The sequence below is a fragment of the Talpa occidentalis genome, unplaced genomic scaffold (assembly GCF_014898055.3).
Source record: "Talpa occidentalis isolate TD23 unplaced genomic scaffold, MPIMG_talOcc4v2.1 talOcc4.3, whole genome shotgun sequence".
Classification (NCBI taxonomy): domain Eukaryota; kingdom Metazoa; phylum Chordata; class Mammalia; order Eulipotyphla; family Talpidae; genus Talpa; species Talpa occidentalis.
The window spans coordinates 34,296,656-34,418,551 of record NW_023603184.1 but is presented as its reverse complement, the minus strand read 5'-3'; the positions used below and the strand labels follow the sequence as shown (position 1 = coordinate 34,418,551).

The 121,896-nt window shown below is 42.9% G+C and overlaps 8 protein-coding genes and 1 long non-coding RNA gene across 11 annotated transcripts; 5 read left to right on the top strand and 4 right to left on the bottom strand.

Annotated features, from left to right (window-relative positions):
- The first annotated feature begins 7,083 nt into the window (after nucleotides 1–7,083).
- Nucleotides 7,084–8,380, top strand: LOC129146595 (uncharacterized). Its single transcript, XR_008553494.1, has 3 exons — nucleotides 7,084–7,117; nucleotides 7,554–7,685; nucleotides 7,957–8,380. It is a non-coding gene; the product is annotated as an uncharacterized LOC129146595 (long non-coding RNA).
- A 12,669-nt stretch (nucleotides 8,381–21,049) lies between these two features.
- On the top strand, nucleotides 21,050–71,168 carry LOC119255532 (olfactory receptor 2AG2-like). 3 transcript variants are annotated; one of them, XR_008553493.1, is made up of 3 exons: nucleotides 21,050–21,084; nucleotides 45,973–46,181; nucleotides 46,952–47,192. XR_008553493.1 is itself a non-coding variant. In XM_054699423.1 (2 exons), the coding sequence occupies exons 1-2, from the start codon at nucleotides 21,079–21,081 to the stop codon at nucleotides 70,998–71,000; spliced, it is 972 nt and encodes a 323-aa protein (XP_054555398.1). In that variant the 5' UTR covers nucleotides 21,056–21,078; the 3' UTR covers nucleotides 71,001–71,168. The 3 variants fall into 3 exon arrangements, 2 of the variants coding, with proteins under 2 accessions (XP_054555398.1, XP_037378666.1); XM_054699423.1 differs by lacking the exons at nucleotides 45,973–46,181; nucleotides 46,952–47,192 and adding an exon at nucleotides 70,035–71,168 and having other exon boundaries at nucleotides 21,056–21,084; XM_037522769.2 differs by lacking the exons at nucleotides 21,050–21,084; nucleotides 45,973–46,181; nucleotides 46,952–47,192 and adding exons at nucleotides 56,705–56,740; nucleotides 70,035–71,168.
- LOC119255534 (olfactory receptor 2D3-like) lies at nucleotides 46,151–56,625 on the top strand. The gene is made up of 3 exons (XM_037522771.2): nucleotides 46,151–46,181; nucleotides 51,162–52,118; nucleotides 56,588–56,625. The coding sequence occupies exon 2, from the start codon at nucleotides 51,182–51,184 to the stop codon at nucleotides 52,103–52,105; it is 924 nt and encodes a 307-aa protein (XP_037378668.1). The 5' UTR covers nucleotides 46,151–46,181; nucleotides 51,162–51,181; the 3' UTR covers nucleotides 52,106–52,118; nucleotides 56,588–56,625.
- On the top strand, nucleotides 59,210–60,661 carry LOC119255533 (olfactory receptor 2AG2-like). Its single transcript, XM_037522770.1, has one exon. It carries the CDS (start codon nucleotides 59,284–59,286, stop codon nucleotides 60,226–60,228), a length of 945 nt encoding a protein of 314 aa, XP_037378667.1. The 5' UTR covers nucleotides 59,210–59,283; the 3' UTR covers nucleotides 60,229–60,661.
- An 8,337-nt stretch (nucleotides 71,169–79,505) lies between the features above and the next one.
- On the top strand, nucleotides 79,506–80,488 carry LOC119254609 (olfactory receptor 2AG1-like). The gene has a single exon (XM_037521711.1). It carries the CDS (start codon nucleotides 79,511–79,513, stop codon nucleotides 80,459–80,461), a length of 951 nt encoding a protein of 316 aa, XP_037377608.1. The 5' UTR covers nucleotides 79,506–79,510; the 3' UTR covers nucleotides 80,462–80,488.
- A 4,914-nt stretch (nucleotides 80,489–85,402) lies between these two features.
- LOC119254608 (olfactory receptor 2D3-like) lies at nucleotides 85,403–86,326 on the bottom strand. Its single transcript, XM_037521710.1, has one exon. It carries the CDS (start codon nucleotides 86,324–86,326, stop codon nucleotides 85,403–85,405), a length of 924 nt encoding a protein of 307 aa, XP_037377607.1.
- A 13,329-nt stretch (nucleotides 86,327–99,655) lies between these two features.
- Nucleotides 99,656–100,579, bottom strand: LOC119254607 (olfactory receptor 2D3-like). Its single transcript, XM_037521709.1, has one exon. It carries the CDS (start codon nucleotides 100,577–100,579, stop codon nucleotides 99,656–99,658), a length of 924 nt encoding a protein of 307 aa, XP_037377606.1.
- Nucleotides 100,580–106,449: 5,870 nt separating this feature from the next.
- LOC119254964 (olfactory receptor 2D3-like) lies at nucleotides 106,450–114,031 on the bottom strand. The gene is made up of 2 exons (XM_037521989.2): nucleotides 114,019–114,031; nucleotides 106,450–107,398 (listed from the first exon to the last, which is right to left on the bottom strand). The coding sequence occupies exon 2, from the start codon at nucleotides 107,380–107,382 to the stop codon at nucleotides 106,450–106,452; it is 933 nt and encodes a 310-aa protein (XP_037377886.1). The 5' UTR covers nucleotides 107,383–107,398; nucleotides 114,019–114,031.
- Nucleotides 114,032–118,363: 4,332 nt separating this feature from the next.
- Nucleotides 118,364–119,288, bottom strand: LOC119254606 (olfactory receptor 2D3-like). The gene is given in 2 exon segments (XM_037521708.1): nucleotides 118,364–119,185; nucleotides 119,187–119,288. Coding segments are annotated over 2 exon segments (924 nt in total).
- Between the last annotated feature and the right edge of the window lie 2,608 nt (nucleotides 119,289–121,896).

Genomic DNA, 121,896 nt, shown 5'->3' with positions numbered 1-121,896 from the left:
TGGGTGGGGGTACCAGCCGTGGGCCTGCGCCAGTGAGCGTCTGATGGTTATGTGCTGACACCTGGCCTCTATTCTGGGGAAAGTCCCACCTTTGCCAGGCGCCCAGTCAGCAGGGGAGTTTCCTACCGTTGCCCGGCCTGTGCAGGGCGGCCACCATGGAACTTTGCAATGCGGCGCCCATCACACCTGGTCCTCTTCGCTTCAGTAAGTTGTGTCTCCTCCGTGTGGTCCTATGAACACAGTTATTTCGGGTATTTCTTGATCACTTGGTGAGCACTTGGTGCATGTTGTTGCTCTTTCAAGGCTTTTAATTGCTGATTACATTCAAGTTTTCATGATGTTTTTCCCAAGTGTTAGTCTGATGAGTTCTCTCATCCTAATAGTTACTATTTCCCTTGTGTGTCTCACAATCCCGATTCAGGAACCCAGCTGGTACATTTCTTGCCTCCACTCTACCGTCCCTGGTCATCAGGGTTTCTCCAAAAGCACCTAATCGGGTAGGGTCCTCCTGGTCAGCGGGGAGGTGAACCTTCCGTTTCAATATAGCATTCCAGCACCTGCTTTCCGCCTAGGCCACTGCTCACAAAGGATGAAGGAGGGGATACCCAGAAAGCAGAGCCAGAGATGGAGATAAACTTGCAGGAGGTTTGTGAGGGGTGCTCTCAGCACCACCACCTGGGAAGGAAAGGTTGAGAGCAGGACTGGGCAGAGGGAGAGGGTGCGCTTTGATTCACTCTTGGCAGTGGCCTCAGCTGACCTTACCGTGAGTTCTGAAGCTGGGATGACCCTTTAGAATTGTTTTAAGTCGAGGCAGGGAGAATGGGCCTCTCCCCTCCTAAATAGATACATCATAGGATGCCTGTCTTGGGCAAGGGGTTTCTCCTAGCTGGAGGCTCCTGTAGAGACTGAGAGTCGAGGGGCATGTTCCAACAGCACCTCCAGCAGCTGGGAGAGTGAGACTTCATTCCTTGTGCGGAGCCCAGGCCATACTCTTGCTGTCAGTGTCCTCTTAGGAACAGGCATGGGCTGGATGTCCTGGGACTTAAGAGTCATTGCGAGCAGAGCTCTGTAGGACTGGGAGTGAGAGTAGTAAGGACACATTTTTTTTTTTCTAGTAGAAAATCTGAAATTGGGGGCCTCCCTTGTGGTGCAAGGGGTTAAGTCTCAGCACTATGAAGCTATCGGCAGCCACTGCAGCACGAGTTCAATCCCCAGCCAGGGAGCTACCCACATGGCACAGCAGACCTCTCCTGACTTGCCCGCTGCTCCCCTCAGCAGTGTAATTCAGTCAGTCTGCCTGTTCTGCTCCCCACTCTATCTCTGGTGAATGCTCTCACCCCCTCCGCCCCCCATCCCTCTGGCTTATACCCCAATTCTTGGAGGCATAAATAAAATAAATCTTTCAAAAAAAAGAAATTCTGAAATATATTCTGGAGACTTCCAGGATCCTGGATAATGAGTAGAACTTGGGGCAGGGGAGGGGAGCCAGTGTTAAAATAGCCAAGGCTTACAGCCCCTTCCACCACAGCAAAATGTGTACCAAGCTTGGATGGTGATCGGCAGAGGGATAATAATGGGCTGCCTTGTTGGGACAGAGAATTTTCTAGTTAATTTAGGCTAATTTGAACAGGTATCTGCATAGGGTATCTGTCCATCATTGTGTCAGGAAACCTGTTCAAATTCTATGCAGATAATCAGCCAACTCTCCAGCTGCCTATGAAACGGCAAATTAAATCCTTTATGTCAGGCAGCAGCATGGAACTGATGGGGAAAGGTCTCCCTCTTGTGGAAATTTTGGAGAGTAGCAGGAAGCTTGGAATGTAAATGGAAGAATAAAGGTCTTGAAGAAACAGTGTCTAACAGGCCATTCCAGAAGAGCGAATATAGAGGCATCAGTGGTAGGGGCAGTGGCCCAGGGGATGGGATTTTAGATTCAGCCTCCTGGGTTAGGCTCTGAGATTCACAAGTTGTTTGACCCTGGACCATGCATGCCACTTTTTGTGTTTCGGTTTCCTCCTGTGTGATGTGGAGGAAATAGAGTACAAGGTTGGTTTTATTGAGATGAAGAATCTGGAGAGCAACAAACAGTGCAGAGGAGGCCTGTAGAATCTGACGCAACTTCCTTAAGTTGCTTTGAGTGTTTTTGACTTCTGTTGATTTAATGTGGTCTAGCTCCCTGCCAGATAAGTTCTGGCAGGTCTGTGAGGCCTGGGGAGAGTCTTTTAACTATGGTTCAAACCTCCCCATTCCCAATACCACCACTCGAAAAGAGGGAAGGAGGGGTAGTTCCAATTAGTCCAGGGATCGGAGGAGTGATGGGCGCAGAGTATGCATAAGAGGGACCCCCCCCCCCCCAACTCAGAAAGGACAAAACCTTCAAAGCCTTACTGCTTTCCTGCTCAGGGCAGCTCTCCTGCTTCTCTGCCCCTCCATTGTCTAGTCCTGTGGCTCCCTAATAAACCTTGTTGCTGGCTTCATTCTGGTGCTTCATGAAATTCTTTTCTCAAGAGACACTAAAGACCCTCCGGTGTCCTGGTCCCCAACAGGGGACTTGCTGCCTCCCAGCTGCCTCCCAGCACCACAAAAAGCCTATTCAGCTCTGCTCCCTTCCCAGCAGCCCCCTCATTCAGGATGTCAAGGGCAGAGTTCAGGCTGCATGGGTGTCATCCAGTCCAGTGTGGTGGTGTCCTGACATCAGGGGATGGAGTGTGGCCCCTCATCTGCACCTGACTGCTCCAACAAGATAGGGACCTGGAGAAAGAAAAATAAGGGAGACTTTCAACCTCCATTTCCCCCTCCCCATGGGAGAGGTAGGGACCATTTATGTCATAGGCTAATTGAGATCACTGAGCTCCTTTTATTGCCAGACAATCATACATTCATTCACTACACACACACACACACACACACACACACACACTCCACCCACAACAAATCCATACCCAACTGTGGTGACAGTTTCCCCATTTGCTTCCCGTTCCCTGGCATAGTTCCTGGGCTATAGTCAAAGCTCACTGCTTGGTTATTTGTTTTTACTTGCTCAGAGAGAAAGGAGTGGAGCCGAGGCAGGGCCTGGAGAATGCTGGCAGTATAGAGATGGAGGAAGGCAAAGAATTTAAGAACAAGAGCGGAAACCCAGGTCAAAAGACACTTTCAGTTAAAAGGATAATAAGTCTCGGGGACGTGAATGGACAGTGTGATGACAGCTGGATGGTATATTGGAAACTGTTAAGAGTAGATCCTCAGAGTTCTCACCACAGGGGAAAAAACGTTTTCTTTCTTTTGTGTCTATGTGAGGTAATGGATGCTGACTGAACTTACTGTGACAAGTTCATTGCAATACTTGTAAGCCAAGTCATTATACTATACATTTTAAACTTTCCTAGTGATGTATGCCAATTCTGTCTCAATAAAGCAGGGGTGGGGGAGGGGAGACTGTGAATCCAGCTGTCGAAGCAGAAATGACAGTGGGGGCCTGAACACAAAAATTACTGTGGCACGAGTCCTCCCTTAGTCTTTAATCTAGCAGTTTAGCTTGATGCGTGGTGCCCCATCCTTGGGGCCACGATAAAGGGTTGCCTCATGCCAAAGGAGATCCTCTTGTCCCTTCTGAGGGGCCTGATAAAGACACCAGGGCCCAGCAGTGTGGACACTGCCTAAGCAGCGGTAGCTGCTGGGAAAAGATGGCGATTTCCCTGCCCGAGCCAAATGTTCCTGCCTCTTCCTCTCACTCACCCATCAGACAGCCACAGTCATCCCCAACCACCCATGTGGTTCCCAGGGAGCAGCCTGTCCTTGAAGCCCATGCTGATGGGGGCAGTGGGCCGTGTCCCTCACACCCGCCTACCTCTACTGTTCCATGGAGGTCCAAGTCCCTGCCAGGACTTCAGAATTCTTCCAGTTTTCCTTGTACCCCTATGTTCTCCAGGGAACCCTGAATCTTCTCCTAGGACCCCCACCTACCCTCCCACCCTTTCTGAGACCCCCAAGTTCCTCTAAGTAACTGAGTCCCTGGAGCACCTTTGGGCCTCTGAGTCTACCCTCTGTCCTCCTGAGTAACCCTCAACCCCTGTGAGGCCCCCTGAGTGTCCCCAGACCTAAATCCCACCACAACCCCCCCCCCCACCCCGCTCCAGAACCCTGGCCACCGTGGGCCCTGGCCCTCTGCCCTGTTGCCCAGCAGCCTCACGTGATGCCGTGGCATTCCCTGCACGTGACATGCTCTCTGAAGCAGTGGCTCATGTCCAGGTCGCTCTCCTTAATGTGGGGGGAGAGGACATTGCCCAGCGCTTTCAGAGGCTATGGGTTGAGCCAGAGCAGCTTGAGAAACACAGCACCACCCCTGCCCCCACCTTCCTTACAGAGGAAAAGGAGAGTTCCTGCAGAGACAGAGCCCAGGGCTCCAGGGTCAGGCCAGAGCGGGATGTGGTCCAGATCTGTGTGTCCTCTAGCCCTGTGGTCATGCTCATCCCTCTGCCTCCTTCCAGGCCCCAGAACCCCACCCTTTTCACAAGCCTTTCCATTCCTCCTCTGGGCTTGGGGTGCCTCTGCACACCACTGCACTATCCTCCCCACTTCCTCTGGCGGGGCCTGTCCAGGGAACTCCCAGGACACTGCCCATCCCAGGGCCCTCGGGAGGTAGGGAGGTTGCTGGGCCTCGCCCCCATGCCCTCCTCACAGCAGGCACACACTCTTCATCTTCCTTCTTCACTGGCCCCCTCACTCTTTCAGCAAGTATTCATTTGGCATCAGCCAGGCTGCTGCACCCCCCTCCCGCCCCCGCCCATTTGGGAATGGGAGGGCTGCCCAGCCTGCTAGTCATTCTCCAGATGCTGAAGGCATTCAGGAGGATCTTGGGGCCCACAGCCCTGACACCCACTTGTGGATGTTTGGGCGTCCGTAGAGACCCAACTACATAACTGTTTTCCACTTGAACACAGTGTTGCCTATCTACAGGACGTTTTTCTACCTTTGCCTGTTCGCTTGAACCCAGTACCCTTTCTAGTTTGCTTTATAATTTGGAGTAATAGTTTTTTTAGAAACCGATTATAGGGTCTCCCCGGTGGCGCAGCTGTTGAGCGCTGGGTTGCGAAGCTGCCCGCAGCCTCTGCAACGCGGGTTCGATCCCCGGCTGCTCCCCGGCCACCAGAGGAGGGTCCCGCATGGCGCGCAGACCTCTCCTGCCGCCCGCTGCTCCCCTCAGCAGTGTACTTCGGTCCTTCTGCCTGCTCTGCTCCCCGCTCTGCTCTGGTGAATTCTCTCCCCCTCCCGCGCTTCTGACTGTACCCAGTGCTTGTATAAATAAATAAATAAATCTTTAAAAGAAAAAAAAAAAAGAAACCCATTATAAATAGGTTTTTAGGTAATAGTTTATTTTGTATTTCGAAGTATAGAATCCTATCAGCTGCAAATGAAGAGAATTTTGCTGCTTCTTTTTTTATCTGTGTAACCCTTACTTGGGTTATCCTGTCTGATTCTATCACTAAAAACTCCCAAGCCATTCAGAATCACAGACGATAGAGCAGCAGGTATGTTTTTTCCTTCCTGATTTTAATGGAAATGACTTGAGCATTTGAAGGTCACTTATGATTTATGGCTTTGCTATACATTTTTAAAAATAGATTACTTCTACTCTCATGTTACTGAGAGCTGCTTTTTTTTTTTTTTTTATACAATTAGTAATAGCGGCTACATTTTTCTCACTAGCTTTCTGGAGCCCACTTAATGTCAGCTGACTCCTCTTTCCATGTGTGACAGGGAGGTGACAGGGCCTTTAGATAGGAGGGACCAGGGCCTGTCGGAACTGAGGGCCCAGGATCATGACCCCCCACATTGCAGAATTCAGCTCCTGTGAGCCAGCTCTGCCCCAGCACATGGGGCTCTGCCTCATACTCCCTTGTTCTCCACCTTCACTTGGTCCAACCCCGGCAGGAGAGACCAAACATGACACCACCCCCCCAATTGTGGGTGAATCCCCTCGTATACCTGGCAATGCATCTATGGGGAAGAAGACAGGGGAGGGTACCCTGCATCTCTTGGTTGCCAGGGCTCTTGGGAGAGGGAAGGGCGACAGGACTCTAAGGCCTGCTCGGATGTGGGCTTGTAGGGCTTTGGCAGATCTTTCTGGGGAACGGGGAGGTCTTATCCCGAGAGCAGCTCCCAGTTCGCGTAGAGTTAAACTAAATCAGCAAAGGAGTGCTGCGCCCCTGTGGATGGTTTCAGGAGGAGACTGTAATTCGGAAAGAAAACCATCTCTCAGAGCTGGGGAGTCGGAGAAATCATGGGGGAATAAGAGCTTATAAGTCACAGGGCAGCATCTCTGTGTATCCACCCCCACCCAGCCTCTGTCTCTGCAGGATCACCGTCTGCAGGAAGACCCGCCCCCATTACGGCGGGCCCCTGGGAGCCCCAGCGGCAGTTTATTTATCTGGGTGAGACCGGAGAGGGCTGCGCACCTCGTTGGGTAGCTCCCCGGCCTGGGGTGGAAAATGCCGCAGTGGCTGGCAATAGCTCCACAGCGCTGAGGCCTGACCCCCGAGCCACCAGGGAGCGCCCCCCCCCATCCCGCGCCACCGGGGAGCCCCCCTCCGCGCCACCGGGGAGATCCCCCTCCCCCCCCCCCCCCCCCCCACCGGGGAACCCTCCCTTCCCCCGCGCCATCGGGGAGCCCCCCTCCCCCCGCGCCATCGGGGAGCCCCCCTCCCCCCGCGGCAGTTTAAGGGCCAGAGCCCGCTGCGCCCCTCTCCCAGCGGCCCCCGCGGTGCAACCTCAGCAGCCCGGGGGTCCCTCACGGCACCCCGGACGCCCGCCCAGCCGGTCGGGGCGCTCCTCGCCCTCCTCGGACTGAGGCAGGTGCCGGAGCCGGTCCCGACAGCCCCGCGCCCCGGGCCCTCTGGGGGCTCCCGAGGGCGCCGGCTCTGGCCGCTCCGCCGGACGGAAGCCCCGCCCCGGCTCCTCCTTGGCCGCGCCCCGCTCCGCCCCCCGGGGGACCCCGAGGCCCCGACCCCGCGGCTTCTCCTGAGGGCAGAGCTGCGTCGTGGGGACATGGGGGGGGGGGGGGGGCGGCGGTTTCTAAACGGTCATCAGAATTCGTGGGGGACATAAGCGACGCGCTTCTGTGAGGGGAGGGGAGCTGCGGGGTGCGGGGTGTGCGGGTATGAGAAAGGGGGACGTGAGGGGGTGCGGGCTGGGGTGGGAGGAATTAGAGCCACCTGAGAGGAGGAGGAGGGTTTGAGGGGCTGGGGCCCCCGAGGGAGAGTGTGAAGGGGGCACTGGCAAGCGCAGCCCGCGGACCCTCCAGTTCAGGATTTCTGGGTCCAGCAGCTTCTGATCTGTGCGTGGGGAGATGCGGGTTGGGCCCTGCTTTGGGCGCTCATCTCCCCCCTCACACTCAGTGCAGCTGGAGTGGGGGCTCCACCCTGGACTGGGGGTACCCCGGGGAGCAGCTGGGCCAACCCCTTGGAGGTCACCCCGTTACCCAGATGTCTGGGCCGGGAGGTCAGGGCCGGCAGCCCTGTGGGGTCTGGGCTGACTGGGCCTCAACTCCTCTGCAGGTGGGACCAGAGATCACCAGCTGCCCGGGTTCAGCACCTTCAGGAGCCCAGAGGTGGGCACAGGAGGCCTAGGGAAGTGCCCCCCCCAGCTCCTCCAGAGCCACTTCGTGGACAATAAGACACCCCATCCAGGTGAGTGGATGATTCTGCCCAGGCCCCTCAGCCCTGGGCTGTGATGTGGCGTTTCTTCCGCTGCCTGCACTGACCGAGCAGGGGAACCGGGGCCTGGCAGAGCTCCTTCCCGGGAGGTGGGGCCCTGAGCAGTGTGTTCCCCAGGGCTCCTGTGGAGACTAGTGGAGACGGGTGGGGAGACGTGCTGCTGGACATCCCGGACATAGTGGCCAGCGCCAGGCTAGACCAGGACGCACACACTGGTGAGGGCCTCCTGCTGTGTTCCCTTCAGCAACACCAGGTTGTCTCGGGACATCCACCTGAACAGGTGAGCTGCTGCCGAGCCAGGGGCCTCCCTGCTGCCTTGTGAGTGGCCTGCGTGCAGTGGGACTGGCCAGCCAGGTCACACCTTCCCCTCTGCAAGGAGAAGACCAATGAAGATGAAGGCTCAGATGATGTGCCTGCTGTGCTGGTCTTTTTTTTTTTTTAATTTATTTATGCATACAAGAACTGGGGTCCAGGCCAGAGGTGCAGGAGGTGACAGGATCCACCAGAGACAGAGTGGGGAACAGAACAGGCAGATAGACTCAAGTGCTGAGGGGAGCAGCAGGCAAGTCAGGAGAGGTCTCCTGCGCCATGTGGGTAGCTCCCTGGCCTGCTGGGGATTGAACTTGTGCTGCCGAGGCTGCGGACAGCTTCACAGCGCTGTGCTCAACCACTTTCACCACCAGGGAGGCCCCTGGTCTTGGACAGTTACGACCTGGCTGTGCACACCCAGGTGTCTCAGCAGGCACAGGAGCTGGTCCTCAGTCATGGCAGCCCCTTCATGGAGACCCAGACCAGGATGCAGCAGGTGAGAGGCTCCCTCCCCACAGCTGGCCAGACCCAAGTCAGCGTCTTTGACCCTGCCTCCAGTTCAGGGACCCTCTGGGTCCCTCAGGATCCCTGTGGGAGTGAGGTAGGCCAGGGCCGGGGTCTGGGCTGACACAACTCCAGGGGGAGGTAGAGAGTTGCCCTGAACCAGGCTGGGGCAGTGACCCTGGGGCAAGTCAGTCTGTTCCCACAATGCCCCACAGGTCCTCAGCCCTGACACTAGTGGGTTGTTGGAGACAAAGGACAGTAGCTCAGATGGGAGCTGGGCATAGTGTCCTCAAGTTTGGTTCTAGAATTATGGTACCCCTTGCTCCACGAGATCCGCCTGATAGGTGGAGTGGGGCATTGGACAGCAAAGAACAGATCCCCATTCTGTTTGCAGGTGCAGATGTGTGAGAGGGTTGGTATCTGCTGTGCTTGCTAGGGTCCCTACTGGGCCCCTGAGGGTCCCCCTGCTGAGTCAACCCTTTCTTCTAGGTCCTGGAAGATCCAGCAGCAAAAGGTGTGAAACTGAGATCCTAGATGTGAATGGCCGGTTGCAGCATCTGCAAGTGTCTGCTCACCTGATGATGGCACTGGGTCCGGTCTGGATTCTCTGCTGGTCTTCACTGTCACTGTACAGGAGCAGGGCAGGGCAGGGGAAGAGATGGAAGGTGGGAAGGAAGGAAGGGCCATAGGAGCCTAGTCAGGCCAGAGGATAGAGTTGCCCCCACACCCTCCTACCGTGGTTTGCACAGACTGTCCTGGACTGAACCAGAGGCGCACGCACCAGCCCTGCTGTAGCCGTGCTGGCCCAGCTGACCAGGCATCCCACAGACTCAAGGAGTGAGTGGATGGTTTTGATCATGGCCTCTGGCTGAGGTGGGGAGGCTGAGGTGTGGGCAGCTCACCAGGCACAGTGACTGCCTCTGCCTTTGGTGTGTCTGGCAACTCCTGCAGAGCATCTAGGTGCTTAGGAACAGACCAGTCTGGTATTTTGGTTTGAAAACTTAAGAGTGGTCAGGGGATTTGAGACCTAGAGTGAGCCTCTCCAGGCTGGTCAGTGTAGAGGTGTGAGTTCCCAGAATAGGCTCAACATGGTCGAATGCTTGTGGCCTGGTGGTTGCTCAGGAAGAAAACCTGACTGCTGCCACCCAAGTGTGCATATTGGGGCACTGGTCCGACTGACCCTGAGCTTGGCTGAGTGGCTAGGTGTGGCAGGTACAAGGCGCCAGGTAGCCAGATCCGCCTCAGACCTTCATCTTGCCAGTGATACTCTGGCTCCATGAATTTGGAGCCTGTCACAGTCCTGGGTGGGGCATGGACTATGGGCATCACAGGACAGGAGGGGTGTCTTGGGCTTGGCAGCCTGCTGCCCAGCAGACTGGGGAGGATGGGGCTTCATGGTCCCCTCAGTATGCCAGGGCCAGGGTAGTCCTGTGAGCCAAGCCAAGGCAGAAGGATAAGGTACATTTAAATCCATAAAAAATGGTAGTGATTGGGGTAATCTATTAGTAACCTCATGGATGACTGGAAGGGAGGGTTCCGACCCCCAGAGCCATCGCCTTGGGAAGAGGCCTGCAGCCTGGGCTCTGTAGAGTTTATTTGCTGCGGGGAAATCATAGGCTGTACCTTAGCTGAAAGAGAGCACACTGGGTCAACTTCTGCCCCAATCCATTTGCCCTCCTCGGGCGAGGCCCATGGGCCTGTGTCCCGGGGGCTTCTGCCTGGCTGCTCTCTGGCTCTGATCCCCAGTGTCTGAGTGCCAGCCCTGTCCTGCGCCCTGAAGCTTCTCAAGGAAAAGGGGAAGTGGAAGGGACAGGCAGGGCCCAGGCCTTCCCCTTGTGGTTCACTGCTCCACGAGGATGTGCCTGGAGGAACCTTGGCTTGAGCTGACATGGTGGGGAGAGTCCAAGTTCAGCCTCCTGAGGTAGAACATGGAGGCCTGAAGGTGCCTGAGGACTCTGTTGTGAGAGGATGGTCTTGATCATGGCCTCTGGCTGAGGTGGGGAGGCTGTGGTGTGGGCAGCTCACCAGGCACAGTGGCTGCCTCTGCCTCTGGGGTGTCTGGCGCCTCCTGCAGAACATCTGGGTGCTTTGGAACAGACCAGTGTGGCATTTTGGTCTGAAAACTTAAGAGTGGCTCGGGGATTTGAGTCTTAGGGTGAGCCCAGGCCCAGGGCTGGGCCAGGGTATTGTGCAGGAAATACTACATGCCCTCCTGGGGCAGCCTGAGTAGCATTTGTCCATAGGCAAGCATTTAAGTTACAAGCCCCTCCTCTTCTCCCACCCTGGGGGCTCAGGCCCACCTCACCCCATACCTCGGGCACATTCAGGGCACCTGTTTCTTCTGCTCTGCCCAGGATGCCCTGGGCACAGTCGTTGCCAAAGGATACACGCAGGGAGGGCCCCTCGTTCCTGCCATTCTCTGCAGGGTCCTGCAAACTCACCACGCAGCACAAACACACGCCCTTGTGTGCAATATTGTGCTGGACCCCAGCACACACACCTTTGCAGCTTCAGCAAAGTGTACGCCATGCTTGTCAGCATCCACTCCCCATGGATGATGAATGCATCCCATAACCTCAAGGTCAGCAGGAAGGGTGTCTGTGTGCAGGCCACACTGGGGGCCCCCTGTACCTCTAACACCCCCAAGTGACTCTGCGGTCCCCATGATCCTACCAAGCTGAGTCAACATCCTCCGTCCTCTCATCTGGATAGACAAAAAAACTCATTTTCCAGGAACAGGGCTCTTGGAAAATGGGATCCCCTTGAACTAGGAGGGGTGACGAGGCCTGACAGTTATTCTGCTATCCTGGGGCCTGCAGGGATCCCCCACATAGTGGGACTGCATCCCAAAGAAGGTACCCAATGCTGTGTGTCCAAGGGCATGTCTGCACCCTGGGTTGACCTGGCCACCCCAGCTCTGGGCTACGCCTGGCCACCCTCAGGCAGGCCTTACCCTGTGGAAGAAGCACTGCAGGAACCACAGTGTCCCATAGGACCAACTGGGCAGCTGTTCCTGGTCCTAAGTTCAGGGCACAGGGTGCTCATGGTCCAAGTGGCCACTAGCCTCCCGACTCATGGGCCCTGGGCAGGACGCTTGGGCTGAGGATGCCCACCCTGCCCTCTTGTTCAGCAGGGAGCTGGGCCAAGCATCAGCTCACCATGTGCTGTTTTAATCTGGGGAGTGTTAGACCGATGGTATGGTCGTGATGGACCAGGAAGCGCCTCAGTTTCAGACACTCATGGCTAATGAAACCCAGAAGGCCCCACACCCCGAAATAGGAGCCTGCCCCAGGAGGATGGGGGTGGGGCACTAGCAGGGTCCACAGCTGAATCTTCTTCCACACCCTAACTTTCAGAAGCCCACGGCCCTCCCTGCCCCAGTTGGTATGTGGTTCCCAGGGAGCAGGCCTACCCTTGAAGCCCAAGCCGATAGGGGCAGAGAACCCCAGTGTCCCCCACCCTCCCTTGCACTTGCTGCCCCAATTTGCCTGGTGCCCCTTCATGAGGTTCAGGCAGACATTCTGACCCAGATGTGCTCCTCATAGGTGCAACTTGGGCATGGAGGCCCCCCAGGTGGGTGATAGGTGGTGCATGGCCATTTCCTGACCTTGGGGGCAGTGAGGGGCACATAGGGCGATGCTTCGCTTCCTCTGACCCTGGATTGTTTGGACTGTTGGTCAGATGTGAGAATTCTCATGCAGGGCTTTGAGAATTGTGTGGACAAGGGAGAGCTGAGGCCATAGGAGTTGAAGGTCCAGGAGGGGACACATGGGGATTGGGGTGACCTTCCCTGATGGGAGTGGACTGGGTGGGGTCCTCAGCCCAGGCAACATGCAGCTGTCACCCGCCACCCCCCCACCCCCCCTCCCGCCCCCCACCCCGGCACCGTGCAGCGCATGTGCATCATCCATCGTGAGTTCATCCAGAGGCCAATGGGTCTTCCTCCTCCAGAAACAGGAGTACCGCCACCATCTGGCTCAGGTGCTGCCAGTGGTTCCCCCTCCCGCAAGAGCCAGAGACTTGAGGTGCCTGCCTGGAATTGCGGCCTTCAGGGTGCCTACGACGGGACACTGCACAGGGTAGAGACCTTGGTGGGCCTGCAGAGCCCCTGACTCAGTACAAGTGCCATGGTGGCCCTGAGCCCAGCTCTCCAGCCACTGTCCCGGTGTCCTTTCACATGAGGGGTGCCAGGACATCAAGGTCTGGGGATCCTGGCTTGAGAGCGGGTGGGGTGGAGGGTGGGGCTGACCCACCACAGGCAGCACTGGGAGGAGGCCCAGGCCCGGCTGCAGGAGGCTGGCTGGACCCCTGCAGTGGACTCAGCTGGTGCTCCCGGAGGGGATGTAGTGCAGAGAGCAGGCAGAGTTGGAGCAGCTTCCGCGGGACCTGCCTCCCTGTCAGCCTCCTTCTTATGAAGTTGGGGTTCATGGGAACCTTCATCCCTGCTCAGTTTCTGATGAATATTATGGTATCTCCAGGGTGAATGTTTTGACCCTAGGAGTGTACTGCATCATGTTCCAGGGTGTGGGGAGTGAGATGCCCTTTCCAGTTCTGAGAGGGGTCCCCTTTTAGACTCCAGCCCCTCCTGAGGTCATCTCTGGCTGTGGGCCTGAGTCCTGCAGCACGTCTTGAGGGGTGAGGACCATGAGGGGGGAGGGTGGGGTAGTCACCGGGTTGTAGATGGAACAGGTGACCTACACGTTGAACAGGGCTTACTGTTCCGGGGGGGAGACGGGGAGATGCTGCCAGTGCCCCAGCTCCGCGGGTCTGCCCTACCCTGCCTGCAGAGCCCAGGCCTCCTGAAGCCTCAGCCAGATGAGCAGGGCCATCTCCGGGCCCCTCAGGGTTCGGTTTGGGAAAGTCGACAGAATGAAGTGCAAATATCTCTTGTCCATTGGATGAGTTTTAGTGTGCCTTTTTTTGTTTGTACTTATTAAAGTTCATGTCTGGCATTTATGGCTCCATGGATTTTCACCAAGGAGTGCGGCTGCCCTCCCCGCTCCAGCCCCTTCTTCCTGAAAGTGCCCTGTGCAGCCAACACTCCTCCTCTGGGACCCCTGAGGCCTCCACATGTCCTACTGGGTCCCTGGCCTACTCCCTCCCTTCTCCCTGAGTACTCCCCAGCCCTTCTGACCCTCCAAAGACCCAGCAGACCCATGTCCCCTGGAAGTCCCAACCCCACTGAAGCCAGAAGCAAAGTCCCCACTGTTCCGAATCCTTCCACAGACCCAGGACCCCAGCCCATTTCAGATTCCAGTTCTCACGGCCTCTGGAGACTGAAAGGGTCTGTGCTGAAAGGGGTGGGCTATGTCCTCACTCAGCTCCCCAGAAAGAGACCCGTCCCTGTCCTTGGGGCTGGGCTGCCCAAGGACTGACAGCCTCATGCAGCCAGGTGTACTGGGGCCCATCCTGCCTGGTCCCCTCAAAGTGTCTGTCTCTGCTATCCACAAATTCCTGTACCCCAACCTCACCCCTCCTGGCTGTTACTTCTGCCACTCTGGCCCCTCTTTTCCCCTTGCCTCACCAGAACTTCTGACCATGACCAACCCTGGACTCATCCAAAGGGGGCTTCAGAGCCCTGCTGGGGCCCTGTGCCAAGAGTAGCCCTTGAGGGTTCACCTCACAGGGCCTCGGGTCTCAGCTGGCTTCTTGCCCTGCCCCCACCACAGCCACATGCCCACATAGCCGATGCCTGTGCACGTCCCCTACTCAGCTGTCCACTCAACCTGAGGCAACATACCTCAACCACCCTCCATCTGTCTGCCCTCCAGCCCCCTTACTGGGGCCTGTCTCCATGTGGCGATGGCCTGGCTACCTGATCCCGCACAGACCTGTGGAACCATAGCCTAAAGGACTGGCTGGGAAGGTGCTCCCAAGCTCCCGTGGCCACATCCTACCAAGGTACTGTCCCCAGGTCTGGCCCTCCCTCTGATGCTGAGACAGACACTGCTGCTTCTGACCCCAGGCAGGCAGAGGCCACACTTGCAAGATCCAGGGCCCTGGCCCAAGGTCCAGCTCAGTCCTGGTCCATTTCCCAAGCTGAACTGCAAGGTCTCAGCACCAGCCCACGACAGCCCCCTGGACCTCTGTGGACTCTGGGGTAGGAGGTCCTGAGGGGGGGAGATGGACCCTGTCTCCTGAGATACGCTTCTCCACGTCATCCATGCCCAGACAACTTCCTCTCGCATATTCTATCACCCACTCTGTCAATCAAACTTCCCACATTTCAGCATTTTCCCTCCTGCGCTCTCCACCCCTGCCGACCCCTCGTCCCATCCTCCTTGTATTCCTCTTTCCACCCTCCATCTGTCCACCCTCCAGCTTCTCCACACCCACCCTCCTCTCACCCCCAACTCCCTGCAGTCTCCTCTCCAATTCCTGCCTCCATCTTCCTCATCCTCCTCCTGTCTAAGTTTCTCTGCATTTGCTTTCACCCCCTCCCCACTGTATCCCCCTGCGTGCTACAATTACTCCATGGTCGTCTGGCTTCTCCTCCTGCAGCCCCATCTTCTCAGGCTCCTCCTGCGTCTCACTCCACATCTTCCTTTCCATCCATCTCCATCACGCTCTCCCTCATCTGCCCCATCGCCGCGCCTCTGTTCATCTCCAGCTGGTCTCCATGCTTATTCCTCATCACCATCCCTGCGTACGCCTCCTCATGCCCCAAGCATCCCTCTGCCTCACCACCCTCGTTTGCTCATCTCACCTCTTTCTCTGTCTTTCCTTTCCTCCTCACCCTCCATCATCTTCATCTCCCATCTTCCTCTTCCATGCACCTCCATCCAGCTCCATCCAGCTCCATCCAGCTCCATCCACCTCCATCCAGCTCCATCCACCTCCATCCACCTCCATCCATCTCCATCCACCTCCATCCACCTCCATCCATCTCCATCCAGCTCCATCCAGCTCCATCCAGCTCCATCCACCTCCATCCATCTCCATCCAGCTCCATCCAGCTCCATCCAGCTCCATCCACCTCCATCCACCTCCATCCACCTCCATCCACCTCCATCCATCTCCATCCAGCTCCATCCACTTCCATCCACCTCCATCCACCTCCATCCAGCTCTATCCATTCTTCATCCATCCATCCACCTACTGTACCCTACTCTTCTCCATCCAGTGCCTCTTATGTTATCTTCATCCTCTGCGAGCTCCCTCTGTCCATATTCCACTGCCACGCTCTCCCTCTCTCATCCTCTCTCATCTCTCCAAGGTTTGTGTTCATTCTCCACCTTCTCCTTTCTGTTGCCTTTCCATTCTCAACAGCATGCCTGCTCGTGTCACTACCTCCTGCTTCCTCTGTCACCTCCTCCCTACATTTCAGCATGCACTTCCTCTTTCACTCTCTGTCTTACTGCAAATTCTTCTCCAATGTCCTCTGTATCTTCAGCATGTAGCCTCTTCCAGCTTCCATCACCTGCCTCTCCATCATCCTCATCTTCTTAATTGAACTACCCATGCTCCTCCCCCCTCTTCTGCTACTGCTGCCTCACCTCCATCCTCGTCTCCATCCATGTCGTTCTCATCATTCATCCTCACCACCTGGCCACTCACCCTTCCCCTCCAGCCCTCCTCCTCCTGTCCACTGCTCCCTGTAGCCCCTACTGGGAGATCATTAGCTTCTGATCAGCCTCCTCTGCTGGACAGTGGCACCACGGGAAGCTCCCTAGACCCATGGGGCTATGGAGGCTGGAGAGGAGGGTTCATATCAGTGCCAGGGGCACGTCAAACTCAGATTCAGACCACAAGCCCTGCCCACCCAGGAACCTCTGTCCCTACAGAACCTGAGACGAGTAGGGAGCAGAACACACTCACCAGGAGGCCTGTCGCTGTGAGACCTTGTCTCCTGGACGTGTGGGTCGAGCCCTGCAATCGAGCGGGCAGATGGGTCAGTGAGAGATGAGACAGAGACAGAGACTCCACCTGCCAGGTACAGGGAGAAGAGTGGCTGCTGGGCACTGGGCAGGACCTTGGGTGCTGCCATTCCACCCGACGATGGTGCTTCCACTGTTGGAGGTGGGTCACTTTTGTCCTTGAATCCTTGACCTTAGGATCTCCCATCTCTTCCCATTCTATCCACCTCTTCACCCCTCACCCTCTCCAACGTCCTCTCCAACTTCCACCTCTGTGCCCCACTGTCCCATCTTCACTGTCTCATTCGTCCTCTGCCTCCTGCTCCACCCTCCACCACTGCGCCTCCATCCTCTGCCTCCCTGAATGCTGCAGGTGACCACGACCTACTCTCCATTTCTTCTTTCTCCCCCTCCAAAACCCCGCTCTGTCCAGCCTCGCCCCACTCTCCTCACGTCATTCTCCTCCTCCGGCCTCCTTCTCCGCCTGGTCCAGCCGGAAACATCTGCCTCCTCTTTCTGTATCCTCCTGCAGCCTCCACCCGGTTCTCTCATCCTTCTGCACCCGCTTCGTCCTCCAGCTTCCCCTCCACCTGGCCCCTCCTTCACCCCCACCTCCAGCCAGCTCTCCTGTCATCTGGTAACGCTGCTCCATCCTCCGTGTTTCCACCTCCTCCACGGCCGCTGTCTCACCCTCCCACCGCCTCCTCTGTCCACACCCCACTGACTCCTCCTCACGGTCCGCCTTGCCCATTCTCGAGCGTCTTCCACTCCACACCGTCCCCCTCTCCCCACGCTTTTCCATCTTCTCTGTCTCTCCTCCTCCTCTTCTTCCTCCCAGTCTTCTCTCCACTCTCCCCCCACCGACTCTCTCGTGTGCCTCTGCTTCCTTCTCCACCTGCTAGGCACCCTCCCTCAATCTCCTCTCCACCATCTGCTTCCCCCTCTGATTTCTCCTCCTCCTGCTTCATCTGTTCCTAAACAGACACGCACAGACTGGTATGTGGGGGGGGGGGACCCAAGGGTGGGACCCATCACATCACATCCTTTTTATTTATTTATTTTTTTAAATAAATTTTATTTTTATATTCCCCATACAATTGCAACCCCCTTATTTTGACCCCAATTCCTCCCCTCCCCACTTCCACCCCCCATAGAGTGTCTCTGGTTCACAGTTTTTTGTTGATTTTGATTTTCACTTTCTTATAGTTATTCTTTTTCCTGGTCCCTTATTTAAGTTCTCTAGATTCCTGCTATGAGTGAGACCATCCGGTATTTTTCTTTTTCTTTCTGGCTTATTTCATTAGAGATTGTTCCCGGTGCCACTCACAGCCCCGCCAGGACTGTCTGAGTCCATCCCGACACGGCCAGGCTGCAAGGCTAGGCTCTTTGATATGTCTCAGGTGGTGGAACGCACACTGTCATTTATCTTTTCAGTACCCATATCGCTTATCCGTGACCTGTGAGCATGTTTATCATTCAGGAACCATGGATACGTCCTTTGATCTGTTTATATTATTTACCATTTTTACTTGAGCTTTCTAAAATTGGATACATAGCAACTCCTCAACCATTATGTTAATTAAAATTGCAAATATTTTCCCCTAGTTTGAGGTTTATCTTTGATTTTGGTTTCGCCTTTTTTCTTCCTACAGAGCTACTTGATTTTCATGTGATGAAACTTTTCACTTTCTCAAAGTGTCTTAAGAAAATGTGCCTCAATTATACAGACTTTTCTTCTGGATTGGGGAGTGTAGAGGCATTTCTTGTGTACTTTGTACATTCCTTTTATAAACAAACTTTTGATCCATTTGTTTTAATCTGAATTAATGTGAAAGTGAGATGAATATTTTTCCTGTGGCATTCAATCACCAAATCACTTACTGAGTAATGTTTGTCTTAGATCAGAACACTGGCTTCTCAACCTCCCATAACCATTTGGGAAACTCTTAATTATGGCAAGATAGTCATCTGTATTTATATTCTAGACACTGGGTGGGGGAGGGGGTATTTCATTTCTCTTGTGACACTTTTGCAAACTTTTTGGGTATTTTTCCACATGAAGTTTAAAATCAGCTTATCTAGATCCCTCAGCTACTTGCATAACATCTCCCTGTGCTCCCTTGCAGTGGGCGTGGACCTAGGGAAAGGTGCTGCTCTGTGGACCCTCTTATCAGAAATCTCCACTGACATTCCAGGGTGCGGCCTGCAGGGGGCGCTCACACATCATCATTCCCCATTACCTGCAGACACCTGTGTGGTTTGCATCCTCAGCAGGGAGGAGCTCCCCTGACACTTTGAAACTGGGAGTGATCCACCACCCCCAGGAGGTTCTATCTGGCCTGCCAACAGCTGCATCAATGAGGAGTCGTCAGTTTTCAGATTCCTTTTTCTGCATCTATTGAAATTGTTATATGGTTTTTATCCACCACAAAAACAAAAAGGCAAGCCATATACTGGGAGAATTTATATGCACATCACATGTCCAACAGGGGTTAATTTCCAAAAGAAACAAAAAATCCCAATACAATTCAACAGCAAAAATCAAACAACCCAATCAAAAAACGGGAAAAAGACCTAAACAGAAACTTCTTCAAATAAGACACACTAATGACCTGCAGGCACATGAAAAAAATTCTGAATATTATTTTAAAGGAAATTCAAATCAGAATCACTGTGAGATAGCACCTCTGTAGGGTAAGGTAAAATCATCAGGCTTTTCTGCCCTCCCGCCATTAGGATAGATGACCGAACCCTGTGGTCCCTAATGCATGCCTGATGGCGGGCACCTGGAGTCGGGTGTGGGCATAGGTAGATGGGATTCACCTGGGCTAACACTGGGCTTTTAAGGGCGGCATCACGGGGACGCCAGCAGAAGCCGAGAAGCCGAGAGAAGAGAAGCAGAGAGAACACCAGAGAGAGCCCAGATAGAGTGAGGATTTGTTGGGGGCTGGGAGGATTGCCAGCCTCCTGGCCCCCCAGCACCCCTGCCTGCCATATGCCTGGTAAATCTAAATAAAAAACCTGCAAAAGCCATTGAGGACTCTGACTCCTCCTTTACCCGGTCTGCTGGATCAGAAAACCTGCTCTGTGTCCATTGCTGCCCACCACAACCTCAAACCTATGAAAATGTGACAGAGGTTAAGAGTAGAAAAGTTGCAAAGGAGGCAACACAAGATCCGAAACCTGGTTCACACAAGGCTTGGAGCTGGAAGTGAGGGTAGAAGCGATTAACATAGTCGTTAAGCCAGCTATAGAAATGAAAACTCCTTAGGCGCCAACTGCTATAGCAGGTATCAGACTACTGTAGGGAGTATCAGGAGGTACAGAGCAGAGGTGGGATATGGAGATTGGAGCCATTGCAGAGAATCCTGACCCTAACAAATCAACCTAGTCACACCCTAGAAGTAATTAGGCGAACAAAAGTTAACTCCCTGAAGGGATAAGCCCCTCCCAAAAAGAGGACTTTCAGTGCATTTCTGCACTGGCACGGGGAAGCAGCCCTCCTGCCCGCTGGCGACCTGTGACCGTGCAGCTTCTTCTCTTCACTGACCTCCCTTCACTGACCTCCCTTTGCAAAGCAGCAGAGGCTGCTCCTCCCAAAGCTGCCTCCTGGGACTATGCAGGCTTCTCTTTGCAAACCTGTCTCTTTCAGGGGCAGCTCTTTTCTGCCGGCTTGTGTCTGTACAAACATTCTTTATCCTTCCCTCTCTTTTATAACACACCTGCCCTTTTGGATATAACTAACTCCTCTGTCTTGCAGACAAACTCACCTGGGAAACTCGCTGGTGCCGCTGAAAGGGGAGCTCTGGCAAAACTTCCTAGAGTTAACCTGTTGCAGAAATAAATTCTAGCCTTTTACCCAGGCAAGGGAAGAGCAAGCGGTACTTCAGGAATGGTGAGGTCAGGAGAAGCTTTATTACTCATGCATGAGGTCTCAGACCTGGGTAGCCCTGTAAAGTCTGAGCACCTGTCTAGGTACAAAGGGTTTCTTTTTATACACAACCATCTTACATTGATAACATAGGTCAGTAAGCACAAAAGTTTGTGAAAGACAGGTATTCGAGGATGCCTTGGGAGAGCAATCAGTCTGGGCAGCTGTCTGTCCTTGTTAAAATGTAAACTCATTTAGGTAATCTCATCTAGATAAGCAAAACTTGTTTACATTTACTTTGCATTATTTACTGCACCAGGCCTATGACTCTTTTAGTGACTGTAGCAGGGATTGGGAGGGGCCATTGGGGGATTACCTTCCCAGAGGTGAGCAAAGTAATGGATGTGGCTCTTGGCATCAAAATGAATGACATCACTGAAGTGGCAAATATCTGAGCGCTGTTCATGTTGGGCTGCAGCAAGGAAAGATTTCATTTGCTTAGCGGTTCCCTTTCAAACCCAAAGACCCCACTCTCCGAACCCAACATCTACAAAGGTGACTTCAATAGCAGGGACTAAATTGATAATTAAGCAAATGAAGGAAAGAATATGTAACAGGGTGGTCCCCAGGAAAAGGGGAGGTTCCAGGTTCCCTGCCCCACCCAAAAAGGAGGGTGTTGCTGAGCAGGGTGAGAAGAAGCTGCATTGGAGACTGAGGAAGGAAGGAAGCAGGATGGAGCCAGAAGGAGACCTGGAGGAGGCACATGGAGCCGAGAGACACATTAAGAAACTGCACTTGCCTTTTGGTCGTGGACTAGGTGACACAGATGTGGGTGAGAGACCCGTGGGTATATGACAATGGCGGTTTTTGTCTTGATTTTGATTTTGCTCTTTTCCCTCCATACATGTCTGGTTGTTTATGATCCTTTTCTGGGGGTCCCCACTGGAAGATGCTTTATTTAGACTTGTGGCAGGCTTTGGGGTCTTGCTCTGGGCCAATCCTGCTTGGGTGGACTTTTACCCACGAGGGGACAGGTGACTTTGGGTGCTTGATTTAGAAACTAGATTCTTTGCCTTTCCTGTATTGTTTCCTAATTGCATTAAAGTTCCTTCCCGTTACAGTCTCATATGTTTTGTGCTGATGTGACGGATGGCAGAACCCATTTAGAGTAGGCAAGTTTGCGGAGTCTGGGGTGGCTCTCTCCCTGCCCTGTAACAGATTTATTAAGGAAGACATGAAGGGAAGAGAAGGGAGGGAGACTATCCAATACATTCTTGTTTTTTTTTTATTTTCCATTTTATTTTCTTGTGCTCTATAATCGTGCTAATTGAGATGTCATTAGTCAAAAATTGAAATACAGGTTTTGAGCTATTTCTAATGAATATTCAACTTAAGCTTTTGACAAAACACTCATTTAGAGATTTATTTACAGAATCATGTGCTAATTCTCAAAGTCCCAGAAAAGATCAAAGTGATAGTATTTAACTGATAGGGCTTATTTATATGGTTTACAGAGATGCTATCATAAAAGGGAAAAAAGCTAGACAAGAAACTAACAATCTCTTTCAGTATTTATATCATTTCATAAGGTAGCAGAAACTCTTTGCACCAAAGAAATCAGTCAGTGTTGTGGCAGTTTTTGTAAGACAACTTAAAATCAGCAAAAGATTCTTCCTTTTGGCTTTCTAGGTACAGGACAGGATTGTTCGTTCTCCTGAAAGCAATGCACATCTTTTTAAAGCTGTTGGCTGCCTCTTGGAAGAGCGCTAGAGCAAGTTCTAGTTTATATCTGCTTGTGAGCATGAATCTGCCTCCTTTAGTTGCAGCCACAGCCTCAGTATGAATTATATGAAGGATTTCATGGAAGTAACTGGAACTGTAGCCCTCATTCTGTTGTTCTCTTCTGTGTATGTTTTCTTTAACCAATGTCATAATTTGAGCTGTGATCTTGTTAACTTCTTTTTCAAACCCTTCCAGAGAAGGCCCACACATCTGGAGCTCTGGAGAGGTGATAACATGCTTGGAATAATTGATAGAAAATGTTTTCTTTGTATCCCGATATCTAACTTTATTCACAATATTGGGGTGCTGTTTAAAATGCTCCAGGAGAATGTTCTCTAGGTCAATATCAATGTCAGGACCCTCAGCACATGGGAGTGTGGGAGGCAATGGAATGGAGATGCTCTCTGACCAGACCTTGTTGAACATATTTCTGAGCTCCTCATCATGTAACTCTGTCCCCTGGAAGGCCTTCCCTTTTACTTTTTCTAATAACTTATACTCAAATTTTACCTTTTGCTCCTTCAAAAGGTCTTGTATTTTCTTTCCCCTAATTTGATCCTCACATTTTCTCAATGTTTCTACTACAAGATCCTCTTTAAGATTCTTCAAATCTTTTTCAAATCGTCCTTTCCACTTAGACAAGATTTCTCTATCTAGGTCTTCTCGAAAACATTTTTCAAACTCTTGCTTAATGGCTTCATGTTTTTCCACAATTCGATTCTCCAATGTGCTTCTCTTGATCCCCTCAACATCTCCACTCTGAATCTGGCTGGTTAGATGACTCTGCAAGTCCAGCACGTGACTTCTCAGTTGCCAGGTCCAGCTGATGTACGTGGTCTCCAGTTTAGTCACAGCCAGGACCTCCTGGGTGTTCTTGAACCTGAAAATGAAGTTCTCGTTCACTAAGGCCTTCCATAGGTCCCTTATCCGGACATGAAGTTCCAAGAACTTCAAAATGCTTGTTCTCGATTCTTTAGCATGCTTAAGAATCCTGCTTTTCAGTTCCTGAACACTGAGACTGTAGCAGGGATTAGGAGGGGCCATTGGGGGATTACCTTCCCAGAGGTGAGCAAAGTAATGGATGTGGGTCTTGGCATCAAAATGAATGACATCACTGAAGTGGCAAATATCTGAGCGTTGTTCATGTTGGGCTGCAGCAAGCGCCATTACATCTAGTTTCTCTTGCAACCGTGTTCGCATTTCCATACTTTCATTCGTGTCGATGATTTCTTCTATGTTTTGATGAACAAACAGGCATCTTGGAGAGATATTCAGTTGTTTCATTCTGAGAAAGGCATGGACAGTTATTTGCAGAATATCTTGTATTTCTGATAGATCCTTCCCAAAAATATTGATTAGAGTTAAGTTTCCAAGTCCAATGACAAAAGTTGCCAATTCATTTTCCTCATTCTGTGCTTTGCTATTAATGACCTCTGAGGCCCGAAGTCCTTCTGTGTCTACAAGGAGCAGAAAATCAAAGCCCAACTGTTCCCTAAGCACCTCTTCCACCTTGAGGAGCTGCATGTAGGCACCTCGGGTGCATCTCCCAGCACTGAGACTCAACTGCAGCCCAAACATTGCATTCAGCAAAGTGGACTTCCCTGAGCTCTGCAGGCCAAGGACAGAGAGAACAAAAACCCGTTTGTTCCCAATTTTCTCAGAGACCTTGTTGAAAACAGCTGCTACCCACTTCAGGGGCACATAAGAAGCATCCCCATCCATCAGCTCAATGGGGGCCCCAGATATCATCAGATCAGCAGCCATTTGGGGGAGGGAGAGAAATAGTGTATTTGTTTTTGCAGAAGTTTCTTCCAGAGCTTCATAGATCTGACCCACTTCTCTCAGGAGATGCTCAATTCCCAGGGTGGAGTTTCTGATGTCTCTGGAAACAATTTCTAGCTCAGACTCCCAGCGTCTGAGGGAGTCTCTCTTTGAGCGCTTCTGCTTTTCTGTTTGCACCTGAGCCAGCAGTTGTCTGTACTTCAGGTGGAGGGTTTCTAATTCTTTGCTGGTTAGTTGGTCTATTAACATACTCAACCCCTGCAGAAAGTAGAGCTCCGTGTGGGTGTCTAGGTGTGTCTGAAGACTTTCAAGTAGGGTCTTCATCAAATCGTTAAGGATAATCACTTTGTGATACTGTTCACAGCGTATTTTCTGCTTTTCCATCTCAATCTCATTCTTGTATTGTTCAATGCTCCTGTTGCCTTTTTCTCTCAGATGATGGAGTTCCTTGTCCTTCTTACACCAATCATGCCATAGACCTCCCTGGAGAGGTAGTAACTTCTCTTTTATCTCAGATAATTTCACTTTTCTCAAGATGTCCATCAGGATGTCTGCTTTTTCTCCTGCTTCTTGGCAGTCTGTTTGGTCCTTGTCAATAATAAATTCATATTTTCTTGCAATGTTGGCCCAGTTACTCAAACTATAAGGAGATGCAGAATTCTTCAGTAACTTTTTTAGTGTAGTTGTAATTTTATCAGCTATCTCTATCTTATTTAGATTCTTGATCCCAATTCTCACCTTGTGAGCAGAATTCTCATCCATAATATTTTCAACACTTTCAAACAAACATATAAGAGGTTTGGGTGATTTCAGAAATTCAAGTAGGAAACTATTCATTTTGTCAAAATCAGAAGTTGACAACAGGATAACCGTGACCGAAGAGACCTCTTGCAGAAACCTGACCTGCCTCTCATGTGTTTCTGCATTTCCATGGAGATTTGTGAAAGCAATGCAATTTTCAAACCTGTCTTCAGCTCTACCTCCTGGGCAGAACCAGCAGAGTTCCACCATACCTTCTACCAAAAAACATCGATTATTGTCTTCCCGAGAATGATGGTGGGGAAAATGGTCATGTTTGCCTTTACTCAGGAGTAAATTCAAAATTTGTGATTTGGAAGTAGAGACATAATTTCCAACTCTTATGAATGATACAACGTGTGTAGGCTGACAACTGATCAACTGGTTATTATAACTTTTAATTTTTTTCTCCCATCCTATTTTTTCTACCTCTCTCCAGCTTTTCCTAATTTGTGTGAGAGACCAAAGTGGCAATTCAATTTTGGAGTTGCACGGATTGGGCACCAAAAGTGGGAGTGCATACTGACAAATGGAAAGTTTGGTTAAAATATACTGTCTTGTAAAATCATCTGCACAGTGAAAAATTGCCATTTGTATGTCCATTGGGTGAATGCAAGTTTGTGCTGTAGTTGATTGTGTTTCTTTGATAATGAAAAAGTCCTCAAGTGTTCCTCCTAGTTCTGTGGTTCTCAGTGCCTGGGGCACAGTAGATAATGTTTCTGTATTATCTCTGTAAACTAGATATCGAAAATGATAATCTAATACCAAAAGTTTTTCTAGAAAGCAAAATGGTAGCTCCCCTTCAGCTTTTGGTTGAGTGCCATGTAGGGAGGTCTTACTTATCAAGAACGTATTGACTTTGGTCATCTTTTTGGGATAATAATTGTCCAGATTAAGTCGCCTGATCAAGTCAGGAAAGCGCTGATTCTTGGTTGCTGCTTCCTTATGATTGCTTCTTTGAGGATCTCTGGGATAAGAAGTAGATTCATTGGGTGTTTTCTTCGGGTTAAAAATTTTTATTAATTTCTAGAAAGAAACAGAGAAAATGATAATGGCCATTATCTATTGATAACAAAGAGACTTAATAAGATTATCATTTATGAATGCATGAATATCATTAGCTTTTTAAACAAATGATAAGATTCTATAAGTTGAATCCTTCTATATGCTAACTCAGAGGCTGACCATTGTATGAAGTATAATACAGGGCCCCCTTCTGGAGGACATAAAATTTATCAATAAATTTTGAGAGAGGTAAGTGAGGAGTTAATTATACTGCATTATGATGTGAGCCTGAAAACACCAATGGTGGCAAGTTCAGAAGCCACTACATTTGAAGAGGTGATTAGGTCTTCTTGAGATGTAAAGTGAGGGAAGACTACAACAAATTGATGTGACATAAACTTATAGAAAGGGGATAGGAAGAAAAGAAAATTTTAAAAGGAATAGAAAGGAACACACCACAAGGTAGATACTGTGGTAAGCACTTGCACAGGCTATATTGTGAATGGATATCATTTTATCTGGCAAAAGAGTGGGTGCATGAGGGCATCCTAGATAAAGAGAACAGAAAAACCAAGGCAAAGACATCTGAAAGTTGAGTATACGTAGAAGATGGAAAGTGATCCAGTACATATGGGTAGAATCAGAAAATGAGGCTTGTGAAGGAAAGAAAAAGGAAGATGAATTGGTTTTTATTTAGTAACCAGCAAGCTTTATAACGCCCCTATTATTGTTGTTATTTCTATTTTGGAGAAGAATGGCTTGTGAAAATTAAACGTGTCCATGGTCATCCACATGTGAGCAGCAGAGACAGGAGTCATAGCTAGCTCTTGCTGGGATTTTGTCTTCTCCAAAACACTTTGGAGACATTTTGGTGCTGACATGGAATGACAGGGTGGGGAATACTATGGATTATATAGAAGCCAGCCGACCTCTTATATTTTGAGCCTGGACACTCCGGTCTATTATTCCAGGGGCAAAAAAACCTCCACCAGGGAAGCTTACAAACCTTTAGTTGTCCTTTATCTCCATCCTGTCCTGCTTCATTCTCTTGCTTCCTTTTCTTTTTCTTTTTTTCAGCTGGGGAAGGGGGAAGATAATGTTCATGAGTAAAACAAAAAAAGTCAGAAGTGCAGTGTTGCCGAAGCTTAACCTCTTCATGAACTATAATTACAAGCTCTGTGCCAACAAATTAACATCAACAAGTTCAACTTTAGTATATCTATTTTCCAAGTGTGACCCAAGTAAAGATATTGGTATTTTATGTTATGGGAATGGTCAAGAAATAAGAGTGACTGTCTCATGGGCTGAAAGGTATGGGCTATAAAAATGACACAAAAAGAATGTTATCAACCAAAAGGCATCAGCTATAGTAACTGGAGTATTGCTGATAAATAAGAGCATTATTTATACAAAGGTATCAATCATAGTCAATATTGATTGACTTGGGTATGGTGGTGGAAAGGGTGTGATGTCCCAATAATTGGTCTTTTCATACTCATATTTTCAAATTTGTTGAGGAAAGAAACCTAAATAAAACTGTAAAAGACTTTCATAAAGAGACTTCCCTGAGGATGACATTTTCTCTTGGGCTAGAAATGGTAATTTGAAGCAATCAATTGTTTCTTCCAAATCAATTGTTTCTTCCATATCAATCCTCAAATATTAAACCTCCTGTTTATCAGCTCCCTCATATTTCTAGGCTGCTTATAGATTATTCCTAAATCTCCTACCTCACTGCTTATATTATCTATGTGATAATCAGATCTTGGGGGGGAAAAATGAAAGTTTCAGGCTAGGTGTAGTTAAGATTTAGTTGAGAATAAAGTTTGTATACAGCTAATTCCCAAGGTTAGATGGTCAGAATGGACAGGTTTGTGGACATATTTTGTAGCTAAGTAGGAGATCTGTGATAGTTTATGAAACATCACCTTCATAGTGATAGAAAAAAGCCTTCCAAATTTCCAGCATAAGAAATAGTGAAAAAAAAAAATCTTTACATCACTCTCCACTGTACCAGCCCTAAAAGTGCCTGGAACAGGATTGAGGTAGTCAACAGAGCACTTACAAAAGAATGATAATCTGTTGACATCAGACTCATCATCAGTAAGTAATAGAAGACAAGCGATTCTTTCAAAATAATAAGGTAAACAGATTTTTAAGTCCAGTTAGAACCTTACTTCTAACCCAGTTATCTTTCAAGTTTGAGAATTGATTAAAAGCACTTTTGGCAACAAACAGGTAGAAAGTGTACTGTCTATATATCCTTTTGCAAGAGGACTTTAGCAGGAAATTATCCAAGAAATAAATGAAGCAATAGAGGTGAACTGTCACTTGATAGGATATTTGTGATATTAGCAAAACAGGGACATTACCCAGATACACATATAAAGGAATACCACAATAAAACTGCATGAAAACAGAAATGAAACCTCCCCAAATGAATGCTACTTGATTTTGTTGTAACTAAGATTTACATATATATATATGTATGTATGTATGTATAAATGATTGATTTTTAACTTTTGGAATAAACCATAAATTAAAGATGACAGTCTTTTTATTATGGTTCTAAGATAGAAAGTAAAGCTTTTCAACTTTGAGGCTACAAAAATAATAGTATTTAAAGGGGTGGGGGGAAGCAAATATTGTCTAAAAAATGTAAAAAATGATAAATGTTAAAATAAAAAAAGGCAAATCATAAGGCGATTAAAAGGAGTTTTGAAAGTAAAAAAAAATAATAATAGTATTGGAAGAGTTTGAAGATATTGTCTCTCATAATGGACAAAAGTTAGGGCAAACAGTAAGCCCAGCCTAACCCCTGCCCAGACAAACATAAAGTCTCACAGGAAAGGCCTGTAGGTCTCAGTTTCTTTTACTCAGTACATCATGTCTGACTTTCAGCGAAAAGTGTTTTACAAGGCAGCTGAAAGAAAACATACTCAAAGAGATAAAGCAAGTATCAGAATCAAATGCAGGTATGGCCGAGATGCTGGAATTATAAACATGAATTTAATCTCAATAGATAATTTTTAAAACACCGGGACACACAGTTCTTTTTATATTTGGTGTTGCTGGTGTGTATAATGAATTACTCAGGGAAAACCTTGAGTCATGTCCAGCAAGAAGGGATAAGTACGGTCACAACTTACACTTTTCCAATGACTGACAGAACTTCTCCGCCAGATTCCGCTGGTTTATGGCATTCAGGACGTCCTTGGTCACAGTTTTACAGTATTCCTCCCCGTAGAACTGGATTAGTTTGTCGGCAAGCATCACTGGGGTTGCCAGCTGGAGGGTACCCCGAGGGATGTGCTTGTATCCCTCAGCAAGAACTATGTTTGTGAGCTGGAACTTGAACCTTGCCAACTCATCCTCTACAAGATCTTCAAGGATGCAAAGCAGGTGTGCCTTCAAGGTGTCTTCCATCTCCTTTGCAGCTGAAGACACGGATGACCTGCAGTTACTGACCTGAAATGGAAAGGTGATGATGGCCATCACAGGAATAATGGAAACAAATAGAAGGCAAATGGTTTAAGAGAAGGGAGAGAGAGAAATAGAAGTGAAAGCAAAGATTTTCTTGCTGGAAATAAACCTTGAGCCCAAAATATGTGTTGGTGATACACATTCCTTAATTTAGAATAGTCCTCCAAGTTTTGGAGTTACTTTCCTTCCCTTTCCACTACCCACATTGTACTCCACCTTTAAAATTCCAAAGAGGGCCTCCCGGGTGGTGCAGCCTCTGCAGCGCCGGTTCGATCCCCAGCCTCCAGTGAGGGTCCCACATGGCGCACAGACCTCTCCCGCCGCCCGCTGCTCCCTTTAGCAGTGTACTGCAGTCCTCTGCCTGTTCTGCTCCCCGCTCTGGCTCTGGTGAATTCTCTCACCCTCCTGCGCTTCTGACTGTACCCAGTGCTCGTATAAATAAATAAATAAATAAATAAATAAATAAATAAATAAATAAATAAATCTTAAAAATAAAATAAAATTCCAAAGAATCCAAAGCTTTACTTTTTATCTTAGAACCATAATAAAAAGACTGTCATCTTTAATTTATGGTTTATGTGTTTTTTTTTTTGTGGGGAGTAAAATGGAGTAGGATCTTAAGAAGGTTATTTAATTTTTTTTTTTTTTACTTTGAAGCATTGGGGTGTAGGCCAGAGGTGTGGGGCGTGAGAGGATTCACAAGAGACAGAGTGGGGAGCAGAACAGGCAGACTAACTGAAATACACTGATGAGGGGAGCAGTGGGCTAGACAGGAGAGGTCTGCTGGACCATGTGGGTTAGCTCCCTGGCTGGCTGGGATCAGACTCAGTCCACAGCAGTGATAGCACTGAAACTTAACCCCTAGCCCACCAAGGAGGCCAGAGGAAGGTTTGTGTTATGCTGAGAAAAGGAAAGAGAAAGGTAGATGTATTGTTTGTTTGTAAGTAGGAAAAATAGTGGATTATGGGCACTTAAAGTGAACACAAGTTTAGAGGAGAATTAAAGACATTTATACTTCCATTGCCTGTGTGCCTTGGGTAGACTGGGAGGTATTTTAGGAAATTCAGTTTTCAAAAGAAATTGGAATGAGTACTAGGGGTTATGGAAAAGTACTTTTCTGATTTCTTTGTAACAATAGGATCTTCAACCTTTTCCTACACCTTGCTCCTTTTGGCCTCTATTTTGCCCTATGTTAAAAAATTACTTTTTAAAAGATGTCAGGTAAGCAAGCATTTGCTCCATTATTGCCTTTTATTACCACCATCATCTTTTACATTAAAAATACCACTGTCTTTCAATTATGTCCTTTCTTGACATCAGACCTGAATGATTCTTCAAACCATTTTACGATGTCATTTCCTTTCCAGACCTGCTTTTGTTTTCCCAAAAATTATGATGCTCCCTAACTTTCAATTCTCACAATTCTTATTATACTTCTATTGTGCCTCATTATTGTTATCTACATATACCAAGGATTTTTTTGTTAAAAGAAAACGTAGTGAAATGGACAGCTGGTAAGCATTGAGCATCATTTACATCCTGAATACTGAGGCAGGTGCTTTGCACACTTTTTTTTTTTTTGCACACTTATTTTTTAGCAAAAAAATAAAATTAGGTAAGAAAATGAAGAGTGATACGGAGTAAAATCTCCAAGGTTAAGAATTCAACACAAGTCTTTCCAATTCCAAAACATGGGATCTTTCCTATTTTTCTAGTGGATAATATATGACTCACTGGGTCTCGTGCAGGGCTGACAGAGATCCCAAGCAGAAAGCCAAAGAATGGGGAGTTCAGGCCTGCATCTGCAAGGCTGAATTATGCCAACAATAATGAACTTGGAAGAGGACCATGAGTGCTGAGTGAGACTGAATAAAGGCCAACACTTTGTGCAGAGTATGACATAGCTACCTTATTCCTGAACTCCTTGTCTATGGAAACTGTGAAATAACAAGTGTTGTTTTAAGTTGCTAAGTTTTGTTTTGTTTTGTTTTGTTATTGTGACTTGTAACTTGTTAAGCAGAGATTAAATTAATACAGATCACTTCTAGGATTTTGACCTGTACAAATAGGTTGCTGATTGTTTCATGCTCTGGGTTGGTTAAAGTTTATTACATGAGCAGATCAGGGATCATTTTTATTTTGCAGTTCCAATTAGGCAAATATGTAGAGATGATAAGTAAACTGGAATAGGGCATACCTTTGAAGGGATGAATCCAACTTAGAGATTGATTAGAAAGTTATCTGTACATAGTATTCACAGTCATGGGGCTAGTATCTTAGAGAGAAAGTAAAAATAGAGAAGAATGAAAGCTCCTAGAGGTGGCGCAGCGGTTGAGAGCCGGTGGCAAAGCTGCCCGCAGCCTCTGCAGCACCGGTTGGATCCCCGGCTGCTCCCCGGCCACGGCCACCGGAGGAGGGTCCCACATGGCGCGCAGACCTCTCCTGCCGCCCGCTGCTCCCCTCAGCAGTGTACTTCAGTCCTTCTCCCTGCTCTGCTCCCCACTCTGGCTCTGGTGAATTCTCTCACCCTCCCGCGCTTCTGACTGTACCCAGTCTTGTATGAATAAATAAATAAATCTTAAAAATCAAATAAAAATAAAAAATAAAAAGAAGCACCCAGGGAGGAGGAGATGGGGAATGAGACACATTTGAGATCCTTGAAGCCTGGAGAATAATGTGGGACAAAAACAAAGGCGTGTTCCATCATATTAAATGCTTTCTGAGAGGTTAAGAGGATAAGAATTGAGAACTGATCATTGTGTCTTCTAAGATATAAGCCGTGATACAACTCCTTTCCATGGATGGAGTAAAAAAGTCTGACAGAAGTGGGTAAAGAGAAAATTTGAAATGAAGACGTGACATCAGCTACATTTTTAAAAATACATTTTGCTTTTAATATAAGCAGAATAAGGGGCTTGTGTTCTCTATTTGTTATATAGATTGTGTGTTTCCCATTGCTACTGTACACTAATGATAAACTTAGAGTTGGCTTAAAAAATTATAAACTTATAAATGGCTTAAAGCCACAGAGATTTATTATTTTATGGCTATGGAGGCCAGAACTCTGAAGAGTCTTGTGGGGATAAAATCAAGGACTGGTTTGGGGGCACTAACTAGTTCTTTCTGGAAAAAATTCCAGAGGAGAATCCATTCCTTACCTCTTATAACCTCAGCCAGCATTTCTTGGTTTGTGGCTTTCTCTCATTCTAATTTCTATGTCTGTGGTCACACTGCCTTCTCTTCTCTTCTGTGGTAAAAATTCCATCTGTGTCCTTCTGATGTGATAACAGTTAGGACTCTCTTGGACAATGCAGAACAATCTCCCCACCCACAGTCCCTTTTGCCAAATAAAGCAAAGTTTACAAATTATAGGAATTAGGATATGAGATACTAGTGATTTGACACTAGGAAATGATGAGGTTTAAAGGCAGGACTGTGTTAATAGGAAAAGAAAAAAAGATACTCAAAATCTACTTAAGGTTTTAAAATAGCAGGAATTCTTTTGACTGTGTAAATGGAGACATAGGAAACCTTGAATATGATTCCTAGATTTATACCTAAAATTGGATAATTTACTGAGATGAGAGACTACAAGATGTAGGGCAGATCTGGGGATGGAGAAAGATGATTAATGCAGTTTTGATACACTGAGTTTGAGATAAATATAATGGCTAACATAAGTGCTTTGTATTTTGTAGACTCTCTTCTAAACACTTTACATGTATTATTTAATACTTAGATCAACCCTAGGAGGCAAGTAGTATTACTTGCCTAGGAGGCAAGTAGTATTATAATCAATCAACCCTAGGAGGCAAGTAGTATTATAATCTGTAGATTATAGATGATAAGTCAGAGATGTAACTTGCCCAAGGTTCTATGACAGTCTGATTCTAGAGCCAATATCTTTAACGATCATGTCAACAACTTAGTAGAGAATCCTGTTAAGCTGGTCACGCAGTCCTGTATCTAAAAACCTGTCCAACCTGAAGATTTAGATGAAGGAATCATCAGCGCATAGATAACAGTCAAAAAACCATAAAAGATTAAATGCAATCTCTTAGGGAAAATATGGGAGAGGGCTAGTAGGGGCCTTATTTATACAGAACTGATATTCAGCTATTAGGCTGTGGGATGAACTTTTCAGGTAAATTCTTTAATGACTCTCCAGGACCTCACCAAATTGTAGGACAAGGAGACAGACAGAAAGACAGTGTCACAAGTGAGGCAGAGGGGAGTGATAGAGAAACAGAGAATGAGCGGGAGGGAGGCAGAGACACACACATGGCCTGAGAGCAAGAGAAAGGAGAGGGGAAGTCAAATGGAGAAAGCAAAACCGGGAACAGAAACACTCATGAATACTAAAGGAACGTAAGAGGCCCCAGTACCCTTCTCAGTCACATGTGTTCCTGTCTCCTGCTTGTGGAAAGCAGAAAAGGGGGCCTTTTCTGCAGTAAAGCAGTAAAGACCTAACTTTACTGTGAGCCCCAGAGAGGGTGGGGGGTGAGGATACTCACCACTCAAGGCTGTGAACACTAGGTCTTCTTCTAGTTCAACTGACCAGGGAATGGAAGGTCGCTCTGGCAGGTACAAATCTGTTTGTCTTTCTGAAACCAAAGTGTAAACACCAAAAAATTAGGTGTGGTAAGACCAGCTGCACACACACCTACTCACCTGCTGAATGGAAGGTGGGGTCCAGAGCACAGATAGAGGTGTTACCTTACCCATGATTTAAAACTTTATCAAGTCCATCCCATCACTTATCAAATTAAGTCCATTTTGGAGACGGGTTGGATTCTGACTGATCAGAGTGTGATCATTTGATCATTGAATTAGGGCAAGTGGCTCGACTTTAAAGTCTTTTGTCTTCTCACTTGAGAAATGGGAATAATAGCAGTACTTATATTCTGGAATTGCTTTGAAAATTAAAAAATTTTGTCAATCATATAGCACAGTGTTTGAACCTTAATTTGTGACAGACAAAGCCTGCTATTTTTCTTTAAAAAAAATTTATTTTTATTTATGCATAGAAGAACTGGGGTATAGGCCAGAGATGTGGGAGGTGAGAGGAGTCACCAGGGACATAGTGGGGATCAGAACAGGCAGACTGACTGAAATACACTGCTGTGGGGAGCAGTGGGTGAGACAGGAGAGGTCTGCTGCACCATGTGGGTCACCTCCCTGGCCTGGGATCTAACTCATGCTGCAGTGGCTGGTGACAGCTTGATAGTACTGACTTTAACCTCTGCACCACCAGGGACGTCCACTATTATTTTTCTTCTAGAAGGTTGACTTACTGAAGGGGCCCTTTAAAGGATAAAGAGAGAGATGTCATAAGTTTACTTGTGACAGGGCGTACTGGTGATATGTTGGCTTCTTTAAGAACAGTAAATATCAGAAGAGTTGATTATCCTCAGGTGGGAATATTCTGATTTTGAGAGCTTAAAAGCAAACATTTCCCATTCTTCCCCGAGGGTTACAGAGATCAGTTTCACTCCTTGGGTAATGATGATGTTCCCGGATCCTTGAAACAGTGGGCACCAGGTAAAGAACTGGCTCCATAACCTTGAGAAGTGACCAAATATGTTAACTGACAAAGGTGGTCACTGAAAGTGACAATGGAAGCGTGTTGCTAAGTAATTCCATGCGTGCTCTTTGCTAGCCTGCCCCACACACCTACAGTGAAAGGCTCCAGTGCCAGTAGCTGCTGCTGGCTTTGGCCCGACAAGGAGAATGGGATGGCATGGCTGGTGCGCCACCTCCCTGGAGACAGACAGCTTCAGCGCCACCCTGGCCACGAGATGTCCCTTTCCTCCTGCTATGTGTGTAGTCATCTGGTTCCCATTCACTCAGTTTTCAGTTTCTAATAGCAGGGACCACTGAGGCTGAATCCCATCAAAATATCAAGATTTCTCATTTTCCCAAACCTAATGTTGCCCCTGTTCAAAGGGCAAGAGACACTAGATAACGCAGCCCATAAAAGTCAGCTTCCCATAACTTCAAGATGAGGCAGACTGAGAATGGATATGAAGGGGCAAACAGAGATAAACCAGCATCACCAAGAGACTATCCACCAGATGAAGGAGTTAAGGGAATGGAGCCTCACGCTAGACAGAAGGAGAACGAATCTGGAACAAAATAGGACACAACAGAGCAGAGATCTCCATGTTCAGAAACACTGTTTTGACTCTAAGGTGAGCTAACAGATACAGGACACAGGTAGGGAAATAAAATTTGAGCAGGCACATCAAAGGACGCATGTGTATCATAAAAAGAGTTAGCTCTTACCTGTCTCCTGCTTCTAAAAACCTTGAGTTCAAAGCAGCTTCAGTGATGCAGCAACACACACAGAACAGCAAACTCCAAAGACTCTGGCTTGCATCCTGATTTGATCTAGAAACATGTTGGCCTCAGGCCCTCATTTCATAACAAAGAAAAGATTATCAGCAGGGCAGTTACGACACAACTTCACACAACTTCAGGTATCATTCAATTAGCTGTTGAGTGAAATGGAGTATGCAGTGTAGATGAGATAATGATCAAAGCTTATTCCAAATACTGAATATCCTTTCATAGACCTATTTCTTTACTTTTATAGCTATACTTCCTCTAAGGGGACCTTAAGACAACTTAAAAGAGAATTTTGTCTGTAAAAATACATAATTTATAAGTAGAGCAAAAAAGGAGGAAAAAAACAGGCACAGGGAAAATGGTGCCTCAGTGATTCATCGTGGCTTATAAGCCAACCCCAGACATTTCATTTGGCTCATGCATCTTTAATTTGTATGAGGACAAGTCCGTGCTGCTTAAAGACGTTGATACTCTGGCTTCAGAAGTTGTGGAAGCCCAATAAGAGCTGTACAGGGAAAGCTGGCTGGTCATCCTACTTTCCTTCCATGAGACTTCTCAACATGGACTAGTTTGAGCTTCTTAGCATGGTTACCTCAGGATGGCTGGATTTTTCACACAATATCTCAGTGCAGGCAGCAAGGTCTTTCATGGCCTAGCCTGCGATGGCATCACGGTCACTTCTTACCTGCTCTATGGTTGCACAGGCACAACCATTGAGCACGTGACAACAGACCACACCCGGCCTATGTATTGAGAGGCATGGATCGTGGCGCAGGGCATTCTAGAGGTGGGGTGACTTAGGTGGTTCTAGAAATTTGGCTAAAAATATATGGAGTAATGGCATATCTGCTTGTTATGAGTGGGTCACCAACACATTCAATTAGTAACACGTTTTATGTGCCAGCCTTTGTTTTAAGGATTTTGCATTGAAGATTCATTTTACTCACAAAGTAGCCCTAGGAGGTAAATACTATTAATACCTCCATTTTGGAGATGAGGAAGCTAAGGCACCGAAAGCTTATGTCAATTGCCTCAACTCAACAGACCAGGACATGGTAGTTTGGGATTAACATTCAGACAGTTGGGTTTCTAAGTCTAAGTTCTTAGTTACAAATTTTTCTAGAAAAGAAAAATGGAAAAGACCTGCAGTTCTACAATTCAATGTTCTTAAGATTTAAAAACTGTTCAGTAGACCATAGCTCTGCAGCTCTGGTCCAGTTAGCGAGCTGGGCGACAGAGAGTGACAACCTTACACCCACACTCTGCACTGTCATGTCACCTGTGAGTGTGAGCTGATACGTTTTCCAGTACTGGGAAGAGCTAATGGAGTGTATTTCCCTTAAACAAGTTCTGAAACACGTTGTTTCTTTAACCTGAATGTTTGATAAATCTAAATGGCCAAATCCTTGAGAGTTAGTCCCTGGGAAACAGGACCCGATTTGTTCTGACTTCTCAGTGGGAACAGGCTATTGACACTGGGGACACTCACCACTGGGTTCAGACTGAATATTGCCCACCTCCATGTCTTCAACCACTGGCATCTGAAAAGGCATGATGGACAGTTGTTCTCATTTCTGTGGCTTCTCCCCTTGCGTCAAGCTTTTATGTATGAGGCATGAAAGCAGGGATTTTTATAAATAAACAAGGACAATAGAAGATGTGGTTCTGGGTGAATGTGCTTCCTTCACATTCACACTACCAGCGCTACCACTCCTTTCCCAGCAGTTGTGTGTGTGTGTGTGTGTGTGTGTGTGTGTGTGTGTGTGTGTGTGCGCGCTATCTCAATTCAGCCCACATTCAAGCAAGTTGCAGCTCCTCTTTGGCGTCGGGGAATTCCACAGAAAGCTTCTTTAGACCTGCCAAAACTTGCTTGGGATCTATACTTACTCTGATAAGTGACATCAAAATATGAGAATTCAGGAAGGACTTGCTGTCTCCTATAATAATCAACCCCCACTTTTCTTCTTTGCATCCCTCATCCTTCACCCACAAGAAAAGAACAGCCAAAGGCCCCACTAGCCCTCAGCCTGAGCTTAGTCTGGGTGGAGTGGACTGGTTCTTAACTGCTCCATTGCACTTTGTGTTAATAAAATGTGTAATTCAATTTTTAAAACCTTTTCATACGATTGGAACTGGAGAATAGATACTCCTATTGTAAATAGTATCATATAGGCTGGGTATCATTTTAAGATAGTGAAACAGAAATCAAGGAAAGTTTTTATTTGTCCAAGTTCACAGAGCTGGGGAATGGCAGAGTTAGATAGGAATCCTCTCTCTCTTCCCCACCCCCAATGTGTTTGCCAGTGAATATCCTACCTCACTGTACTTCTAATGCCAGCGAATATCCTACCTCACTGTACTTTCTGGAGATGATGCTGACTGTGTCAGGTGTCCTAAGCAAAGACAGGATAATCAGAAATACATTCTGCAGCAGAATGAGCAGCTTAACTGGTCCTGAGCTAGAGGAGGAGATGTTGTTGAAGAAAATCAACAATAAGTGGACCTTTCAGACTTGCTGGAGGACAATTCACCCCTGGTGCTGGCCGCTGTCAGGAAGTTCTCAGGGAATTCCCCTTATGTCCTTTGGTCCCTCTGACTGGCCCAGTGCTAAATTGCAACAAGAGAGATTAACAAGGGAAAAAACATTTACCCTCATTTTCTTGGAGTTCTAAAAAATATGGAACCTGTGATCTGGCCAGCAAGGTGAGACTATACTGTTGTCAGAAGGGGACTAATAAATTTGGGAGGAGGAGACAGGACAAAGAAATATTCAAATATAAGTTAGAAAGAAATGCTGTAGGGGTTTTTGGGTAGGATTTATTTATATAGGAAAACAGACCTAGGAAGCCTGGGGTGTGAAGTCTGTTTTCCACCTTTAGGCCTAGAGAGGGAAAATTTGTTCTTGTTTTTAGGGAGACAAGTCAGGTAAGAAATCACTCTTGAGTTTTGCTATTTTTCACTAATTCATATTATATATTCATAATAATTATATAATACATATTATATATTCATAATAATAATCAGCATGCCAGACAGGTACAAACTGGTCAGCCTGTCCTTGGCCCCTACAATGCTTTGAAGCAAATTCCCCTTCGTGCTTAATTGCTGACCAAAGCAATATCCATGTCTTCTGATTGCCATCCTGCGCTGACCTGGAATATGACTTACCTCTGCGCGCTCCAGATGAGGTATCACTTCCTCCTCCTGTGCCTACCCACACAGGCACAGGAAAAGTTTCTGAAATTGAAAAAACAAAAATGCTCAGGGTCATCCTTTACCTATCCTTCTCTTATACAGCCTGTATCAAATTTATCAACAAATCCTATCCACTCTCTTAAAATTATATCCTGATGATATAATTTTAAGTGACTGCTGATCCAAGTCACCACCAACTGTAACTTGTGTGTGTCACTGTAATAACCTCCTAAGAGGTTCATGCTTCAGATAATAGTTAAATAATATTTTATAACTACAAGCCAAATCATTTCACTCCTCAAAACGTTCTTAGAAGTCATTCCTTTGCTCTGTTTTGTCATTACTATATCCCCAGCTTTTTAATAATTATTACTAAAACTCATATATTCATCCACTCATATTGTAAGTGGTTAATGAAATTCCTCCACATGCCAAGCAATGTTATGTGTACTAGGGATCAGGAACAAACTAAATGTTACAATAATTCTAATAAATCTTAGGATCTAAAAATCATTTAGTTTCCTATGGCTGCTTTAACAAATTCCCAGAAACTTGATTAAAAACAACACAGACTTACTCTCTTACTGTTCTGAAGGCCAGAAGTTCAAAGTCAGTTTCACTAGTCTAAAGTCAGTATATCAGCAGGACTGATTCCTCCTGGCCTACTCCACCTGCCAGAGATAACTCCCATCTTTGGGTCATGGTCCCTTCTTGCATCTCTGAAGTCAGCAGTATAGGACAAAGTAAGCTGGCTGTTTCTTTTTACGATAGCTGTGTTGGTTAAGTCTCAGCACTATGAAGTTCTCCAACTCCACCAGCCACTGCAGCAGGAATTTGAGCCCCCTCTAGGGGGCTGGCCCAGATGGTGCAGCAGACCTCTCCTGTCTTACCTGCTGCTCCCCTCAGCAGTGTATTTCACTAAATCTGCCTGTTCTGTTCCCCACTCTGTCTCTGGTGAATCCTCTCACTTCCTGCATCTCTGGCCTGTACCCCAGTTCTTGTATGCATAAATAAATCTTTAAAAAAAAGTTCATAACCTTATTTATGAATTTCTTATCTTTAAATTGGTATACAGGTTAGAATTTTAGAAAATAATCCATAAGGATATGTAGTTTATGTATAATAAAATTCACCTATTTAAAACATATAGCTAAATTGGTTTTGACAAATATATGCACCTATGTAACTAACTCCACAATCAAGACATACAATATTTCTCCTGCATCAGCTAATTCTCTTGTGCCACTTTGTTATCAATTCCTATACACCAGTCCCCAAGTAACTGCTAACCCAATTCATAAAACTACTAAACCAGGGCCTCCTTGGTGACACAAGTGATTAAGTCACAGCACAATCAAGCTATCACCAGCAACTGCAATCGCTGGTCAGGGAGCTAACCCACATGGCACAGCAGACCTCTCCTGTCTCACCCGCTGCTCCCCTCAGGAGTGTATTTCAGTCAATCTGCCTGTTCTGCTCCTCACTCTGTCTCTGGTGAATCCTCTCACCCCCCAGCACCTCTGGCCTATACCCCAGTTTTTGTATACATAAATAAATAAAAATAAATCTTTGGAAAAAAAAAAGCACAAAACTACTACACCAGTGCTCAAATAATTACTGGTCCTAGAATTTCATAAAAACGAAATAGGTAGTTTTTTGTTATGTGGCTGCACCACGAAGCTACACTACAGTTTATTTGCACATTTATCTGTTGTTAAACTTTTTTTTTTCAAGTTTTTGGCTAGTTTGAATAAAGCTGGGAAGAACAATTGTATTGCCAAGTTTTTGTGTGGGCAAAAGCATTTCTTTTCTCTTGGATACCTAGGAATAACACTGCTGGGTTGAATAATAAATACATGTTGGATTCCATATGCCCATGTAAAACATTGTCTCTTAAATAAAAAAGTTTGAAATCAAGGGAGACCCAGAAATTTCAATGTGTGTTTATAAACATAACATAAAAGGCTGTAGAGTACCTTATGAAATCAGAACTCATGGGAATGCACTGTTTACCTCAGCTCTCAGACTCTCATTTTTAATAACTTTCTCTTAGGGAAATTCACTGTTTGGGCCCTTGGAGAATTCAGGTTTGTATCTTTGGCAAAGGCTTAGGGTGGAAAAATCTTCTTCTGAGTGTTAGGAATAAAAATCCAAGGAGATGGCCAAGTGGGATTTGGATCTGTAGGCTGCAGATCTCACCATCCTGTGCACAGTCCGTGACACCCCTCACCAGTGATTCCCCGGCTCTGGGTGTGTCTCAGCTCGGCCCAGCAGGTGAGAGGAGAGAATGTGTCCAGGTGCTACATTTCTTCAGGGGCTGAAGCAGGGTTTGTAAAAGAATTGGTCTGGTGGGACGGGGTCAGGGAAAATTGGTTTTTTATCTTGACAACTATATTTTTTGGGAGGGAGGAGTACTTATCTTGAACCCTCCTTACATAGACCTCAAGAAATCCTGCTCCAAGTTACCTGAAGTTACCTTGGTCCCTAAAATCTCCAGGACAATAACCTTATCTCCCAACAACTGAATTCTGCCAGATGCTCCCTGCCATTTGCTGACTGTGCTTCCCAACCCCTTCACTTGTCCCATTACCACAGGCAGACTACTGGGACATCTGGTCTTTTGATCTTGAAAATACCTTGGGCAAAAAAGAGATAAATATGACATCTATTTGAGGAATTTTGCCACTGTAAGACCCAATACCTTGCTCTATTAAAACATGCAGACTTTACTCTGGTTTCATGTAGAAAGTAAAGAGTTTGTTCAATTTATCATCTATGCTTCTTGAGCTAAGGTAGGAAGAAAAACAGTGGTTTTGTCAACTTTCCAGATGAGGTTATGCAGAGTGTGTATGCTGAGAAAAGTGAAGAAAAGAGAAAAATGCCAATATTAAATGATGGACAGAAGAAAAAACACAATAAAAGAAAAGGAGAGGTCATTAGAGAAAAAAAGGAATACGGGAAGACAAGGGAGAACAGATTCAAGAGTTTCCATAGTTTCTATTATGACAGAAATCATGCCAAATGACCAAAAGTAAAATCAATGTGTTTGGCTATTGAAATGTCACTTTGAACTGTGTAAAAACAGATTCCTTAGAAAGATTAAAAAAAAAAAAACTCAAAAACCACATTATTTTGAGAAGTTTAGAGTGAAGGGTAAGATGATAAATATATTTACTCCTCTGTAAGAAGGAACAACCAATAGCACAGGAGATGTGGAATTCAAAGGAAAAAAAAGATGTAATGGCTGTTGAAGAAATAATCAGAGAAGAAATATGTATTAAGAGCACGGGGAAATATCATTATTATAGCTAAAGCAATTCTTCCTCCGAGAGGAAAAGGTGTATACAAGAGGTTTGCAGGGATGTGGGTCTCAAGAGGTGTGTGATTGAACCAATTTATATTAAGGTCTTTAATTTCTCTCTGATATAATCAGAGAGAAAATCCTGAGTGATTAAGATTGAACTGGATTGGATTAAAGCAGGGAACTTGAGACAATAATCTTCCTAACTATGAAGCAGATATTAAAAGGGCACTAGGAAAAAGGAAAGAAAGGAGGCCAAGAATAGTGGAGAGAGAGAATATAGAGGATGCTCTAACATAGTTGAAGGCATAAAAGATGGAGGCAAACAAGAATCAGGCATAAAGAAATTCTGTTTGTATTGTTGTCTCTAAATGACATACACACACAACAAAAGAAGTTTCATACCTTTGAATGCTATCCATTTTTTAAAAGTAATGTGGATTTCTTGAGGAATTTGATTTTAGAATATGGTACCTGGTGATTACCTATTGAATAAGGAAAGCAACCAATGTGTAATCACATGTCTATTTTTTTTATGGCTAGTAGAGTAGGTATCATAATTATTATTTTTTCTTATCTCAAGTCCAAAAGAATACATTTATTCTTGCATTTTTATATCTGATTTTTGACATAAATTATAGTTCTATCTGCAATGTATTTTGGTTCTATATTATGATGCAGTGATGTGCCTTTTACTTTTATGAGTGAATAATGAAATAAATTAAGCTATTTATTTAATAATTCTTCCTTTCCCAACTGAACTGAAATGCAACATAATCATTTATTATGTTTTCGTATCCAATTATATCACATTATCTTAATGGAATTCCTGATATATAGAACCAACCTTGCATTTCTGGAATATATCTTACTTGTAATGATGTCTTATTTTCTTGATGTGGTATTGATTCTGCTCATTAATATTTTGAAACACTATTTATAATTATATTTTGAACTTCATGGATTTGGGATAGGTCCCCATTTAAGGGTATGCCAGAGTGAAGAAGTAAAATTTCTGTAATGGATAGTTCTGTCTTTGGTTTAGTTCATATGAAGTGGGGGAAGAGATTCTATGCCTTTTGATTTTTAGTTCTTTTTTTTTTGTCTTGCAGTGACTCTTAAGTTTTGTAGCTTCCCGTCTTTATCCTTCACTTCTAAATCACAAGGTTGCCTCTTTCCTAGAAATTATGTTTTTCCAAGACTGTTACTTTGCACCACATAAATTCTTAACCTCTTCCCTCTAGTGACTGCTCTGATCTTTCAGGCCTCTTTTTCAGTTTTTTCACACTTAGGGACTTTTCTGGTGATGATTATATATCTTGAGTGTTCTACTAGCTTCTCTTTTCTTTTTTCTATTCAGTTTTCACTGGACTACTATAGCTTTCTAAAAAGCGTTGCATCAGTTATATGAGCTTCCTGGAATTTTGAGGGAAGTTTTTCTCCCTAGTTCAGGTAATTAAAATGGGTGCATTCTCTTTTTTCCCAAAAATAAGCTCATTTTTTGGCCTCCCTGGTGGTGCAAGGGGTTAAGATGCAAACTATGAAGCTGTCTGCAGCCACTGCAACATGATTATGCTCCCTGGCCCACCAGGGAGCTACCCACATGGTGCAGCAGACCTCTCCTGACTCACCCGCTGCTCCCCTCAGCAGTGTATTTCAGTCAATCCTCCTGTTTTGTTCCCCACTCTTGTCTCTGGTGAATCCTCTCAACCCCCGCACCTCTGTCCTGTACCCCAGTTCTTGTGTGCATAAATAATAAATAAATCTTAAAAAAAACTCATTTTTGTGTGTTTTTAAAATTAATTTTTGCAAGAGCACAGTTCTATTAAAAATTAATTTTTGTTGGGCCTCCCCGGTGGCGCAGCGGTTGAGCGCTGGGTTGCGAAACTGCGCGCGGCCTCTGCGGCGCCGGTTCGATCCCCGGCTGCTCCCCGGCCACCGGAGGAGAGACCCACATGGCGCGCAGGCCTCTCCTGCCGCCCGCTGCTCCCCTCAGCAGTGTACTTCGGTCCTTCTGCCTGCTCTGCTCCCCGCTCTGGCTCTGGTGAATTCTCTCACCCTCCCGTGCTTCTGACTGTACCCAGTGCATGTATAAACAAAAACAAACAAACCAGCAAACAAATAAATAAAGCATGCCTCTATTAAAAAAAAAAAAAAAAAATTAATTTTTGTTTTTATTGAAATTGAAAGATATGAGACTTAAATTTACATAGTCATCGTTGAGTTTCATATCACAATATTAAGCATCATACATTATTAAATGTTTTCATCAATTTTGAATCATTCTTAGTCATTACCTCTTTAAATGTTTCTTTCAACCTATTTTCTCCTTTTTCTCCTTTGAGACTTCAATTAAGCCTCTGTTATATTTTTCTATTTTCTTACATATCCTTATTAAATTTTTACTACTTATTTTTTGTCTTTTTGTCCCTTAATCTGAATATTTCTTCTTACCTGTCTTTTTTCATGCTAGTCCTCTCTTCATCTGCATTTGATATATTGTTAAGCCACCTTTTGTATTCTTATTTTAGTAATTATATTCTGTAGCTATAAAATTATTTGCTCTCAATGGTTTTCCATTCTATGATTAAGTTCTCTAATCTATTATCTAATATTGTAGATATCATTCAACTCACAATATTTGAAATATTTTGGCTGGATAGCAGAAATTGAATTTCTCATGTTGGTCCTGTTCGCTCTTTCTCTCTTCCTCCTCCTCCCTCCTTCCTATATTTTTTGGTTTTTTAAAAGAATTATTTATTTATGCATACAAGAACAGGGGTACAGGCCAGAAGTGTGCAGGGTAAGAGGATACACCAGAGACAGAGTGGGGAGCAGAACAGGCAGCTCGACTGAAATACACTGCTGAGGGGAGCAACAGGCAAGACAGAAGAGGTCTGCTGCGCCAAGTGGGTTGCTCCCTGTCTGGGGATCGAACTGGTTCTTCAGTGGCTGTGGATAGCTTCAGTGGCTGCAGATAGCTTCACAGGCTGCGTCTTCACCCCTTGCGCCACCAGGAAGGCCCCCTTCCTCCCTATCTTTTAAGAAGTAGATCTTTGGCTTATACCATGGTATGTATGACTTACACTCTTATTTGATGAATCTAGGAAGTTGTGCTTGAAATATAATAAAGCTAACTTAAAGTTTTGCAAATGTTAGCTTCTCTGAGAGGGTTTATTTTGGTTCTGCCAAGGAACTTGGAAAAGAGCAGTTTGTTTTATGCAAATCAGAGGCTCTTTTGATTTAAACTAGATGATTTATATATTTCCATTTCATACATACACCCTTCCCATTCTAAGAGTGCAAAACTTCAGATATCCCAGCAAAGACCTAAGGTATTTATCAGCATCACATTTGGTAAGCCTTAAATTAAAATTTTTATCCCCCTCACTATTGTTATTTTAAGACTGCTACAAATTTTTCAACTTTTTAGTTCTTTAGCCCCCTACTTTCTGCTGAGTGTATTAAAGTCTTTGCTGTTTCTTTACCATCCACACATGCTTTATGAGGAGAAAGAATGCTGATGTCTAGGCTATTCATGCTTCATTTTTCCAAGATCTTTGTCCCTGAAGGTCTCACTGGACTTACCATTTGTTTTCAGTGGGAAAGTTGGTTTAAAATAAGTATTCCACAATGATTAAAAATATATATTCCATTCTATGTATATTCTATATTCCTGAAATGATGGTACCATATTCTTATCCCTAAATGTTCAAAAGTACCTATATTCCTTGGTAAAACCCTACTTAGTTATCAATAAATGTCTAAGTCATCTCATTTGCTGCTATTAGATCTGCAATTGTAGCATTTATGCAAGCATAGATTTTTGCATCTATGATTTCAGGTGAAAGTTTTGTCATCGTGTGTATTCTCCTTATCAGATTTTTTACACTAGAGACTGGTACATATTGTAAAATAAAATGGAGAATATACAAATAAATGGGATATTTGTTGACTATCTTTTTAATATCTTTTTTCTTTTCCTGAAAATTTCCTCATTTCTTTTATGGATACATATTTTTGCAGGGAACACGACTCTGCTACGTCAGTATCTTTGGTGGGAATGCTATTGCAAAGAAACTTTATTTTTACTGTTAGATGTGAGCAAGAGACCATGTAGCCCCATAGCTGCTAGGATGAGGTTGACTGATGAAGAAAATGTGGAAGGCTGTAAAGAAATGTGTTCAGTGTTTGGATTGAGCCTCACCTGGAGTCAGCCCTGCTATGGATTGTAGGTAATTTCAGTTCCCATTGTTTTTTTAATTTGTAATTTGTATGAAGACATCTTTTTGCTAAGCAAGTTGGATTTTCTTTTACTTACAAACATTCTAATAATAACAAATTTGATATTAAAGAGGGGTATTGAAAGTAACAAGATGGTAAAATATAGAATTAATTGAGTCAAATAGGAGAAAGCAAGGAACTCTCATTCTGAGTTGGAAAAACCACTTGTTAGGTTAATTGGTAGCATAAATACTTTGCCTTTGAGTATCTGGGAACTTTTCTGAGTCTACTTTCTGAGGCTACAACTTAATTATGGGAAATGTTAGAAGAAATTCAATTATGTTAAATTGTTGGTAGCATCTATAATTTTTATAAAGATTTATTTCTCCCCCCTCCTCCCCATCTTCCTTTGCTTTCTTCTTCTTTAAAGATTTTTGTACCCAGAAAATTTCAAAACATAAAATCCTAAGTAAGCCATAGTTAATTCATTTAGACATTTTATTGTGCATCATTTACTAAAAGAACATTTTTTTCCCCTGAGGCAACATAATTTTACTTGCCAAATATTCTATTTTAAAGTATACTTTTCACTTAAAGCATACATATCTACAGGGAAGTACACAACTGTCAGTGCAGAGTGCAATGAATTTTGCATCATGAGCACAACCTGTGATTAGCACACATTTTAAGAAATAAAATTATCCACACCCTAGAAACGCTCCCTTTCTTTTTCCCTTATCACTACAACCTATTAAGAGTACTTTGCCATGGTCCTCCCCAGTGGCACAGAGGTTGAGTGCTGGATTGTGAAGCTGCCCGCAGCCATTGCTGAGCTGATTCGATCCCCGGCTGCTCCCCGGCCACCAGAGGAGGGTCCCACATGGCACGCAGACCTCTCCTGCCGCCCGCTGCTCCCCTCAGCAGTGTACTTCGTCAGTCTGCCTGTTCTGCTCCCCGCTCTGGCTCTGGTGAATTCTCTCACCCTCCTGGCTTCTGATTGTGTGCAGTGCTTGTACAAATAAATAAACAAATAAATCTTAAAAAAAAAAGAGTACTTTGCGAGAGAGTTTATTTTTAAAGAGAAACATACCGAAAAGATAAGAGGAAAGAAAATGGTAAAGAGAGGTCTGTCTATGGTCTACAATCCTGGTACTCAATATAGATAACTCCATCTTCATTCAAAATACTTGAACAAGACTGAGTTAACTAACCAGCAAATTTAGTTTACTTTTATCCCCATTGCCAGAATGAGAAGTCCCAATCAGGCTGAATTTCAAAACTCATGGTAGAAAACTTGATTAAATATGTTCTGTCTTTCCTTTTATATATGAGCAAGACAGTAACAGTGGGAGCCTGTTATAATAATTTTAGATTTATAATTGGATCATCTTGAAGATTAAGGTGATTCTAGAATGGTAAAATTTTAAATGAACAAAGAAAGAAACTTGGACTTCTTTTCATGTTTAATCATCAGATAAATCCTATTCTGAATCTAGTCCTTCCTTTGGATTTGTCCATTATGAAAGCAGTAAACTTATTTTCAAAAAGTTTCAAATGGATTTATTGTTACTTGGAACTTCCAACATTTTTTTAATCCCTTGGTATAATTTAAATAATAAGAAATATCTATTCCATGTTTATATAGAATGTATTTCTAAAACCTTAGGTGCCATAGCTTTGTCAATTTTAAATATTTTAAAATGAAGTTTTACCTATGCTTGTTAGTCTTTTTATCATTGTTTTATTCAAAGTTGCTAACTTAGAACTTTAAGAAATTGTTTATTTCTAGGAATTAAATTTATTTTCCTAAATGTGTCCATAAAATTGCCTTATAATTTTTAAAGCATACTCCATTAACAGATATATTTATTGTGACCTGTTCTAGTTTTCTTTCTCTGGCTTTCTTACCTAACTAAACTCTTAGAATATAATATCAATAGACCCTTAACAATTTGATTTTACAGAAAAAAAAACTTGTAAAGCAGAAGTAGGAAGGAGATTGGGATAAGCATAGTGTAAGCGTTGTATATTCAACCAGGGAATTTGGAGTTTATTTAACTGAGTAGAGGAAACCATTCACTTTGGAAGATTCATCAGTTAGTGGAGTATAAGACATATTAGGGTATGGGAACAGGTAGCAAGGTTTTTAAAGAATACAAGCATAACTGAATGAAGTACTGCAAGTAAGACTGACAATGGCAATGAAGAGAAAGATGAGTCAAAGGTTATGAACTAATGCAATAATCTTAGTTTTAAAAGTAAATTTATGGCAACTGTATCGTCACCAATGACAAACTGACCTCTGCTGCATTTTGGCCCTGCTGGCCTGTATCTGCTTGACCCTCCTTAAATCTGATTATTTGTTCTGGATCTTGAATCCTCTAATTTCAACAAAAATTCCTCCCTAAATTTAAATGATTTGGCTGGAATCTTACTTCATGCTTAGTTCTTTTCAGGTAATTTTCTAATTGACATTTTTCACCTCAGCCAATTTTATGAACCAAGACTTTCATAAATGAACATGTTTGAGATTGATAATTTCCTCTGTCTCTTAAGCATTGCTTGGATTTCCTGTGCCTACATGATTGGATTTTTCAGTACTAATTGCTGCTGTTGGAAATGAGACTGAAATTAGATTGAAGCTTTGAAAATTCAGATGCTAGAACAGGCTCTAGGGTTTTGAACTCCAATACAGATCATTGACATCAGTGGATTACCAAGTTACTCAACATCTTTATTCTTTAATTTCTTTACCTGTACAATAGATATTTGAAAATATACTTTTTAATAAGATTTTTTTAAATATTAAATAAACTGAGAGTACTTAAAAGAGGGCCAGACACATAGCAAACACTAAATACGTGTTAGTCATCATCTGAATGCCTGGCTGAAATGGCAACCCTGCCATATTGCCTTCATCAGGTCCCAACACAGGTCCCGTACTTTCTCTCTTAGTGTAGGTCCCCATAAGCAGAGGCTAAGAAAAGAGTTTGGATGCAGGTAGTTTATATGAAAAGTGATTCCAGGAAGATGTAAGGAAACAGTAACAGTGAGATAAGAACCAACTAAATACCAATAAAGTGTGACTTGTTGAAGTTGTTACACTAGACCATGTATTCTTAGTGGGGCCAATATAGACCCCAGATTAGTCATCATGAATGTCATCATCTATTGAAGGAGAAATATTAAATATTGCAATGATTTGTGGTCCTCCAAAGGGCTACAGTACATAAATAGATATACAATATATCTGTTCCATTAAAATTTCATGAGGGATAGTGATTAGGAAAAAACTTTATTAAAAAAGTGCCTTGGGGAAAATAACAATAATAACAATAGTAGTAGCAATAAACAGCAGAGATAATGAGTGTTTACTCCATAGAGTTCAACCGCTAAGAAGCATAAAAAATGCCTCCCAGAAGTTCTGGTGCCTTTATTCATCAACTCATTTCTCATTAGTTAAACGTTGCCATTAACTTACCCATAATTCCAATGCCCTGATCAGAGTAAGGAAAGACAGTTACGGAGTCCTGGGGCAGAATGTCAGCAGTGCCAGTTGTTCAGTACTGTCTACCACAGCTAAAACAGGTCAAAGGCGAGCTTGTATTGTAGGGCTGTAAAACCTACTAATATTCAATTTGGAAGTTTAAGTTTCTGATTTCTGAATCCTGGCTTCTTTTACTAGAACAAAGTTCTGGACATCAAACTTCATTATGTTACATTTCTGAAGTCACTTTTTTTTTAAAAAAGATTTATTAATACAAGAACTGGGGTACAGGCCAGAGGTGTGGGAGGGTGAGAGTATTCACCAGAGACAGAGTGGGGACCTGAACAGACAGACAGATGGACCAAAAACATTGCTGAGGGGAACAGCGGGCAAGACAGGAGAGATCTGCTGCACCATGTGGGTATCTCCCTGGCCTGCTGGGAATCAAACCCACACTGCAGAGATTGCGGGCAGCTGCACAGCATGTGCTTAACTAGCTGCGCCACTGGGGAGGCCCTGAAGGTTGGATTATGACCCTTGGATAAAAGTTTCTCCTTCCTTCATTTACTGTTCAAATGGCTACTTAAGAACTTTGGGCCTCCCTGGTGGTGCAAGGGGTTAAGTCTCAGCACTGTGAAGCTACGGCAGCTACTGCAGCAAGAGTTAGATCCCAGCCAGGGAGCTAATCCACACGGCGCAGAAGACCTCTCCTGTCTCACCTGCTGCTCCCCTCAGTAGTATATTTCAGTTAATCTGCCTGTTCTGCTCCCCACTCTGTCTCTGGTGAATCCTCTCACCCCCATACCTCTGGCCTATAGCCCAGCTCTTGTATACATAAATAAATAAAATAAATATATTTTTTTAAAAAAGAACTTCTTTATAAAAACACTGTGGGGGGGGGTGGGGAACCGCAAGAACTAACAGATACAATTTATCTGCTTGATTCCCAAGTCAGATTTGACACTCTTACTCTATTATGGACAAACTTGCCATTGGCCTCTTTGTTTTGATTTTGAAATATAAAAGCAAAAGTGCTTTTTACTAACTAAACAAGTTCACCACATTTCTTTTTTTTTGTGCTTTTTAATTTTATTTAATTTTATTTTTTTTAATTTTATTTTTATATTTCCCATACAATTGCATCACCACATTTCTGACTGCCAACTCAGGTAAATACAAAGTACTACCTTAGAAGAAAAATATAAAATTGAACCAAAGACAATTTCCCTAATACATCTTTATAATAATTTACTAACACATAAATATGTAGGCATTGGGATTAGTCAAAAAAGCTATAACAAATGTTATATTCAGTCTATGAAGTACATTAAGCATAAAAAAGTTTGCTTTAAAACCCATGTAAACTGTAGTATGCCTTCTAAGACGTCACCTCATAGGAAGCAGTTAAAAGGCAGCAAACAGGTAATCTTGTTAACGCTGTACTTGCTTAAAAGCTTATTGAAATCAAACATTCAAAATGTATTTATTCTCTTTCTGATGACAGCTGAACAGGAATAAATATCAATGGAAGAAGGAAATCAAACTTCCGTGACTGAATTTATCTTGCTGGGACTTTCACAAGATCCAAAGATCCAGAGCTTGCTCTTCTGTATTTTCCTGATCATCTACCTTCTCTCTGTACTTGGAAACCTGCTCATAATAATCCTGATCCAGATTGACTCTCGACTTCACACTCCCATGTACTTCTTCCTCAAAAACTTGTCTTTTGCTGACCTCTGTTTCTCTACAAGCATTGTCCCCCAGATGTTGGTGCACTTTCTTGTAAAAAAGAAAAGCATTTCTTTCATTGGATGTTCACTGCAGATAGTGGTCTTCCTTCTAGCAGGCTGTACGGAGTGCGCCCTGCTTGCGGTGATGTCCTATGACCGCTATGTGGCTGTCTGCAAGCCCCTGCACTACTCCACCATCATGACCCAGAAGGTTTGTGTCCAGCTGGCCATGGTGTCCTGGATTAGCGGGGCATTTGTATGTTCAGTGGACAGTGGATTTACACTGTGTCTCCCCTACCAGGGACAGAATGTAATTAACCATTATTTTTGTGAACCTCCCGCTCTCTTGAAATTGGCTTCAGCAGACACCTATAAGGCTGAAATGGCTCTCTTTTCAATGGGGGTGGTCATCCTCTTAGCTCCTGTCTCCCTCATCTTTGTCTCCTACTGGAATATCATCTCCACTGTGATCCGGATGCAGTCAGGGGAGGGGAGGCTCAAAGTGTTTTCTACCTGTGGCTCCCACCTGACTGTTGTCGTTCTCTACTATGGCTCTGGAATATTTGCCTACATGAGACCAAATTCCAAGACCATGAGTGAAAAGGATAAGGTCATCTCTGTGTTCTATTCAATTATGACATCTATGTTGAACCCCATCATTTACAGCTTGAGGAACAAGGATGTGAAGGGGGCTTTCAGGAAGCTAGCTGGAAAATAGCCCATCTTCAGAGGTGATGATTCATGACATTTTTTTTTTAAGCGCTTGGAGCATTGTGATGGACAAGAGTAACTCTACTCTCCTCATCCTTTCCTTTCCTTGCTTTATTTGCTTCAGTTGATTTTCTGCTCCACAAATGCTCATTAATGCCTGTTCTGTGAAAGCGCTGTGCCCAGAGCCTCACACATGAGTAAAAATTAGTGCCTTCCTTAATGGAACTTGAGTTACACACAACTTAAGGTTGTGTGTAACACACATATAGATAGAATGGTTTTTAAAAGTTAAATAAAGGAAGAGTATTTAAGATAAAAAAACTGGATATCAAAAATAGGGACATATCTTATTTCAAGATCAGGAACATTTCATGAAAGTGACTCTACCAAAATGAGATTGGTTTTTTTAGTAGGATGCATGACTCAACAAACAGCAATGGGGCAAAGAAGATGAAAAAAGATGATTATTTTAGAAACAAAAATAGAAATGGGTAACTGGGAATGTGTTAAATGGAAAGGAATATGTGGTAAGAAACAAAGCTGATCAACAAATTATGCATGGTCTTGTCACAAGATCAACTAGTTTGTAGCATATTCCATGGAGGTTCTTTGTGTACCAGGTTAATCAGTTTGCCCTGTAGGCTAAATTGAGAATGATCTGTTCATGCCTTCTCTTTAGAAGTTTCATTCTGAAAGACAATGACTGAATGGAAAATTAACCTTGGCAATTTGTATGATCACAAAATCATAATTCATCAAAGGATTTATGTTCTATATAGTCTGTTAGAAGCTACAGATCTGTGATATTCAGTATCTGAAATGAAGTTTTCATTATATTTAAAATTTTTAAGTTTGAAGGGAATCTTATTGACTGTATTATCTAACTATATAATGCTCTATTCTGTGTGATTTTCTTAATTAGCACTGACTTGCTGAGTCCAATGTATTAAAATGCCAGTGAGGTCTACAGTTATCATGTTCCAGACACTAATTTTTCCTGGGATGACTTTCTTTTCTTAAAAGTATAAATCTCATGCTACATCCAGTCACTAGCACTCGTATGTCCTTTCTCAGAATGTTTTACCAATCCAGTCTCAGTGCCTCTGACATACTCAATATTGCCAGTTCATTCGTAACACAATTGTCAGCTCTCCAGAGGCCTTTTCCAAGCATCCAGTCTAAGGTAATACCCTTTCCAGTCTCTCTATATTTCCATAATTATATTTATGTGTTTATAGAACTGCTATCTCAGACATTATCTTCTTTATTCATTTGGAGACATCCTGAGTAAAGCCAACTTCAAAGCTATAATTACTTTAAGATGGAATGATGAAATTAAAAAAGAACCTTTCAAGATCTATCAAGAAAATCTGGGGTCTCCCTGGTGGCTCAGGGTTTAAAGACACAGCACTATCAAGCTATCACCAACCACTGCAGCAGGAGTTCGATCCCTGGCTGGCCAGGGAACTAACCCATATGGGGCAGCAGGCCTCCCCTGTCTCACCCACTGCCCCCCTTCTGGTGAAACCTCTCAACCCTCATACCTCTGGCTTACACCCCCTTGTATGCATAAATAAATACATCTTTAAAAAAAAAAGAAAATCTGGACACAGTTATAAATATAAGAGATAGATTTAAGAAATAAGGAGTATTCTATAGTCACAAATACAAAGAGATAGTCAAGAAGGATGAGGGCTGAAAGTAGACTTCATTGAAGAGGAAGAGATATTGGATAGGTGCCTTGAGACAGTGATTTTTATTAGTTATTTTTAAGCCATGATTGAGTCACTTCCTGTTGGGAATAAAATTCCTTATTTATAAAATCAATATGGGATTAAATTAGGTAATGTTTACATTTTCTTCCAGTTCTAATACAATATGATTAAGTCCCAAGTGGTTCTTTAATAAGTCAGAAGCTTAAATAAATATTGTTGAAATGATATTGACTAAGTATTCAGTTATCATTGAATTTGTTATTAGGCCATTGGTGAGCTTGACAAGAGACTTACCAGTTGAGATGGGGTAGGAGATAGAGATTAGTTTGATGATTATTGGATAAAAAGTGAATGAAGCTTCAATAGCCAGGTTTCACTACCTTGGGGACAACAGAGCTATGCTCTGTCCTAAGGGGACGTTGCACTCTTATGTTATCTTATGGTCTCCTTCTGCAGTTCTTCCCAGAAGGAAATAGCCTCTTGGGAGAATAAATGTACCTTCAAAATGTTGGCCCATGGAAAAAAATTGATTTATCTCCCTGAATATATTTCTATCATCCTTCACCCATTAAGTGAACTGGGAAGCCCAAGCTGGTCTTGCTAAGGTTCTGTTTCTATATTCCTGACTAAATCAGTAGTGGTAAGCTAAAAAGGCAGCCTTCTGTCCAGATATAGTAGAGTCTTACGGAAATTATGCAATGCCACCCACTACCTCAGATTGCTTCATTTCCTCTTGACATTTATTGAACTCAAAAATGAAATAAAAGGGGGGATGTCAGGGCATTTGCCATGTTCCCTGCTCCCCTGTGCTTGAAGCCTCCTGGGTTAGCTACTTAACATGGAAGGCCAGGTAGGTTGGCGGAGGAAGGGGCTCTTCCTTATCTGGCTTTTGACTAACAGCAGGGACTTGGGGGAACTTGGAGGAGACAAATGGAGTAGAACAATGTAGATATTCTTGGAAAAAAGATTGGAAGGGACATATAGGTGAGAGATAGATGGGGAGGCTGACAATGGCAGTTACTATCTTGATTTGTATTCTTATGTCTCTCCTTTTGTCCCAGAACTGCCATGTGCTCTTTTGCCTTCTTCCTGTGGTTCCTTGCCAGAAGGTAACTTAGACCTGTGTCAAACTTTCAGGCCTCAGCAGCCCCACTTCAGGCCAACCCTGTTTGGCTACACACTTGCCCAGGAGGGATGGGTGATTTTGGGGTGTTTTATTGGGAAATTATTATTAGGAATATCCTCACTTCCCTTTCTATGCACACTAACTCTATTAATGATCTATCACACTATGAGTTTGCTTCATTTGTCTTTATGCAATGGATGGCAGGACCCCATTGTGCCACCTGTTGGGATTGGGGTTCCCTGGGTATCCCTTGGTCACACACTAGCATCATATTTAGACCAAAGATGTAAACTTTTGGGTTTGATGTCAGGGAGATGAGTTCCAAAGTGCCATTAAGAGATTTGGTACTGAAAGTGACTGATGTGTACAACGCCAAAGATAATGACTAAGTTGGGATGTTATGGAGATGGGAGCAGAGGTGGAGAGAGAGAGAAGAAGAAGGAGCAGAAGGAGAAAGAGGAAGTGGGGTGGAGAAAAGAGAGAAAAAACAGAGATAAACTCCAAGGTGAATAGCAGGCCTGCTTTCTCCTGACCCCTCGCTTTGATTTTTAGGTGACTTCCCTCCTGCTGTGTCCTCACATGGTCTTTTCTCTGTGCATTTGCACCCCTGGTATCTTTTTAATTTTCTTACAATAATAAAAGGAAAAAATATATACAACTCTGGCAGCAATCTCAGCATTTACTAGGAAAAAAAGAGTAAACAGAGGCTGAAGAATGAGGAGGGCCTGGGGGCAAAACTGGATGAGAGGTGAGAGTAGCCTGAAGTAAAACAGTGATGGGGGGAGGTGGGTGCTGAGACATCACCCCAGAGCTGTAGGCAGCAGAGCCCTCTGGGCACAAGGAGCAGGGGTATAGACACTCATGTGCACACTGGTGGCCATCACTCGAGGAAGGCAGAAGGAGAAACAAATAACTTAAAAGCACAGAAAGACCCAATAAATCAATGCATCGATGCTAACTAAAGGTCAAGGAAGGAAGACCTGATGTGAACAGAAGCAGCTGCAGAGTTCAGTTTCTAGCTGGGGGTAGGCCAGGCTAGAAGCATGAAGGACAGAGGAGGAGCAGCAGCATTTGTAGAACCAATGAAACACTTTGGACAGTGGGCTAGCAAGGTACTCTGTGATTTTTAGGTCAGTTATTGACACTACCTATTAGTCAGGCTTGTAGAAAGAGCCTCGTAAGTCCGTTTGAGGCAAAACAAGTCTTCTGGTTTCAAAACTCAGTTAGTGCATAAGGTTTGCAGGAGTGGGAGAGCAGGAGATATGCCCAGGGGATTCATTAAAATCTTGTTTCCTGGCGGTCATGTCAGCTGAGAGGATAGGGCCATGGTGCCTCCCCAAGGAAAGGGTCCCAGCTCACTGCTGCCCCAGAGGCAGAGGCTGGGCATCACAGTGTCTCCTTGGGGTACCTCCTTTCACACCTTTTAACCCAAACTTCTGCTTTGCTTTTCTTTGATCATGGACCCAAGCAGGATAGGAACACTGAATATCTGAGTACCTGGACTCAGAAACTCAGATCCATACTAAGTTGTGAGGGCTTTCTCGCAAGGTGAGTGGACAAGGGAAGATAGTGGAGACTTAATTCCCTGGGTCTCCCAGATCCTACCCAAGGTTCTCAGCTGCCTGTCTGTGTCCTTCTTTAACCCCAGAAAGGACCTGCAATGCCAGAGATTGGAGGAGTGCTGACCTCTGATGTCAGACACAGCCAGAACCCTGCTACAGCCCACCCTGCGAGGGAACAACCTCCTCTTCCTTCATCTTCCTGAACATCATCACTCTGCAAATGAATTACAGGGTGGGAGGTATGGTCTGGCAGCTACTGACATGTGCCTTCCCATCTGAGATAAGGTCTGTCTCTGCTTCAAGGAGTTTTCTGGAATCTGAAAATCTTTAGAAATTGGGTCAAGACCTTACTGCTCTGCTTCTCAGATTCTCTAGTCTCCCAGGCTTTATGGTATGTCCCCTCCTTCCACACTCAGGCACCCTGAACATGGACAAACCTACAATCCCACTCAGATTGTTTTAGCCAATGACCATGCCTGGGTTCCTGGACTCCCTGGCGCTAGCACCCTGGTAAGGTCTCAGTATTTAGCTTTGGACCTGGATTATCCTGGCCTTCATAACCTGGGGTGTGTTCCTAACAGAGCAGTACCTCAAAAAGGGTCATTTACAATCAGTTGAACTGCCTCTTCTCCACATGCCTGCTTGACATTAAAGTCCAAAGTCACAGAAAAAGCCAATGAAGTCAACAAAAACATTTAAAATATACTAAACAACGATGCAGAGAAACAGTATAATTAGGCTTCAAAATTTATAGCTCTATTTTGTTCATTGGCTCTGTCTGGTCATTTTCTGGAAGTACAGTGCCCCTCTGTCAGCCTTAGTCTCTGAGGGCACCTCTTGGTCTGAGAGCCCTGTCACCAGCAATTTTCAGAAAGAGGGTTCTTCTTCTTTTTTTTTTAATTTATATAAGCACTGGGTACAGTCAGAAGTGCGGGAGGGTAAGAGAATTCACCAGAGCCAGAGTGGGGAACAGAACAGGCAGACTGATGAAATACACTGCTGAGGGGAGCAGCGGGTGCAGCAGGAGAGGTCTGCGCGCCATGGGGACCCTCGCCTGTGGCCGGGGATCCGAACCGGCGCTGCAGAGCTTCGCAGCCCAGAGCTCAACCGCTGCGCCACCAGGGGAGGCCCAAGAGGGCTCTTATTCTGTAGCTCTAATGTACATGTCTTTTTGTTGTCAATAGACAAAGAAGGTTGGTCATGTCAGCTAATCAATATTTCAAAGTTCAAACCTTATGTTTTGGTTTTGTGAGGCAAGGGAAAGATCTTAGACTCAAGGAATGATGAGACACCACTTTATGGAGGATGTTTTTCTACCTGGCTTCTTGCCCAGATTTACTTCATTTTCACAGAAGCGCAAGGAGAATGTTCCTCTACTCTGTTTCAGGATTCCAACCTCAAAACGCTATTTCCTCTCTTTGTTATTGTACCTGACCACTTTTTCTTAGCTACCTCCGTTTCTCCTTAGCCTATAGCTATTTAAGTAAAATATAAGGTTTTGTATAAGTCTCCTTCCCTAACACCTCACTTACATGGTGTTAAAATTTGTCATATCCTTTGTCATATAGGATCATCACCAGTGGATGAATTGGGCAATAAATTTTTCCTATCTATGCAATTTCCCTTGCATCAGTGTAGTGCCTGATACACTGTAAAACCTTAATACACATTTATTGAATGAATGAAAAGACCTGAATTAGACAGATCTCCAAATTTCAGGATTTTGTGATCTTATCACTTAATGGTCCTAACTCCAAGATGACCAGGATGGTGACATAAACAAAGTATAGAAGACATAGGAGCAGATGATACAATGCAAAAACGGAAAGTTGATTATGATTTTTTCTCTTCTCTTACAGAGTGCCTTCTAAGTCCTCTATCCAAATGTGATAGTTTTGCATTTGTAAAGAGCAAATTAAGTGAGCACTGTCTCACATATCCCCCCACACTCTGCTTCCTCGTCCCCTCAAACCCTGAGTCCCTGATTAGCACATAGATTTGGAGCGCAGTGGGGCCAGATCCATCCTCTTCTCTCGTATGTTCAAAATACAAACACCTTGCCTCACTTTTGCAAATCTCTATGACCTTTTCCCTCCTGACTCCTCCCCAGCAAACATCTCATACATCTTATCCTTTATTAGCTGCAATTAGGCAATCACCTTTTTGTCCTGTTTCTGTTTACCTCTAAAATCAGTTCTACCCTGATGACTCAGTTCATCTTAGAAATACCTTCCCTCCAGCTGAGCAGCAGTGTGCTTATTAGTGATGGGAGGACAGTTGAAGAACACCAGCCACCAAGTGCTTCAAGAACCCAGAGGCACCCTGCTGAGGAGCCGGGCAAAAGCAATGAGACTGGAAAGTGAAGGCAGATGTCACATCTTGGGGGAAAACACAAGAGCTTTATTTTATTAAAAAACTTCACAAACTGAATTGGAATCACAAGTATACTTTCAGCAGGAAACTGGCCAGATTTTAAACCAATACCTAGTGTATGACTTCATTATGAATATGGATATGCCATGGACTCCTTATGCTAGACATCTTATTTAAAAGGATTCCTATGTGTTTAAATATTACCAACATGCATGTTCCCATTTAGATGATGTTTCATCATAAATCAATATAAAGATTCAAAAATTCTGAAAGAAGGCAAATTTGGCTATCCAAAGAAAAGATTCCAACTGACCACCCTATGGTGACAAGAGACAATAAAAAATTGGGGTAAACTTCCTTAGAAAGTTTTTCACCAAAAATCCATCTGACAACTAAAGCAATTAGCCAGATGGAACTCTGGAACTCCACATGGGGAGGCGACTTCACACTGATGGGGATTCTGAGTGACAGCGAGTCTCCTGAGCTGCTCTGCGCCACCATCACTGTCCTGTACATGTTGGCCCTGACCAGCAACAGCCTGCTGCTCCTGGTCATCACGGCGGACGCCCGGCTCCACGTGCCCATGTACCTCCTGCTCGGGCAGCTCTCGCTCATGGACCTGCTCTTCACATCTGTTGTCACCCCCAAGACCCTGGTGGACTTTCTGCGCAGTGAAAACACCATCTCCTTTGGGGGCTGTGCCACTCAGATGTTTCTGGCTCTGACGCTGGGTAGTGCCGAGGACCTGCTGCTGGCCTTCATGGCCTATGACAGGTATGTGGCCATTTGTCACCCCCTGAACTACATGGTCCTCATGAGGCCGAGTGTGTGCTGGTTCATGGTGGCCACATCCTGGGTCCTGGCGTCCCTGAGTGCTCTAGGACATACATTATATACCATGCACTTTCCTTTCTGCAAATCCCGGAAGATCACTCACCTGCTGTGTGAGATCCCACCGCTACTGAAGTTGGCCTGTGCAGATACCTCCAGATATGAGCTCCTGGTGTATGTGACAGGCGTGATATTCCTTTTGCTCCCTCTTTCTGTCATCATTGCCTCTTACACACTCATCCTCTTCACTGTGCTGCGCATGCCCTCAAACAAGGGGAGACCGAAAGCCCTTGTCACCTGCTTGTCCCACCTGACCGTGGTTGGCATGTTCTATGGGGCTGCCACATTCATGTATGTTCTGCCCAGTTCCCTCCACAGCCCCAAGCAGGACAATATCATCTCTGTTTTCTACACTATCGTTACCCCAGCCCTAAACCCCCTCATCTACAGCCTGAGAAATAAGGAGGTCATGGGGGCCTTGAGGAGGGTTCTGGGGAAATACTTCCTCCCGACACAGACCTGACAAAATTACCAAGTAGATATGGCTGGGGACTATGTTTCAATTTCATTATTAGGCAGCAGTGAGGAATACAGTAGTTGTAGCTGGCAAAACAATAGCTTCTTAATATCAAAGGAGACCTGCTCTCCTGTGACCGATTTCGTAGACAATTCACAGAGAAGAACATCGTTAGGGGGTATATTGGGCTTCATGTTTATTAGGCAAATGATTGTTTGAAGAATTAGTTGAGAAAAAGAATAGTTTTGCAACTGTATTTGTAGTCCAGATTTAAAGAGCAATCCACATTGACTACATAGAGACAACAATTATGTTGAAATAGTGGTATGTTGCCTGATACTAAAATTTAAATTTAAATGGAGAAATGAGTAAAATAGAATGTGAAAGTATTAAGATATGAAGTGAAGATTAGAGATAGGATAACACTGAGAGATATTAGTTGTACATATTGTTTGAAATAAAAAAAAATTACTCTTGAAGTGACTAGATGTGTTTATGTCTATAGAAAAGGAGGGATAAAATATATACTTCATTTTCTGACGAGTTTAGATACACTTAATCTTTATCATTTGATTTATTGGTGTGGGAACATTTATAACAAAAGCTGGGAACTTAAATCTGTTAAGAAGCTCCAAAATACCTGGTTTAGATAATTGGGGTTATTGTTTATGACAGTACTGTGTGAAAACTCAGAAATGCTTTTTTCTCTTTACTGAGACAATCTCAAATTGCTTAATCTAGAAAGCTAGACCAGGATCTAAAAGCTAAAGTTAATATACAAAACTAAATCAAATTCATTATAAAACCTGAGAAAGTTCAGAAATTTAGAAAGAAACAAAACCACTTGTACAGTCTTCCTTTCATTTTTTGTTGCTCTTCTATGTATTCTGTCCAATTGTTATGCACATGTTGAATAAGTCTTGCTGTTTTTGTCTTTTAAAATCTGATAAACCTTCTGTCTTACTAAAAGGGGACTTTTAGGGTAAGATTGAGGTACAGTGAGGGAGGGAGTCAGACTGCTTCCCTTTTATTGTCTTTGCATCTTTGGACAATATATATATTACTTTTTTACATTTTTTACATTTTATTTTATTTATTTATTTTTTTTAATAGAGGCATGTTTTATTTATTTGTTTGTTTGTTTTTTGTTTATACATGCACTGGGTACAGTCAGAAGCGCGGGAGGGTGAGAGAATTCACCAGAGCCAGAGCGGGGAGCAGAGCAGGCAGAAGGACCGAAGTACACTGCTGAGGGGAGCAGCGGGCAGCAGGAGAGGTCTGCGCACCATGTGGGACCCTCCTCCTGTGGCCGGGGAGCAGCAGGGGATCGAACCGGCGCCGCATAGGCCGCGGGCAGCTTCGCAACCCAGCACTCAACCGCTGCGCCACCGGGGAGGCCCACATTTTTTTATTTTTATATTCCCCACACAATTGCACCCCCATTTATTTTGATCCCAATCCCTCCTTTCCCCTTCCTTTTCCCCCCAATATTGTGTCTCTGGTTTATAGTTGTTTGTTGATTTTGATTATTTCTTATAATTATTCTTTATTTGGACACTATATTAAACTCTGTGCCTCAAGTGGTGATGAGGACAGGACTCTTGATGATCTCATGTTTGGGGAGGTTGAGTAAGATAACAAATAGTAGGGATTGGGATTGGAACTTGACACATAACGCTTAAAACATGTTATTACATGAATAAATATGAAATATTCTTGACAAACTTAATTTGAAGTGATCTTATAATACCCCATGAGATAGGTTAGGCCTCTGCACTATACCTAAGCATTTGGTCACACTGAGTTTTGGTCCCTCAATATTCTTAAATGAGGATCTGATTTAATCTTAGGTCAGATTTCTAGAAGTGGAATTACTAGGATATAGGCAAAGAAAAGATTTTAAATTCTTGTTATAAAGAGAAATTGTTTTTGAGAAAGTTTGAAACACCTTGTGTTCTGGCTAACTTTATGTGGGAGTGCCTATGTCACTGCACTACTTCTGATTCTACTGTATATGGACTGCCTTTGAAAATAAAACAGGGCCTCCCTGGTGGTGCAAGGGGTTAAGCGTCATCACTATGAAGTTATCTGTAGCTATCCCTGGTTCACCAGGGAGGTGAACCACATGGCACAGCAGACCTCTTCTGTCTGGCCTGCTGCTCCCCTCAGCAGTGTATATCAGTCCATCTACCTGTTCTGCTCCCCCCTCTGTCTCTGGTGAATTCTCTCAGCCCGCCCACCTCCTCCTCTGGCCTGTACCCCAGCTCTTGTATGCATAAATAAATAAATATTTTTAAAAAAGAAAACTGATAAAACATATCAGATATTTTCATCTACATTGCTTATTCTGTATATTCCTAATGATTTTTGTAGGTTTTTTTTTTTATAAATTAAGGTCAAGATATAGCAATATTTATTTTTGGTTTATTATTTAGTTGTATGGAAGGATTTGTCAGGTAGGGAAGTGTTAAAATATAGTAACATGTTCACCTTTTCCTTGTATTTTTCAGGTAATGATACCCTTACAAGTCCCATTTTAGGGCTGAAAATGTTTACATACATTTCTTTCAGATTTGTATAACAATTTCACAAGCAATATTTAACTTTTCTTATCTCTCTGCAGTTTATCTTGTATGATGTGTGAGGCTTTTTTTACTGTGTTTCCAAGTTTCTAATTGTCCCATTAATGCTCTTAATAAGCTGTCTATTTTATTTATTTATTCACTTATGATTCATTCACTTAATTGCTTATTCAGTTTTGCAATTGCAAAATTGTCTTTTAAATATAGCAATAGAGAGCATATCAGGGCTAGCTGTTTAGTTTCAGAGGACTAGAACTAGTCTAGGGTTCTCTCCTCCCCTAATATTTCTTACCAACTTTTCCTTGGATTTTATCACCATCTACTCTAAGTGTCCACTAAATGTCAAAAAAAAAAAAATTGGTATATTCATTGTGAGTGTATTTAACTCATAAACTGATTTAGAAACCAGCATTTTCCAGTACTCAGTCTTACCTTTGAGGAGCAAATTATCCTACAGCACCACCCTCATACAATCTGTTTGTTCCTCCTGAAAATACCATTTCACACCTTCAGCTGATGGCCTTACATCATACATCACTGAGGCAAGAGAATAGTCATGTAGGACTTCCTCATTGTCAATTACCAAATTTACCAGCACACCTGCACACAGCTTTTAATCTTTTAAAAGAGCCAATCAGAGGACTAAATCTTCCATAGTGATCTTGATACCTAATTCTTACTTTTTTTAGAGAAATTGGTCTTAGAATTACCTTCTTTGCATCATCTCCCTCTCTACTGGAATGTTTACTATAGATTTCACACATGCTCTAATACGGCCATCTTAAAAAACCCTTTCTTGAAAACACATTCTCCTCAAATTACTAAAACATTTCTCTGTGCAAATTACATTAAAAGATGAGTCTATACCCGTAGTTGCCACTGTGACTCCTGACACTGTAACTAAGCTCCCTATCCCATCTACAAGCCCCCCTCCCAGCACACACCCCCCCATCCCTCCCCCAATGCTGCAGTTGTGCTTGTTAAAGCAGAGATTTAGGACTGATTTGTGTGACAAAGAATGATGGTTTATATAATTAATAAAATAGTAAATGCCAATTTTAATATCATTACCTATGCATGACCAGGCAATGATATTTGTAATCCACAAATGTCAAAAAAATTTTAAATATTTTTTAAATACTTCCAACATTGCTAACTAGACAGGAATTTTCACTAATATTATTAGTCTCCAGCTGTGTGTGTGTGTGTGTGTGCGTGTGTGTTGTGTTGGTGTGTATTTCCCTAGATGACTTTTTCTGCCTTGACTGTATCATTTTCTTTACCTATGTAAATAATCCTGTGTACTTCCCAAAACTCTTCATTTTTACTTTAAATGCTAATTAGGAAGATTTGGAATCTTCAGTCAATAGAGTAACACTGGGAATTCAATTACCATGAAAAACAATTAGGCACTTTCTCGTAACCCTAAGCATACACTTACCAACTGAGCATGTTCATTCCAAGGTGGTAGATGAACAATTTATGTTCATTCAAAATACTTTACCTGAATGTTTATAATGACTGACTTCATAATCAACAAAAATTGGAAACAATACAAATGTCCTTCAACTGGTGAGTGGATTAACAAATTTTGATACATTTATACAAGTGGAAGTACTCAATAATAAATAGGAAAAAAATATTAATTGATGTAAGAATACAGAAGAATCTCAAACATTATGTCAAGTAAAAAAGGGCAGACTCAACCCCTATGTTTATAGCAGCACTGTTTACAATAGCTAAGCTTTGGAAACAGCCCAAATGCCCAAAAATAGATGACTGGATCAAGAAGATGTGGTACATATATACCATGGAATATTACTCAGCATTCAAAAAAGATAAACACATGCAATTTGCAGCAACATGGATGGCGCTGGAAGGGATCATGCTCAGCGAAATAAGCCAGAAAGAAAAAGAAAAATACCGGAGGGTCTCACTCATAGCAGGAATCTAGAAAACTTAAATAAGGGACCAGGAAAATGAATAACTATAAGAAAGTGAAAATCAAAATCAACAAAAAACTATGAACCAGAGACACTTTATGGGAGGTAGGGGGCGGGTGGGGAGGGATTGGGGTCAAAATAAGGGGGTTGCAATTGTATGGGGAATATAAAAATAAAAATAAAAAAGGGCAGACTCAAATGTATGCTACTATTTATAGGAAATTCTGGAAAAGATAAAAATAGTAGCAGCAATAAATATATTAGACAATAGGCAGGACTTGGGTAAGAAGAGGAGATGATTATAAAAAGGCATCAGAAAATTTGGGGGATTGATGAAATTTGTATATCTTGATTTAGATGGTGGTTACATGACTATATCTGTTAAAACTTGCAGAACAGTGTGCTAAAACAGGCAAATTTTGCTTATGTAAATTGTACCCTAATAAAAAATTTAACAATAGGAAATAATAATTTTAAATAAATGAATGTAAGGCTTTTAAAATTCTGCCTCTACAGCCATGTTTAAATGCCCATAAAAAAATCCCCATTTCCATCTTGTTATTTTTTTCTCAAGAATTTTATTTTTCTCTCTTAAAACTCATATATATTTGCTCTTGTTAATTGAATTACACTTCCCCACTCATTTACTGAACCACCTTCTGTGCTCACCATTGCTCCCTGCATTCCTACCCCCTGGCAATCACATTTCTACTTGCTAAAATTATTTTGGGGGGGTTGGCAGTAAATTCATTTTGTTTTTAATTTTCCTGACTCTTTAATGAGGGCTTAGCTAGGCATAGAATTCTAGGCGTGCAGTTATATTCTCTCAGCAATTTGAAGGTATTTTTCCCTTGTCCTTGGACCATTAAAAGGTCCACTCTTCGATTCCAGGAGCAAAGACTATGCATTGGAGCAAAGAAAGTTTGTTCAATAAATGGTGCTGGGAAAACTGGGTCGCTACATGCAAAAGAATGAAGCTTGACCACTACCTCACACCATACACAAAAATCAACTCAAAATGGATTAAAGAACTAGACATAAGACCTGAAACCATAAAATATATAGAAGGAAATATAGGCGAAACACTACGTGATTTGCACATCAAAGACATCTTTACAAACACATCACCCAAAGCAGTGATAGTGAAGGCAAAGATAAACAGCTGGGACTACATCAAATTAAAGAGCTTCTGCACAGCAAAAGAGACAATAACAAAAACAAAGAGAAACCCCACCAACTGGGAGAACATTTTTGCACCCAACACTAATGATAAAGGACTGATCACAAAAATCTGCAAAGAGCTGATGAGACTCAACAACAACAAAGAAAATAATCCAGTCAAAAAATGGGCAGAAGAGCTAAAAAGAAACTTCTCTCAAGAGGAAATGCAAATGGCCAACAGGCATATGAAAAAATGTTCAACATCACTTGCCATCAGGGAAATGCAAATCAAAACTACCATGAGATACCATCTTACACCAGTGAGAATGGCACATATTAAAAAAACTAGCAACAACAAATGCTGGCGAGGGTGTGGAGAAAAAGGAACTCTTCTACACTGTTGGTGGGAGTGCAAACTGGTCCAACCACTGTGGAAAGCTGTGTGGAGATTTCTGGACCTACTAAACATAGAGCTTCCATATGATCCAGCAATTCCACTCCTAGGTATTTACCCAAAGGACACAGAAACATCAATTCCAAAGAACACCTGCACCCCTATGTTTATAGCAGCACTGTTTACAATAGCTAAGCTTTGGAAACAGCCCAAATGCCCAAAAATAGATGACTGGATCAAGAAGATGTGGTCCATATATACCATGGAATATTACTCAGCATTCAAAAAAGATAAACACATGCAATTTGCAGCAACATGGATGGCGCTGGAAGGGATCATGCTCAGCGAAATAAGCCAAAAAGAAAAAGAAAAATACCGGATGGTCTCACTCATAGCAGGAATCTAGAAAACTTAAATAAGGGACCAGGAAAACGAATAACTATAAGAAAGTGAAAATCAAAATCAACAAAAAACTATGAACCAGAGACACTTTTAGGGGGGTGGGGGCGGGAGGGGAGGGATTGGGTCAGAATGGGGGGCTGCAATTGTATGGGGAATACAACAATAAAATTTATTATTTAAAAAAAAAAAATAAAATAAAAAAAAAAAAAAAAAAAAAAAAAAATAAAAGGTCCACTCTTTTCTTCTTGTCTTCATAAGTAGGTAATCTGTTTGGTTTTTGTGTGTGTGTGTTTGCACATTTTATTTATTTATTTAAATATTTTATTTTATATAATTCTTACATCTTTTTTCATCTTTGCACATGTATGCATTTTCATTTTGGTTATATTTCCCATACAATTGCACCTCCCCCCTTGGTAATCTGTTTTTTTAATATCTGGGAGTATTTAAAAGATTTTCATTAACATTGACATTCTACAGCTTCATAATAATTTAGAAAATTGTGTAGTCTCTCTTCAAGTATCTCTGTGGGCAAACAGCAGTAGAACCAAGACAGACATTTTCACGCGCGGACGCCCTGCATTGCCACAGGTCCATGAAGGGAAGTGTAGCCATTACGGATGCCGTAGAGCACAGCCACACTTAATAGGAAATACCACAAACTAAGAGGATCCTAGAGGAGCTGGAGAGGGGCAGAAAGCAGTGTCCCAGAGATGCCACAAAATCAACTTATGACCTGGGGTGACCATGAAAGGAACCCTTGCTTTCCGGTCTGTTGAAGCAGTGATTTAGAAATGGGCCAACTATAAATCAGAGACATACTGTGGGGGTGGGGGGAAGGTGGAGGGAGAAGGCAGTAAAATCATAACAAGGGTGGGAAGAACACAAGGGACCATGGTGATAGTTCATGGGTGAATGGATGGTGGGATTTTTATGGGGACTGTAACCAAGATGAAAATGCATACACTGTACAAAAATAAAAAGTGATGTAAAAAATTATGAAACAATTAAATAAATTAAAAAAAAAAGAAAGGGGCCGTTGATACCTTCGTTCAGGTGAAAGACAAACTGAGAGCCAATGAGCTCATTTAGGGGGAAGAGAGTGTGGGAATACCACACCAGGAAATACACCCAAGAGGATTCATTAACATGCTGTTTTCTGGACCAGTATTTTCATGGAAGGCCATTTCAGTTGAGAAGTCACGTCCCTCTGATCGCAGGGATCAAACAAGAGTAGAGAGATGGCATCATGGGACAAGGAGACAAAGCAGCCTCCCCCAGGACAGCCCTGACTCACCGTGGCCCCAGGGGCAGTGAAGCCAGGGAGGGCAGAGTCTCTGCTGGGCAACTCCCAATATCTGCTTCCTGCTGCTTTCACCTTTGCTCCCAGACTCCAGCAAGTGTAAGAATTAGGACCCAAGAACTCAGTCTGATGCTAGTTCCAGAGCTAGACAGGCTCGCTTTCACCATTCTGTGCCACAGAAGTAGCTTCCCCGAATTCTTTACAGGTGTGAGAACAGGAAAGTCATCCTCCTGCTCCAAAGAAGAACCCACCGAAGGCCTGTACTAACTTTTCGCCTGCATTGCCAGAGAAGACCTGCAGAAGAGGAGGAACAGAAGTTCCCTGACCTCTGCATTGGTCAGACTCTTAACCTAACTTAGCAAAAATCAAACCACTTGGATACTGCTGAGGAAAAAACATCTTTCCCATTGCTGCTGGAACATCCCTGGCATTCAAACAACCCCCAGGGCAGTCTACCCAGCTGGGCAACTGGGTTTCCCACCACCTGAGGTAATGATTTTGTCCATCTGGGGGGACAGTGTGCAGTCTTTAGGAATGTTGAGTTGAGAAGTGGAACCCAGAACAGACCTTAAGAACATAAGCTACTCTGTCTTCCAGATGCTCCATAGATCCTCTATTCTCTATAGATTCCAGATGCTCTATAGATGTGTCTATACCTCATCCCACCCCCTCTATTCTTGGTTTTCTAAATATGAAGTGTAATAAATGATGACTAATGAAAGAGTCTGCTGTATTTCAGGTCTGGGTCTGCTTCTTGGGGGAAGGCCAGACCCTTTGTGTTTAACTAGTCTCTAAGAAGGTGTTAAACCTAACTTGGTAATAAATGCTTCCAGAGTGGCATCCAAAAATAGATGATTTGCCTGTCATATGCTCTACTACCTTTTAACCATTAAAATCCTATGAGCCCAGAAGAGGCCAACAGAAACCAGTGAAATACCAGAATAAGCCAAAACACACAAAATGATGTTTCACTTATGATTCTTTAACACACATTGGTTGGAGTTATCGGTCCACTTCCCATGATGCAGGCCACTGGTTTCTGTCAATCTCAGTCCGCTGTATCTCCTGGCTTCGCTCTGGGATTGGACATCATGCTCCAGTGGCAATTTTCTAGAATAGTCGTTTTTTTCCTGCCCTTGAGACTTTTCAATCAAGTGATCCCGTGTGGAGAGTCTTCTGCAGGAGGCGAATGAGGATCTGGGTCAGGTGCAAGAGTGAAGATAGGCTTATTAGATTGATTACAACATACAACCCAAGATCTCTTATTGCCTACACCTTTCACCAATTCTCCTTGTCCCCCCATGCAGGCCCTCATCTGTCATTATATTTCTGATCCCCTCTAGGTTCATACTTTATCAGAGTCAGTTTTTTAAAAAAGCTCTATGTTTGCATTGACCCTAAAGGTTTAACTCTAAAAGCATACCACCTCAAACACGCTATCTCCTAATCTTGCTGTAGAACATTGGAGAAGGTGGATCTAGTCTGGAGAAATGACTGAGGAGAATACACTGTCCCTCTTCCGATGAGGTTTGTGTTTACAGGCGAGTGCTGCAAACAAATGTGGACACAATTATATGGAAAAAGAAGTGGAAATAGTTTATTGAAAGCACATCTGCCCAGTTTTAGAATGTCCTATTAAGAACAGGTCTATGCAAATCACTAACAGTATTTACATCACTAATCAAACATTATACGTAAACATCACCACGAGAATAATGAAGGTCATGAGTGCCAGAATATAGCTTTACTATTAAGAGAAAAATAACTTGATATTTCTAGAAAAATATACATACCCTATATGTTTCCATGTAGTAGTCTCTTAATGTTTAACTATTATTTCGATCTTGGTTCTTCATAAGGATGTTTCTTTTATCAAGATTCCATTGAAAGAGTTAGAAACTGAGATTTAGAGGTCAGTTACTAGTTTGAAAGGCATTATCCTAATGGATTCATGCTGGCCATTCTCTGAGTTACGAAACTAGGGTAAAATCTTAGCAGAAACTCACTGTCAATCCATCTGGTTCTAGGCAACTAAAACAATAAGCCAGATGGAGCTCTGGAACTCCACGTGGGGAGGCGACTTCACACTGATGGGGATTCTGAGTGACAGTGAGTCTCCTGAGCTGCTCTGCGCCACCATCACTGTCCTGTACATGTTGGCCCTGACCAGCAACAGCCTGCTGCTCCTGGTCATCACGGCGGACGCCCGGCTCCACGTGCCCATGTACCTCCTGCTCGGGCAGCTCTCGCTCATGGACCTGCTCTTCACATCTGTTGTCACCCCCAAGACCCTGGTGGACTTTCTGCACAGTGAAAACACCATCTCCTTTGGGGGCTGTGCCACTCAGATGTTTCTGGCCCTGACGCTGGGTGGTGCCGAGGACCTGCTGCTGGCCTTCATGGCCTATGACAGGTATGTGGCCATTTGTCACCCCCTGAACTACATGGTCCTCATGAGGCCAAGGGTGTGCTGGTTCATGGTGGCCACATCCTGGGTCCTGGCGTCCCTGAGTGCTCTAGGACATACATTATATACCATGCACTTTCCTTTCTGCAAATCCCGGAAGATCACTCACCTGCTGTGTGAGATCCCACCGCTACTGAAGTTGGCCTGTGCAGATACCTCCAGATATGAGCTCCTGGTGTATGTGACAGGCGTGCTATTCCTCTTGCCTCCTCTTTCTGTCATTGTTGCCTCCTACACACTCATCCTTTTTACTGTGCTGCGCATGCCCTCAAACGAGGGGAGACAGAAAGCCCTTGTCACCTGCTCGTCCCACCTGACCGTGGTTGGCATGTTCTATGGGGCTGCCACATTCATGTATGTTCTGCCCAGTACCCTCCACAGCCCCAAGCAAGACAACATCATCTCTGTTTTCTACACGATCGTCACCCCAGCCCTGAACCCCCTCATCTACAGCCTGAGAAATAAGGAGGTCATGGGGGCCTTGAGGAGGGTTCTGGGGAAATACTTCCTTCTGACACAGACCTGACAAAATTACCAAGTAGATATGGCTGGGGACTATGTTTCAATTTCATTATTAGGCAGCAGTGAGGAATACAGTAGTTGTAGCTGGCAAAACAATAGCTTCTTTTTTTTTGTTTTTTTAAGGAGGAATAAAAACATTTTATCTGTGCATTCAGAATCACACACAAGTCACCTTTACAGTTCAATTAAATCTATAGAAATCATTTGGGTTTTATATTTTCAGTTAAATTTTGAACTGAGATTACAATATTGTTAAAAAAATTACATTATTCCAGTATTTTTTAGCATACCAAATTTAAATACATAAGTTCAAACTTCAGATTTATGGCAAACAGTCTTTAAATACAATACAGACATTTATTAAAATTACCATATCATTCACAAGTGGTATTTGCAACTCTGAACTGTTACACATATAACAGTTCTCCTATGGATATGGCAAAATCGATATGCCACGAAGCTCAAAGTTATATAGTCAAGCCAAGAACTCAAAGTTGTACCATCTTTTAAAAGAAAACAATAGCTTCTTAATATCAAAGGAGACCTGCTCTCCTGTGACCGATTTCTTAGACAATTCACAGAGAAGAACATCATTAGGAGGTATATTGGGCTTCATGTTTATTAGGCAAATGATTGAACAATTAGTTGGAAAAAAGAATAGATTTGCAACTGTATTTGTAGTCCAAATTTAAAGAGCAATCACATTGACTACATAGAGACAACAATTATGTTGAAATAGTGGTATGTTGCCTGATACTAAAATTTAATTTTAAATGGAGAAATGAGTAAAATAGAATGTGAAAGTATTCAGATTTGAAGTGAAAATTAGAGATAGGATAACACTGAGAGATATTAGTTGTACATATTGTTTAAATAAAAAAAATGACTTTACTGTTGAAGTGACTAGATGTGCAAATATGTATGGAAAAGGAGGGATAAAATATATACTTCATTTTCTGACGAGTTTAGATACACTTAATCTTTATCATTTGATTTATTGGTGTGGGAACATTTATAACAAAAGCTGGGAATTTAAATCTGTTAAGAAGCTCCAAAATACCTGGTTTAGATAATTGGGGTTATTGTTTATGACAGTACTGTGTGAAAACTCAGAAATGCTTTTTTCTCTTTACTGAGACAATCTCAAATTGCTTAATCTAGAAAGCTAGACCAGGATCTAAAAGCTAAAGTTAATATACAAAACTAAATCAAATTCATTATAAAACCTGAGAAAGTTCAGAAATTTAGAAAGAAACAAAACCACGTGTATAGTCTTCCTTTCATTTTTTGTTGCTCTTCTATGTATTCTACCCAATTGTTATGCACATGTTGAGTAAGTCTTGCTGTTTTTGTCTTTTAAAATCTGATAAACCTTCTGTCTTACTAAAAGGAGACTTTTAGGGTAAGACTGAGGTACAGTGAGGGAGGGAGTCAGACTGCTTCCCTTTTATTGTCTTTGCATCTTTGGACACTATATATATTACTTTTTTACATTTTTTTATTTTTATATTCCCCACACAATTGCACCCCCCTTTATTTTGATCCCAATCCCTCCTTTCCCCTTCCTTTCCCCCCCAATATTGTGTCTCTGGTTTATAGTTGTTTGTTGATTTTGATTATTTCTTATAATTATTCTTTATTTGGACACTATATTAAACTCTGTGCCTCAAGTGGTGATGAGGACAGGACTCTTGATGATCTCATGTTTGGGGAGGTTGAGTAAGATAACAAATAGTAGGGATTGGGATTGGAACTTGACACATAGCGCTTAAAACATGTTATTACATGAATAAATATGAAATATTCTTGACAAGCTTAATTTGAAGTGATCTTATAATACCCCATGAGATAGGTGGGGCCTCTGCATTATACCTAGGCATTTGGTCACACTTAGTTTTGGTCCCCCAATATTCTTAAATGAGGATCTGATTTAATCTTAGGTCAGATTTCTAGAAGTGGAATTACTAGGATATAGGCAAAGAAAAGATTTTAAATTCTTGTTATAAAGAGAAATTGTTTTTGAGAAAGTTTGAAACACCTTGTGTTCTGGCTAGCTTTATGTGGGAGTGCCTATGTCACTGCACTATTTCTGGTTCTACTGTATATGGACTGCCTTTGAAAATAGATAAAACAGGGCCTCCCTGGTGGTGCAAGGGGTTAAGCGTCAGCACTATGAAGTTATCTGTAGCTACCGCAGCACAGAGTTCCATCTCTGGCCAGGGAGGTGAACCACATAGCGCAGCAGACCTCTTCTGTCTGGCCTGCTACTCCACTCAGCAGTGTATTTCAGTCCGTCTGCCTGTTCTACTCCCTCCTCTGTCTCTGGTGAATCCTCTCAGCCCGCCCGCCTCCTCCTCTGGCCTGTACCCCAATCTTGTATGCATAAATAAATAAATATTTAAAAAAAAGAAAACTGATAAAACATGTCAGATATTTTCATCTACATTGCTTATTCTGTATATTCCTAATGATTTTTGTAGTTTTTTTTTTTTATAAATTAAGGTCAAGATACAGCAATATTTATTTTTGGTTTATTATTTAGTTGTATGGTAGGATTTGTCATGTAGGAAAGTATTAAAATATTAATATAGTAACATGTTCACCTTTTCCTTATATTTTTCAGGTGATTATATCCTTACAAGTCCCATTTTTAGGGCTGAAAATGTTTACATACATTTCTTTCAGATCTGTATAACAATTTCACAAGCAATATTTAACTTTTCTTATCTCTCTGCAGTTTATCTTGTATGATGTGTGAGGCTTTTTTTACTGTGTTTCCAAGTTTCTAATTGTCCCATTAATGCTCTTAATAAGCTGTCTATTTTATTTATTTATTCACTTATGATTCATTCACTTAATTGCTTATTCAGTTTTGCAATTGCAAAATTGTCTTAAATATAACAATAGAGAGCATATCAGGGCTAGCTGTTCAGTTTCAGAGGACTAGAACTAGTCTAGGGCTCTCTCCTCCCCTAATATTTCTTACCAACTTTTCCTTGGATTTTATCACCATCTACTCTAATTGTCCACTAATTGTCCAAAAAAAAAAAACAAAAACCCATTGGTATATTCATTGTGAGTGTATTTAACTCATAAACTGATTTAGAAACCAGCATTTTCCAGTACTCAGTCTTACCTTTGAGGAGCAAATTATCCTATAGCACCACCCTCATACAATCTGTTTGTTCCTCCTGAAAATACCGTTTCACACCTTCAGCTGATGGCCTTACATCATACATCACTGAGGCAAGAGAATAGTCATGTAGGACTTCCTCATTGTCAATTACCAAATTTACCAGCACACCTGCACACAGCTTTTAATCTTTTAAAAGAGCCAATCAGAGGACTAAATCTTCCATAGTGATCTTGATACCTAATTCTTACTTTTTTAGAAAATTGGTCTTAGAATTATCTTCTTTGCATCATCTCCCTCTCTACTGGAATGTTTACTATAGATTTCACACATGCTTTAATACGGCCATCTTAAAAAACCCTTCCTTGAAAACACATTCTCCTCAAATTACTAAAACATTTCTCTGTGCAAATTACACAAAAGATGAGTCTATACCCGTAGTTGCCACTGTGACTCCTGACACTGTAACTAAGCTCCCTATCCCATCTACAAGCCCCCCTCCCATCACACACACCCCCATCCCTCCCCCAATGCTGCAGTTCTGTTTGTTAAAGCAGAGATTTAGGACTGATTTGTGTGACAAAGAATGATGGTTTATATAATTAATAAAATAATAAATGCCAATTTTAATATCATTACCTATGCATGACCAGGCAATGATATTTGTAATCCACAAATGTCAAAAAATTTTAAACATTTTTTAAATACTTCCAACATTGCTAACTAGACAGGAATTTTCACTAATATTATTAGTCTCCAGCTGTGTGTATATGTGTGTGTGTTGTGTTGGTGTGTGTTTCCCTAGATGACTTTTTCTGCCTTGACTGTATCATTTTCTTACCTATGTAAATAATCCTGTGTACTTCCCAAAACTCTTCATTTTTACTTTAAATGCTAATTAGGAAGATTTGGAATCTTCAGTCAATAGAGTAACACTGGGAATTCAATTACCATGAAAAACAAGGCTACTTTCTTGTAACCCTAAGCATACACTTACCACACTGAGCATGTTCATTCCAAGGTATTTCCCTGGTGGGTGAACAATTTATGTTCATTCAAAATACTTTACCTGAATGTTTATAATGACTGACTTCATAATCAACAAAAATTGGAAACAATACAAATGTCCTTCAACTGGTGAGTGGATTAACAAATTTTGATACATTTATACAAGTGGAAGTACTCAATAATAAATAGGAAAAAAATATTAATTGATGTAAGAATACAGAAGAATCTCAAACATTATGTCAAGTAAAAAAGGGCAGACTCAAAATGTATACTACTATTTATAGGAAATTCTGGAAAAGATAAAAATAATAGCAGCAATAAATATATTAGACAATAGGCAGGACTTGGGTAAGAAGAGGAGATGATTATAAAAAGGCATCAGAAAATTTGGGGGATTGATGAAATTTATATATCTTGATTTAGATGGTGGTTACATGACTATATCTGTTAAAACTTGCAGAACAGTGTGCTAAAACAGGCAAATTTTGCTTATGTAAATTGTACCCTAATAAAAAATTTAACAATAGGAAATAATAATTTTAAATAAATGAATGCAAGGCTTTTAAAATTCTGCCTCTACAGCCATGTTTAAATGCCCATAAAAAAATCCCCATTTCCATCTTGTTATTTTTTTCTCAAGAATTTTATTTTTCTCTCTTAAAACTCATATATATATTTGCTCTTGTTAATTGAATTACACTTCCCCACTCATTTACTGAACCACCTTCTGTGCTCACCAGTGCTCCCTGCATTCCTTCCCCCTGGCAATCACATTTCTACTCGCTAAAATTATTTTGTGGGGGTTGGCAGTAAATTCATTTTGTTTTTTATTTGTCCTGACTCTTTAATGAGGGCTTAGCTAGGCATAGAATTCTAGGCGTGCAGTTATATTCTCTCAGCAATTTGAAGGTATTTTTCCCTTGTCCTTGGACCATTAAAAGGTCCACTCTTTTCTTCTTGTCTTCATAAGTAGGTAATCTGTTTGGTTTGTGTGTGTGTGTGTGTGTTTGCACATTTTATTTATTTATTTAAATATTTTATTTTATATAATTCTTACATCTTTTTTTTTTTTTTAATTTTTTTTTTTTTAAGATTTATTTTTATTTGTTTATACAAGCACTGGGTACAGTCAGAAGCGCGGGAGGGTGAGAGAATCCACCAGAGCCAGAGCGGGGAGCAGAGCAGGCAGAAGGACCGAAGGACACTGCTGAGGGGAGCAGCGGGCGGCAGGAGAGGTCTGCGCGCCATGCGGGACCCTCCTCCGGTGGCCGGGGAGCAGCCGGGGATCGAACCGGCGCTGCAGAAGCTGTGGGCAGCTTAGCAACCCAGCGCTCAACCGCTGCGCCACCGGGGAGGCCCAATTCTTACATCTTTTTTCATCTTTGCACATGTATGCATTTTCATTTTGGTTATATTTCCCATACAATTGCACCTCCCCCCTTGGTAATCTGTTTTTTTAATATCTGGGAGTATTTAAAAGATTTTCATTAACATTGACATTCTACAGCTTCATAATAATTTACAAAATTGTGTAGTCTCTCTTCAAGTATCTCTGTGGGCAAACAGCAGTAGAACCAAGACAGACATTTTCACGCACGGACGCCCTGCATTGCCACAGGTCCATGAAGGGAAGTGTAGCCATTACGGATGCCGTAGAGCACAGCCACACTTAATAGGAAATACCACAAACTAAGAGGATCCTAGAGGAGCTGGAGAGGGGCAGAAAGCAGTGTCCCAGAGATGCCACAAAATCAACTTATGACCTGGGGTGACCATGAAAGGAACCCTTGCTTTCCGGTCTGTTGAAGCAGTGATTTAGAAATGGGCCAACTATAAATCAGAGACATACTATGGGGGTGGGGGGAAGGTGGAGGGAGAAGGCAGTAAAATCAAAACAAGGGTGGGAAGAACACAAGGGACCGTGGTGATAGTTCATGGGTGAATGGATGGTGGGATTTTTATGGGGACTGTAACCAAGATGAAAATGCATACACTGTACAAAAATAAAAAGTGATGTAAAAAATTATGAAACAATTAAATAAATTAAAAAAAAAAGAAATGGGCCGTTGATACCTTCATTCAGGTGAAAGACAAACTGAGAGCCAATGAGCTCATTTAGGGGGAAGAGAGTGTGGGAATACCACACCAGGAAATACACCCAAGAGGATTCATTAACATGCTGTTTTCTGGACCAGTATTTTCATGGAAGGCCATTTCAGTTGAGAAGTCACGTCCCTCTGATCGCAGGGATCAAACAAGAGTAGAGAGATGGCATCATGGGACAAGGAGACAAAGCAGCCTCCCCCAGGACAGCCCTGACTCACCGTGGCCCCAGGGGCAGTGAAGCCAGGGAGGGCAGAGTCTCTGCTGGGCAACTCCCAATATCTGCTTCCTGCTGCTTTCATCTTTGCTCCCAGACTCCAGTAAGTGTAAGAATTAGGACCCAAGAACTCAGTCTGATGCTAGTTCCAGAGCTAGACAGGCTCGCTTTCACCATTCTGTGCCACAGAAGTAGCTTCCCCGAATTTTTTACAGGTATGAGAACAGGAAAGTCATCTTCCTGCTCCAAAGAAGAACCCACCGAAGGCCTGTACTAACTTTTCGCCTGCATTGCCAGAGAAGACCTGCAGAAGAGGAGGAACAGAAGTTCCCTGACCTCTGCATTGGTCAGACTCTTAACCTAACTTAGCAAAAATCAAACCACTTGGATACTGCTGAGGAAAAAACATCTTTCCCATTGCTGCTGGAACATCCCTGGCATTCAAACAACCCCCAGGGCAGTCTACCCAGCTGGGCAACTGGGTTTCCCACCACCTGAGGTATTGATTTTGTCCATCTGGGGGGACAGTGTGCAGTCTTTAGGAATGTTGAGTTGAGAAGTGGAACCCAGAACAGACCTTATGAACATAAGCTACTCTGTCTTCCAGATGCTCCATAGATCCTCTATTCTCTATAGATTCCAGATGCTCTATAGATGTGTCTATACCTCATCCCACCCCCTCTATTCTTGGTTTTCTAAATATGAAGTGTAATAAATGATGACTAATGAAAGAGTCTGCTGTATTCCAGGTCTGGGTCTGCTTCTTGGGGGAAGGCCAGACCCTTTGTGTTTAACTAGTCTCTAAGAAGGTGTTAAACCTAACTTGGTAATAAATGCTTCCAGAGTAGCATCCAAAAATAGATGATTTGCCTGTCATATGCTCTACTACCTTTTAACCATTAAAATCCTATGAACCCAGAAGAGGCCAACAGAAACCAGTGAAATACCAGAATAAGCCAAAACACACAAAATGATGTTTCACTTACAGATTCTTTAACACACATTGGTTGGAGTTATCGGTCCACTTCCCATGATGCAGGCCACTGGTTTCTGTCAATCTCAGTCCGCTGTATCTCCTGGCTTCGCTCTGGGATTGGACATCATGCTCCAGTGGCAATTTTCTAGAATAGTCGTTCTTTTTTCCTGTCCTTGAGACTTTTCAATCAAGATATCCCGTGTGGATAGTCTTCTGCAGGAGGCCAGCGAGGATCTGGGTCAGGTGCAAGAGTGAAGATAGGCTTATTAGATTGATTACAACATACAACCCAAGATCTCTTATTGCCTACACCTTTCACCAATTCTCCTTGTCCCCCCATGCAGGCCCTCATCTGTCATTATATTTCTGATCCCCTCTAGGTTCATACTTAATCAGAGTCAGTTTTTTAAAAAGCTCTATGTTTGCATTCACCCTAAAGGTTTAACTCTAAAAGCATACCACCTCAAACACACTATCTCCTAATCTTGCTCTAGAACATTGGAGAAGGTGGATCTAGTCTGGAGAAATGACTGAGGAGAACACACTGTCCCTCTTCCGATGAGGTTTGTGTCTTCACGCGAGTGCTGCAAACAAATGTGGACACAATTATATGGAAAAAGAAGTGGAAATAGTTTATTGAAAGCACATCTTCCCAGTTTTAGAATGTCCTATTAAGAACAGGTCTATGCAAATCACTAACAGTATTTATGTCACTAATCAAACATTATGTGTAAACATCACCACTAGAATAATGAAGGTCATGAGCGCCAGAATATATCTTTACTATTAAGAGAAAAATAACTTGATATTTCTAGAAAAATATACATACCCTATATGTTTCCATGTAGTAGTCTCTTAATGTTTAACTATTATTTCGATCTTGGTTCTTCATAAGGATGTTTCTTTTATCAAGATTCCATTGAAAGAGTTAGAAACTGAGATTTAGAGGTCAGTTACTAGTTTGAAAGGCATTATCCTAATGGATTCATGCTGGCCATTCTCTGAGTTACAAAACTAGGGTAAAATCTTAGCGGAAACTCACTGGCAATCCATCTGGTTCTAGGCAACTAAAGCCAGATGGAGCTCTGGAACTCCACGTGGGGAGGCGACTTCACACTGATGGGGATTCTGAGTGACAGCGAGTCTCCTGAGCTGCTCTGCGCCACCATCACTGTCCTGTACATGTTGGCCCTGACCAGCAACAGCCTGCTGCTCCTGGTCATCACGGCGGACGCCCGGCTCCACGTGCCCATGTACCTCCTGCTCGGGCAGCTCTCGCTCATGGACCTGCTCTTCACGTCTGTTGTCACCCCCAAGACCCTGGTGGACTTTCTGCGCAGTGAAAACACCATCTCCTTTGGGGGCTGTGCCACTCAGATGTTTCTGGCCCTGACGCTGGGTGGTGCCGAGGACCTGCTGCTGGCCTTCATGGCCTATGACAGGTATGTGGCCATTTGTCACCCCCTGAACTACATGGTCCTCATGAGGCCGAGTGTGTGCTGGTTCATGGTGGCCACATCCTGGGGCCTGGCATCCCTGAGTGCCCTTGTATATACTTTGTATACCATGCACTATCCATTTTGCAAAATCCGGAAGATCACTCACCTGCTGTGTGAGATCCCACCACTACTGAAGTTGGCCTGTGCAGATACCTCCAGATATGAGCTCCTGGTGTATGTGATGGGTGTGACTTTCCTCTTGCCCCCTCTTGCTGCCATCCTTGCCTCTTACACACTCATCCTCTTTACTGTGCTGCGCATGCCCTCAAACGAGGGGAGACAGAAAGCCCTTGTCACCTGCTCGTCCCACTTGACCGTGGTTGGCATGTTCTATGGGGCTGCCACGTTCATGTATGTTCTGCCCAGTTCCCTCCATAGCACCAAGCAGGACAACATCATCTCTGTTTTCTACACGATCGTTACCCCAGCCCTGAACCCCCTCATCTATAGCCTGAGAAATAAAGAGGTCTTGGGGGCCTTGAGGAGGGTTCTGGGGAAATACTCATTGTCAGCACACTCTACCATTTAGGAGGGCTTGTGACTTGACTTCAAAATTCATGTCTCATCACAGATTTCTGCCACGGGTCACAGCACTCATAATGAAAAATGAAGGACTATAACTTGACTTTTCTAAAGCTCTTTTAAATCCTGTTTTCATAAGGTAATTTGTAAGGTATGAGTCACACTCTGTTTAAAATTTACTGTCCATTTTCCTAGCCTTAAGTGGAACTAGACTTGCCTACTTTTATACACAAACTATCAGTAGTTTACATGTATTTGCAATATGTTCAATTGTCTTTTTCCAGACATCTGCTGTTATGGAAACTGCCCCACCTGGACACTGCAACAGGTGTTTTTATTGGTTTGTTTTTGATTTGGGGATATTTTATACAGCCTAAAATCCAAATGTTATTTAAATGAGTAAAATAGAAAGTTTAGCCATCTCATGAGCAAGATCTATGGTAAATAAACAGTTATGCTGGTTCCTTGGAAATAACACACACACTTGGTTTTCCATAATCTCAAAGCTGTCTTGAAATTTCCCTACAATCACAAAGCATTCAAATGCTTGATATATGCAGATGTGTGGGCCTGTGGGTGTACATTTGTGCTAATAAGGATAGAAAAGTATATCATTTAATTTTCCGGTAGCTTAGATTGTACTATTACCATTTGTTTGTAAGTTTGGAAATGTATAAACAAAAGCTCCAAGTTGAAGTTTCAAAATAACGCAATGCATTTGGATATTATTTGAGGGAATACTGCTTTTTTAAAAAATTTGCTAATACTATTTTTTATCTTCTACACTAAAAGAAATTCTTTTTAAAAAATTAGTAAAATGAATAATACTAGAAATAGGCAAAAACCAACTAAAATCTCTTTACCCAGAGATAACCTTCACATGTTTAGATACATTTCCTTCCATTTTTAATGCAGCATGCTTTTTGCTGATAGGTACAATCAGAATATTTTTTCCCTTAAATATATATAGTAAGTTTCCCCTATGATATATGGCAGCATTATAGAACAATGACAGAGACTGGGGTGAGTTGTCAGAATATCAAGAGTTGAATTCAATCTATCCCCACTTACTTATGTAACTTTGAGCATGTTACTTAACCTCTACACTTAACTCTGCACATGTCTAACCTGTAAATTGTACTGATAGTAAGACCTACTTTATAGTAGTTGTTAATGAGAATTAAAGAAGTTAGTAAATATAAATGTAAGGCATTTAGAACAGGTGGCATATTATGAATATTTAATAAATTTTAACTCATAAATAAATAGCATTGAAATTCTTTCATGTGGTGACATAAATTATATCATATAGATACTTTGTAATGGAATTGGCTATTCATCACAGTTATACATTTGATGTTGTCGGTGTGTATTTGTGTGTGTTGTGTTTGTGCATGTGTGTGTAAAAACAGTAATACTAATCTCTTGGATGTGTGACTAATGTTTGTCCATTAGAACAAATTTTTATCAGTGAAATAACTAAAACCAAGCTGTAAAATCTCTTTACTATGCTTGCTATAAAAAGATGAATCAACTTTTTTAACATTAAATATTTTGCATTTTTACCAGCAACATATTTGTATACTTAACCCACCCTACCTTTTCTCAGGTTAAGTTTAATAAGTCTTTAATGATTTATGATGTATAACGTTTAAATATGCTGTTTCAATTTGCTTCATTAATGAATTTATCTTTTCCATACTGACTTGCTGGGATAGTGACACTTTGCTTTATTTGCATCATCACCATTGCAGACATCATTGTGTGAAGTTTTCTTATTTATACATTAATTTTGTGCTTTTCCTGTCTCCACCTTCCAAAATGAAAACACCATTAAGTGATGGACTATGCTATGTGTGTGTCTTAGCTACTTCTCCATAAAATCTTCAGATACACATAACACAGTGTCTACCATAACAGTGTGAAAATGGGTGTGTGTATGTTATGTGTATGTATGTATCTTCACTAAGGGAATAAAGATGTACTGTATGTTTCTTGATGAAAAGATTTAATATTCATATTTAAATATATAATGTTTTTGTTAAATACCCCCTAAATTCAACATAATTACCATCAGATTTCTACCGGCATTTTAACAAGTGGATTTTTGCAAGTTGAGAAAAAGTATATGAATTATCCAGAAATATTGGAAAGAGAAGAAAAACGTTATGTCTTACCAGCTAAAGTTATAGTTATTGAAATACAGCAAAACAAGTGCAGTAATTGGAGAATGATAAGCCCAGGATATTTTAAAGTCTGGTGGTTAACAACAAAGCCCTGTGTCAAGATGTCCTCTGCAGAGTCATGCCCCTCTTTTCCAGCATGTACATGGAGCCATGTGATTATCAGCGCATGAAAGTGAGAGATGTGATATGTGCTCCTTCTAAGCCACTCAATCTACATGAAAACCTTTTTATCTTTAATATGAATGTTGACATGCAGGACCTTGAAAGCCCCAATGAGTAGAACATCTAATATCTTGGATCCACACATCTGCCACTCCATCCTCAACTAGAATTTCTGTAGTGAAAAATAAATTTCAACTGTTACACCACTGACATTTGGATTTATCTTTTAGAATGAGGTCAGCAAACATGTCCCTAATATCACATACAACCTTTGTTTTCATATAAGCTCCTTAGTGGAACACATTTATCTGGGTGATTTACCTGTGACTCCTCTCCAACTACAATGGTAGAGTGAATAGTTAAGATGAGGACAGACTGACCCATAAAGCTAAATATGTTTACTTATTACAGAAAGGTTGATGATCCCTATGTAAAGTGTTACTTTAGGGATTTATTTTTTATTTTATTTTATGCAAACAACAACTGGGGTGCAGGACAGAGGTGTGTGTGGGGCGTGAGAGGATTCACCAGAGACAGAATGGGGAGCAGAACAGGCAGATCTACTGAAATACACTGCTGAGGGAGCAGTGGGCAAGACAGGAGAGGTCTGCTGCTCCATGTGGGTAGCTCCCTGGCCAGGGGTTGAACATGATAGCTTGATAGTGCTGAGACTTAACCCCTGTACCACCAGGGAGGCCCTGTAAAGTGTTACTTTATTTAGAGGAAACTAGAACAGGAAGCTAATATAATAATTTTGTTACATTAAAGGTAAGAAAGATTCTCTTATTTAAAAAAAAAATCTATGCAGTCCTTTCCCCCCCAATTCTCATTCTGCCTGTTACCTCCCCCCACGCCCCGCCCCCCACGCACATTATATCTCAACCTGGTTAATTCTCTCATCCTTCAGTTTTCAGACTAATAGCCCCCTCTCAGGAATGTATTGTGTTTGCTTTCTAAAAGTCTATACCTGTGTGATTCCATTATTCTGCTATAATATAGTTCATCAAGGTCCATATTGACCAGTTGAAGTCATTCAATAGCATTTTATCAATGCATATAACGCTGACACATTGGAAAATCTTCATTGGGAGGCCTTTCCTCTTGCCACATTTGACACACCTTCATTCACCTTCTCTTTTCTTCTCTGAATCTGGCTGCACAGGTTTGATTGGCTTCTCTTCATCCACCTTGAAATGATGCCAACTGCAAGGTTCTGTTGTGTATTCTTTCTCTAATGTCACATCTCATCCAGGATCGTACTGCAGAATTACCACGGGATATTTTGCAAACCATATGTACTATGTCCATCTTGGCTACCTTGATGGTCCACAGGAGGACCAGGCACCTGCACTTTAATATAACTCTGTCAAAACTGAAAGCAAACACTTGGTTTTCTGGTAAAACCTATGGGATGCATTCTTGGGTGTATCAAACATCACTTACATCTACTTGCAGTAAATTCTAAATCTATTTCTGCAGCCACATCTCTCTCCTAAACTCTAATTTTATTCATTCATTCAAAATTATATTTCTTAAGCAACCACAATGGCTGTGCACTTCTTTACAAGTGATTTGATAGAGATGAACAAAGCAGACATAGTCACAGAATTTACAATCTAATGGATGACTCAGCATACAATTTTTAGTGTGCTTAGGAATTACCTGGGGTTTGTTGTAAATGGGGATTCCTGAGGTAGAATGACCTACTCCATCCTATTCTAAAGAATATTTTTAACAAGAAACCCAGGATCCATTTCAATTCATAATATGCAAAATTATGATGTGTATTATAAATATATTACCAAGGCATACAACAGTGTCCAATCCCTCCTTTTTAAAAGTTTACCTTCATTATCTATTATTTTCTGAAATGTCAGGATTTTTTAGATTACATAGGTAAATCCTCTACTCTTGAACTTAGATTTTTTTGCAGTGTAGATTTTTGTCTTATTTTTCAATCTTATATCTCACAAATTTCCTTATGGTACACCTACTTTTAAAATTTTCTATTTGCTAGTCCTTAAATGCGCTCTCTTTAAATTTCAGAAATTGTTCAATATAGAATTTAAGGCCATGTTAAAAAAGTCTTTATTTTTTTATGGCTACATCTCCAGTTACAAATGTACCTGGGAAATACAGAAAATATTCAGAATAGATTTGATGAATGCACGAAAGAAGCAAGAATGACTCCATTAGCCTGAAACATGTTCTCATGTATGTGATAGATTTATTTGGCTTTTTGTTTGTTAGTGTTTAGTAATATATCTAGTTGTTTTACTGCTTTATTAGTGTGGGTTGGAGAATAGTGACTTAATTTAATTATCTACTTCCCGCCACCCCCGCCCTGTCTTCCTCCTTTCTTTTTACCGTTTTCCTGTCCTTCATTTTCCCCATTTTGATTCCAATTTACTTTCCTTCCTGTGTATATCAAGGTGCCTTGTTTTGAGCAGTCAACTTGCTGAATTTATTTGAGAAGTGACATGGGAATATAGGAGAAGGTAGAAAAAGTAGAGGAACATTATGGAAATAAGACATTTTTACAAGAAAATAATTTATCTCCTTATCCCCCAAATTAACAAAGATCCTCACCTTCAAAAGGCCTATTTTGTAGTTATTCTCCTGAGAGCCCCCTTGACATCCTTGTTCCTGAGACTGTAAATGATGGGATTTAGCATGGGTGTCACTGCTGAGTAGAACACAGAGATCATTTTGTCCTTTTCATTCATTATCTTGGAGTTTGGCCTCATGTAGGCAAATATTGCTGAGCCATAGAAGAGGATGACAACAATGAGATGGGAGCCACAGGTAGAGAAAGCCTTGAGCCGGCCCTCCCCCGACTGCATCCGGATCACAGTGGAGATGATATTCCAGTAGGAGACCAGGATCAGGGAGACCGGCGCTAAGAGGATGACCACCCCCATGGCAAAGATGGCCATTTCTGTGCTGTAGGTGTCAGCAGATGCCAGCTTTAGGAGGGCAGGAGGCTCACAAAAAAAGTGGTTAATGATGTTGTTACCTCGGTAGGGGAGACGTAATGTGAACGTGGTGTCCACCAGAGACACAAGTGCCCCACTGACCCAGGACCCGACGGCCAGCTGGACACACACCCAGTGGGTCATGATAGTAGAGTAATGCAGGGGCTTGCAGACAGCCACATAGCGGTCATAGGACATCACTGCCAGCAGGGCACACTCCGTGCATCCTGTTAGAAGTAAAACCACTATCTGTGTTGCACATCCAACAAAGGAAATGGTCTTCCTCTTTGCCAGGAAGTGGACCAGCACCTGGGGGACTGTGGTGGTCGAAAAGCAGAAATCAGCAAAGGACAAGTTTCTAAGGAAAAAGTACATGGGTGTATGGAGTCTGGAGTCCACATGAATGAGCACGATGATGAGCAGGTTTCCCAGCACAGTCAGCAGGTAGATGACCAGGAAAAGGAAGAAGAGCAGGATTTGTGTTTGTGGATCCTGTGAAAGGCCCAGGAAGACAAATTCAGTCACATGGGTTCGGTTGTCTTCTCCCATGAATATTTACTATTCTTCTTAGGTCAGCACAAGAAACACATAGTGGTCTGTTATTTAAAAGAAATTGAATTACTTAAGTATTTTATTAATCCATATCCAAGGTGGGCTAATGCAAAAAATACAAAAACACTAATTCGAAAGGAAACCTGCACTGCATGTTTGTTGCAGCACCATTTACAATAGCCAAGACATGGAAACAAACTTAGGGCCCTAGAACAGATGAGTGAATCAAGAAGATGTGGTGTATGTACACAGAGGACTAGATTGAAGAAAAAGATAAAGTGATATTATTTGTCTCAACATGGATGGAGCTGGAAGGGATTATTCCAAGTGAAACAAGCCGGGAGAAGACAGATACATACTGGCTGGTGTCACTTATATGAGGAATAAAGAGAAACCAAACAAAGGCTTCATCAAAGACAAACTTTAAAAACAACACTTGAAAGCTGACCATAGATCTGAAGCATCCATAAGGGGGGAGGAAAGGGTGAGAACAGAAGGGAAAAGGCTGGAAAGAGCACAAGGGACTCTGGTGGAGGACTCTGGGTGCTTTGGTGGTGGGAGAGCACTGGTGACCCTACCTGAGGGGGGAATCCTATACTGTCCAAACACTAGCAAGCATGTAAAACAATGGTACCGCAATAATATATTTGTTATTAAAAAACAAACAACTTGGCTAATGATTTCCATCTCTTAAGAACTTCTATAGGTCAGAAAATATTCTTTTTATTTAGCAGCTCTGCCGATTGAAAATCATTTCTGATTTCTTCTCTTTGAAACTTTAAGTTGTATCAATGGGGAAGAAATGATCCTGAATAGGGCACATGACCAAACTTTGGCCCAACCGTCCTGAGGAGACTGTTCTGCTCCACAGTGCGTCTTTCCTTCATGTGGCTTTGGGAAGCAAACAGGTTGATGTTCCTTCAAACCTGTTAGATGTTTATGCCACAGGTGTCTGACACCATTTATGAAGGCTGATTTTTAAATTATATTTACATAACAATCCTAAAGAGACACCCTGAGCAAGGAGTGGGAAACTAAAAGAAAATGTGATATTCCGTGATCTGACCCTTAACAACGTCTGTTGTTTTAACATGAAGAGGGTGCCAAGAAACATGGGGAAATCCATGTTCTGGTGGGTGCCTGCACTTAGAGTGATTTGTAACTGTACCCTGTGCTGTGTCCACGCCCTTATCTTTCTGCACAAGTTCCAGTGGCAACAGTGATACCAATTATTATGGGTTGGTGCCAGTCATTGTTACTGGTTTCTTTTAACTTGCTTTTTACTTTAAGTTCTCACTAGGTCATATCACTGGTTATTGTTATTCCCAGGATATATGTGATGTAACAGAGACTCAGAAATTTGCTGAATGCTTTTAAGAACTTTCTCACTCTGTATCCTGCTATTTTTTCTTTCTTATAAACTGTTTTCAGGAAAGTTTCGACTGTCACCAAATTCTCTCTGCCTAGTCTTCCCATGTACTGTTCAAAGGCAAGCCCGCAGATCTGCTCCAATTTAAAGGATTTAGCATAAATCACCATAACAGAGCACTCTGTAGACACAACAATATGTCAGGAACATGTTAACAGATAGTTTAAAACATTGGAGCTATTGCCAAAAGGAAATGGAAAGGATTAAATGAAAGAAATTAAATGAAAGAATTAAATTTTGAGGAATGTGGTAAAGATTACTCACAGATGGTTTGATTGGATATCTTGAAATCAATTAAAAGGAGCCAATTCAGGCCTATGGTACTGGTATAAGAAGTGTGGTCTGGTGCAAGATGAGTAACTGAACTTTCTTGCATCATATACCAAAAATAACCAAGTGGAAACTGTAGTGTAAAAAAAGTCCTTCATGATGGCTAATTCAAAGTATTTAAGAAGTATTGAAGGGCTATTTGAAGGAAACTATGACATATGACCTCTGAATAAATGAATAGACAAACTGATTTTATGAAAGGACAACATACATTTATAAAGATAATTATTTCATTCAAATTAATCCATAAGGTCACTGAAATTCCAACATAGTTCACAGAATTTTTACAAGGGAATTTTATTAGCTTATTCTAGATTTTATGCAGATGAGAAAATTTTGAAAGAAAATAAAATATGGAGGAAAAAAATGAAGGAGTAGAGAAAATATATACTACCAGATATAAAATATATTGTAGATTTCCCTCCCTTATTAATGCATCATATACAAGCAGAAAAAATATTTGGCCACTAAAAATAGAACTGAAACAGATACTAGTATGTGTGAAAATTCAATATAGGACAATATTAACATATTAAATAAGTATTACTTCACAAAAAATATCAGAAAATTTCTTAATCTCTTTAGAACATTATGTATAAGAGTATAAATATGTATATTTATACACATGTATGTTAAGGAATAAATAATAGTAATCCCAAAATTCATTAATAATCTAACTTTTTAAAACATTAAAGTTTTCTATAATTAGGTAATCTATTGTTTTAACTATTTATTATTTATTTTTCTTGTTGTTATCTAATTTTTGGTTATAAGTTTTCCTAATGTGTGCACAACACACACACTCAAAAGAAGTCTTAACAAATACATTAAAGGGCCTCCCTGGTGGTGCAGGGGTTAAAGACAACACTATGAAGTTATCTGTAGTCACTGCAGCACAAGTTCGATCCCAGCCAGCCAGGGAGGTGACCCACATAGTGTGGCAGATCTCTCCTGTCTTGCCTGCTGCTCCCCTCAGCAGTGTATTTTAGCCAGTCTGTCTGTTCTGCTCCCTACTCTGTCTCTGATGAATCCTCTCACCCTCCACACCTCTGGCCTGTATCCCAGCTCTTGTATGCATAAATAAATAAATCTTATAAAAAAGTAAAATCACCTAAACCTGTCTCTAAATCACTAAACTTTGATTTTTCTTCTTCTACATCCCATGCAAGAAAACACATCACCAAAAAAATGTAGTCCGTACCACTCTATAATTGTGTGGCTCCTTCAAGTCACCTTCATCTTTCTTGTAATTCTTTTCAAATTCTTTGAGTGTTTTGCTTTATACCAACACACAAATCATATATTCTCATCTCTTTCCTAATTTTTTCTCAGTTTCAGTAGAAACTAATCTGTAGCTCTGCATAGTTCACATTCCTGCACAGGAATATTCTAGGCTCTCTGACATTAAGCCTCCATTACTTGCCCAGTCAACTATAATGCAATCAGTTTCTTAAATTCTTTATTTAGTCTCCAGGGTGGAATTGACTGCTTTCTCCACAATGTACACAGATTGTGCACTCACATCCTTCCTTGCAGTTGTTACACTGTCTTTTAATTATTTGTTTACACGTTTGTCTCCCTGGGCTGGGTTGTTTCTTCAAGGAAATAAAACTGTAGCACTAATCTCTGTCATCTATCTATCAAAAGTAGGAGTTTGTGAGTCCCATGAAACAATAAATGGACTCTTGCCAACATTCCACACTAGCACATTAGCACACGGCACAGTCAGCCTCTCAAGAAAAACATGAGTGAGAAGAGAGAGCTGAATTGACTGCTGAGGTGTTGAAATCTGACCTGGAGTAGGGAAGGTCCTGGCTTAGACACTCACAGGATTGATCATTGGGTGCAAGAGAGAGAGAGAGCACTGACTGCCAGCTAGACACAAAGGAAGAAGGGAGGTGGGGCCAGGATAGCAGGTGCCAAGATACCAGGGTCTATGGACCCCTACACAGAAGAGCATACACTGTCTTGTGGGGTCCTCCAGGCATGTCTGACCATGAGAAGATCTACCCGAGCACCTCCTGGTGGTGGTCAGGCTTCCTCCTGGCCTTGCCCTCTCCCCATGTCCAGACTAAAGTGGCTAGAAGGAGTGAGGAAGGAGGTCCTGAGGGAGAGCACCAGAAAGCCAGGGGTAGAGGAGGCTCCCTAGATTAGACTTGGGTGCAAAAGGAGAGGAAGAGGGTGTCCATAGCCCTTGCACCCTCTCACCTATGTCGGGCCAATAGCTTAATCCTCCTCGGAGGATATGCTGAATAGGATTCATGCAACTATTTCTCAAGAGAAACAGAAAAAAAAAAAAAGATAATTGGCATTCTCTCTACAAGCCAGATGGAAAAGAGAGAGAGGAAGGCAAAGGCCAGCAGAGTCAAGATTTCAGAAGGAATAAAAGGATTAATTCCCCCAGATCATCTACTCACTCTTATCTGGAATGCTTGCATGAGACAAGCACAGGGCAGTGGGTCGGTGATGAAGGGTTAAATTAATGAATGATGGACAGCTGGCTTCTATGATCTGCTGATCCACATCCTTAGAGGCAACCTCCACTGCAGTTTATCAAAGATTATGAAAGTGGGGACATTGTGTGGGTTATGAGTCTTATTATATCCCTAGACAAGGAGCACCATTTTATTAAAATCCCAAATTCACCAAGGAACCAGTCTGAGGATTTTCCTGTAAGGAATCCTTTAAACCTGAAGTCCTAAGAGCTATTGTAAACAAGCCATTCCCTGGAGCAATCAGTGCTGTTAATTTTTTTTTTTTCCTTTCTTTCTTCAATGAGATACCCTAGGGCATTTTTTTTTTCTTTAATCACAAAATGAACTATCTGAATCTCATCTTCTGATCTCAGGGATTACACTAGTACTTTTTAAACCAGTCTAAGAACTTCTGGGATCATCACATATAAGTCAGAATCTTTTTTTTTTTTTTTTTTTTTGTTTGTATTTATACAAGCACTGGGTACAGTCAGAAGCGCGGGAGGGTGAGAGAATTCACCAGAGCCAGAGCGGGGAGCAGAGCAGGCAGAAGGACCGAAGTACACTGCTGAGGGGAGCAGCGGGCGGCAGGAGAGGTCTGCGCGCCATGTGGGACCCTCCTCTGGCGGCCAGGGAGCAGCCGGGGATCGAATCTTCGCAACCCAGTGCTCAACCGCTGCGCCACCGGGGAGGCCCTAAGTCAGAATCTTTTAAGTAGAGGTTTCAATGATCCTGGAAACATAAAAATCAGCTAGCAGGCTTATTCTGCATACCTTAGATGATGCCCCATCACTCTCCCCTCCTCCCCCAAGAGTAACTACTGGGATTTTAAAACACCTTTTTGCAATTGTATTCAAAATGTTTTATTTGTAATATAAAACCAAACTGGGTGTACCCATTGTAGTTTGTCACAACTATTGAAGATTTTATTGCAGTAATGGAAATACAGAGAAGTAAATCAAATAGCACAAAGCCATATAATCAAGTACAAAAGTGAATTCTTAATTTTGCCACCAAACTTGCCCTTTTTTTTAGTTTTTCCCATCATCCCAAGTGGTATCAGGTCAAACACTTATAGATATATCTGGTCTAATTCTTTATTTAAAGGAATTGTTTCATTGCTGATTTTCTGAGTGGTTGACGATGTCCCTTTTGGAGTTATTGGTTCAGAGTGGGGTCCTTGGGTTCACTCTAGGAAAGGTTTTGTAACAGGGTGGGCCCCAGGAAAGAGGAGGTTCCAGGTTTCCTGCCCCACCCAAAAGCAGGGTGGAGTTGAGCAGAGAGATTGTAACAGGGTGGTCCCCAAGAAAGTGGACCTTTCCAGGTTCCCTGCCCCATCCAATGGAGGGTGGAGTTGAGCAGGGAGAGAAGAAGCTGCAGAGGAGACTGAGGAAGGAAGGAAGCAGGATGGAGAGCCAGAAGTGTTAGGGGGAAAGGATGTCCTGAGCTAATTCCATACAGGACTTGTGGACTCCACCCCCACTCAAGACCAGAGCCATCAAGACACTGGGTGTAAGGGCAGGAATGACCACAGTGCAGGTTTTCTGATCCCATGCAGACCGGGTAAAGGAGGAGTCAGAGTCCTCAGTGGGTTTTTGCAGGTTTTTTATTGGGGTTCACCAGGCATATGGCAGGCAGGGGTGCTGGGGGGCCGGGAGGCTGGCAGGTCTCCCAGCCCCCAGCAAATCCTCACTCTATCTGGGCTCTCTGGCGTTCTCTGCTTCTGCTGCTTCTCCTCTCCTTCTCCTTCTCTCTCGGCTTCTCTTTCGGCTTCTGCTGCTGCTGGGGTCCCCGTGACGCCACCCTTAAAAAGCACAGTTCTTAGCCCAGGTGAATCCCATCTACCTCTGCCCACACCCTATTCCAGGTGCCCGCCATCAGGCATGCATTCAGGACCGCAAGGATCCATCATCTATCCTGATGGCGGGAGGGCAGAAAAGCCTGACATTTTTCCTTACCCTACACTGGGAAAGACAAATCCCATCACCACCAAAGAGAAGGTTGCTGGGACCTAAGGGTGGAGTTAAGCAGCCAGGTTTGGTATAAAAACCAGACACGTGGGCCTTGGGGTCTCTCTCTCGCTCACCTCCTGATTTCACGGCTCCTGGCTCACGGCCAGCTCTCAGAGTGCCATTTGGGATTCCAGATCAGTGGATGGGGTAGGACGCATTTAGGACTTTATCTCCCACTTTTCTCCCTGAGTTGTACATTTCTTCATTTGCCCTTCCCTTGTGAAAAAACCTTTTATTAACCTTTCGTGTGTGCCTGCAGTAGAGCATTGATAAGTCCTTTTAAGTGAGAGGGTGAAGATCATATGTTTTGTGTTGATGTGGTGGATGGCAGAACCTATTTAGAGCAGGCAGGTTTGCGGGGTCTGGGGTATCTCTCTCCCTGTCCTGTAACAGATTTGGTGCCTGTAGGGGGCAGGAATGGACACTGTGCAGGTTTTCTAGGATCCCATGCAGACCAGGTAAAGGAGGAGTCAGAGTCCTCAGTGGTTTTTGCAGGTCTTTTATTGGGATTTACCCAGTACACAGCAGGCAAGGGTGCTGGGGGGCTGGGAGGCTGGCAGTCCTCCCAGTCCCCAACAAGTCTTCACTCTATCTGGGCTCTCTGGTGATCTCTGCTTCTCTCTCGGCTTATGCTACTTCTTTCTCGGCTTCTCTTTCGGCTTCTCCTTTGGCTTCTGCTGGTGTCCCCGTGACGCCACCCTTAGTCTCAGCCCAGGTAAATCCCATCTACCCATGCCCACACCCTACTCCATCAGGCATGCCATCAGGCATGCATTCAGGACCTCAAGGATCCATTATCTATCCTGATGGCGGGAGTGTTAGGGGGAAAAGGATGTCCCAAAGCAAATTCCATACAGGCTTTGTGTGGACTCCACCCCCACCCCAGGTCAAAGCCAAAGACACTGGGAACTCCAAATCCCATCACCACCAAAGGGAAGGTGGCTGGGACCTGAGGGTTGTACATTTTCCTTATTTCTTTTTCTCTTGTAAATAAACCTTTTATTAACCCTTTTGCGTGTGTCTGTAGTAGAGTATTCATAAGTCCCTTTAAAGCGCGCGGGTGAGGACCCACAGCCAGGAACCCGTTTAATATCGGGGTTGCTCTATAACAGGAGGGCAGAAAAGCCTGACATTTTTCTTTACCCTACAGTGCCCATTGTAGGGCATGGGCTGCCCCTTTCCCTGCCCTGTAACAGATTTGGCACCCATCATGATTTAGGACAGAGCCATCCATGGTTAGTCAGCCCCAAGGGAAAATTGGGCTTCCCTATGGCACTGGCTACCATAAGCACAAATGTGATTTTTGGTTTCTCTAGTGTGTTTATTTCATATGTAGATTTGCTGTTGAAAAACTGGCTTGGGCTTTGTGAAGATTCTGTGTGTCTGTGTGTAATTTGTTTGTAGTGACTTGCTAAGACATTTGATTTTTGGAAATTGTTCTGTGCAACAGTTTTACTCAAAACATTAGGTAGTACGTTGGACCATGTGGCCAGATCAAAGATGGCGTCTGAGGCCACTTTGAAGTCTCTTGTAAAAAACTCAGAGGTTCTTATTGCTAGGACTTTGGACCATTTTTCTTTTTGTGATCTCTGCTGTCTCATTAGCATTTCTAAAGGCATTAATGATTCTTCAGTGATCTGTTGGTTTGTCTCCCACTCCTTCCTGACCTCTGCCTGCAAGTTGCAAGCCAACTGTTTAAATTAGCAAATGTATGCCTGGGTGTTAAAGAGTACCTTTAAGCAGTAATTGTTGATAGTCTTGATGGATTCTTGGAGATAACTTGAATTTTTGCAAAGTCTGGATCGGAAAAATTAAAAAGATTTTGTCTGAGTCTGAAAGGGTTTGCTGCTGTGAATTTTGTCTACACAATTTGTTTTAGGCATGTGTAGGGTAAGGTAAAAAGTATCAGGCTTTTCTGCCCTCCCGCCATTAGGATAGATGACGGAACCCTGTGGTCCTGAATGCATGCCTGATGGCGGGCACCTGGAGTAGGGTGTGGGCATAGGTGTATGGGATTCACCTGGGCTAAGACTGGGCTTTTAAGGGCGTCACCACGGGGACGCCAGCAGAAGCTGAGAGAAGAAGAGAAGCAGAGCGGCGCCAGAGAGAGCCCAGATAGAGTGAAGATTTGCTGGGGGCTGGGAAGAATGCCTCCTGGACCCTCAGCACCCCAGTCTGCCATATGCCTGGTAAATCTAAATAAAAGACCTGCAAAAACCACTGAGGACTCTGACTCCTCCTTTACCCGGTCTGCTGGATCAGAAAACCTGCTCTGTGGTCTTCCTGTCCCTACAGCATGTTTGCCATTTGAATACTGGATTTGTTCAATTGCTGGTGTAAGACAAGATTCTAAGTTTCTGCTTTCCTACTGAGGAAGATCTGTTGTGGAAAGCACTTTTTATGGTGCATCAAGTAACTGTACCGGGTTTTCATACCTGTGTTACTGTTGTCCCTCCCTGGTGTGGGAGAGGTGTAGTCTGTGCTTAGATGTTGAATCTGCTCTTTCAGCTTCTGTCCCAGAGCAGTTAACAGAAGTAAGGAGATGACTCCTTTTAATTGAAAGTTAATTGCTGCTTTTTTGATTTTTCTTTTTCTTTTTTAAAGATTTATCTTATTTATTTATCTTATTTATTTATCTTATTTATTTATTTATTTATTTATTTATTTATTTATTTATTTATTTATACAGGCACTGGGTACAGTCAGAAGTGCGGGAGGGTGGGAGAATTCACCAGAGCCAGAGGGGAGAGCAGAGCAGGCAGAGTCATGAAGTACACTGCTGAGGGGAGCAGTGGGCGGCAGGAGAGGTCTGCGCACCATGTGGGATCCTCTCCCAGCAGCTGGGGATCGAACCGGCGCTGCAGAGACTGTGGGCAGCTTCGCAGGGCAGCACTCAACTGCTGTGCCACTGGGGCAGCCCTGTTTTGCTTTTTTCAGGTTCTGTTCCAGGAAACCCAAGTATTGCCAAGTATTGCTTGGTGGCTAACAAGAGATGACTCCTTTTGCTTAAAAGTTATCTTGATTTTGCTCTTTCAGCTGCTGTACAGAATATCCCAAGATTGGCTTCTAATAAAAAGTCTTAAACACTGAAAACACTAAAATGATATACAAGGTCATGTAACTCTTATGATTATTAAACCTTTTTCCTCCTATTTCCAAAGCCTTAGGTTTGTAGGCTGACAACTGGAAACTGATTTCTGCCATGAACACTCCACATTTTTTTTGGCTTTGATATTTTTTTCTAAGCCTATGGAGTAAACTGCAGTTACATAAGCTATTCCACATGGCATAACTAAAAGAACTGTCTTTGTCTACATGTTGTATGTCTGTATGTCCTTGTGTCTGTCTTGGCCTCTAGAGGTTGAAAAAAAAAATTGGTATACATGGTGCCTATAGACACAGGGAAAAAAAGTCTCCAGTTATGAGGAAAAACTAAAGGTTATGGCTTGATTGTCAACATTGTACTACTGAACTAAGCCAGTGCCTTCATAGAGATTGAATATTGTTGTTGCTGTTTTCTGATGTTTATGGCAAAGCTTCCCAGAAATATAGATTCAAGTAAAAATTTGGTAGTCTGTCATTTGGTTGATCTAAGGAAATTTTGTGGAACCTCAGTAGATCTCCTGAGATACTCCACAAAGTTTCTCCCTTTTCTCCTGGGAAAGGCATTAGATGAATTTGTCCTATTTGGTTTAACTAGTAGAGTGAAACTAGAAGGGAAGCATTGTCACTTGGGAAGATGGTAAAACTTTGACATGTACAGAAATGTTACCATTGGTTTTCTAAAACATGTATACAACCTCTCAGTACCTGATATGTATGTAAATTGTCAGTGGTGATTGTCGCCTTGTCATATTGTATACTTAAATTGTTTGTCATCTAGGGAAATTGTTTCTTTCATCCTTAAGTTTTTGACTTCCTCATTACTTTCTCAGGAACGTATTGTGTAGTTTTCTAAACGTCTATAGCGGGCCTCCCTGGTGGAGCAAGGGGTTAAGCACAGCACTGTGAAGGTATCAGCAGCCTCTGCTACTCGTCTGCTGCTCCCCTCAGGAGTGTATTTCAGTCAGTCTGTCTGTTCTGTTCCCCACTCTTGTCTCTGGTGAATCCTCTCACCCCCTGCACCTCTGGCCTGTGCCCCAGTTCTTGTATGCATAAATAAATCTTAAAAAAAAAAAGTCTATACCTGTGTGATTCCATTATTCTGCTATAATATTTTTCATCAAGGTCAATATTGACCAAATCAAGTCATTCAATAGCATTTTATCAGTACATATAACTTGGACACATTGGAAAAATCTTTACTGGGGAGGTCCTCTCCTCTTGCCACCTCTGACAGTCTTTTTTTTTTTTTTTTTTTAATAGAGGCATGTTTTTATTTATTTGTTTGTTTTGTTTATACATGCACTGGGTACAGTCAGAAGCGCGGGAGGGTGAGAGAATTCACCAGAGCCAGAGCGGGGAGCAGAGCAGGCAGAAGTGTTATAGGACAGGGAGAGGGGCAGCCCAAACCCCGCAAACCTGCCTATTCTAAATGGGTTCTGCCATCCGCCGCATCAACACAAAACATATGAGACTTTAATGAAAAGGAACTTTAATAAAACTAGGAAACCATACAGGAAAGGCAAAGAGTCTAGTTTCTAAATGAAGCACCCAAAGTTACCCGTCCCCTCGTGGGTAAAAGTCCATCCATATGGGATTGGCCCAGAGCAAGGCCCCAAAGCCTGCCACAAGTCTAAAGCATCTTCCAGTGGGGACCCACAGCAAAGGGTCACAAACAACCAGACAAGCCTGGAAGGAAAAGAGCAAAATCAACATCAAGATAAAAGCTGCCATTGTCACCTCCCCACGGGTCTCACCCACATCTGTGTCACCCCGTCCACGACCAAAAGACAAGCGCAGTTTCTTCACGTGTCTCTAGGCTCCATGCGCCTCCTCCAAGTCTCCTTGCTCCATCCTGCTTCCTTCCTCCGTCCCTTCCTGCAGCTTCTTCTCTTCCTGCTCAGCTCCACTCTCTCTTGGGTGGGGCAGGGAACCTCCCCCTTTCCTGGGGACCACCCTGTTGCAGAGGGACTGAAGTACACTGCTGAGGGGAGCAGCGGGCGGCAGGAGAGGTCTGCGCGCCATGTGGGACCCTCCTCTGGTGGCCGGGGAGCAGCCGGGGATCGAACCGGCACTGCAGAGGCTGCGGGCAGCATCGCAACCCAGCGCTCAACCACTGCGCCACTGGGGAGGCCCATCTCTGACACAGTCTTGATTGGCTTCTCTTCATCCACCTTGAAATGATGGCAACTGCAAGGTCTGTTTTGTATTCTTTCCTTTTCCAACATCACATCTCATTTGGGATCATACTACAGAATTACCACGGGATATTTTGCAAAACAGATGTACTGCGCCCATCTCTGCTACCTTGGTGGTCCACAGGAGGACCAGGCACCTGGATTTTAATCTAACTCCTTTAAGAAAGGCATGCATTTCAGCATAATATTTTTAGTGTTCCTAAGAACAACGTGGGACTTGATATGAATGGAGATTCCCGAGAAAGGCTGACCTACACCATCCTATGATGAAATTTTTTTTAAAAAGATTTATTTATTTATTTATTTATTTATACAAACACTGGGTGCAGTCAGAAGCACGGGAGGGTGAGAGAATTCATTACAGCCAGAGCGGGGAACAGAACAGGCAGACCGATGAAGTACACTGCTGAAGGGAGTAGCCGGCGGCAGGAGAGATCTGCGCGCCATGTGAGACTCTCACCCGATGGCCGGGGATCAAACCGGTGTGCCGCAGAGGCTGCGGGCAGCTTCACAACCCAGCACTCAACCGCTGCGCCACTGGGGAGGCCGTGATGAAATACTTTTAACAAAACCCAAGAACCATTTTAACTCATACTATGCAAAATTATGGTTTATATTGTAAATATATTACCAAGGCATACAACAGTGTCCCAGCTCTCCTTTTAAAAATTGTATTCTCTTTTTTCATCAGTGTCTTGTTAAGGCCCTAATCTTTAGCATTTTCAAAATTGCATGATGGGCAAATTCTTCAGTTTTTAATTAAAAGCATTTCTCAGTCTAGATTATTATCAACAATATATCTAATATATTAATGCTATACATACTCAAAAAATTTTTATTTGTTGAACACATTTGTTTAAATGTGTTCTCTTTTAAAATTCAAAAGTTTTTCAATTTATTTTTAAGACCATGTAAGAAACATAACATTAAAAGTTTATTTTTGGGCCTCCCCGGTGGCACAGCGGTTGAGCACTGGGTTGTGAAGCTGCCCGCGGCCTCTGCGGCACCAGTTCGATCCCCGGCTGCTCCCCGGCCACCAGAGGAGGGTCCCACATGGGCGCAGACCTCTCCTGCCGCCCGCTGCTCCCCTCAACAGTGTACTTCGGTCCTTCTGCCTGCTCTGCTCCCTGCTCTGGCTCTGGTGAATTCTCTCACCCTCCCGCGCTTCTGACTGTACCCAGTGCATGTATAAACAAACAAACAAACAAATAAAATAAATAAATAAAACATGCCTCTATTAAAAAAAATTTAAAAATTAAAAAAAAAACAGTTTACTTTTAATGTCCAATAATTAGCACCTGGGATAGATAATAATCGTTCAAATGGATTTGATGAATGTGTGCAATAATCAAAGGAATTACTCCCATTTGCCAGAATTTTTTTTCATATGTGTGATAGTTCATTTGCTTATTTGGCTGCTTGGTTTCTACTGTATGGTTGTATATACACTCTGTTCATAAAATTCCCTTATTACTTGTATGACTTGGAGAGTAGTAGCTGTGTTTATAAATACATTTTCCTCTCTGTCTCTTTTTCTTTATTCTTTCCTACCTCCTTTGTTCCTTTACTTTTTCTCCTTCCTTCCATCTTTCTTTCCTGTCTTAACTTTCCTTTCTATATTCCCTCCCAGTATACATCAAGGTGCAATTTGTAAATTACCTGAGAAGAGATATGGGGAAATGAGAGAAGGAAGAAAAAGGTGGACAAATATGATGAAAATAAGTAAAATCAAAAGAAAATAAGAGTGTTGTCAAAATCAGAGATCCCCAAGTTCAAAAAGACTATTTTGCTAAAATTTTCCTGAGAGCCCCCTTAACATCCTTGTTCCTGAGACTGTAAATGATGGGATTTAGCATGGGTGTCACTGCTGAGTAGAACACAGAGATCATTTTGTCCTTTTCATTCATTATCTTGGTGTTTGGCCTCATGTAGGCAAATATTGCTGAGCCATAGAAGAGGATGACAACAATGAGATGGGAGCCACAGGTAGAGAAAGCCTTGAGCCGGCCCTCCCCCGACTGCATCCGGATCACAGTGGAGATGATATTCCAGTAGGAGACCAAGATCAGGGAGACCGGCGCTAAGAGGATGACCACCCCCATGGCAAAGATGGCCATTTCTGTGCTGTAGGTGTCAGCAGATGCCAGCTTTAGGAGGGCAGGAGGCTCACAAAAAAAGTGGTTAATGATGTTGTTACCTCGGTAGGGGAGACATAATGTGAACGTGGTGTCCACCAGAGACACAAGTGCCCCACTGACCCAGGACCCGACGGCCAGCTGGACACACACCCAGTGGGTCATGATAGTGGAGTAGTGCAGGGGCTTGCAGACAGCCACATAGCGGTCATAGGACATCACTGCCAGCAGGGCGCACTCCGTGCATCCTGTTAGAAGTAAAACCACTATCTGTGTTGCACATCCAACAAAGGAAATGGTCTTCCTCTTTGCCAGGAAGTGGACCAGCACCTGGGGGACTGTGGTGGTCGAAAAGCAGAAATCAGCAAAGGACAAGTTTCTAAGGAAAAAGTACATGGGTGTATGGAGTCTGGAGTCCACATGAATGAGCACGATGATGAGCAGTTTTCCCAGCACAGTCAGCAGGTAGATGACCAGGAAAAGGAAGAAGAGCAGGATTTGTGTTTGTGGATCCTGTGAAAGGCCCAGGAAGACAAATTCAGTCACATGGCTTTGGTTGTCTTCTCCCATGAATATCAATGAATATGACTATTCTTCATAGGGCAGCAAAAGAAAAGAAAGAATAGTTGTCAGTTACTTTTCTTAAAATTTGATTAACTTAGTTATTTTATGAACCAGAATCCAATAGATTTTTATCTATTAGCACTATACATGTCAGAAAACAGTGTTCTCTTTGCATTTAGTATTTCTTCCACTTGAAAATAATTTCAGATTTGATAAAATGGTGGCATTTGGGACAAAGTCAATGTACCTCAAGGTGATTATGTTGAGTGAAATAAGTAAAAAAGTGAAGGACAGATATCAGATGGGTCACTCATATTTAGAATATAGACATCTGAAAAAAGCATATATACACAAAGAATAGTGGGGCTAAATCTTGCACTCAGCAAAAAGAATATAGTGGTTACCAGAGAGAACAGGGAGAAGAGAGGAGAGAATGGGATGGGAGGCTGATGGGGATTGGGAACAGGGCTTCTTGCGGAAGATGAAACATATATATATAATATATAATATATATATTTGGTGTCACAGAACATGAAATACAGAGAAACCAAAAACAAAAAAGACTGGGTAATCTGTGTAGTTTTAACACCACCGTCACACACACACACACACACACACACACACACACAGAGAAAAGTACAAAAAGAGAAAGATAAAGCACTTGATTTGAGGGGAAATAGGAAGCACCAATGGCTCTGCATGAATAATATAAATGCTTCTGTTACCAAAAAGTGCATATAAATCAATAAATCAAGCTGTGACAATTGACAAATCACGTCAAAAACAAAGTTTGGTTATATCATTTATCATACAGAATACATCCCATACAATTAATGATGTGTGTCTGCATTACACTCAGACACACATGTACACATATTTACAGAACATTAGACATTTAATTAAGGAGATTAACCTTTGGCCTCATGTGGTGGAAGACTTTTCTGTATAACAACAAAAGTTCAAACGAGAGAGAAAATCATTGATACATTTGACTGCAAAAATTTTTTACATAAAAATGTGTATGAACTACTAGATAGCAAGGAAACACAATTCAAAACCACAATGATACATCATCTCCCACCTTTTAGGGTACTATTATCAAAAAGACAAAAAATAACAAGTGTTGACCAGATTGTGAATAAAGGGAATCCTTGTATCAGTTGGTTGGAAGCAATTGGTAGAGGTATTATGGCAAAGTGTGAAAGTGCCCCCCCAAGAAACTAAAACTAGAACTACATTTGATTCAGCATTTCCAAAAACAAACTTTGAAAATATGGAAAAAAATGAAAACAACTTATGTGTACATCAACAGATGAGTAGACACAGCAGGTATGACAAACAGAGATACAGAAAGAGAGTGATATCCTCAATGAGTTATTAGTATTCAGTAAGTGTACACACATATTAATATGTTATTAGGCTCTGAAAAAGAAGAAAATCCTGTAATTTGTGATATGAATGAAGCGGGCGGACATTATGCTAAGTGAACTAAGTCAGACACAAAAAGTCACATACTAAATGGTCTCACCTATATATAGAATCTAAATGTTAAACCTCACTGAAGAAAAGAGTAGAATGCTGGTCACAAAGGATTGGGCTAGGGAAAATGAGGAGTTATTGATCAGATGGCACAAAATCTCACTAATGCAGGATCGGTGATATCTGGAGATCTAGTGGATGGAAGGCTAGCTATAGTTATTAGATCTAAATTGTTATAATCAAAACAATTTATAAAGAAAAATCATATGAGGTGATGGATGTTAATTAACTGGTAGTCATTTCACAATGTACATATATACCCAGACATCACACTATATACTTAAAAGTATGCAATTTTATTTTGTTTATGCCCCAGTAAAGTCAGAGAATAAACCTCTTCATTTCCAAAAAACAAAATTTGAAAATAACAATAACATGGAAAAGTAAATCTGAAACATGTAGCAAATAAGGATTAATATCCTTGCCACATAAAATGTAAAGGTAAATTAATAGGAAAATAAATTATGAATACTGCAGGAGAAAATGTGTGTACATGAATTCAACATTCATAAATAAATTGCAATCTCAGTACAAACAAAGGCAAATAGAGTAGATGCCTTTTTGCTCACCAGATTGGCATGAATGTTAAAAATTTATAATATTCAATAATAGCGAGTGTTTCTATTGATAGAAATAAGTTATTAATGAAATGAAAGACAGTGTGTGAATAATTGGAAAATTCATTCACACTTGTGACAACAGCTGTTTGGGAAATTTTGGAAAAAAACAATTGTGTTTCACCCAAATAAAAATACTTTTTTCCCCTCTGAGGCTGATAAATCAAAATCTCCTGATTGCAGAGAAAATATCCTGCTTGGGAAATCAAACGCCCTGACTTAAGTTGCCTTGACTGCCAAACACAGCCTGGGACCTGGAAATACAAAGCTCTTCACATCCCTCACACTCCTTCCTTTCTAATATGACCACAGCACTCACACATTCCACATGTCAAAATATTAGGGTGCTAACCCGATAGCGTATTCCCTCGATGGCCATCTCATGCAATAAACTTCTCCATGTAAAGACATTTCTCACGGTTCAGAGTTTGCCTTTCTTGGCAAGAGCAAAAGACCCTGTTGGTTGGTTGTTTACATCTGCATGATCACTGGCTGCAAGAGAGTGAGTGCACTGACTGCCACTCACAAAAAAGGGGGAATCCAGGGTGGCAGGTGCCAAGACACCAGGGTCTGTGTACCCCCATACAGAAGAGCGTACTCAGCCTTGTGGGGTCCTCCAGGGATGTCTGACCATGAGAAGATCTACCTGAGCCCCTCCAGGTAGAGGTCAGGCTTCCTCCTGGTCCTGCCCTCTCCCCGTGTCCAGACTGAAGTGGCTAGAAGGAGTGAGGGAGGAAGTCCTGAGGTAGAGCACCAGACAGCCGGGGCAGAGATGGTTATAGTCCTAAGGCTGATAATCTTTGTGTGCAAAAGAAGAGGCAAAGGGTGTCCACAGCCCGAGCACTCACTCTAGTGTGTCAATAACTTAATCCCCCCTCAGAGGACTTGCAGAACAGGATTCATGAGACTATTACTTAGGAGAAACAGCAAAAATAGAATATATATTCTCTCTAGAAGCCAGATGGAAAGAAGAGAGTGGAAAGCCAAGCCCAATGAGCAGAATCACCTTCTCAGAAGGAAAAGAAGGATTAATTGCCCCTAGTCATCCACCCAAGCTCACCTAGGGGGCCAGAGGAAAATGCAGGGTCTTGGATGAAGGAAGGAAGGTGTGGCTTTTAAGATCTGCTAATCCACATCCTTAGAGGCAACCTCCCCAGCCATTTACTAAATAATATGAAGGTTGGGACATTCCATGCATTCAGAGTCTCATTCTATTCCAAGGACAGAAGCCCCATTTTATTAAAATCAAATTCACTAAGGAAGCAGTCTGAAGAAGTTTTCCTGGAAGGAAGTGTTTAAACCTGAAGTCCTAAAAGCCATTGTAAACAAGCCATTCCCTGGAGCCATGAATGCAGTTAACATTTTTTAAAGTTTCTGCAGTGAGAGTTCCCTGGGGCATTTTTATTGTGTTCACAAACTAAATTAACTGAATCTCATCTTCTGATGTCAGGAAATATGCTACTATTTCGCAAGCCAATCTCTGTGTGTGTGTGTGTGTGTGTATGTGTATGAACCTGTCTTAACCATCAAGTCTTTGTTGCAGCACTTAACATTCTGGGGCAAGGAACGAGAATCTCCTCCTTTTGTGGAGTTTACTCTTGAGACTATGTGTGAACTTACAGCATTTCTGATTTTTCCTCATATAACATGGGTAGGGGTGTTTCTGTTCCAGTGCTTCACTCTCACATGCCTGCACTGCTGTTCCTACAAGATAGTCAGAGACAGGAAAAGCCCAGCATAACCTCTAGGGCTTCACCTCCATCCCCACAGTCCTCATGAAGGCCACCCTCTCTGCCCTGGGCTGCTGCAGTAGCGCTCACCCTGACTGATTGCTCTGATCCTCCACGGTGCCACCTACAACCCACTCTGCAAGCAGCAATCAGGGGGATCTTTTCAAACTATGATTTCAGAAATGACTTTCTCTGAACATAAAATAAAATCATCACTTTTTGAGGATTGCCAATCAGGTAATAGATTGAGTTGTGTCATGCAACTAGCATTGGACACTCAGGAGAGGCCATGGACTTGACGATACAGTAGCCAGAATCGTGGCTGACACGGTTCACTAATAACATGACATTTTGTGTCATTCTTGATACTTCCTGAAGGCCATTACTGAGTTAGCCTCATTCTTCCCTGGAGACAGGAAAGCTTGCAAATGACTGTGTGATGATGGGTGATGATCAGGGGATACATGTAAGTGTTGAGTGAAGTACATGGTCACGGGCATGCTTGTGTCAGGAGGAAGGGGACCCTGGGGGCTAATGACAGGGCTGTGAGGGTCCCAGCTGTGCTTTCATGGCTCAGCAGCCCTGCACCATGGAAAACTGGTAGTGATTCCACAACCAGTGAGGTGTTGGGCTAATTCCCATTCATTTCTGGGTTGGACATATTTAGTTGAGGGCAGGGGAGGGGACAGCAATGGATCTTCAGAGAAAGAGGCATGCACTGTGCAAGCTTAATATTGGTCAGAGGCCATTGCCATGTCACTGTGGTGTTTCCACTGCAGCAGAGGGTGATAGCAGTCAGTTCAGGAGTCTTTCATCCCACAACACAATCTCCATTTTTGGGATGGTTTCATATTTGTCAGCCATTCTCTTCTTTTTTTCCAAGGAACTTCAAGGGCACTGGCACAACCAGCCTGCAGAAAAGTGGAGAAGACGTGCCTGAGCAAACACTGTGGTGTGTGGTGTCACCCGGGCTTGTGACCTGAGAGTTCTGGGCAAGTGGCTTCTTGTCTTGTTCCTTTGAGCCACACATTGTCTTTTAGAAAGAAGAGAGTTTCATATGTCAAAATGTTTTCTGGAATACATTCTTTACCTTGTTGTCTAAGACCACATAACTTTCTCTTCCCAATGTATAGTAGAATTAACTCCAAGAGTGCTTGGGGACACCTTAAAAATGAAATATAAAACCAAAACAAAATAGGGCCTCCCTGGTGGTGCAGTTGGTTGAGCACAATGCTGTGACGTTGTCCGCAGCCTCTGCAGTGCCAGTTCTATCCCCACCGGCTTCGGAGCAACCCACATGGTGCAGCAGACCTCTCTTGACTCGCCCGCTGCTGCCCTCAGCAGTGTACTTCGTCATTCTGCCTGTTCTGTTCCCTGCTCTGTCTCCAGGGAATCCTCTCACCCTCCTGCGCATCTGGCCTGTATCCCTGTTCTTGTATAAATAAAATAAATCTAAAAATAAAAAATAAAAAACAAACAAGCAAAACAAAATACAAAGCTTACCATAAGAACATTAAAAATATCATTAACACTTTCCCTCTGGCAATGGAAGAGTCTAACATAGGGACATTATCCAAGACCTGTGTGTACCTCTAGGTCACGTTGGCAGGGAATAAGCCCACAAGCATGAGTGGAGAAGAACCAGAAGGAAATATCTTTAGGTGAATATGGATTAGAAAACCAATAGCACATCATATATGAGGATCATCTTTAATGTGCTAATATATTTTATTATATTCATTATCACTTCTTTTATAATACATAAAATCAAAAAATAAAAAGGATGCTTTGAGACTAATAAGTTTGCAACCATAGGGAACAAGCTTGAACAAGAGACATTTGACAATCTGGAAACATCCTGAATGTATAAAGTATCTATATGACTTTACTGATGAAGCAGTCAAAACAAGAGAAATTTGTCGAAGATACTGAAGCACTTTCAAACGTCTTTGTTCTTGTCATTGTATCGCAATATGAAGATCATTGTCTCTCACAGGCTCTGTCTTCCAAAGAGTTTCCAAAATGCCTCCTTCACTTCTTTGTTCCTCAGGCTGTAAATGAATGGGTTCATCATAGATGTTATGACTGAGTAGAAAACAGAGATCACCTTATCCCCCTCGTTCATTTTCTTGGAATTTGGCCGCATGTAGGTAAATATGGTTGAGCCATAGAAGAACAGAACAACAATGAAGTGAGAACCACAGGTAGAAAAGACTTTGAGCCTCCCCTGCCCAGACTGTATTCGAATCACAGTGAAGATAATATTCCAGTAGGAGAACAGAATGAGGGAGACTGGCCCGAGGAGGATTAGCACACCCATTGCAAAGATAACCATCTCAGTTCGGTAAGTTTCTTCTGAAGCCAACTTGAGGAGGGCAGGGGGCTCACAAAAGTAATGATTGATGACATTCTTTCCGTGATATGAGAGACATAATGTAAATGAAGTGTCTATTACAGACACAAACACTCCACTGGCCCAAGATCCCAGAGCCAACTGGACACATAGCCTCTGTGTCATGAGGGTGGGGTAGTGCAGGGGCTTGCAGACAGCGATGTAACGGTCATAGGACATCACCGCTAAGAGGGAACTCTCCGTGCAACCAGCTACTAGGAAAAAAATCATCTGAATTGAGCACCCAGCAAAGGAGATGGTCTTTCTCGTTACCACCAAATGGACTAGCATCTGGGGGACAATTGTTGTAGAGAAACAAAGATCAGTGAATGACAGGTTTTTAAGGAAAAAGTACATGGGCTTATGAAGCCGACAGTCATTTTGAATTAACACGATGATGAGCAGATTCCCGAGCACAGTGAGCAGGTAGACGATGAGAAACAGCACAAACAGCAGCACCTGGGTGTGTTGATCTGAAGAGAGCCCCAGCAGGATGAACTCAGTGAGATAGGTTCTGTTTTCTGTGCCCATTGATGTGTATTCTGGTCTACACATCAGAATGAACAGAACAATCAATATTTGACAATGATGGAGCACCAAATACTGAAAGTGAAGACGTTATTAAAAAATCAAATGCTTTTGATTGGGAAAACATCTTGAAAACATTAAGGCACTTGAGTTTGTAAAGATGCATCCCTATATTCCTCCTGGAGCAATCTGTAAAAGGATGCTATGTTATTACCTAAATGTGAAAAAAATCAAAAGTCCTGTCTCTTAGACACTCAGGCTTTTTCTTCTTGTAGCTTGCCTTTTAGTCATTGGACTCAGCTTTCCTTTCCTCATGAAAGAACCACCACTTAGTTTGTGTTTGCCAGGGATCTTTTTTTTTTTTTTAAGATTTATTTATTTATTCAAGAACCAGGGTACAGGCCAGATGCGCGGGAGGGTGAGAGGATTCACCAGAGACAGAGCGGGAACAGAACAGGCAGACTGACGAAATACACTGCTGAGGGTAGCAGCAGGCGCAACAGGAGAGGTCTGCTGTGCCATGTGAGTCACTTGCAGGCTGGCCGAGATTGAACCCTCACTGCAGAGGCTGAGGACATCTTCACAGTGCGGTGCTCAACTGCCTGCGCCACCAGGGAGGCCCTCCCAGGGATCTTTTATAAACTTACATGTAAGGCAGGAAGTTTAATAGACCACTTTAGATTTCATTATAAGCCACATTCCTGGTTCTTTACTAATCAGAGCATCGAGGTTTGATGGTGTTTTCAAGAATAAGTCATGAGAGAACTTTATGACATGTAGAGTAATGTAAAAAAAAAAAAAAGTATGAGGCTTTTCTGCCCTCCCACCATTAGGCTAGATGAGGGAACCCTGTGGTCCTGAATGCATGCCTGATGGCGGGCACCTGAAGTGGGTACACCTGGGCTGAGACTGAGCTTTTAGGGGCGGCGGCGCCATGACACCAGCAGAAGCCAAGAACGAACAGAAGCCCAGAAGCAGAAGCAGAGAAGCAGAGAGATCACGAGAGAAGGCCAGAAAGCCCAGATAGAGTGAAGACTAGAGTGAAGAGGCCTGCCAGCCTCCCAGCTCCCCCCAGCACCCCTACCTGCCACGTGCCTGGTAAATCCCAATAAAAGCCTGCAAAAGCCACCCAGGGCTCCAGGACTCCTCCTTACCCCGTGTGCTGGATCAGAAAACCTGCTCTGTATCTGTCCTGACCTTACAATTGGCTTAAGTCGGCAAGATGACCCATGCAGATGGGTATGGAGCCCTCCAAAGACCTCAGGAGTAACAGACTGTGTTTGCCTGTGACAACACTGAAGGCGTCATTGTGGCACAGAAGGTGGACAAGGTCCAGGAGCCACGGGATAAGACCATGCCTGGAGGAGGAGACGACCGAGAGGAGCAGCCAACGACCTCTGAGACAGCAAGAATCATCGGGGAAGAGAGGACTGCGATTCGGAGCTCGCCAGTGCTGATGGCAAGGAGAGGCCTAATGGACTTGGACTGATGGACTTGGACTGACAATCCCACCAGAAGGCGGAGGAACTTTGGCAAGTTAATGTAGTTTTGAGACCTTGGGGGAGGAGTGTTTGTAAACCCCCGGAGATGGGAATCTGGGGGTGGCCAGTGGGCCTCAGTGGCCAAAAGCAGCCTGTGTACTGCCCAGCAGCTAGGCAGAGGAGAAAAGCCAATTTTGAGAAGGCAAAAGCTGGTGCTAGGTTGAGAAGACCTGAGCAGCTGTTAAGCAGCCTTAGTATGCTGAGGACCAGTGAGTCTCGTAAAATCTGGGTACAGATTTATGGTCAACTAATCTTTGATAAAGGAGCAAAGACTATGCATTGGAGCAAAGAAAGTTTGTTCAATAAATGGTGCTGGGAAAACTGGGTCGCTACATGCAAAAGAATGAAGCTTGACTACTACCTCACACCATACACAAAAACCAACTCAAAATGCATTAAAGAACTAGACATAAGACCTGAAACCATAAAATACATAGAAGGAAATATAGGCGAAACACTACGTGATATGCACATCAAAGACATCTTTACAGACACATCACCCAAAGCAGTGATAGTGAAGGCAAAGATAAACAGCTGGGACTACATCAAATTAAAGAGCTTCTGCACAGCAAAAGACACAATAACAAAAACAAAGAGAAACCCTACGGACTGGGAGAACATTTTTGCACCCAACACTAATGATAAAGGACTGATCACAAAAATCTGCAAAGAGCTGATGAGACTCAACAACAACAACAAAGAAAATAATCCCGTCAAAAAATGGGCAGAAGAGCTAAAAAGAAACTTCTCTGAAGAGGAAATGCAAATGGCCAACAGGCATATGAAAAAATGTTCAACATCACTTGTCATCAGGGAAATGCAAATCAAAATACCATGAGATACCATCTTACACCAGTGAGAATGGCACATATTGAAAAAACTAGCAACAACAAATGTTGGCGAGGATGTGGAGAAAAAGGAACTCTCCTGCACTGCTGGTGGGAGTGCAAACTGGTCCAACCACTGTGGAGAGCTGTGTGGAGATTTCTGGACCTACTAAACATAGAGCTTCCATATGATCCAGCAATTCCACTCCTAGGTATTTACCCAAAGGACACAGAAACACCAATTCCAAAGAGCACCTGCACCCCTATGTTTATAGCAGCACTGTTTACAATAGCTAAGCTTTGGAAACAACCCAAATGCCCAAAAATAGATGACTGGATCAAGAAGATGTGGTACATATACACCATGGAATATTACTCAGCATTCAAAAAAAATAAACACATGCCATTTGCAGCAACATGGATGGCGCTGGAAGGGATCATGCTCAGCGAAATAAGCCAGAAAGAAAAAGAAAAATACCGGATGGTCTCACTCATAGCAGGAATCTAGAAAACTTAAATAAGGGATCAGGAAAATGAATAAGTATAAGAAAGTGAAAATCAAAATCAACAAACAACTATGAACCCGAGACACTCTATGGGGGGTAAGGGGCGGGGAGGGGAGGGATTGGGGTCAAAATAAGGGGGTTGCAATTGTATGGGGAATATAAAAATAAAATTTATTTTAAAAAAATCACCTGTGGGTGATGCCCTGCTCGTTCTCGAGTGAGGGTGAGGAGCTGAGGAACCTGTCCTTGGGGGACGGGTGGGGAACGTGGTTTGGGGTGGAGCCCAAGCCGAATGCAGAGTTTGGATCCCCGACCCTTGTGCTTGTGCAGTGGGTTGGCTTGAGTGCAGGGGTCTGCGAGTCACATGGGTGGCTATGAAGGCCGAGTGTTGGAGCGACTGCAGACAGAAACCCTGAGGGTTGGCAATTACCCCCAACAGTATAGAATCGCCATTCCCGGAGTGAGTGCATCCTGGGGTTGGATGCTGTGTGTGGCTTGTAGACGAGACTACAGCCAGAGAAGGCCAGGAAGCCTGACGGCTCCTGGTGTGTTACAGTAGATGCCGTGAGTGGTTCCCCTCCCTCGTATGAGCAGTGCCTTTGGCAGCAGAAGTGGTGGATTATCTGCTGGTGCCAATAATTGTCTTTTGCCACTAAGTTGGTGCCTGCCTGGACTTATTTGTGTTCTGTTGTATTACGTATTTTGTTGTTCTATTGTGATTTATATTATTTGTTTTTGTGGGCCATGGCTGCAGTGCTCTCAAAAGAAACATGTGACTTGTGTAGATTGTATGGCAGAAAACCCTGAGGAGGTGGACTGTAGGGTAATGTAAAAGTATCAGGATTTTCTGCCCTCCCGCTATTAGGCTAGATGAGGGAACCCTGCGGTCCTGAATGCATGCCTGATGGCGGGCACCTGAAGTGGGTACACCTGAGCTAAAACTGGGCTTTTAAGGGCGGCGTCACAGGGACGCCAGCAGAAGCCAAGAACTAACAGAAGCAGAGAAAGCAGAAGCAGAACCATGAGAGAAGCAGAGAGAACGAGAGAGAAGGCCAGAGAGCCCAGATAGAGAGTGAAGACTAGACTGAAGAGGCCTGCCAGCCTCCCAGCGTCCCCCAGCACCTCTACCTGCCACATATCTGGTAAATCCCAATAAAAGCCTGTAAAAGCACCGAGGGCTCCAGGACTCCTCCTTTACCCGGTCTGCTGGATCAGAAAACCTGCACTGTGTCCTTCCTGCACAGAGGACTTTATGACAGAAGCCAGGATGGTAGAGTCCAGGACAGATTAGACAGCTCACACCCTAATGTAGGAGGGACAGCCCTTCCTGATGATTGAATGCAGCCAAGATATCTGTCTGGGAATTTGTAGTCTGATTTGGCATAAAAGCTATTCATGCTGCATTTTGCATCTTGATACCTAGTCAGTAGAATATTTGCATCAGTAGGAAATCAGGTAACTTCCCATCCTTTGACTTTAAGCAGACTCACTATTCAATGTCTACACATAGTTGTACCTCAAAAACAAGCAAGCAAAAACATGCCTGGAAACAAGCCACCGAGGAGGAGATTATATAGAGGTAGGAGGGTATTAAGGTCATGGGCAATGGCTGACTAACATCCCTGAGAAGGAAATAGTACTAGTGCAGGGACTGCCCAGAGGACAGAGAGGTAGGGCAGAAGGGGAGCCCATGGCAGTGCCACCTGAAGTCGAGGGAGGGCAAGAACGGTACACTGGTCAGGTTGGTTTTACACACATGTGTGTGTAGCTGGCCTGGCAACAGAGGGAAATGTGGTCAGACCAGGGTGGCTCATCACTGGCTAATGAGAAGACAAGTTTGAGCTGATTTCAAGACCACTGGATGACAGTGAAGTGTCTCTTCATGGATTTCACTCTCGACTGGATTTGAACCTGGGATCAGCTTAACCACAGAGGAAGATCCATGGGCTTTGAGGGAACAGGAAGGCAGCCAGGGAGCACATTGAGGAACTGGCAAGACTAAATGGTGAAATAGCTCATACTAGGTCTATAAAATAATAGGTGTCTATAAAAATAGGTCTATAAAAAATTTCAGAGGTCAGAAGCCAAATCATTATTATGTGTGTGAATTCTTTTTTTTTGTACTTAAGAACTTAATGTTTTTTATTATTTTTATTTATTTGTTTTTCTTTTATTTTTTATATATTTTTACATCATTTTTCATTTTTGCACAATGTGTGCATTTTCATCTTGGTTATAGTCCCCATACAATTCCCACCCCCCACTTGTTTTGATCCTACTCCCTCCTCCCCGCCACCCGGTAGTGCATCTCTGGTTTACAGTTGCTTGTTGATTTTGATTTTTACTTTATTATAGATAGTCTTTTTCCTGGTCCCTTATTTAGGTTTTCTAAATTCCTGCTATGAGTGAGATCATCTGGTATTTTTCTTTTTCTTTCTGGTTTATTTCGCTGAGCATGATCCCTTCCAGCTCTATCCATGTTACTGCAAATTGCATGAGTTTATCTTTTTTGATTGCTGAGTAATATTCCATTGTGTTTATGGGAATGCAGATGGCCAACAGGCATATGAAAAAATGTTCAACATCACTTTTAATCAGGGAGATGCAAATCAAAACTACAAAATTACACCATTAAGAATGGCACATATTAAAAAACTAGCAACAACAAATGTTGGCGAGGATGTGGAGAAAAAGGACCTCTCCTGCACTGCTGGTGGGAGTGCAAACGGATCCAACCACTATGGAAAGTTGTGTGGTGATTCCTCAATCTGCTGAAAATGGAGCTTCCATATGATTCAGCAATTCCACTCCTAGGTATTTACCCAAAGGACATAGAAACATTAATTCAAAAGGGCACCTGCATCCCTATATTTATGGCAGCACTATTTATAGTAGCTAGCTATGGAAACACTTGATAAATATGCCCAAAAATAGATGACTGGATCAAGTGAATTCTTTTGAAACTGGTTTACAACCACTTTAGTTGGTTTTGAAGGTGCAGAGTCCCTCACACACACAGGCACTGCCACATACGTACTTAAAAACTCCAAAGCACTAATATCCTTTCAAAAGCATGGTATCAAATTTGGACAGCATGGCTTTGTTGGTCAGTTTCCTGTAGTGCCAGGGTGGGGAGAGCTCGTGAGGAATCATGCATGATCACCTGGGCTGTGGACAGCATCAGTGGTGATTATTCTATCTTCAGGGGAACTGGAACAGAACTCAATATGTAGCCCTTTCACTTTTTCATTCTTAGCCCCTGGAATGTATAAGTCATGTAATAGCAACTTGAACACTATAGTCCCAGGGTCAGGAGTAACCCACAAACAATGTTAGAACACACTGAGCTCTCAGTATTTTCTACCTCCCTGACAACAGGTGGTAAATTGCAGGACTGTCTCTCTTCCATCTGAGTGAAGCCCTGTGACCCTGGTGGGTGTCACCATCACAGCAGGGAAAGAGAAATAGGGTACAGGAATGAAAGGTCTGAGTACATGAAGTTCTGGGAGTTGAAAAGGGGTCACCAGTTGGAGAGACAATAGATCTTTTCGTTTCTTTGACCTTTCAGCACACAAAGGAACACCTCAGAAGGAAGCAGGTAGGTAGGTTTCTAAGACCCAGGCATCTAGAGAAGATAGAAAAGAAAAGTTCCTTTCCCAAATAGACTGTAGAGTGTGCCTGTAAGAATGGCCCCTTCTCCCAGAACAGACTCCAGAGTGTTGCTGCTGGAGAGTCTTGGCTATTCAGTATTTTCCTCCTTCTTACCTGGGGGCTTGGGATTAGGAAGTCCAGTTGAGGGACTGCACACTGAGGATGGTAGAGTGAAATCCAGGGATCCACGCTGCAGATCCAGAGTCTGCTATGAGTTGCAGGTGGTCATCAGTCCTTTGCCCTCACATCTGAGCACCAACTCACCTTTGCAGTGGGCTCCATTTCAAACTCCGACTGTATTGTTGGAGGAGTCAAGCACTAGTTTTTTGAGAACTAACACTGAATCGAATCCTTTTGTGAGAAGATTCTTGCATGATGAGGCCCTGAGAAATTATGCAAACGGGACCTCCCTAGGGTCTCTCTGGGTCTCTCTGGGTCTCTCTTATCTCCACACACAATGAGATACCATGGGACATGTTGGATTTGTCTTACAACAATAAATCGAATTCTTTAAATCCTTCTAATTACCAAAAGAAAGCCAAGATTCTATGGGCTCTGGTCCTGAAAAGACCCCAGGATTCATCCGTGTCATCCCTTCTCTCCCTTGGGAGCAGAACCAAGAGTATCAAGACAGACAGCTGAGAATCTTTTCCTTTGAAATCTTAAAAAAGTGAATATTTGCAACTACACTCAGTATATCACTGCTGTAATTGTTTACTTTCATTTATTTGCTGATGTAGTGGCCACTTTTAAATAATATCAACAGATCCTAAAAAAATAACAGGTTTGGAAAAAAATTCTTTAATATCAAGTGTTGGAAACATTTGCTAAGCACAGGGACAGAGCCATGTTTGTCTCAGGGATACTTCTGATAGGATGAAAACACAATGTTAAAGTTTCTCAACAATGCTTTATTTTTCTTTTCACAAGAAAAATTGTAAGCCCCCTACCATATTGTTCTCTAATTTTCCCCATCCACTTTTTAATTGTAAACACTTTTATAGTTATTAATTAATTGCTTAGAAGCCATTTAAAAATTTCATTAGTTAATTCTTTCCATATTCTTTTTTTTTTGTTTTTTGTTTTTAAATAATTTTATTATAAAGGAAGTTAATAATAAATGTTTCTGTGGGTTTTGATGGAATAATATGCTCTCACTTGGAAACAGCATTTGACTTGCTAATTTTAAAGTAAAAAAGAAAAATTTAAATTCAGTTTTAGAAGAAAATTAACTTTATAAGTAAATGTTTTTTTTTCTGTTGTAAATTTCTATTGAATCTAAACTTCATTCTTTCTGCTTTAAATATGTAAGAATTTATCAAGTTTTTAATAATATTTTAAATTTTCTTTCAAGTCACTCATTCTCATATGAAATGTGTAGTTAGTATTTTGTGTTCTTAGAACTACTCAGAGGAATGAGACTAATTTATCCTTCAAAGTGCTCTCTGGTACATCCTTTTCCTTTGTCTTTATTCAAGTAATTTTGATAAAAATATGCTTTCAATATTTCAGTATACTGAAAAGAAAATTTTAACTTTTTTTGAAATTTTTACCTTCATATTTTTCAAGTTACATAAAATCTAATTTCGTAATTGTTAATGTTTGTAAGACTTTTCTGTAGCATTTATAGGATTTGGTAATCTGTTTCTTGAAGGGAAAGGATAAAGGATAAAATCAAGGAGGAATCAAGACTTCTCATTTGGAAGAGCTAGTAAGTCATGATATGGCTAGCGTGTCTGTCAAGGTAGACATAGAGTTTGAGGAAATTACCCAATTTCTTATGCTCAGAGGTTAATCAAGTTAAATTACATTATCGGATCCATTATCTACACTAACGTTCAGGTACCACCGCTATCAGTAAGGAACCATTGGTCCTCAGTGTTGTAAAGAAGTTAAGAATTATTAAGGGAGGGGCCTCCCTGGTGGTGTGGGCAGTTGAGTGCAGCGCTGTCAAGCTCTGCAGCGTGGGTTCGATCCCGGCTGGCCAGCAAGAATTCCACGTGGCACAGCAGACCTCTCCTGACTCCCCCGCTGCTCCCCTCAACAGTGTATTTTGGTCCTTCTGCCTGTTCTGCTCCCCGCTCTGTCTCTGGTGGATTCTCTCACCCTCCCATGCCTTTGGCTTGTGCCCCAGAGCTTGTATAAATAAATAAATCTTTAAAAGTAAAATAAAATAAAATATCCTTGCATCCCTGGGAAAAATCTCACTTGATTACGGTGTATAATCCTTGTGATTGGGTCTCCTTGGTGGCACAAGGGTTTGAACACAGCACTATGAAGCGGTCCGCAGCCTCTGTGGCACAAGTTCGATCCCCGGCCAGCCAGGGAGCAACTCACATGGCTCAGCAGACCTCTCCTGACTTGCCCGCTGCTCCCCTCAGCAGTGGGTTTCTGGCTTCCTGCTGAGTCAGGCACTGCTGAAGTCTGTTGCTTCATTTATAGCTGTTGCTTTTTTCTCTTTCTTTTCTTTCTCTTTGGTCAGCAGATGCTTCCCTCTGATATCGAATGTAGTTGGGGGGTCTCCTGCCAGTGGGAAACCATCAGGCGCTTGTCTTTCCTTCTATCTCAAATCTACCTGGTGCTTATCTTACTGTCTGTCTCAATATTACATGAAAAATCTATAGCTATGCCTCTGTAGGGTTATGATTACTGTTTGGAAGAACTATGATTAAAATACCATAGATCACTATTCAAATAACTGGTTCCTATATTGATGGAATTAATAATGGATGAAATACAAAATCAGATGACTACAGATTAAAATTGCTTGGGACAAGATGAAGAGTTTGTGGATATGTCTTTATTATTATTGGTGGAGTGGATTGAGCCCTCTGGCAATCAGTGAGCTATCCAGGGACTTATCACTTAATGGTGGGTACCAGTAGGAAAATGACATCTCAGAAAAGTGGAAGCAGAATTTGCTCTTCCATTTTTCTTATTCCACAAGAGGAAGAAACATACTTTTGTTTGATTGTAGGATTGTTTGATTGTAAATCCAAAAGAGAAATTTAAAAGAAATGTCCTTGTTCTACTCTCTGAGTCCCAGTCCGTGGGGAGCACGCCTACTCCTCCACATGCATTTCCCCACCATCAAGCATGTTTGCCTCCACACAGTTCTCTGCTTTCCCCAGGGCCACCAGCAGAGGCTGGCCATGTAGTGGTACCACAATTTATACCATGGTCTCCTTCCCCTGACCACAGCCTGTAGGTGCATCTGTCTCTCCCCCACTTCTTGTTTCAGTGAAGTATGAATCTCCTCTGTGTCCCTTCTGGTGCAGTCTGCCTGGTCTCTGATGTCTATCACATGTTCAGTTTCACCCCAAGTCATGGGATTCTCTGGTTCCAGTATTTCACCGCTTAACATAAATGGTCCTCTGGAGAGTGAAGCAGGAACTGGGAATATTCCTACAAGCCAATGAATTGTTGGGTCATAGAAGGGTATTAAGTTTCACCTAATGCCTGGAGTTAGCCTTTAGTTGAGGATGGGTAAGAGACAGCAGGGTACCATATTCCAAATGAGAATCATGCTCTGTGAACACTGGTGAGAATCAATGTGTACATCAGGGTGGTGCTTTTGCAACAACAAAGGGTTATAGCAGAGACAGGAAAAACTGAAAGGTCTATTTCATCCAAAAAAGCATTCTCCATTTTGAGGATTGCTTCTCTTTTCAGTTATTATCTTCTGCCTCCATAAAGGAGAAGTTAATGAGTACTGGCGCAATCAAACCCAAGAGGGGTGAGCATGTATGAGTGGAGCATTATGTCCCAGGGGGGTCTGACATGAGACTTCTGATATGGGCAGATTGGTTCTCAATTCTAGCTCCTTCAAACCAGCAATTGTCCTCGGAGGGAAGCAGTGTCCGTTAACCAATGTGGAATGTGGCATAAGATTCTGTGTTGCCCCTGACAACATCTCCCTCATAAGTGGCTGAATAGTAGCTTTGGGGCCTCTCTAGCACAATGAAAAAAAAAAAATCCAATATCAGAGTTTCATGATTAAAAAAAAATTGACATTTTGTCATAATAAATTGTGGAGCCCAGCACAATGACATTAGATAGGATTGCAGAATTTGTAGATGGCTAGAAATTATGCTGGCATGGGATAATTCTGCAAATAATTGCAGAGATTAGAGAAAAAAAAACTGTGTCCTGGGTGAAAATGGATTGGCAATAATTAACCAGTTAAAAATCCAATTATTTTGAGGGTTTTCAATCTCTGTTTATATATTAGCAAAATGTTGTCACGAGGTAGGAACATTGGAGAACAGCGACTAAGCTTGAATAAGATAGCATTACACAAACCTGAAAACATTCCTAAGATACTAAGTTTTTAATATTAGCATTATTGGTGCCTCAGACTAGGGTGGTAGAGGAATCTGCTAATGGTATTGAACAGCTTGGAAAGTGTTTCATTTTTCTGATTTTTATATCAATATAAAGGTTCTCCTTCTGAGAGGATCTATCTTCCAAATACTTTCTTAAATGCCTCCTTCACATCCTTGTTCCGTAGACTGTAAATGAACGGGTTTAGCATGGATGTTATCACTGAGTAGAACACAGAGACCATCTTATCCCATTTATTTTTTTTCTTGGTGTTAGGTTGCATATAGGTATATATTGTTGAGCTATAGATCAAGACAACAACAATGAGATGAGGACCACAGGTAGAAAAGACCTTGAGCCTCCCCTCCCCTGACTTCATCCACACTACCGTGGAAATAACGTTCCAGTAGGAGAAGAGGATGAGGGACACAGGACCGAGGAGGATTAGCACACCCATGGCAAAGATGGCCAGCTCAGCAGTGTAGGTTTCTTCTGAAGCCAGCTTCAGTAGGGCAGGAGGTTCACAAAAATAATGATTAATTACATTCTGGTCCATATAGGGGAGATATAAAGTAAAGGTGCTGTCTACTACAGACACCAGTGCTCCACAGGCCCAGGACCCAAGGACAAGCTGGAAACAAATCCTCTGGGTCATGAGGGTGGAGTAGTGCAGGGGCTTGCAGATAGCTATGTAGCGGTCATAGGACATCACTGCTAGGAGTGAACTCTCTGTACATCCAACCAAAAGGAAAAAAGCCATCTGCATTGAGCATCTAGTAAAGGAAATTGCTTTTTTCTTGGCCAACAAATGGAATAGCATCTGGTGAACAATCACCGTAGAGAAACAGAGATCAACAAGTGACAGATTTTTAAGGAAAAAGTACATGGGTGTATGAAGTCGAGAGTCAAGTTGGAGCAGCATCATGATGAGCAGATTCCCGAGCACAGTGAGCAGGTTAAACGATGAGAAAGAGCACAAACAGCAGCACCTGGGTATGTTGATCTGAAGAGAGCCCCAGCAGGATGAACTCAGTGAGATAGGTTCTGTTTTCTGTGCCCATTGATGTGTATTACAGTCTACATGTCAGAATAAATACAGCAAACAACAGTTGATTATGATGGAATACCAAACCCTAAAAGTAAAGCTCTCATTGGAACAAGAAATGCAACAGATTCAAGAAAATTCTTGCAAACATAAGATATTTGATTTTTCTAAAGATTCCATATTCCCATATTTCTACTAAAACCATCAAATTTGAAGTACAGTAAAACCAGGAATGTGCCTTTTTGCTGATCATAGTTTTGTCATTCAGGAATTGTGTACAAATGTTAAGAAATATCCTAGAGAATATTGTATGTTATTCATCCGATACAAAGAAAAGGGAAGATACAAAGGGGCATAACATTTTATCCCTTTAGTAGAAAGCCCAGGCTTTTCTGTTTTCTATTCAGCTGGTACTTTAGTTTTCATTCTATCAATAGAGTCAATAAGTAAATTTTCTTTTGCGTTCCCAAGGGATCTCTTAATCATGATTCCAAGTAGGAAGTGAACTTTAAGAGACCATTTTATTACATTGAAATCCACAGTCCTGATTTTTTCTGAATTCTTCACCAGATCAGAGAATTAAGTCTCCAGGACAGAAGAGCAAGGCTTGATGGCACCTCATTATCACAGAACCAAGAAGGCAGAGATAACCATAGACTTAGGAAGCACTACACACTATGGTAACAGGAGGGCCTTTCCTGGAGACTGAATGCAGCTGCAATAGCTGTCTGTATAGATACAAATGTCCTAGCTGACATCATGGCATTGTGCATATTCATGCTTCAGTTTGTATCACAATATACAATCAGTAGGCTAGGTATGTCAGTAAGAAATACGGCACGGGTCAAATGCTCTAAAGCTAGCAGGCACACCATTCGATGCCTACATGTTGTTGCACATTAAGAACAAGCATGTAATAACATGGCTGGAAACAAGCTACTGTGGAGACTAGATAGAGATGGGAGGGTAGTAAGGTCCAGGGCAATGGCTGGATAACATCACCGAGAAAGAAATAGTACTAGTCCTGGGACTGCCCAGAGGATAGAGAGTCAGAGCAGAAGGGGAGCCCATGGCAGCACCACCTGAAGTCGAGGGAGGGCAGGGACGGCACACCTGTCAGCCTGGTTTTCACACACAAGGATGTGTGTGTAGCTGGCAGCAGAGGGAAATGTGGTCGGTTCTGTGTGGCTCATCACTGGCTACGAGAAGACAAGCCTGAGCTGGTTTCAAGACCCCTGGGTGACAGCGAAGTCTATTCATGGATTCTCCCCTAGACTGGATTTGAACCTGGGATCAGCTTTCACATAGAGGAAGGTCCAAGGGCTTTGAGGGACCAGGAAGGCAAAGTCAGAGAACAAATTGGGGAACTGGGAAAATTTAATGAGAAATAGCTTGTTTTTTGATGCAGTGAAAGAGAATACACAAGAGGGCAATTAAAAAAAATGTTCAGACATCAATAGCCTTCAGTCAGATTACACCTCAGTCAGATTACACCTCAGTGGGTAATAAATAATGGGGTTTCACCCAATTATATTAAAATTAAATTAGAAAACAAAATACCAGGTCTTGTAATCATGTAACTAAGTATAGTTTTCAGAAAACATTTGCTTCAATTTTTTTTTAAAGTTTTTTTTTTTTTAAGATTTATTTATTTATTTATACAAGCACTGGGTACAGTCAGAAGCGCAGGAGGGTGAGAGAATTCACTAGAGCCAGAGCGGGGAGCAGAACAGACAGACCTGTGAAATTCACTGCTGGAGGGAGCAGCAGGTGCGGCAGGAGAGGTCTGCATGCCATGTGGGACCCCTCACCCGGTGACTGGGTATTGAACCAGCGCTGCAGAGGCTGCGGGCAGCCTCGCAACCCAGCGCTCAACCACTGCACCACTGGGGAGGCCCTGCTTCAATTTGTTTTACATGTATGTGTATGCGTGCTTTATTGTGATTGTGTGTGTGTTATTGTGAGTGTGTAAACTGAGTGCCTTATTGTGGGTCATTAACAAGGTGCCTATACCCATGGAAGAATATTTCTCCGCGTAGAGAGCTTAAGAACAAACAGAATAGGGGCCTCCCTGGTGGCGCAAGAGGTTAAGCACCACACTATGAAGTAATCCGCAGCCTCTGCAGCACCAGTTCCATCCCCAGTCGGCCAGGGAGAAACCCACATGGTGCAGCAGACCTCTCCTGTCTCACCCGCTGCTCCCCTCAGCAGTGTATTTCAGTTAGTCTGCCTGTTCTGTTCCCTGCTCTGTCTCTGATGGGTCCTCTCATCTCCGGCATCTCTGGCCTGTACCCCAGCTCTTCTATGCATAAATAAATAAATCTTAAAAAAAAAGAACAAACAGAATAACATCACTGACATAATTTTCCAATAACTTTAAGTACATTTTTTCACTGCTTCATTATGAAAAGTATATACTGAAATAATTGTGCATTTTCATGACTTTTTGCTGAGTATTGACTTTTGTACACATGTTTTAAAGTTATGTATTATACATGATTGTTTGCAAGTGTCTCCCTGTCCGCCTGCTAAGCATCTTCAAGGTAGAAATCCTATTTCAACCCATATGTCTGGGTCACCTGGCATATATCAATAATAAATGTTGGAGAAATGTTCACTGACTG

Bases quoted from the DNA above. Each gene is read 5' to 3' on its own strand.
- LOC119255534 (XM_037522771.2), top strand. From the start codon at position 51,182: ATGGAAGAAGGAAATCAAACTTCCGTGACTGAATTTATCTTGCTGGGA.
- LOC119255533 (XM_037522770.1), top strand. From the start codon at position 59,284: ATGGAACTCTGGAACTCCACATGGGGAGGCGACTTCACACTGATGGGG.
- LOC119254609 (XM_037521711.1), top strand. From the start codon at position 79,511: ATGGAGCTCTGGAACTCCACGTGGGGAGGCGACTTCACACTGATGGGG.
- LOC119254608 (XM_037521710.1), bottom strand. From the start codon at position 86,326: ATGGGAGAAGACAACCGAACCCATGTGACTGAATTTGTCTTCCTGGGC.
- LOC119254607 (XM_037521709.1), bottom strand. From the start codon at position 100,579: ATGGGAGAAGACAACCAAAGCCATGTGACTGAATTTGTCTTCCTGGGC.
- LOC119254964 (XM_037521989.2), bottom strand. From the start codon at position 107,382: ATGGGCACAGAAAACAGAACCTATCTCACTGAGTTCATCCTGCTGGGG.